General features: G+C 39.2%; 6 protein-coding genes and 2 long non-coding RNA genes across 9 annotated transcripts; 5 read left to right on the forward strand and 3 right to left on the reverse strand.

Annotated features, from left to right (window-relative positions):
• Window positions 1-5454: 5454 nt before the first annotated feature.
• LOC146324616 (uncharacterized) lies at window positions 5455-27130 on the reverse strand. The gene is made up of 6 exons (XM_084720207.1): window positions 26014-27130; window positions 12089-12321; window positions 10250-10436; window positions 10028-10123; window positions 8557-9064; window positions 5455-6483 (listed from the first exon to the last, which is right to left on the reverse strand). The coding sequence occupies exons 1-6, from the start codon at window positions 26038-26040 to the stop codon at window positions 5531-5533; spliced, it is 2004 nt and encodes a 667-aa protein (XP_084576333.1). The 5' UTR covers window positions 26041-27130; the 3' UTR covers window positions 5455-5530.
• LOC146324617 (uncharacterized) lies at window positions 8945-25998 on the forward strand. 2 transcript variants are annotated; one of them, XR_014770674.1, is made up of 4 exons: window positions 8945-9075; window positions 23852-23955; window positions 24468-24590; window positions 25985-25998. It is a non-coding gene; the product is annotated as an uncharacterized LOC146324617 (long non-coding RNA). The 2 variants fall into 2 exon arrangements; XR_014770673.1 differs by lacking the exon at window positions 8945-9075 and adding an exon at window positions 22408-23730.
• An 11563-nt stretch (window positions 27131-38693) lies between the features above and the next one.
• Window positions 38694-66396, reverse strand: LOC146324618 (uncharacterized). Its single transcript, XM_084722036.1, has 6 exons — window positions 65852-66396; window positions 43368-43518; window positions 42578-42645; window positions 42338-42447; window positions 40208-40419; window positions 38694-40176 (listed from the first exon to the last, which is right to left on the reverse strand). The coding sequence occupies exons 1-6, from the start codon at window positions 66143-66145 to the stop codon at window positions 39599-39601; spliced, it is 1413 nt and encodes a 470-aa protein (XP_084578162.1). The 5' UTR covers window positions 66146-66396; the 3' UTR covers window positions 38694-39598.
• A 1413-nt stretch (window positions 66397-67809) lies between these two features.
• LOC146324619 (uncharacterized) lies at window positions 67810-89618 on the forward strand. The gene is made up of 3 exons (XR_014770642.1): window positions 67810-67911; window positions 79451-79605; window positions 89185-89618. It is a non-coding gene; the product is annotated as an uncharacterized LOC146324619 (long non-coding RNA).
• Window positions 89619-91195: 1577 nt separating this feature from the next.
• Window positions 91196-97689, reverse strand: edem2 (ER degradation enhancer, mannosidase alpha-like 2). The gene is made up of 11 exons (XM_084720209.1): window positions 97576-97689; window positions 96428-96538; window positions 96021-96060; window positions 95430-95535; window positions 94773-94898; window positions 94216-94427; window positions 93840-93981; window positions 93562-93686; window positions 92842-92986; window positions 92529-92650; window positions 91196-92050 (listed from the first exon to the last, which is right to left on the reverse strand). The coding sequence occupies exons 1-11, from the start codon at window positions 97665-97667 to the stop codon at window positions 91580-91582; spliced, it is 1692 nt and encodes a 563-aa protein (XP_084576335.1). The 5' UTR covers window positions 97668-97689; the 3' UTR covers window positions 91196-91579.
• On the forward strand, window positions 97686-104220 carry LOC146324621 (C-type mannose receptor 2-like). The gene is made up of 6 exons (XM_084720210.1): window positions 97686-97829; window positions 100579-100769; window positions 101806-102025; window positions 102578-102922; window positions 103327-103424; window positions 103560-104220. The coding sequence occupies exons 2-6, from the start codon at window positions 100641-100643 to the stop codon at window positions 103677-103679; spliced, it is 912 nt and encodes a 303-aa protein (XP_084576336.1). The 5' UTR covers window positions 97686-97829; window positions 100579-100640; the 3' UTR covers window positions 103680-104220.
• A 1031-nt stretch (window positions 104221-105251) lies between these two features.
• On the forward strand, window positions 105252-113650 carry LOC146324622 (uncharacterized). The gene is made up of 5 exons (XM_084722037.1): window positions 105252-105628; window positions 107709-107899; window positions 111280-111676; window positions 112355-112455; window positions 112591-113650. Exons 1-5 carry the CDS (start codon window positions 105592-105594, stop codon window positions 112729-112731), a joined length of 867 nt encoding a protein of 288 aa, XP_084578163.1. The 5' UTR covers window positions 105252-105591; the 3' UTR covers window positions 112732-113650.
• Window positions 113651-119390: 5740 nt separating this feature from the next.
• LOC146324623 (C-type mannose receptor 2-like) lies at window positions 119391-123104 on the forward strand. The gene is made up of 3 exons (XM_084722038.1): window positions 119391-119764; window positions 121389-121608; window positions 122755-123104. Exons 1-3 carry the CDS (start codon window positions 119462-119464, stop codon window positions 123102-123104), a joined length of 873 nt encoding a protein of 290 aa, XP_084578164.1. The 5' UTR covers window positions 119391-119461.
• The last annotated feature ends 2048 nt before the right edge of the window (window positions 123105-125152 follow it).

The following is a 125152-nucleotide window of genomic DNA, read 5'->3' on the forward strand; positions in this document are numbered from 1 at the left end:
CTAAAAGATTATTAATGATTTCTTATGACTCATAAACAGACATTAATTCATTCAGCGAACATTCAGCATGAATCTGAACTCTAATGAACATGAAACAGGCAAACTAAAACAGTTAATCCAGCGGATTAAGGACACCGCGGCTGCAGATTTGTTGTGAGAGGAGTGAGTGTTTCAACCTAACTTGTTTCCTTAATCTCTGATGCTATATGATAATTTTATGATAAATTACAGTAAATATTTTGCAGATTTCTCCTTTAAGGTTTCACTGATTGATTGTGAGTGCTCTGATGTTCATCTGTTTGAACAAAAACCGTGCAACAACAAATCATTGCAATGACTGTTCTGGTGGAGCAGCCACTTTTTGGTTAAGCAACTAACCTGCTGCTTTTCAGCAAAATCACCAAGCAACTTACCTCTATGGGATGAGGGTTGTCTTCTTTTGTGTGTGTGGGTGGCTCACAGATTTAATCACTGACCACAGATTTCCCATAGAGGAACAAATCTCACCCAAGCTGAAGTCAAAAGTTGGCATTTCACGTGTGTGAAAACCTACTTAATAGCCAATAAACCTGATTCTGACTCTAAAACAGCTCGCCTGCCTCCGTCCGAAAGGTCAATAAAAATCTGCCCACCAGCACCTGTAAAGCTTAATAAACAACACATTATAGTTGTTTGTTTAATTGGTAAAAAAACAGAAATTTTAAAGGACAAGTTGCAGTTTTAAGTAGTTAAACTGGGCAGAACAATTACAGGCTGCAAACAGACCCAACTGTCCTGGCGCCACAGCAGAGCAGTCCAAGCACCTGGTGCTCTTTTTAATGTAGCTTCTATTTTGTCTCTATGTCATTGTATTAGGTTATGTGTTTGCGCACATGTAAGCAAAGACCTATTTCTTCCATTTACATGCAAATGATAGAAAATAAAATATTTTCCTACTCTATTCTTTGCTTTTACGAGGAGCAGCCTGCTGGACCAGTTGTGTTCTATCCAGGCTAACTCTTTCCGCCTGCTTCTAGTCTTTATGCTAAGCTCTTGGCTGTAGCTTCATAATTAAAGATACTACACAAAACTTTCATATTGTGTTGTTTTGGAGCCTCCTGTGGACAAAAGTGGTAGTGTTTCCTGTTAGGAAATGATTCTGTAGAATGATAGAAGCGCTATAAAACCTTTTTATAGATCTTTGGAGCACCTGGAGGCTTTTCTGTAAGCTCATTGATTTTGTTGTTGACTTTGATTATAATAGGCTAGAATTTGTGCTTTAACTTACATATGAGCCACTGGTATCCTGTATCTATGCAAAAATCTTTAGTTTTTTTTTTTTTTTTGGATGATAAGAGCTTGGTCCTGTTTTGTGTTGTTTTGTTGTTGTTGTTGTCGTTGTGGTGGTGGGGGGATGTTTTTGGGGGTTTTTTTGTGAGTATGTTCTATCATGTATATAGTATTGTGTTTGGCATGGACCCCAGCAAGAATAGCTGTTGCTACGGCTGCAGCTAATGTGGATCCTAATAAATGAAATGAAATTAAATGACATAAACTGTGGCACGAGTACCACTGGTGATACATGAATGCTCACAAGTGGTACAAGGAATCTCAGAAATATTTTTTTAAATGAAATATATGAATTTTAAAAATGGTACAATTAAAATACTACATTTGGTAATGACAACATACAAAATATGAGATCAAAAATGAAATGTAATTTAAAATAAGTTCTATCGCTGCTGTTTTTTTGGCTCAATATCAGCCTACTGTGTAGTCACAATCATGCATGTAGGATGTGCATATGTCACACTTAATTACAGGTAATTACGAGTTGAAGGCAAGATAGTAAGCAGTAAAATGAAAACACTTACAATGAATGGCTCAAAAACACTGCAACTGTGGCTCCAAACAGGAACTATTGTGAAGAGAAGTGTAGATCAGGAGGAGAATATTTTGAGCAGCCTTGTTCAAAATGAAGTGAACCACGCACAACCAGTAAAGTGTCCATGAAGCAGTACGGTGGAACACGGTTGTAGAAAGTTTGCGAAACACTGATCTACATAAAAAATCTCCTCCTGCTTTATTTTATCTGGCTAACATCCTCCTCACTGTAACCTTTTCTATGAAAATGTAAACGCAGGCTTGTTTCATCTGATTTCAAGGAGAATCTGACCTGATGGCAGCCATTAAGAATTACTGCACAGAAATAGCTGATCTTTTCTCTCATGGTCTTGTTTGCTTATGTAGGTCATACGGAGGCATTAGAAACATATTTAGATGGTTTCGTAATCAGTTAAAAACTGTAGTAGCTTTAACATCTATCATCAATCAATCTTCTCTTGGCACGAAAGCAAAAAAGATTATTTCCCAAAATTTCAAACTGTTCCTTTAAAGATAATGTATGTATAGTGATTTTTATGAATCCATTAACTGCAGCAGAATACTATGAACCCAGCAGAAGTCTTCTGAGATACAATCCCAGTTGCACACAGTGCTGCATGGAGACTGTTGAGCCCTGTCTATAGCGTCTCATTTATTTACACTCCAAGACTGTGTGAGTGCACTGCGATTAAAATGGTAAACCACCCAGGAGAAACCGGTGAGAGTGGTGACTAAAAAAGAACAACAGTCTGGTGAAACAGCGTCTTAGGGGATTTAGAGGCTGTTTGATCATAAAGGTGCAGAAATCCTCTAACAAGCTTACAGCGCTGCAGAGCGTCCCAACAGTTTTGTCATTTCAGAGAGTCGACCTTGACATTTTATGGCACAGAGACGGAAACGAAGGCAGTAAAAACCAGAAAAAAAAAGGAGATGGAGACACTTTTCCACAAGGCAGTGCAACCGATCGTGTGATATTTCAGAGCAGTCACAGGCGGTCTGGTGTGTGAAGAATCCGATCAGTCCTTCCAGTGAGTCTGTTAACACCGCAGAGTCTGAAGCTCTGAAACTCGTTTCTATCGCAAGTGTTGGTTTAGAGGTTCTCGTCAGACAGTAGTGTTGGTTTAAACTCAGTTCAGATTCAGTCAGTTTCTCCAGGGTTGGTAAGATTGTCATATTTAGGATTTCTGTTCAGTTAGACCTTTTCTGAATATATTTTTCCACCAAGCCCCAGTTTCCAGTTCTCCCATTGTTCTTATAATTCTTGACCCATTTGAAGAGACACAGTAAGTCAGAACTCCCTGTCAGACTGTAAATGACTGAGATCCAGATTCACTAAGACTGTGGCATAAGTCTGATTTAATTGCATTTTGGCAATTAGGTTTTCATTAATGCTCAAATTATGCTAAATTTGTCATTGCCTCATGTCTGTAAGCATCCATTTTATATAAAGACCTTTGTTTTTATTTTAACATTGCAAAGAAAGTCGTAGAAACCTAGCTGCTCGTAGTTTTGGTTTTCCAGCTGCATATCGGCTGTGGTTGATTCAGTTGCAGTTCTAGACTAATTTTACGAGGGGGGCCAGTTGTTTTTGCCCAGGTGGTAGTAGTAGTAATCGAAATTTTATTAAAATTGCAATATAGCCCACTACAATGATCAAACAGCAGGACGCATAATATTTGAAAAGGTAAAACGCATGTGAAAATATAAATCCAATGTTATTGCGCTGGCCTACACATGAAAATGAGAATAAATAAGTAAAAACTTTTATTCCCCCTAAAAGTGCAAATTATATTGCAACTGTAATATCAGTCAAAATGATTGCAATTAGATTTTTTTCAAAATTGTTCAGCCCTATGACAAGTCAGCGCCACATCGCTGCAAGAAAATGACACTGTTGACTCTTGGAGGTGGAGGGAGTCCAACCCCCGCCAGATCCCACCATATAAAAATCATCAGCAGCCATTTCTAGCAAACAAGCTCCATTACAGTGTGCTGATTCTTGAATGCTTGTAGTTGCCTCACTTTTTTTTTTTTTTTTGGCCATTTTGATGAAGATATACATCCCAATTAAATTGCCTGACTAAAACAAATAAATAATTACATGAGCTAAAGAGCTATGAGCTATCTAGCTTCTAAGTTTGCTAGTGAACACTGAACCTCGGAGACACACAGGAGGCGGAAGCGCCGCAAAGCACTGTGATGCATCAGTGCTGGCTGGAGCAGCAGCCTGGCTGAAAACACCAGAAGCGCATTTCTCCTCTCCACTCAACAAGCAGTTCTGCTTTTTATGTGATCCTGGATGGAGCAGTCTGCTCTGCTTGTCTTTTTCTCTCTCTGTAAACATAACAGACAAACATGTGGAATATACACATAATGCTAAAAAAAAAAGCACAGCCACAAACAGCAATGATACTATTTCTAATAAATGTAGTAGACGGGCAGATTTTGACATTTCATCGTGTGGAGAAAAAATCAGGGGATCTGAAAGTCCATGTGAACAGGAGGTAGGGAGGAGAGAAATTAAAGGAGCTGGGACTCACAGGATGCAAATGTCATCATTTATCAGAATCAGATCATTTGCATCATAGGTAATATATAATTTATATAGTTTTTAGTAGATTATCAGTGTGTTTTCATGCCAGACTCACTTGTGGAACATGGAAAAAACAGACCAGACTCTGAACTATTTCTGCAGATTGCGAACCAGCCATGCAGCTCTGCGCCACAGTGTGCTCTGTGTGTTCAGCCCAATTGATTAACATGGGCGGCGGATGGGGCGCTTTGCAGAGTTTCTGCACCCTGTGTGTCCCTGCTGTAACCTTTTCTGAGTGAATAAGCATTGTTTTGTGACAGTGGAGGCTGTGCACTCATTGCACTCTTGGACAGACACTAAGGACTGACAGTAAACATGATGCCATCAAATTGCCTGGGTCCAGACCTTTGAATTCATCCACTACACCAAGTTTATTGCTTCTGGTCTGGTATCAGTACATGAAACAGTGGTTTGATCAGTCCAATGAACGCAGTGGGGGGCAGAACCAAGGAGGCGACCACTACGGACATGATTGACGCTGCTATTTAGGCTTTTCTAGACAGTGTGTCTTCTCAGTATCGCCTGACATCATAGTTTGTTTTTAATTCACCCTGCTTCACTCTTAAAAACACAGCAAAACCAGTATGTTTGCATGGCTATGCCTCAGTGTTGACTCTAAATGATGTTAGATTCATGCAGATACTTTGGTCTCTAGTGATTGGTTGGTGAAGATCGAATCCCCCTCTTCCACAGAAATCAGCTAGAGCGGAGGTAATGTCCGACTGTAGACGGAAATGAGAGTGTATTGAGTTGGCAGTTCTTTCTGATATCAGGCAAGACGTCAAAAGTGAACTTGTGGCTTGGGTGCGTTATTGACAGACACGGCTGTGACAACAAGATACAGTGTTTAAAATAATCAAAATAATATTATTATTGAGAGATGCAGGACCAGGACCTCAGTCAGCACAATTTCACATTAAATAAACTCATCTTTCTGATTTGGTCATTTTAGCGCATACATCTACATTTTTCACTTCGCACTTCACTGCCCAGAATGAATCTGGGCCTGAGCGTTGGAGAGTTCCATCAATGAGCAGTAACCCACAGTGGGATTGTGTGCCAGAGGTTTTCCCATCAGACAGTGGTAACTGACAACAGAGGGCTGGGACACAGCTGGCTGTCGCTCTCCACCCGTGTCCCATGAGTCAGCAGCTCCTCCACAGTTGTCCAATCATCAAGCAGCTTGCTGTTCCTCAGTCGGTTCTGCTTCATGTGGCTCAGCTCCAGGACCGTCTGAGACGACAGCGAGCCCTGAAGTCCCCCGGCCTGCTCCTCCCCTCCTCCTCTCCTCTCTCTGTGTTGCCGCGACAACGCCAGGTGGCGTCTTCTTTCAGTGCGGCTCCAGTACCGTCCCGCCCATCGACCATCCTCCCCTTCCTCCTCGCCCTCTCTCTCCCCTTCTCCTCGCACCTCCTCATCTGTCGTGACCTCACTGCGTTCCCTGGCCAATCGATAAGCTCGAGCTCTGAGCAGCTGGTTCCTGACTGACTTCTGATTGGACAGTCTGGAGCGGGGAGAGGGTGGAGAGTGAGGCCTACGCTGTGGGGCTCCCAGTGTGCTGTACAAAGGTACTGCGGGAGAACCTTTAGAGTTGCTGGGACGAGTCCCACCTAGAGTCTGGAAGCCACGCCAGTCTGACGCGCCGCTGGAGCCTGAACCAGGACTCTTAGAGAGGGAGTCCTCCTCTCTGCTCCGGTTTGTGCCCTGGCTGTTTCTCTGTGTGTTCTGCTGATTGGTCAGACTGGTTCTGTCTATGCTCAGGTGACTGGTGGTGTGGCAGTTACTGGGATAACTTGCCCTGCTCCTCGGCCCCAGCGTGTTGCTGGCGGTACCTGGTTGGTTGCTCTGGAGTCTGTTTCTCAGAGTGTTTGGATCTGTCATGTTGGGGTGACTGGCCCTGCGGCGACGCTGTCCTTCACTCAGATCTGTGATTGTTCGACTCCGCCCTGGAGGTTCTACAATGCTGCCTCCTCCCTGCTGCTGCTCCAACCACAGCGCCCTCCGCTGGCAGGGCTCAGTGCGACAACCTGCGGACAGAAAGAAGCAATCAGGTTTGGAGTGTTAGATTGCATCTTTAAATGCAGAGATCTCCATTCAGCCTTTGCTGCAAGAACTCCTTGCTACTAAAGAAAACTCTGAATGCAATCCCCTTAAAAACATGCCACGATGAACCATCTTTGGAGATGACATCTAAAGCCAAGATCAGACTAAAGATTCCTAAAAAAGTTACAGTGCCATGAACTGGCCCATCTCAGCTCCACTCCAGCTGGCTGATGGCATCAGTTGAGACTCAACTTGTCAAGTCACCAATGGCTGGTCTTAGAATGAAGGGCATATCACATGTGTTCGTTGCCAATCAGCTCGAAGCAAAGTCAGCATGTCAAGCCAAGTACAAACTGTCAGTAATGCCAGAGTTTTGGACGGAAAAAAGAGAGGCCTACCTTATCAATCTGTTTGACAAAAGCCGTGTCTGTAAATTTTGTATTTCATGTTACAGATTTAATGTTACAGCACCCAGTTTGTCAGTGATCTGAACTTAATTTTTCTCAAACCAGTCCTTGATGGTTGTTTCACTACAATAGTGATCATGAGTGCATTGCTCTGGTCTGGTAAGATACTATGGTATGTTCCAAAATAAATATCCAAATGACTAAACTTGATACATAAATATAACCTTAGACAGCAGATGGTTTGTTACACAGAGCCATCTGAGAAGTCTTTCTTGGAAACTGTTTGGAAAAGGGCAGGCACTATGAAAAAATAATTGGCAGGCAATTGGATGAACCATCTGTCTATTACCATCTATCATGGTCTAACTTGAACCAATTGGATATTGAACCATATGATGTAGTCAAACTCTTGCCAAAGCCAGTTGGTAGAAGAGTGAAAACAACTTTTCATCAAGAAAAGCTCTCAGTGCTGCCTTTTTTTTCAGTGAAGAGTTGGTCTCCAGTTCTGATATAACTGATGCTATGGCAGCCTCTATGCTAACCTCTTTATGAGCCGCTAGTGTTATTCTGGAATAAAGAGTCACTTATTGCTGTTGTCACAGCTAAAGCATGTCCATAGCTGCCAACAGTTCTTCATAGGCCACTGATTGGTCTGAACCACTGTGGTTCAGTCACAAGCACATGACAAATGGATTCTTACATGATTTTGCAAACCCAGCTGCCTTGCAAGGTAAATACACCTCCAAGCAACTAAACACACAACTTCAACTGACTTTTTCTGTGCTGTCTAATCAGAGACGTTTACAGAACTGAAGCATCAACAATAAAAGCATCAAGAGTCAAGTTGCTGTTGCTGACTAGCTGGATATATTTCAAACAACAGAATGCTTGAAAGGATGTTAGTGCTGCGCTTTAGGTAAGTTTTGTTGATTTTTCATTGCTTGAAAAATGTAGCTGGTGTGTGGTGGTGTGCTGGTGCTTCGTAACAGAAAAAAAAATCACCAGATATGATCTCAGTATCGGTTTGTTCAGTTTAGCTTCATGTCAGGCTCCCCATGTTCATGGGGTTGGTTCAAAATTTACAATTTGTTGCTTCTTTGATGAGTTGAGAAGTATTATATACTTGCTATATACTAGTTGACAATGCCATCACAACCTTTGGAATGATGCCAAGCATTACAGGTGCGATGTCAGAATTAGCCACCTGTTGAATTCATACTCCAAACAAATAGGTGGCAGCATATCACCTGAGTAACCACCTAACTGTAGCTGCCATTAGCTAGTTAGCTCAGTTAGCCATATGGCTAGTTGTCCTATTAACCTTGTTGACTCTGCCCGGACTGTTTACACCCCTACCAAAAGTGCTTTGGATTGCCAGGAGGAAGAGACTCTGGAGGCATGGTGGAGGCGAGCTGTGTCAGAATGGACACTAAAATTAGTGCCAGGTCCTTGGGTGATGCAAATTGCAACAGGGAATACAGTACTGAGGTGATTTACAGTCGCTCTTACCAGGTCTCTGAGCAATCACTCCAGAGGCCTGAGTAGGGGACATGGTAAGGTTTCACTGCTGCCAAGCCAAACCCGGCAAGAAAACCATCTCGTAGACTGTGGTGGCCAGTTTAAGGAAATAATTTGTAGAGCTTTACTAACCAGCAGAAGGTGAAGGCGGGGAGAAGTGGCGAGGTAAGGTAGGACTCCTCTCAGCTCTGTGGAAGTGAACTGTTGTGGTTGTGCTGTTACCCACAGTGCAGCGGGACGCCTGTGGTGCTCCAGAATGAGTCATTGGAGTTGTCTCAGGGATGGACTCCAAATCCCAGCGTCCTCTCTGCTCTCGAGGGGAGTGGCCTGAGCGGAGGTGGTGAGATTGTCGGTGGGCGTGGCTTCCGTGAATCTTATGCAGTCGCCTGTGCTCCCCGGTGCTGACGCTGTGGAAGCCTGAGTCACTGGGTTCAGAGGAGATCAGGGACTCGGAGGAAGAGGAGGAGCCTTGGGAGGAAGGGGTGTGGCCTGGTAGCGATGACATCGCGTCTGTCTCAGCTTCGGAGAAGGGCACCCGATGGTGTGGGCTGTCAGGGCCACATCCCAACCCGCTGTCGAGCTCACTGAGGGGAAGGTATCCAAGAACACGATCAGACCGCCAAGGAGGACGACAGTCGGACTAAAGAGAAAGTAAGAGAGAGTTTGACTTTAATTTATTATTTACATATTAGTAAGTAGAGTTGTTCCGATGCAACACCATTCATCAGAAATGCCTCTGATTCAGCCTAAAATGCTGAATTATGTATCAGCAAGTGGGCGAGTCTATACGGGCCTGATACCACAGCATTTATTAGCTCCAATACCAGACCCTGCTATTTCCCAATAGTGTACAGTTCACCATATTTTTTAGTGTAACCAGCAGCTCTATCATTCAGTGGATCATTCGGTCAGTCAGTCAGCCAGTCAGTCGGTCAGTCAGTCAGTCAGTCAGACAGGCAGACGGACAGTTGGCTGTTTATTCAGTCAGTAAGTCAGTCAGCCACAGAATTTATTAGCCCCAACACGGAACCCTGCTTCTTCCCAATAGTATCCAGTTTGCAGAATTTTTAGTTACGACCAGTAGCTCCATTGTTCAGTCAGTCTGTTGGTCAGTCTGTCGGATGGATGGATGGTCGGTCAGTCGGTCAGCCCCAGAATTGATTATCCTTAATACAGAACCCTGCTTGTCCCCAATTGTGTCTAGTTCACCAGTTTTTAGTTGTGTTCAGCAGCTCTATCTTTCAGTCGCTCATTCAGTCGGGCGGTCTGTCGGTTCGGTCAGTTGGTCAGCCACAGAATATATTAACCCCAATATGGAACCCTGCTTCCTCCCAATAGTGTCCATTTTACTAATTAGTTGCAACCAGGAATTCTATTAGTTGTATGGTCAGTTAGTCAGTCACAAAAAATGTCATCTAAACTCAGTCAAGTACAAAGACTGTCCCAAATCAGTGTACATGCTAGCTTTACCAGAATAAAATAAAAAAAAAAAACCCTACACAATTGACTAAATTGTCAGAGAGGCAGCAAAAGAGAGAAGGAAGTGCAAAAAGGTGAGAAGAAAAATAAAGTATTAGTGATGCAAATCAGTGAAATTAGCCACCTGTCTGGGGAAATTCTTAGGCTCCATCTCTTCTGTGTTGTAGCAGCCAATCAGACAGCTCTCTGAGTTTGGCTGGTAGGGCAACATTTCTGGAGCCTGGAATAGAAAAAAAGAAATGGAAATTGGTATAAATTGATTACTTTTGTAATCAGCATATAAAAATATACTAGCACAAGAACATAAAGAGTAGAGAGTAGAAAATTATACAACCCAACAAATCACCTGGTAGTCGAGTCTGTCCAGGTGATCTAAGCTGTAGGAGACGCTGGGCAGGTAGTTATTACCCGGATGCTGGTCATTCGGTGATCTGGGTAAGTAGCCGTTGGGTGGATAGACATCAGGCGACATCATCATATGACTACTGGCAGAGTATAGGTCAGGTGACATGGTCATGTGACCATAGTAAGGCCTGTGTGGAAAAAGCAATCAGGTCATGGCGTGTTTTATGAAGAGATGATGTCAAAGAGAATTTACAAGGCAGAGTGCTCTGAGAAAGTGTAGGTCTATTTATTATTCATCTGTGCATGAATGGAGATGGTATGATCTGTATGATGATATGTAAATTCTTCTATGAATATTTATAGTCTTCACTGACATGTATAATCATAGTGTGTGTTGCACTGACAGCTGTCTCAGCAGAACAACCTTCCACTCATGAATATTGAGGAGAGTGCCAAGAGACTCATGCAACATCATGCTGACCTTGCAAACTGAACTCAGCCCCCAAACACAAACGCCAGACGATTGTCCCTCGATTTGAATCTTTGAACCACCAACTGGCAGAAGTATAAGTCTTCTTTCCATACCTTTCACTTCAGTCCATACACTCGAGCCCATTTCTTAACTTTTACTGCTGTCCCAGCGTTTTCTGCCTATTCCAGAACTCTTTACTATGTCCCAAACTTGTACCTTGTCTTTACGCTGATACCAAATTATTCTCTGTTTTAGCCTAGTTCCAAACTTTAATCCCATTTCCAAAATTATACCCATACTCAAACTTTTTACCCCACTCCTTACCATTTACACCCAATTACTATCCCTTACCCTATTCCCAAACTTTGACTGTCGTCCTAAAGCTTTGCACAATTTCCAATTTTTGCTCACCATTCCTAACCATTTACCCCAGAGGCAACCCTTTACCCAATCAAAGCCAGTGACTTTGGGCATGTAACCAAGCAATAATTCAAAGTCCACAAATTTCCCAAACATCTACCTGCACCTCAGTTTTTTTTTTCCCCTTTCCCAAAGCTTTTCCCCAGTTTGAACCAACCCAATACATGATGTTTACTCCACTGATCACCTTATCCTGATAACTTTTGTTTGAGTCATTCCTAACTACCTACACACAGTTATATCCCATTATCCCATTCCCAAAGTTCCAAACTCATTCTCAATTAGCAGAGGTTACCAGGTCAATTCAGTCCCAGAATTTTACCCCATTCCCAAACTTTTATTTTGATCTGTACCTTCCACCCCATCGTAAGATCTTACCCTTATTCCATTTGTTTACCTCAATCCAAACTACTGTACCCTCAATCACAAGTCTTTATCCCATTCACAAACCTGTATTATTGTCCAACATTTTCACATTTCCACTCTTTTATCCCTTTCCCAACTGTTACACCATTTACAAAACTTTACCAAGTGCACAACTTTTCCTTAAACTCAAAGTGTCTCGCTTGTCTAACTTTGATAAAAGACTTAAGACAGATGACTTAAAGACTCTCATTGATTATTTTCATTTTTCTAGATATTGAGGTCTTCCATTATGTTTTTGAAATGTGATAGGGTGATTTCTAGTGCGATACTTACAAACCTAACAACTTGGCAACCTACAGTGCAAACCTGGCAACCTATGCAACAGACCTGCAGAAGCCAAAGCAAGAGGCAGCTCTAATGGAGGGGGATAGTCCAAAAATTTGGATTCATGAGAATTTCGTATGACTTGTGACTGGCTTGACCTGGACAATGACTTGACTTGCTTGCATGATGACTTGACCCTCACTCACTCTTTACCCAGGCCTCGCCCACCATCATGCAGCCTTTAAAGAGTATACCTACCCTGCACCGTAGCCGTCTCCCTGGCCTTCCTCCCCCTCCATCAGTCCCATGGCTCTCAGGGCCTCCCAGTGTCTTTCTGTCGGGGCGCTGCACTCCATTGCGCAACGAGACCGCCGCTTCCTGTGACCACGACCCCTTCTTCCGTCCATCTGCATAGTGATTGGCTGGCCATACTCATCCACAAAGTGCAGCTCCTCACGGTGTCGGTGATGAGAGGGTTCGTGGTTCTTGGCCTGATCAGAGGGACCACAACAGACCAGCTTTGAGCACAGGAAAAAAGCTAAAATCATCTCTATGTCTTCTCAAAGATTCAGCTTTAAGAAAGGGATAGTAGCAGGTGGGTTTGAACATTTTAGATACAGCATGTTATCCTACTTCTACTGCGTAACATTCAAGTGTTATCTGTAGTATTGATAAAGGACAGAGGCAGCACAGATGCACAGTGGCAAAGTGGGAGTTTAGCCTCCAATCCAAGGTCAGTGAGTTCTGTGGTTTCTAACTTTTTGGCATGCCTGACTACAATTGTGTTACATAACGTGGCATATGATTCACTCTCTCTTTATATAAAAAGATAAAAGATTGAGCCATTATGTATAAGTTGGAGACCAGGAGATTCTGCAGGTTTCTGTTGCAGATAAACAGGATCTGATTTCAGTGATTATTTCCTCTTATTATTCTTGCTGAAGATGTGTTAATGAAGGAGCCTTGACCTTCCATTACAGCTGGGTGATATCTCAATATTTTTAGAATATTCTGCAATATACAATATATATCTCAATATACACATTTTCTAAAAATTCTCAAATTGCACAAACATATTATCAGCTTATATAATATGATTAATTTCTGTTGATTAACCTCCCCAACGGTATATAAAGTGGATAAAATTAGCACAACTTTAAACATTTTACAGCAGTAAAATGCAACATACACATTAATGCAAGAATCCAAACCTTCATATATTACAGTATAACATTGACAGAGATGTTTTTACTGCACAATAACTGCTTTAAAGGGACAGTCCCCCCCAATAATAAGAAATTAATAGTGCCATCTTATATTGGAGAGAAGTCAGACATTTCTATGGCTATTCTATTCTATTCTGTTCTGTTAACACAATAATCATCAGTAATGTGGATATTATGACTGAGTGGGTAAAGGCAAATAATAGAACAGTTAGAACAGTCTGGTAAGTTCAGAAAATTACAGCACTTTACTGTGATTCAGCCTTTAAAACCAGGAAAAGACAACACGCTTCTCTGTGTTATATCATGACATAATGATATCCCAAATCTAGAAGGATGTTTTGTCTCATATCTCTATAATGATATATTGATATATTGCCCAGCACTACACTGATATGCACATTATATACTTTATCTGTCTACGGATGTGACACAGTTAAAAAAAACAGATGGTGGAAGTTGTAAAAATATTATACAACCAAAATCTGATTTAGAATATAACTGAGTGACATCTGACTGAACACAGAGCAGCCTGTTGGCCAGTGCAGCTCAGGATTTCTGGGGAGGTTCCCATATAATAATGGAATAATAATAATGAAGCGTCACAAATGAGCCGCTGGTCGTGCCCGTGCTCTGTTGTTCCTTATAGAGCAGAACTAACATGCATGATATGTGAAACTGTGAACAGATACATGCTGACAGTGGTGTGGAGTTTATGGATTTAGATTTTAATTGTTAATCAATTTGTGCTTAACTGTTTTTTCAGCTGTCATTCCCTGCAGATTGACAAATCCTGTTATATTATATATTTATATTTATGTATTATGTTTCTCAGGGATTTTTAGTACTACACTTGACATTTATGTAGCAAGAAAAAAAACCCATGTTACAACTGTAAAGTGATAAATCAATTTAATGCGACTCTCCCCAACTGCTGTGGACGAGGTCAGCAACAAAAGATATTTTAACCGCTTAATAAAGGTCTACCTAAAAAAATCAATAAATGTATGTTATATTTAGAATATTTTCATAGCTTTACTTGTCTTTGTTGAATCCAACCTATACTTTCAGAACATTGAAGTTACACAAGAACACAAACTAATCAACTGCAGCAGCTTATGTGTTCTGCGAGGTCTAATCGCTGATTTCATCAGTGAAGTTTGAAACATGACCGAGATGGGACTTAAGTTCAGTCAAACCTTATCCAACCAAACACCAAAAATGCAGAAAAGTGGTAAAAGTTTTTTGCTGGAATAAGTGACAGGTAGCTTGTGACGTGTTTGTGTGTGCCAGACCACAGAGTCCTGCAGTTATTGTTTGCAAAACAATCAGATCCCAAGTTATGAAAGGACTCCGGACTTTATAAAACTGAAAAAGTTCCTGTCTTAAATAAAAGCTGAGTCCTTGTACTACATATCCACTCTATGATGCTAGGAGGTTCCTCTGACACCAACTTCAATAAAATGCATCTCCTTGCACAGAAAAAAATATTTTCATGAGTTTTAGTGAATTTGGATGAATATTTGCAGGATTATGTATACCAAGAATGCATGATAATCATTGATTTCTCTAAGAACAGCACATGCCTTCTGTATTCTTGCACTTATTACACAACTTTGACAGATCTGGGTTCATTTTATTTTGTTTCACTGGGGTAATATGTAGTCTCTGATTTATCTTCAGCTGAAGTTCTTTTGCTCTGTAAGTAGTAAAACAATTAGGCAGGTTTAGCCACATATCATCCCACTCTTCATACTCAATTTCAGCACCAAAGTCAGTCTCCCATTCTGTCTTCATTTTAGCCGTATTTTCTTTCACTATCCCAGAGAGCGTTCTATAAAAGCGTGTCACTAACTTTGGTTGGGTACTCGCCATTAATAAATATTTTTTTCTAAGGGAGAGATCGCAGCACAATATCGAGGCTGTTTGAGATTAGATGTAGTAGTAGCATAGTTGTGTAACTGTGAATGCCTAAAATAATAGGTGTTGAGTTGCAGTCTCAACCAGGGTGGAAATCTGGATTAGAAAATAAGGGTGTCAGTGGGGATGGAGTGTTGTCCATGCCCTCTATTTTCCTACTTGACCTCCAGACTTTAAGAAAACTTTGTAGAGGAGATGTTTTTATAGGTTTAAAATACGTTACTGCTGACCCTGTCCACAGCAGTACGTTGCTTAGCTTACTTCACCGGTACTCCTGCTGCCTCTGGATAAATACTTCATACAACCCCTCATTAAATAGTACAAACTACCCCTTTAAGCACACCAATAACACACAACAAACAAGACAGGATTTTACATTACAGAGGATTTACATTAGAGAGGAAAAACAGAGAAGGCCTCACATGTAAAATGTAAGTGTGTCACTATTCTGTCTAGTCGGTAGATAAAAGGACAGCTCACGCCCTAAAGGACATTCTGTCATTATGTCTGCTGAGTCTAAGTGATGAACAAACTATAATAGTGGTGGTTCGTGTTGTAACGTCACATGTGAAAGTTAAGATGCAGTGAAGTTAAAGAGACTCGGTCGTAACAGCAGCATGATGTAGGTCAGGATTCAGCAGCAGCCCTCTGTAACCTCTGGACCAGTACTGGAGTCTTTACACTCTCAGTGCACGGCCCGGGGCCACACACACACACACACAATGTGGGACTCAAACAGACATTAACGCAGAAAAACACGCACACATAGATGTAGAAAGACGTGCACAAACACACACACACATAAACAACCAGTTCATGCATGCAGAAATGCGCACACACACACACACACACACACACACACACACCCACAGAAGTCAGAGTGAGAGTGATGTGCTGTACCCTGGAGAAGTGTGTTGCGCTCCACTGCACTTTGACAGTAACACAAACTGATCTCTCTCCCTCCCTCTTCATGTATCTGTCTCTCTCTTTCTCTCAGTTTTTTTTTTCTTTTTTATGAAGCTTTGACTCAATTTTCACTGAGTCTCAAAGTGCAGAACTCTGCAGAATGTGACACTCCTCGTTCTCAGCACAAAATCACGGTTAGCATGCAAAATTAAATAAAAGTGTCAAATGCAGCAGGCTTTGTGGAGCCGTATCAGAATGTGGGGTTTGATCCTCTGAATTCAAGTCACTGCAGTTTGAAATGAACAGGTCTGCATCTCTGTTTAAGCATTTTAGAATACAAAAACAACACATGTCATACAAGTAAAAATAAATCCACTGCTGCTCATGACACAGGAAGGAAACATTCATGCAAGATGGCATCAAACGCATCAGTGCTGAATCAGTTCAGTGTGAGTGTGATGTGCCTCAGTCTCACTTTACCGGCCCGTGGCCAGACAGGAGTGTTGATATGCTGTTATGTTACAAACAGATTAGACAGAGGATTGTGGTTATTGGAAAAATAAATTAGGTTTAATGGAGCGATGTGTAGCAACTGTCCAAGGAAAAATGAGTACAGCAGTTCAAATAATGAGTTGGAATTAAATATTAAATTGGTTGAAATTTTATTTAATATATGATCTATGGTTGAAGCGAGTTGTTTTCCCTCGTTCCCTCCTCCCCAGACTTGAGGAAGCTCAGGCAGGCAGCAGACTGACAGCTTTGCTATGAATGCATCTTGACTTCTTAAATGTTTGTTCATTATGATTGGATGAACAGCATTTCATATTCAAGCTAATCAAGAGCAGAGTAGGGCTGGTTATGCCTTCATCATCCTAGGAAATAAAAAACAAACAACTCTGTAACATGAACACTGTATTTATGCTGTTTGTCTCTCCATTGTTGTGGCAGAAGATCTAATAGTTTCTGAGGTGATAACTTTCCAGAGTTTCTACGTCTCTGCATAAAGGACACACAGACTGCTGCACTGACACTGAACATTTGCTCTGGACCTGAATCTTGAAGTGTGTGATCATACAAAATTAATGTGATGTATTATTCAGGGATTTTGGCCTGCACTATAAACTGTCAACAAATTCCAACCAAATGTGTTGAAATGTGCAGGACAGACACTGTGAAACTGAATGCAAATTAATTAATCTTAATAACTAGGGAAAACTTAAAATTTGTTTACAAGTTCTACTAACTTAACAATTTTTAACTTACATGAAATTTATTGAAAATGAAATAATTAATACAAATGACTCAGTTCCATTAACTTATTGCAATGAGAGAGGTGAATGAAAGTTGCATTTACTGAAAATATTTGAGTTTGCCTAAGTCCAAATATTTAAGCTCAGATAAATCTCCATTGACATTATGAACTCAAAAAAAGGCAAATGATTGCCTGTTTTTTTGAGTACTGCTAACTTATTTGGCTTACAGTGAACTTAACATGAACAAAAACACTGAAGATTCAAAGACTCACATGATACAGTGTTTGAATGAATCTATATTTTTTCTATATCATCACATTTGATCTGCTGCTCTGCAGTTTATCTACAGATGTGACTTAAAGTAATGTTAACAAACTTGAAAATAAGAGTCCTTGAGTTTGAGGAAAATAGTTGGAAACTATTTCTTTTAAAAACTAAATTAAAGGACACACATGACCCTGACTGTAACACGACTGATGACGCTGAATCTTTTGTTACATTTCTTCTTCTTCTTCTTCTTCTTCTTCTTCTTCTTCTTCTTCCATAGACCAAAGTTGAACTCGTGTTCTTCCTCTGACTGTTGAGGCTGGCAGATTCAGAGGTTTTCAGGAGGAAAATAGATTGTGGGAGTGATTTTGGTAAAGTGGAAAGTGAGTCACGTCTCCTTTTGTACATAGCGAGAGTGTCATGGTTTCATGACATGATTCGACAAAACCCTGAAATATTCTGGTGCACAGATTATTTAAAAACCAGTTGCTTTATTTTAATGCATTGTTTAGAATCAAAGGCGTAGAAAAGAAGGAAAATTCGACTAATTAATTAGTTTTATTCTGATTTCTGAAGGCCATAATCATTATAATCTGTATTTTGCTTGTGCTTTATAAATTTTGTCTTCTTCTTCTTTAGTTTTCTAAAAGTATGTGCTGCATTCTGGTCTGGTTTATTAAAATGTGTCGTGACTTCTGAGCTTGTGCAGGCTGGGGACAGTTGCACGCAGCACAGTGATAAAAAAAACACCACAAAGATACGTCACCACTATTTTAGTCGGTCTAGATTGTGCAGCAGCTACTGTAAGGATGTATAGGATGTACAGTACATCCACAGGCGACATGGAGCCGTTATTCCTGCACCACCACCCATTTATGTCAAACCGTCAATCTCTTTACAATCAAGCGACGCAACATCCTGCTGCCTTACATTCAGCCAGCCGCACATCAGAGGCAAACAAACCCAGCGTGGTCCTCCGCTCTCATTTCCCTCACAGCGCTGTCAAAACAGGCCACTCAAACATTTACATTCAGCTTTAGCAGCCATGATGGAAGATCCCTGTTGATCCTCTCTGAGACAAAACCTCAGCTGTCTCCTCGGCCGAAGACGTTTTTTTTTAATAATGAAACTATATTATCTGTGAGGTGTTTTGAAAGATTTCAGCAGGGACCAATGTGCTCCGAGCTGAGAGCCACAGACAGGAAGTGAGAAAGTACTGAGAGACAGACAACATGTTGCTGGTTTTGGTCTGATTAAACATCGGTCCTGTTCCAAGAAACACACACTATTAGACAATCAACTGCAGAAGCTACTATTATGAGTGAGTATGCATGAATCTGGCGAAGTGCCCGAAGGTAACAAGCTGCCATTGCTGCAGTGGCGTCTGCCTACAGTACACACATGAATGAAAGCTGTCATAAGAGGATTACAATTTTCTTCTTCTACATTTACTTTTTATATAACATTACTTTTGACAACAATTTCTAGGAAGATGTGAAGAACCTGTGCAGTTCAGCTGCTCCAACAGTCGAGTCAAACGAGACCATACACAAAATGTCTGAGACCATGCACTCTGACCTATAGAGATTCACTGAGTGTACAGAGGACAAAGGAACTAAAATATATATTACACAGAACTTCATCACTTAAATGTGGTCGAGGTTGTCCGTTTTTTATTTTTCTTCGTTATCCATTTCTGGCTCTTGTCACAACCAACATTCAACTACTGTGTAAAATTTGGAGAATGTTAATATCGTCATCCTAAAGGGAACCTTTGTCAGTTACTGAGGGAACCCCAGACCGGCGAGATCTCGCGAGAGTGAACATTTTAACCGAAACCGTAACAACGTGCCACTGTAGTATCACTGCAGAACACACAAAGCAGCTGTGAGATTCGTCACTATGTCAAGATTCACAGTAAATTCCTGGCGGTAAAAAAATGCAGTGTCAAAGTGCATGGAGTTTACAACAGCAGCAAAAGTAATATAACTGTAGTGCTGGTTTGGTTACAAGAAGTGCTGAACTCGCTTTGGCTGTTAAAGAGCTTTTTGCCTAAGAATTCAAATTAAATGCTTTCACATAATCTGTCAAATGAGATATTATTATATCTGATATTTATTATCTGGAGAGGATCATGTGATCACTAGTGTCACATAGCCTGACTTCTGTCCTCAGGTGAAAGGTCTGGCTCCACACACACACATTCTGCCATAGGGGAAAAAATGCCCTGGCTTGTTTTCATTTCTGTGAACCAATCACAAACATGTTGGGTGGAGTTAAGCCTAGGATGCACCAAGGGGGCTGCTGCAAAATGGCGTTGAGGGGTAACTTGTTTTGGTGGAACTCAGCAGACTTGCAGCTTGTTAACAGCTAATCTCAAACACTACTTCACCAGTCAGCCTATTTTTTTTGTCCACAACCATGACTTAATCCTGAAGGACCTCTGTGATTCACAATTTTTGAAAAAAAAAAAAAAAAAAATAGAGTCTTCAAAGACTTCACTACAGGCAGACATGGATGTAAACAGTAGCTTGACTGGTCGGTGAAGACAAAACAGCTGTGAGGCAGTGATTCTATTTTTGACTGCTCTGTTTTTCACGACCACTGACAGCTGACTTCTTACTCTTCTTAACCAGCCACTAGGGGCCACAAGTAACCAACAACTTCTTCAGTTTGAAGTCTCGTTGCAGCTCAGGACAACGTATGTAAAGATCATGTTAATGTCGGAGGAACTCTCTGCTGGCATTTGCAGAGGAATTGCAGTAGGTGCTTCACCATCTGTTGCCTGGTGAAGACCTGCACTCTACTGAATAACCCCCTGTAGAAGGGCTGCACAATTTAAATCGAAATTTAACTAAAATTGCAGAAGGTTAAATATTTAAGGCAAAATGTCTCCAGAAATGTTTAAATGAATGAATATTGTGAGGCACCGATATCCCGTCCTACACATTAGATTCTACAGACTTGAGAAACATCTTCATTTAGTACACATTCCTGCAAAAAAAACATCACACTGTAGATATTTTAACATGTTTTTAAAAAATCAAAGTAAGAATAATGATGTAAAAATCATAATTACCTCTAATGTCACAAATCATATCACAATTACAGTATCAATAATCACAATTAGATATTTTTTTCAAAATCATTCAGCCCCATCTTCTAGTTGGCTATAATTTCATTATCAGAATAATAAATAATAATTAAAATTTCTCATTATCAGTCAATGATGTATCGGCCTCGTCATTTTTCGTGCATCCCTCATTATGAGTAGCTGTATGTTTGGATGGATAGTTATCTCGCTAACAGCTTTTACAGGTCGACCAACTCGACTCTTACAATTTAGGAGCATTTTTCACAATAACGTAGCTGTAAAAAGTGAAGCAGTGAAGCTGCGATGTCTGTCTTTGTGTCTCAGTCTGAGCCTCTGCTCATCTCTCTCATCTCTATATAAAGTGATGTGCTGTACGCAGACTGATATGTGTAGTGACTGTACTTCATGTCTTGTGTTGTGTGTTTATGTGATGCTTGTCTCACAGATCGGGTCACCTCAGCAGCCATCGGATCGAGTTATGATCTCCTTCCTCTCTCTGTCTGTCTGTCTGTACTGTTACTGTTAGTCTCTCAAAGGTCTGCTGCTCTCCTGAACTGTGTGTGTTCATCTGATAAGGTGTTTGTTTACGTGCAACACAGCATCAATGCATCGAGGATAAAACCTGCTCTGACGTGCGCAGCCGGATAATCGCGTGTTCCGGCGTTCGGAGATGAACATGTGCCAGAAAACATTCGTCCTGCTGTCGTCGTTGCAGATTGTTCAGCTCTGCATGTCTAAAGAGTGCGTCGAACCGCAGCCAGTTGAGCCTTTTGATCACCAAGGCGTTCAGCCAGGAGACGTGGCGCTAAATGAAAACACGGCAAGGCTACCAGCTCTTATCACTGATCATCGCGAGGGGAAGAAGCCTCAGAAATCCACGAACGGCAATTACTGAGATGTGGCTTCTCGCTGTAACGAGCAGAGAGGAATGAGGAGGAGTGCTCAGTAACCACGACAAACAAACACTTTCCAAGAAAAACGCTCAGTGATGGACTCTGAAGCACTCTTCATAATGGGTTCTTGTGCTGCTCAGCCTTTGTTCACATAGAATAACTGAGCACAAAACCAAGTTTGTTGTCTGCCTTTGCTTTTAAGAGTGATCTGTTTGCTTTGCTGCAGATTAGTCATCATTGGAGCCTGCTGCTTGGCTGGTTGCTGCCTCAAAACATTGAAAAAATGTTCTTTGTTGAATCAAATAAGTAGATCAATACCAGTTTCAGCTCAGCGGTCAGTGCAAAGTCAGATCCAAGATGTTTATTAGAAGCAAGAACAGTGACTTGGCCTTTATTCAGTTTTGAACAAAAGCTCTCAGCATTTTTGGGAATAAACAGAGAGATAAAGTAGGTTAACTATTAGGTTATTTAAGATTCATAACAACATATATATTGCCTTAAAGTGTTCTTCCTCAGTTATGGCTGCAATAGTCTGACTCCCTGGATGCATGCTGCAGGTATAAGTGTGCCATTGGTTGCTTGTTTCATCGCAGTGGCCGCTGTCTACATTTTCCAAGTCCCTGGGAAAACAAGAACCACCTCCGAGCTTCTGCCTACACACCGAAAACAGCAAATTAGCACCTGGGAAGCTAACAGTGCAAACATAAACAAGCTAGCAGCTGTTACTTTTTCTTTAGCAGTGATCCACCAAAACAAGTTTCCCCTCGACACTATTTTGCAGCAGCAGCATCGCTGCATCCTGGGCTTAGCGCCCCCCAAGACAACTGTGATTACTTTAAAGAAATGCAAACAAGGCAGGGCGGTTTTTTCCCCTTATAACAGAATGTGTATCCATGGAGCCAGACCTTTCTCCAGAGCTGAGCACTGTGGATAGAAGTCTGGCTATGCAAGACTAGGTCTCTGACCAGTGGTGGTCTCAGCAGGGGGGTTGGGAGGGGGGGTTGCCCCCTCTCTTGCCCCCTCTCTTGCCCCAATATTTGAAAAAAACCCAGCGCAAGTGCCCTCTTGGATGCTCCTACAGTAAATAAATATGATCAAGTGCCCTCAAGAGCGTCCTTCCAGTGATTAGTTGGTCTCACCTTGCCTCTAAATGATTAATAGCTCCCTGCATGTTTTTATTACAGTTGTGTAATAATTGCTGTACCTTCACTCGCATAATGAAATAATTAAGTCTAAACCAGGGATTTGAACTGTTTTACCCTCAAACAGCCTGAGTCTGCCACTGGCTGCAACTAACAATTATTTTCATTATCAACTATTACTTGTTTGGTCCTTAAAATGTCACAAAATGGTAATAAATGTTAAATTCTCAGAGAGTTTATTAGGAATTTTATGGATCCAGTATTGTTGTTTCCCATGAACTTTTATGCTTAAAATGTCATCTGCAGATCAAGTGGATGAAATTCAACTTTTATAGCGACAGCTATCTTTCAATCAGGAAACATTGTAATTAAATAACTGAGATTTGAAGCAGAGCAGCTGGAGGACATCGGAGGGAATGTTTTCTCCATTAAAAGTTCCCCCTTTTTTTTTTTTTTACAGTGAGGCCCAGCTCTCAGAAACACTGCAGTCTGCTCCGGAGCAATGAATATATTCTCTTTTGCTATGGCAGCATCATAAGCAAGAAAGTGTTTAATTGGACATAAATTTAATGACCCGAGTGCAGGATGAGTTATCAAAAGCTTTTAATTGTTTTCAGGAAAAGACAAACTGTGTTATACCATGAAGAACACCCCATAATATTAAAACTTCTTGTCATTATTGGGCCACATACTGACATATAGGTGACATATAATGAAATATATGTGTGATAAACACTCTTAAACATCAATTTTGACTTTGGGGGAACTTTAAAGATTCTTCAATATGGTTCTGGTCAGGAAAAGATCTTGATAATTGATTAATAAAAGGGACTGTTGGATTGTCATCGGACACAAACTAGATGAAAGCCAGTTGTGCTACACACCTAAATTTTGTTAAGTGCACCACTAATGGTGAGTCTACTGATCTGCTAAAACAATCACTTTCCTGCCAGGTGAATTCTGTCCAGCAGCGTTTTGTTCTCAACTGCAACAACAAAGTGTTCGGAATTTACAAGTTAGTTGTGTTCATGTCGCCCAGAATCACAAGTCACAAGTTAACCATCCAACATACACCAGCTTGTGTTTTAAAAAGAACTGCAAAAGAAAAAAAATGAAAGCTTTTTACAACAATTGTCACTACAGCTCTGATCCACACCTCTGACTGGCTTCTTCTCCATCAAGATGGCAGCTGAAGCTCATGGGTATTGTAGTACAGTGGAAAAAAAGCTTAAAGTGATTCCATCTGTGTGGGTCAAATCAACCATTACAAGTGTATGATTATCATCACCAAATGTTTTTCTTTTCTTTCTGTTCTATACACAGTCTATCATTCTGCTCAACCAGTCCAGCAGGTGGTGGCAAAACTTCATGAAATAATATAGATGGACTTCATGTGAAAACAAGTGGACTCGCCCAGTCCAGCAGGGGTTGGTAACACTTCATGAGATACTACAGATGGACTTCATCAAAACAACAAGTGAACCCCTCAAAAAGATTTACTTGCCAGCTGTGTGATTCAAGTAGCCCTTTTTCTTACTATGGCTAGAAACTACCAAACACCAGAACCATTGTGCAAGTGGATTAATGTTGACTATTTAGCTATGCTAAAACTAATGTTTTTAGCTCCTATGCCAATATTGAAAAAGCTAAATTAATCCCCCAGCAATTTGTACTTTGCAGAAAATTTCTGCTTTGATGATGTTGTTTCAAGCTAAATGATGACATGCGCACAATGGCAATGCTAACATACTAATATTTAGTGGGTTAAGTTTACCATTAAGGTCAATTTATGCTAACCATTAGTTATGAATACAGACGGAGACTTCTGTCTGTATTCTGCATTCATTTTGTGCACATTTTCTGAAAGCTAAGGCTCCAGTTACAGACAGTGCATTTTTTCACTGAAAGGTGTCTTATTCCTGTTGTTTTCTGTTGCCAGTGAACGATTTGCATGCTGCTAAAGTCTGTTGATGGATATCTGGAGCTGTGTGATATTACCAACCAGGATTTGAACAGAAAACAGCAGCCTGGAGACAAATTAGTGCCATACTTGAGATTTCAGGTAAGCTGTTTTAATTAATCTAAACAATACTGTTAACATACAGCTCATGGTTTGTGTTTAGCTAATGTTAGCTGACTCTCAACACTTCCTTTCTGGTTTTTATTCAGATGTTTAGGAAGCTAACTATTGTCTAACTAGGAGGTTAACTACTTCTAGCTAACCAAAGTATGAAGGTACAGATCTGAGTTTACGTAACAGCAAATCCTTGATTAGACTAAAGACAGCTGATTCAGTAGTTGCCTAGCAACAACCAAAAAAGCACCATATTCTCAAAAGTAAATAAATAAAAATTAATAAAGAAAAAGAAAAACAACAGCTCCAAGAAAAAAATCCAGTGCAGTGCGTCCTGCATTTTATAACCTGACAGACGAACTCTGTCTGATTGGGATTTTGCGGATAACCACTAGTTCGAGCGAGACACGACCACTGGACAGACTGAAGAAGTTTTAAAAATTGGGAAAAAAAATTCCAAAAGTATTGGAAATGATGTTTGTCATCAATTAGTTAGTACAAAAATTCTCTGTCCACATGTTGCAATATATTTGATGTTGCACAGACCACCAACATTTACAAGACTGCCTCCACTTTTGTCTCTTTCCCAAGAAGTGCATTATTATAACCTCCTCCTGTGTTGCCATGTTTGTTGTTGTCAGAAACTTTTGACGCTTCTTCTGCTTCTTTGGGGTAACTTTTGTCTCTGAGTAGCGCCCTCTAGTGGATGGATTGCTTATGTCCATGTGGCAGTGACCACTACATCATTTGAAATTGACTTTTCTATTTAGGTACGGAAATGGAGCAATTGAGGCTTTAATTTAGTGTGTTAGCATGCAAACATTTGCTAATCAGCAATAAACACAAGGTACAGCTGAGGCTGATAATGTCAGTCATTTTGCAGCCATTTGGTCAAAAAGCATAATGGACAAATAACTACTGAACTGATCGTGGCACTCCGTCAGACAACCCCACATCAAATAATTTAAACTAAACTATCCCTTTAAAAGGAAATTAACAGAGGAGAGAAAAAACCTCCTCACACTTCATGCAGCTGTACTGAGTCTGACAAACTTTCCATCTCTGTGAAAATACAGTAACTGGATATTTAAATCTATAAATTAATCAGATTAGTTTGATGTAAAGCACACAAACACACACACACACACACACAGACACACACACAGTTAATAGCTTTCAGCTTTTAGTCATCCATTGTCTGGGTTCACTGGTACTATCTGGGTTAGAGATGTGTGTGTGTGTGTGTGTGTGTGTATGCATGTGTGTTTGTGTGTGTGATGCGTGTCCACAGCGATCTAACAGAGAGGAGGTCATCTCAGCCACCATCACATCTTGTTATCTGCCCCCTTCTGCTCCCCCTTCCTTTCTCTCTGTCACCCCAGAAAGAACACACCTGCAGAAGGTCACTCACCTTTGTCCGGGTGAGACGACAACCCATTCTGACTTCTCCTCGGACAGAAAAACAAAGGAATAAAGGATGAAAGAGAAGAAATGAAAGAAGGAAAAACAGGCGAGATAGAGGAGGGAAAGAAAGATGAAGAAATTTAATAAAAGAGGAGAAGAACGAGGGATAAAAAGAGTGAAAACAGAGATTGAGAGAGAGTTTGATGAGCCTCGTCCGCCCACCAGCTCACATCTCCAAACTCTGATGACCCACAATCCCCGGTTAATCAGCTGTCCTCCTGCACTGCAGAGGAGACTACAGCTCCCATGATGCCGCGGTGTAAACAGCAGCAGTAATAGCAGTCGGTGGGCAGCAGGTCCATCGCATTAAACCTCTCTCTCTGCTCAGGAATCAGAGAGCAGCATGGGCGAGCGAATGGCAGCAGCAGCAGCAGCACGGAGAGGAGGGCGAGCGAGGCAGAGAGGCTACTGAGAAACTGAAGGAGAGAGAGACGGAGATGTGAAGAAACAGAGCTGTCCCCATCTGACAGTTTCTTCTTCTTCTCCTTCTTTCTTATTCTCCTGTCACTCTCTCTCTCTGTAGCTCTGCGCCTGCCGGCCAATCACAGAGCCCGGATGCAAGCAGGAGGGGAGGTGGATGCTGTGATTGGCTGAGAGCAGCGTCAGTTTCAGCATCCATTCAGGGTTTTTCTTTCCTTCACCTCTTTATTTTTTTGATCCATCCTTTCGTCTCTCTTTTCTTCACACGCTGCTGTTTTTCCCCCTCGTCACCATCTGTCTCAAAATGCCTTCCTCCTCCTGCGCTTCACCCTCTGTTTGTGCCCCCAGCCTCGACTGATGCTGATATTATCCTGTGTGTGTGTGTGTGTGTGTGTGTGTGTGTGTGTCTTCAGTGTTGACATAATGTGCGTTACCGTGTCACTTAGCTTTTTATGTTTCATGTGATTTATGATTTTCTTCTAAAATGAGACATTCAGTAACATTGTGTACTGTGAGTACATGTACATGTACTGTAAATGTATGGCTACCAATTATGCTTGTGCACAATATATGAAATAAATATGCAATAAATCATAAAATGACCATGATATGTCATCAGAAATTAAGGAAACACATTAAGTTGAAAAACTCACTTCTCTCACAATAACACTGTAGCCATGGTGGCCTCCTGTGAAATCTATTCTAGTCCATAACTTGTGTTCTTGTTTGCCCGTTTGATGTTAATTAGAGTTCAAATTAATGCTGAATTTTTGACAAATGGGTTAGTGTCTGTTTATGAGTCATAAGAAATGCATTAATCATCTTTTAGAAGGAGTAGATATGTGTAACAGTTAAATTCAGCAATATATTAATGGAGTCTGGCAGGCAGTGCAACAGGCAGTTACTGAACTCCACCTCCAGAGTGTGTATTTACACTACCTGCCAAACTCCATTAACATTTTTCTCAATTTAACTGTTGTCTACATCTACTGCCTCTAAGAGATTACTAATGATTTCTTTCGACCCATAAACAGACACTTACTCATTCAGCGAACATTCGGCATTAATTTGAACTCTATTCAACATGAAACAGGCAAACAAAAACAGTTTTTTCCACCTGGAATGGAAATTTCAAAGGGGGACACTGCAGCTGTGGCATTACTGTCAGAGAAGCAAGTATTTCAACTTAACATGTTTTCTTAATTTTCAATGACATATCAGGGTCATTTTATGGTTTAATATAGTAAATATGTTACAGATTCCTCCATTAAATTGATCAAAAATGTTAATGGAGACAGGCAGTCACTGAACTCCAACTCCAGAGTGTGTATTTTCAGAGCAGTGGGCTTTTGTTTTCAGGATAACAGGCTGAACTTTAAATCGACAGACAACTGACAGACTTCTAAACAGCTGATCAACTTGCAGTGCAGGACTTGTCGTTGCTTGTTATTGTCAGTTTCCGATGTTCTGATGATCTCCTGCAGTGTTCCTGCAGCCGCCCTGAGCATCTGCGAGTCTGGGGAGGAGGGTGCAGGAGATATAACTTGCTTCAACCACAGACTGGTTGAGAGAGATGTCCTGCTGTGTTATAATGGAAAAGATAACTTATATTTTTAATGGAAAAAATGACCTTCTCAATGAAATCTGGGGGCCGTTTATGTATTTTATTGAAAATGGTGATTTGAAAGATGTTCTTGTTCCAGTAGAAGCGATAGATGAAAGGATTGTAAGAAGCTTCTTGATATGCAGCTTCGTTAAGAATGAAACTTTGACTGAGTTGGTGAACCGACAGAGAGGGTTAATTATTTAGATTATTATTTTGTCTTTTTTTAAGGTATGTTTGTTTTTTGTTTGACTTTTCCTTTCCCTACTTTCATATACCTTATAAACTACCTGTGTAACCCAGTATTTCTAGACATTATTGGATGAATAAAGGTGAGGAGGTGTACTGGGCAGAGTGGGAAGATACAGGATGATGCATTTGTGATTTGTACCCTCTTTGTGTTATACCATCATGCTGCTCTGTGTAATGACTACTGCATAAGGGAAAAAATAATGTTTTTTAAAAATATGGTTAAAAAGATAAAAGAAGACGAGGTAATTGCAATTGCAATAAAATTACAATATGGCCAAGTGTAATATCCAAATCACAGAACCAGAACCAACTTTTTGAAAAAGGAAAAATGTGTGAGAAAACAGCAATATAATGAGATACTGTAGTGCTGCAGAGATGACCTGACCTAAAAATCTTGTTCTTCAGATAAAAGAAAACATGTTTGTTTGGTGCAGACTTAAATAAATATCACATCATAATAATTTTAATAGTTTTTTATCAGTGAACATGAAAATTGTGATGCAAAACTGATCATTTCCACTAACTGCAGTCGCAATTTTAGTCAAAATAATCACAGTATGACTTTTCTTTTTTACCACATTGTGCAGTCCTACAGCAGACACAGACACAGACACAGACTGAACAGATTGTTGGCTATACAGTGATAATTTTAGGACACACTTACATGTTTTAAGAGGAACATCTTGCACATTTGTCTGATATAATTAATCTTTAAACTGAATTACATGAATCTGCAAAACATCACCAAGAACAGAAGTCTGACCCTGAGCACAGAGGAGACTCGTTCATGGAACCTGAACTATGTAGGACATTCAAGAACTCTCAGAATAATAAAATTGCTCCATTAATTTGTCGAGGTGAAGAAAGGAGATGATGATTGTTTGGTGATGAGCTGTCCTCCTGAGAGAAGAATGGGGTTGATTACAGAAGAGTGAGAGGAAGAGTTATATAAGTCAAATTAATGCGGCTTAATGAAGCTCCACTGACTCCAGGGAGACCTGAATACACCGACACACACACACACACTAACACAAGTGAACATATGGCACACATATTTACATACAGACACACGTGCTCATAAATACAAACACAAACTAGGTTATCAGACTTCCTGACTAGAAAAGAACAAAGTTGCACACAACCTCAACCAAACCTAAACCTGCATCAGTTCTTTTGTTTTCTTTGGTCACTTCAGGGCTTCAAACACAACGTCTGACATATTATCACCTCGTGAAAAGTGCAATTTCCTGTTCATGTGTCCAGAACAAAGGAACACTTTGCACATCTATTAGATGAAACAAGTGTCTTGGTACTGAACTGTCGCAAATAAATGCTGTATTGCAAGTTAGACACGGTTTACGTATCCAGCAGAATCAGAGCAACATTATCATCCCATTGGAGTCACCTGATTAATGTAAGACCAACATTAGCTGTTTCCATCCAAATGTGTCCCAAATTTTAATTGAATTTCAAGGAAATCGGTGAAAGAAAACGTCCATCCATCCATACGGTTATGCACTTGCTAGGAGCTGCCTCATTTAAGCAGAAGCTGCAGCCAATTCTTCAGTCAGAAAACCATTACACCCCTGCAGAAGAGGAAAAATGAAATATTTTCATTTCATGTATTAATGTGAGGACAGTAACATCAGAATGTTGCCATTTCCATCAATATTTACTAACACGATACTTCAAAATGTACAGAAAAATGGAAAGAAATGTTGATGGAAACATAAATATTCACTCTCCAGTTTGCTCTGGTCTGGTCTCCACCAGCTCCATATAGGCTACTGGGTTGTTGTTTTTGACTCGAGTGCACAATTAATGTGACACAAACATATTTGATGATCAGCTCGTCATCAAGCATCTGCAGAAGCCTGACAACAACCTGATCATTTGAATCAGGTGTGTTGGAGCAGGGAAACATCTAAAACATGGGCCCTGAGGACCAGGGTTGGGGAACACTGTTCTGTATGAATACAGCTACAGATCATTCTTTTGATTAAACTCGCAGGAGACCTTTTAGAGGGCGTTCTCAGGACGAGTGACGAGAGAGAGTGTGTGAATATGGACAGAAGTGTCAATATGATATAGAAACTTTCTTTGATTATGAAAATTGATGTTTCTCTGTGATTCTGTGGTGCATCAGTGAGGTGTATAACCTTCACTGCAGGCTGGAGTTAACAGTGATAAAGACTAACAGATCCTTTAAGTCATTATAATGAACAACTTTGTCGAAATAATGACTTACAATCAAAAACAATTTTGCAGGCCAGTATTTTAAAAATACTTTTGAATTTACTTAACTTAATTCGAGATACAAAGTAATTATTTTTCAGAAAGTTTCTCATTAATTTGAGATATCAACTCAATAATTTGAGATAGGGGAGACCTGGGGCAATTGTAACATTCTTCACAACTCACAGACTACTTGAAATACAGTTGGCATCTTTTGATATGTTAACCCACAGTAAAAGCACCCCTCAAAGTAATCACATTACAGCTGTTACATAACATGTTATTTATACAGGCATCATATGAATTCAGGGCAAAAGTCTGTTTCTATTTTTGCAGAGGACAATTTTTTTTAATAGTTGTGCAGATTTATGACTGTACACTGAAGGTTCTCCTTAAAAAACCTTAAAAAAAACTTTTTATTACTTAATTAGATTTCTTCCAAGTACAAATCTGGACAGACATGGATGGAAACTGCAACTTGACTGGAGGCAGTGATTCTATTTTTTGACTGCTCTGTTTTATACAACCATTGACAGCTGACTTCTCACTCGTCTTAACTGGCCACGAGGGTCTGTGTCTTTTTTGACTTTATCAAGTCAAGTCCACAATCTGTGACTCGAGTCCAAGTCATGAGAATTGAGTCCACACCTCTGCTAACGAAGCAGCCAATTAAAGAGTTACTTGAAGAAGAACTTGATGTCATCAAACAGCAGTAAAACTATTGTTCATTTTATTTAAGTTTGCCTGAAGTTTTATCTGTTGAAAAATAGAATAAAATGACATTAACAAATTAAAATTGCTTGTTTTGTTTGGACAACAGACAAAAAAACATTCAGTTAATGATCATGAGTAAAATCAAGAGCCTCCAGAATGAGGTGAGGAGTGTGGGTGGAATGTTAGATAAAACAGGGTGATGGAGGGATGGAGAGAGAATAAAAAGAGAGAGATGAAGTGAGCCGGGGGCAGCCAGAGGCCACGTCACTATCAATCGTCTCTGGCTTCAATGACTGTTTCTCTTTCCTTGTTTCTCCTGCTCTCACTTTCTCTTCTGTTCTTGAACTTTCTCTCCTTCTTTGTAGTTTTTTTTCTAAACTTTGTCCCTCTCTCTCTCTAAACTGATTAATCCAAAATGTTGTACTTCAGTGTCTGCCAGTCCTCTCTTCTTTTTCCTCTGTCTTTTTCCTCTGTCTTTTTCCCTCTTACGCTCTTGTCTCTCTGTCCTCAAACACTGTGTCTCTGAGTGCAAACACACATCCGTCCTGCCCGGGGGAAGGTTGTTGGTGTTGCGGTCACCAGAGGCTGGTGCAGTGGTTCACTGTGGGTCCACTGCAGTGGGAGGCTCAATCTCTGGCTGGGGGACCCAAACTGACTCACTACAGGACATGAAGGTAGCATGAGGTAGCAGAAAAACAAGAGGACAGACGAGGCAGAGATGTTGCAGTTCAAATGATTTAATAAACACAAAGTTAGGAAGACACAGGTCACAACCAGGTAAACAGTCCAAAGGCAAACAAATCCAAAGGTCTGAGCGAGAAATCCAGAGTCCAATAAATCAGGCAGAAAGTCGAATAATGTGGGCCGAAGTCCAAAACAATGGGAAAACACTCAGGATTCTCAGCGTGGAGACAAAGATGAACTGGCAAATAAAGAGGGGAAACACACAGACTAAATACACAGGCAGGATAATCAGGGACAGGTTAAAGTGAGAAATGGACCTTGGGTTTGATTTATTTGGCAGGTGTGAGCAGAGTTATCACACTCTACACAACTGGAGCTGGTCCTGGTCTGATCCCAAACGAGCAGTTTGTTTAAGATCAAGTAATGCTTTATTGTCCATTCACTGCTACCACTGATGTAGCACCTCCAAATACCCGAAGAGGATATAAGACATTGTTCATGTATACGTGAGGGATGGAGGATATACTACTGGCACTACTTACTGGCTCCTCAAAACGTATGTTGCATCTTGCTGCAGATGAAGTCCATGTGGGCCAACTAACATCATATCATCTGCATATTTTTACAGTTGGCCTGTTGAATTCATAATTTTCATTTCATTACATAATGTAGTTACATATTTCTAGTTTGTCATCTGATGGAGGCAGACTGAAAGGAGTCATATTTCTTTCATTTTAGTAATGGTGCTGATCTTTGATCAGTAAATCAATAACTGACTGCAGCAGCTGCCAACAAAAATGTAAAAGTGCAGTAAAATAGCCTAACACAGAATAAAAAGTACAAAAGTAATAAATTTACAGGAAAAATCTGTACAGAATTATTTGTGCTCTCACTTTATTGAAGGTGTTTGGTTATAATAAAAAACTGTAAAAAAAAAAAAAAAAAAAAAATGACCAGCAGCAACGGCTGCCAAACAAAAGCTGTATAATTAAAGAAACATAATTCAAATAAAGTGCAAAAACAATAAATTTACAGAACAAATATGTAAAATAAGAGTGTTTCTCTATAAAACTATAGTGATATCACTTTACTGAAGGTGTTCATATCATATCATCATATTAATTTAGGAAAAATATGTAAAATAAATGTTTCTAAAAGCTTTATTGAAATTTGCCGTGACTTTATTATTTTTGCATTTTATTTGAATTGGGATATTTTACTTGACCTTTTTTTTTTTTTTAACTTATTTGTTTTCTTCTCAATGATGCCAATCTTTGACTAGTAAAGACAAAGCATAGCTGTTCACCTGACTGGCCAGAGGATTTGAGCTCCTAATAGCTAAACAGCAACACCGAACACAAAACACATGATCATACATACATGCATCATACATGACATTAGCAATATTTCATAAATAACTACATAGCAACCATAATTCAACAGAGAATATCTGGTGAAAACAAAAAAGATATGCTGCATGCCCAGACACACGAGTAGTGGTGAGAATCAAAGAACAGAAAAGTTATCACCATTTTCTTTTTGTCCATCCAACTGATTTGTTTTTTGTGTAATGACCTTTACAGCCACAAGACTGATTGTAGAAATTATAGACGGCTTCTCCTCAAAACCCAAACTGTCTCCTTTCATCACATAAACACATACACATGTATGCATTTATAACGACGTAAACAGACACACACATCTAAGTGGTCTGCACAAAATGAAAGAGTGATGAAGGAGACAAAGAAAGAGACAAAAGAGCGACACATGAGACAGAAATACAATCAGACAAGATCATTTTAATAGAAGAACAGCAATGCTGTTTAGCTGCAGGGGAGAGCTGCACACAACACACACACACACACACACACACACACACACACACACACACACGCCCAGCCTCTTCTCAGTATGCAGTAAATGCAGCACCAGAAATAGCCTGAGAGCAGTAAGAGCAGTTAGCGATGAATATTTCAACTATTCTGTCTCCTTCATTTGAAATCTCTCGCCCACTTTTTGCATTTTTTTTCTGTTTTCACCTCTTTAAACTTTTAATCTTCCATCTTAACCCTCTCTCTTTCTCCACAGGTCTGAGCTCCTCAAACCTTCCTCCTCTCCTCCTCCTCCTCCTCCTCCTCCTCTGCTGTCCTGTCCGTTTCCACACCTGAGGAAACGCATCCAAAACAGCGCAGTAAACAAGGAACCACCATTATTCAAATAAGCAACACCTACAATGTTAACACAGTTATATAAAGGATATGAGATGGATCTCATTCAGATTAAAATGACAGTTGCAGGATAAAACACTTCAGGTGAGATAACTTTACAAGCGGCAGTGATGTTTGTGTTGATGATGTATATTGTGCGAGACGAGAGATGTAGTTCACTGAGTAGTTTCGCTGAAACTGAACTATGACAAACCTACAACAAACTGAAACTTTCTAAATTGACAAACAGCATATGTGTAAATCGTGGCACAGTTCAAACAAAATCAAAAAATAATCTGTCTCTTGTCATAGACTACTGTTCATAATTTTCTCATGGGGCACAGCAGAAGGGGCGTGACTTAGGTTCTCTATGCTAAACTTAATTAACTTGATAATGGCAGTGACAAACTGTGGAACTGGATCGATTGTGTCATTTCAAGCGTAAGCGTAAAATTGCAAAACAAGTAGCTTTTTCTTTTTTTTTTGCGTATTCTATTAAAAATCAAAGACAACTTGTTCCCAGGAGGATAAAAGTGCACATAAGTGCACTCTGTTTCATACCTTACTAACAAGGTTCAGGATTACAAAAAATCTAACAAAATCTAGCAAAAGACTAAGGCTAAAGATAGCTAGCAGGTATATCTACATGATAGATGACAGAAGTGCACCTGTTGATGTGGGAAAAGGAAGTGCAGGGACTCGATTAGTGCAGCGGATCTTGAGACGGGTCACCCAGCCGGACTGTGATTGCAGAAGACAGCGCTAAGATAACATGGCTTAGACCTGAGACAGCGAGCCAGAGTGAGATGCATCGTCATCGACCCATTTTGATTCTGCATCAGCCCGCATCCTCCTCCTCAAACCCCCACAGAACAAATGCAGATGCAGTGGGATCCAACGAGTTTGTCTGGAGGGACAGTTACTGCAGCTAGTAAGCTAGCAGTAGTTAGCCGGACATGCTAACGTTCGCAGCTTATGTTAGAGCAGATGAAGACAGATGAAGACATGTACTCTTGTGTTTCATGTCTTCGAGAGATGACAGTATCGCTCTTCATCACAGCCTCCTGCACACGGCCTCAACATGTAAAGCTTGACTGGCCTGCTGTACCTTAGTTAGAGTTGCTAAGCTATGATTGGACAGTTGCTCTTTGAAGGCAGGGCTAAGCGAAGGGTCAATTGCTTGCTGGTTAAAATGAGTTTTAAAATTAGCTTGTGTAGCTAATCAACTTGCACCATCCATTTATTCAGTCTGACTGGGAGCAAGGATGACGTGTATCAGAAGCAGCAGAGAGTCTAACAGTTTAAGTGTATGAGTGTATCACAATGTAAACAAAGATTCAGAGAATAAATGGACACTAACTGGTGGGAAAAAAAGGAGCCATTTAACATTTAATTGTCAAAAAGAAGAAATATGGTTTATTTCTTTATTAATCTTATATACAGACATTTACAGCAATCATTGCTAAAGTAACTGAAGATCGTTATGGTAATTTCCTGTTTTCTAAGACAGTGTAACAGAGATAAATGTAAATTATTAGAGACTCTGTCCAGTTGTAGTTCCAGTTGGAGAGAGTATATGATGTACAGTCGATATATATTTGTGAAGAAGAAGAAGAAGAAGAAGCAGGGTCGTCAGTTTGACACAACAAAGACAGTTCAGCGATAATTTCTCCTGCATTTACTAAAACACTAAAAAAAACACAATGAAAACATCTCCCCTAGTTTACTCTCACTTTATCTTTTCAGTGGTTTTTCCACATGAGATGATACTGTATATTTAAATCTTTGCGCTGATGCCATCTTCACCCCGCAGATACAAATGATGCACTGACTAACACGAGGAGGCGATCTGAGAGGGACCACGTTTATTCCTTTTGTGAGTAGATTCTCTTTACAGCACACAACAAACGCTCTGCAGCTCTGAGTGTCTGATATCACAAATACATTTTACAGTTTGTTTACAGAGCTCACAAAATTCAACATTTTAACGACACTTCTTTTGGCTTCCTGGATCCCACAGTTGAAAACATTTCTGGTTTTATTGTGGTGTTACTCACGCAACAAAACAGCATCACCTCCTGATCATCTCTAAATCACACTCAGCTAAAATGTGCAGGGAATAAGGACACTCTGCAGTTTTTCCTGCAGACCTGAAGCCCTAAATGTGCCTGTTCACCTCAGCCTGCTCTCACATTAAAGGAATACTTGTTGGGAAATTTGCTTATCTGAAGGTTTACCAAGAGTTGTAGTAGATTAGCACAAAGACTGGAAGGACTCTGAATCAAGTCTGGTGTTTTTCTCACAAGCCGTGTCTCCATCCAAATCAGAGGTGGCACACCGATACTTGTTTAAGAAAATGACTTTAAAAAAGTACAAGTAGAAGTACTGCTTCAAGTAAAAGTGAAAAAGTACAGGCTCTGAAATGTACTCAAAGTATAAAAGTTTCCGTCTGAAGAACATTTCTACCAGCTGTTTCTAACTGAACCTCTCCTTTTCTCCACGGTCCAGACTCTCTCTCTCTCTCTCTCTCTCTCTGTTGTTTTTGTCATGTCTTTTTTTTTGTCTTGTTACATTTTGTTACATCTTGTTGTTGTTGTTGTTCATCTTTTTGGATGTTTTTCATCTTGTTATATCTTTTTTTGTCTTGTTTTACATTTTTCATCTTGTGTGGTCTTTTAGGTTGTTTTTGTCTTGTCACGTCTTTTTGCGTCTTTTGTCTTGTTGCATGTTTAACTTTGTCTTGTTAAATCTTTTTTTTTTGTCTTGTTGCATGTTGTTTGTCATTAGATCATTTTTGTCTTTTTACATATTTTACACTAATTTTGTCTTGTTATGCCTTTTATGTCAATTTTGTCTGTCTTATTTCTTTTCCATTTTGTTACACATTTTTTTATGTCTCATACAACATTTTTGATTTGTCCTTTTCTTCTTGTTATGTATTTTTTTGTCTTGTTACGTCTGTCGTGTGTGATATGCACTGATGAATAAGCTGAAATCAATCTTAATGTTGGGAAGTTGGCATGAAATCAATCAAATCATCAATAACTGCCCTCAAATCCATTAAAAGTAAAGTAACAAGCCTATTTTGAAATTGGAATAAGAAGTTGAAAGTACAGATATTTGTTCTAAATTAAAAGATAATAAAAAAATAAATATGTACAAAGTAAAGCACAGATACCTGAAAAATCTACTTAAGTACAGTAATGAAGTATTTGTACTTGGGTTGGGTGATGTCGACAGTGAAGCGTCACGATGGACGATGATATCGTTGTTGTATTTCTGTGACACGTTTTTGCCTAAATAAAAACATGTTTTCACTGGGCAGTAAATACTGTAATTAAATACACCGTTTTTCCTTTAGTAAATGAAGTGCAAGGAGCTTTTTTAATAAGTAGAATTATAAACCCATCCTTCATGTTTGCCCTCTCTGGTTGTCAAACTTTATTCATCAGTTCTAAGATGCTAAACTGTTTGATTGTTTGACTCCTGTTGGATTTTTACTCATAAGGCTTTTATTTGTGAATAAATCACAATAAAGCATAATATCAAATTGCAATACTTGTGGAATCTCAGTATTTAAGAATCATATCGTCCCAGCCTGAGTATTTTTTAACTTGAAGTGAACAGAGCCAGGCTAGCTGTTTCCCTCTGCTTCCAGTCTTTATGCTAAGCTAAGCTGAACGTGTCCTGACTGTAGCTCCGCACTCAACACTCAGACATGGATGCTGCCTTCGAACGGGGTTTAGTTTACTGTGTTCACACAAGAAGAGTCCATAGTCTTCTGCCTTTGCTGTTGTTTTCAGAGATGGCCATGGCAATTCATTTTTCAGTGCTGGTAAGTTAATGTATTATAATTTTAGTCGTACAGATTTATTTCTTCATAATTTTGTAACATGTCTGAGTACAATATAGATATTCCTGGTATCTGAATCAAACAAACATTTTTTATTTTTTTTACATCTGGAGAACAAGATTTGTTGCACTTGGCCATATTGACATTTTTATCATTTTGCGATTAATTGTGCAGCCCTACCACTCGCTAACTTGCTGAACTGTTAGCCTTGGCATCCATGTCGCTGTTGACTAGCAGCGCTGTCATCACGAGTTACCCAGCTGAACGCCAAACATTCTGTTTACTCCACTTCCAAGCTCACAAGTTCCATCTGAAGGCAGCAGAAATTCACATGGATGTCAACATTTCACTCGAGGAGAAGAGGTGAGTAAAGACCTTTTCACACCAGACACTTTTTTTTGTGTTTGTGCAAATAATTTGCACATTAATATTTTTTAATCTGTTGCAAAGAAAGTAAGCAAAGGTTTTTTCCTCTGACTGCTGAAGCTCGATATTCACTCCGTCAGAGTTCAGTGAAACAAGTGATCTGCCATGTTGGATGTCTTGGATGTGACATTTGTGTATTTTGGTATGATTATTTTGCGTGGATATATATATATATATATATATATATATATATATATATATATATATATATATATATATATATATTGTTGTTGTTTTTTCTTTGTTTTTTCTGTCTGTATCATTTTTCTTTCTATTAGTACTTTATTTGTTTCATTTTTTTTCTTCTTTCCTTTTTATATTACCAATCTGTGTGAGACCTATGTTATTAAAATGAACTTAAGGTTCTGAATCTAAATATTTAGATAGAAAATTGTAATTAGTCATTGAAGCCATTGATTTGCTTCACATGATGAGCCTTCTAGGCTTTTAGTCTCTCTTGCATATTCTTGTTATTGTTTATATTGTTTTGTTTGTGGTTTTTAATTTGTGCTAAATCAAGTCAAATTTGACAAAAATAAAAGCCACATTGACGCTTAGTAAAATTCCACCATTGATGTGAAAGTGTCCATCAGATACATACAGGTATGAAAGATTATTAATGTTCAAATTATTCACATGGAAAAAAAAAAGAGTCTGGTGTAAAAAGGTGATAAGAAATAATATTTTAAAGGCTGCTACCTGATGGAAGGACTTGACATATGCTTTACCTCATAAACCCCAATTTTTCTCTCAACTACAGTTTTCAGTTAGCTGTCAAAAAAAAAAATCCTCAAACTGCTGCTGTGAATTTCTTTTCTTTTTATGAACACAACAAGTTTAGTATTTGTTCTTACTGGCAGTAATGCCTTTTGTATTCCAAGCAGGTTGAAGCAGGTTATGCACACGTTATGTGACCCAGATCTCGGCCCAGACTACATGCAGATGTTGTGAAAGTGGCAGCTGTTTTCTGATGAGTGTGAATTATTAATTGACCCATATCACTCTGCAGGGGCGAGAAATGGGAATGTTTGTTACCACGGGGCGGTTTACCAAGGTAATGTGCAGTCAACGCAGGAGTGGTGAGGTGAGGTGAACTTATTGACTCCTCTTCTTTCCTCCCTCATCCTCCTCCTCCTCCTCACAGCCTCAGAGTCAGGATCCCAGTCAGACAGGCTAACAGGAGAGAAGGGGACGATACTGAACCAGCATTCGTCATAACATCCTCCCTCTTGATGTTTCTTCCCGCTACGTTTCTTTCTCCTTTTGTCTCCTCTTGCTCCTTTTTTTCCTCCTTCTTCTCCTCCACCACCTTTTTGTCAGCCTCCTCCTCCTCCTCCTCCTCCTCCTCCTCCTCCTGCTCCTCCTCCTCCTCCTCCTCCTCCTCCTTTGGTGTGGGGACTTGTGGAGGCTGTGTGCCTGGTGGGGGTGTGGCTGGTAGTTCAGGCTCCTCTGTGCCTTTGGTGTCCTCTGTGTCCCCTGTGTCCTCTTTGTCCACTGCAGGACTGGTGGCAATACTGGGAGCATTGGTGGTGTCAGGTGGGACATAAAGTTCAGTTGTTGCAGGAAAAGAATCATACGTTATCCAGTCTTCCACCTCTGTAGGCTGGGGGGAGGGATCGAACATATCTGTTGTGGGATCGATATCTTCTTCTAACGTGTCAGGAACTAGACAACACACAACAGAAGAAAAAGATTTTTTTCTAACTGACTTTAGGGCTAAAGATTATTCTCAAATTATTAATTAAACATTTAGACTGGGTTGCACCAATAAAGACTCCTTTTTTTGTAAAAGTGGACCATTTATCACTAATAGCAATAATAAAACAATATCTACAAATAAAACAATACAACATGTTGTCTGTCGTACCACAGAGGTTGTTTTCACATTTCTGGAGGTTCTCAGGGCATCTGGAGCACCAATCACCTTCAACGTACGGCCTCTGGTCTTCATAGTTCCCTCTGAGAACACAGAACATCACACACACAGTTGAACACACACACACACACACACACACACACACACACACACACACACACACACACACACACACACACACAAATAATAATATATCACATTATATATGATAATAAAATGTATGAAATAGATTCATACAAACAGTATGAAAAGAAAATAATTGCTGTCCATTAGGGGGAGCTCTTGTTCCAGCAGTGCAACAGCAACAGCATCATCACTGCTTCAGTTAGATGCAGTAACAGCAGCAGCAGTGGAGTATTATTAACAATAGTACCAGTAGTAATACCATTAAAAGCAGCTGTTATTGTAGTAGTAACAGGAGTATGAAGACACCCCTTTATACCATAATATATACATATAAAAAGAAAAAGATAAAATATTTAATAGTTAAACTGATTAACTTTATTGTTTTTGTAAATATACGCTCATTCTGAATTTGATGCCTGCATCACGTTCTAAAAAAGTTGTGACAGCAGCAACAAAAGACTGTGAAAGATGTGGAAAACTCAGAAAACACCTGTCTAGATCATTTTACAGGTAAACAGAAGCATGGATGGGCTGAGGTTCAACACTTTGTGAAAAACTTCATGGAGAAACAGTCCAAAAGTTTAAGAACAACGTTTGTCAACACAAAACTGCAGGAATTTATAGATTTCACCATCTACAGTCCATAATATCATTAAAAGATTCAGAGAATCCAGAGAAATCTCTGCGTGTAAGGAGGAAGACTGAAAACCAACACTGAATGTCTGTGACCTTTGACCCCTCAGGCAGCACTGCATTAAAAACTGCACTTTGGAAAACCGTTGTCAGTAAACACAGTTTGTCTCTGCATCTACAAATGCAAGTTAAGACTCTACCATGCAAAGAGAAAGACACATATCAACAACATCCAGAAACACTGCAGACTTCTCTGGACCCGAGCTCATCTGAGATGGACTGACGCAAAGCGGAAAAGTGTTCTGTGGTCTGACGAGTCCACATTTCAGACTGTTTTCACAAATCATGGATGTCGTGTCCTCCAGGGTAAAGAGGAAAAGGACCATCCAGATTGTTACCAGCACTAACTTCAAAAGACAGCAGCTGTGATGGTATGGAGGTGTGTTAGTGCCCATGGCATCATGGGTAATTGTCACATCTGTGAAGATCCCATTAATACTGAAAGGTACATACAGGTTTTGGAGCGACATATGCTGCCATCCAGATGACGTCTTTTTCAGAGACGTCCCTGCTTATTTCAGTGAGACGATGCAAAGACACATTGTGGACGTGTTCCAGCAGAGTGTCTTCATAGTAAAACAGTTCACAGAGACCCTGGACTGTTGAGCAGCTGAAGTCATATATCAAGCAAGAATGAGAAAGAATTTCACTTTCAGAACTTCACCAATTAGTGTCCTCAGTTCACAAACACTGACTGAGTGTTCAAAGAATGAGCTGATGTATCACAGCAGTAAACATGATCCTGAACCAACTTTTCCAGAACGTGCTGCATCAAATTCAGAATAAGTGTTTATTTACAAAAAAACAATAAAGTTTATCAGTTTGAACATTAAATATCTTGTCTTTGGTCTGTATTCAGTTGTATATATGTTGAAAAAGATTTAACAATCATTGCATTCTGTTTTCATTTATGTTTTACACAACATCCAAACTTTCTTGTAACTGAGGTTTGTATAATAATATCAATACTTAATAGTATTGATATAGTAGTAGGATTACCAGTAATAGTACCAGCAGTACTAGTTTTGATACAGTTGTGGCTGCACTTATTTGTAATAATACTAGCAGCACAAATAATGATGGCATTACTGGTAGTGTTATAGTAGTAGAATTAGTTGAGTTTATGTTAGTAGTAATAGTACTGTAGTCATAGTGTAGTACTACTGTAGTAATGATACTGACGCTGGGTAGTAATTGCAGACGAGGAAGGAGGCTCTCTCCCAGTCCAGTCCCTCCATGCTGTTGCAGAGATGGAAGGCACAGCCGACTCTGTGTGTGTCTGCCCACACCATCTGTAACACACACACACACACACACATACGCACAGCTCAAATCCAGTCCAGAGACACACATGTGTATAAATATGTGTGTGTGTGTGTGTGTGTGTGTGTGTGTGTGTGTGTGTGTGTGTTTGTTTCTGACCTGTGTGTAGTGTCCACACATCTTGTCTTCATCACAGCTGTTGTTCTGGAAGTCATAGTGCAGGTGTTCTACAGGAAACAGTTACATTACATGATATTTAACCAGTGAAGGAAAAGTATCCATGTCCTTCATGTACTGCAAGTAAAAGTCACAACACCACACTGTAAAAATACTTAATTCAGATAATACAGCATCACTTGATTCTTTAAAAGTTATATATTTTTCCACTTTTTTGGCCCCTCGGGACAGAATATCTGAAAAACGTACCTTTGTATGACTAATATTTTAATTTAGTTATTATTATTTGTCTTTTATACAGGAGGTACAAGAAGGGAAATCAACATTCAAAGAAACAAAAGGAGAAGAAAAAGAAGGAGAAGAGAAAAACCTTATAATGAGGCCTTTTTCACAGCAGAAATTCTGACTTGTCATGGTAGACATAATGATGGCTCTGTTCGATCTGTTCGTGCCATGGCGGCGTGACAGCATGAATAATATCAGGACACTGAAACTGACGCAGCAGTCGGAGTCGTGTTTGTGTTGTCTGGATGAATTAAAATCTAATATTCACTCTCCTTTTAGCTCTGGTTTGGTCTCTACCAATTCCTGAGGAAAAAATCTGGCTCTTAAGTAACTAAATGTTCCACTTTCTTCACCTGACAGCTGCTGACTGTGTCTGTATTTTATTGCTGAAGCTGAATGCTGAATGAAAGAAAGAAATTTATATTGCTACAACTTGTGCCACAGGCCCCAGATACTGTAGAGTTTGGTTCTTCAAGCCTGCACTTACCCAGAAACCATTTCTCGAGAGCCTCTCGGAGGTCCAGAGGCCCTGTGCCGGCAAACAGATTCTCTCCTGTGTCCTCCAAGTCTGGGTTGTGGTTCCAGATACATTTAGCAGCGTAGCTCTCTGCGATCACCTTCAGATTTGGGTCCCATTTCTGCAGAGAACCAATGAAAGTTAATTAATGAAGAAGAGAATTTATTACAGAATTCTGGAAAATTCTTGTCTTGTCTCCTTGTCTAAAAATTGGGGACTAAACATTTAGACTAAGACCCCTCTTTATTTAGAGGATCTCCAGTGTAGAAATTTCAAGTTCTGAGAACATAAACACACAGAAAGTTGCACCCCAATGGAAAAATCTCCGTCAGATGAGCAAAAGTCCACACATTCTGTGCTCAAGTAGAAGTACAGATATTTGTTTTAAAAACACTCAACTGAAAAGAGACACTGGTTTTGAATTTTTTTTAGCACCACAAGCAGAGTGCCATCTAGTCCCATTACACTGGGAAGAAGGCGATATCTCCAAAACTCCACACCAAAATCAATCTAGATGGATAAACAGCACTACAGGCCAGGAGAAAATATAATTTTTGATTTTAGTGTGATTTGTTCCTTTAAACCAAAACAATGACAGAAAAAACTGACTTGATGATGGTGCAACAGGAAAAGTTGATGAAGTTTTCCTCTGTTGACCACACTTGAGGATGATCCATCAAGTAGCTGTTGGCAAATTTTACGAGACAAAAAAAAATATTTTCATTGGTCTGGTGAACCAAACTCACCAGTGTGGTGAAAAACACATTCCACAACTTCTCTCCAGTAGCCCTCTGTATTCACCAACTGTTTTCAACTATGGTGCCTTCACCAGGGTGGAAACAAAGCAGGACTGTGTGGTAATACACAGAGATGTGATTTCAACATAAATTCAAAAGTTAAACCACCATGTTGTGACCCTTCGGCTGGAATAACCTCCCTGCTGACATCAGTCTGACTCCGCCTTTACATGTTAATACGATCTTAAAACTCATTTGTTCACCTTAACTTTCCATTAGTGTTTATTCTCAGATTAGTTAAGCCTCGTGCTTCTAACTTTATTCATTTGCTGGGTCAGTCTCAGTCTACTGATCTTCTAACCCTAGTACTTTTTGTTTGTGTTCATCCTCAGAAATTTATGATACGTGTCGGCAAGGTGCAATGCACACATGACTGATAGGGGGCAGTGTAGGGGCAGAATGCAGTGACAGGGTCAGGGGTCAGGAGATATGTCACCAGCAACAACAGTGGTGGAAAGTTTTGAGAAGAGGCTCACTGAATAAGTCTGCAACTACCTTCATCTTTACGACATATCGCTGCCGCTACACAGCGCCAAACATGTCTGCCACAACAGCTGGCGACACATAAATTCAGTTTTGGAAGTCGACGTCGAAACATGTCGAAATAAATGGAAACATGCACAACACTGCGATGTACTGTACGTGCACGGCAGCAGATGATGGAAAAACATGTCTCCTTTTCTTATTTCTGTTGTTTTTCCGGGCGGTTTATGGTCTGATTCTCTGTTGTGCCCTCTACTGGTGTTTTGCAGTAACATGTGTAGACAAGCAGCCGCGCCGTGAACAGCTCGCTTCACTACGCAGCTGGTTCTCTACACAAACACATGATCAAACAGCAAGTATAGCTCCGGCCTCACTGATACTTTGGATTATAAGAGATCGTCTCACATTCGCTGTTCAACTCTTTTCTTCAGGCTGTGGCTGTCAGCACGCGTGGCCAATCATTTGTTTGTGAAAGTCTTGATATTGAGTTTAGGACAATAACTTGAGACTTGACTTAGGCTCAAAAGGACTTGACTTTTTACTAAATTTAGCATTTTTTCTAGATATTGAGAAGTTATATTTTATTTTTGAAACATGACTGGTGATTTTTAACGCTGCGCGTGCAAGCTGGAGAGGGCTAGTCCACACATAATAACATCTGGATTGAAAGATCATGTTGTTGATGACTGTAATAAAAAAAGAACAGCAGGATGTAAGATCTGCAGATCTAGAATCAGTGACAGAGCCACCATAATATCCAACTTCACCTGTCACGTCAAAACCCACAAAGAAAGGTATGTGACTGTGATATTACCAGTTAAACTGTGCAGATGTGTTTGCAGCTAATGCAGCTGCGCGCTCACGAATCTCGCTCCTCTGCGCAGCTCTCATGAACCCACTGTCTATTAAAAAAATTTAAGGCCAACCTCTTACTGATTCAGTGTTTTATTAAATGTAGTCGTCAGATGGAGTTGACAAAATGTCATAGTTGTAGTAAGTAGCCATTTTATTTTTTAAAGTGTCTCAGAGTCTCTTAATGTTAATCAAAACACACATTTTTAAACCATAATTCATATTTATCTTTGATTTAGAAGGGCTACACAGTCGACATGTTATGGTTGAGACACATCTATCAAAAAATAGAAAGTTTATCAGTGCTTGAGCAGTTTTCCAGCCTTTTATTGAACCAGGAAGTGAGACAGGGGTCCTTAGGGTATAGCTGACCCTTTTTATGCCTGATTAAATTGTGTTTTTGTAAAAATCTGACGGAGTTGATGGAAATCTGCGACATTACTTTAAAGGGCCAACATTTTCATAACTAATCAATTTTAAAACAAAGATGATTTTAATAGCACAGTATCACACCTGTGTTATCCGCAGTTTTTTTTTGTTATTTTTAGATTTAAAGACTTTTAACACATTTTTAATTGTTTGAAGCTGTGAATTCTCATCTGGGACAAGGCTGTTTTCTGGCACAGGGCAAAAAAAGCTGTCAAGTGGACTTTGAGTTATTTATTTTGTCACATTATTTTTGTAATTAAATTGTGTGTAACATCCTGTCTAAGAATTCCTAACTAACTCCAGGTTCCAACTTATAATTGAATGCAGCATCGTCAGACTTTAGCTTTTCATGTGAGAGCTCCAAAACAGCCTTAAAGAAAGTTAAATGTGTAAAGAGATATAAGATGGTCGATCCACTTTAGCTGAAACTTGATCAGGCTCAGTTCATGTGGTAAAATTTGATAAGCTGAAACAGTTTATATTTTTCCCTCTTAACTCTGCCCTTAATTAGCGTGATAATTTAATTGTGTTGCTGTTTAAGATTTATTACTGATTTATGGCCTCAAAATAACTGAGGTTCTCTGGGGTAAAGTGCTACACAAATAGTGTTGGGTTTTATTATTATTATTATATAACATGTTTTATGTCTTTATATTATAAAATTAACCGCAGATCTTTGGCACTGGCTTCAGCTGACTCAGTGAAAGGATTATTTTTTATGTTTTTTTGATGGATGTTTGGTTTGAGAGTGAGTAAAGTTAATTTGACAGCCTCTTGTTAGAGTAACATTGTGAAAGTGATATGACATTCAATATCATATCAAGGAAATGTGCAAAAGACAGGAAAAGGAAAGTAAAGAAACGCTGCGTTTGACCCTGCTCGCATGGATGAGTCAGGAAATCATCACTGTCATGACCTCATTCAACCAAAGATGCTTCATAAAAAGATTTTTGTGTTTTTCTGTCCTGTTTCCTTTCATACAGATAAAACCAGAGGGTATTATTTCCTGGTTATGATCCTCGTCACCAGCTGATTCATTGACCTGACCTCTCCCTGACCAGCCTGTCTGTCTGAGGTACGCATTTCCTTCCCATCATGCCTGATAGGTTAACCCCACAGTGATTTCTGCTCCAGGAACTCCAGGACACCGTGGCTGAAGTGTCAGTCCTGTCAGTTTTGAGCTCCACATGTTTAGACAGGTATTTTTCAAGTCTTTCCTGGATTGACTGATTTAAAAAGATAAAAAAATATATATACATTTTTTCATTAGAGGCCATAATAATGAATTGGCAGCTGTCTGTAATTGTAATCCTAATAATGTCCATTTTCACAAAATGCATTTATAATCTTATTACGTCTTTTATATCTGTCACTGTAATGGAATACATTTACCCCTTTTTGTGTAATCTGTTACTTCCCAAGCCTGACTGGTTTTTCTACGGTTCCTCCATAATGTATAGAAAGACTCTGAGAGAGGAATCAAGCATGGCAGAACACAAACCCGTATGGTTAAAACTTTAGCGTTGATTTGGATTATAATGTTTCTCCTCTGCTCATCCTGTTTGTTTATGTCTGACAAGCTGCCGGCTCAGAAACAGCCAGAACATCTCCGACCACAGGGCTCCCTGCCTGAGGGACGCTTCAGTATCACAGCGAGAAACTTAACTCATTCAATCACTGAAGCATTTCTGTATCACCAGGGTTCAGAGAGCAGACAAGCAGGAAATAACACGACACATCTTACTGTCAGCTAATGTGCAGAACTTTATTAGGTACAGTCCATACACCAGCTCTGCCATTACATCTATCTGTACAAAGATCATAACTAGACTTGTTCTGATACTGATAGTATCGTAGTTTTCTCTAAAATGCAGTATCAGTTATTGTCTATGCACCAATCCAACACCTCATAATTTACTAATCCTGAAACGCCTTTTTCCCCCCATGTCATGTTGTACATCATTCATTCTTGGTTCATGTTTTATATGTTTACAAACAATTTAAAGGAGAAATATGTTATGTATTTATTGTACTGAATCATAAAATTACCATGATATGGCATCAGAGACATGCATGGCCTATGAGAGCTTTCAAAGAATGTAACTTGAACAATACAGTTCTATTGCAATTTCTTTTTTTATTAAGTTATTAATTATTAAATAATAATCAAATGCAGAGGGAATTATGCAATACAAGGATACAAGGCGGTTTATTTATTGTTTATACGGTTGTAAAATGAGATTTGGATGTCGTTCCCTCTTTGATTGTATGATTGATTGATTTGATTGGTTGAATGTGATAACAAGTAGATAGATTTATACAGTCTTTTATTAGTGTTGTATAATGGCCCTTTGAGGACAAACATAATGTTGATGTGACTGATACTGATGATGTTCTCCTCTGAAAAGTCCATTTCTGTCTGGAACGTCTTGTTTTTGTTTGCCCGTTTCACCGAGTTCAAATTATTGCTGAACGTTTGTTGAATGAGTTAGTGTCGGTTTATGAGTCATAATAAATTATTAATAATCTTTTAGAAGGAGTAGATGTTTATAACAGTTAAACTGAGCAAAAATGTTAGTGGAGTTTGGCAGCAGTGAGACAGGCAGTCAATGAACTGAATTTTCAGATCAGTGAGCTTTTGTTTCTACACGTGTCTCTAATTTTTTGTCCTCCACCTCTACATACACGAGGGGGGTAGACTGTAAGTGAGACCTCTCAGTATAGTGAAGCCTGCAACACCACCACTAACTATGACCTCAGTGATAAAACATATGTAAGGGATAATACACAGTGAGCAGACTGACAGGATGATGCAGGACCCCGACACTTATTACATTGTCAACCCCCCCTTATCTCGATATATTGATTTTAAAATGATTTTAAGGCTTTATTTTGTAATAATGACCTGCTCACTGCTTGTTACATGGTTATGTAAAAAAAAAATCAATAATTTGACACAATATATTAACTTTAGAATGATTTTAGTGATTTTTCGTTCCTCCAGAGTCTATGATCAGAACTGTGTCCATAGCAATGGTCTGTTATACAGAAATAACAGACCAAATGCTGAATGCTGTAGGATGCTGTAACTGATGTATAGTCAGACCTGAGTGTTTAATAAAGTCATGTAATCAAATTTATTTTACACAACTATGACTGATGATTATAGGCATCATAAAAGTAGATTTTATGGTAGAACAGTTATATTGGATTGTATTAGACTGTATAGATCCACCTACAGTAATGTAGTGGACATGTGTATTTAAATTGTATAACTTATACATAATATAATATATATATCCTCTCTCTCTGTGCCATAGAGCTTCATTATTTTCCAGAAACTATTAAAAACACAGTAATGAATCACACCGTTTCACTGGCTGACATGTTCCTTCATTATCATGAACACACACACTGTGGATTCAGTCCCACACACACCATCCTGCTGCCATGTACCCACTAGAACACCAAATGTGGATTAATCCGCCGCTGAAAATAGTCCCCAACAAATGCACAATTTCCTCCTGTTTACTCTGTGACTAAACCTTTAGGAACCAATGGGCTTGGAGCTCAGAGCAACACACAGGAAGTTGGCAAGTGCTGAGAGACAAACTAACATTATTGTTTTGTCTTTGCTCAGAGTGCAAAGTGTCTAAGATGATGAACATGGCTGCTGTAAACTAAAGTTGTGGGAGTGTGTTGGGTTAAACATCTGTGGAGACAACACTGTGAAGTCAGAGAGTACTGGGAGACAAACCAACATGTTGTTGGTTTGGGTGTTTTTGTTTGATTTGTTGACAATAAGAACGAAAACTAGAGAAAATCACCAGCATTGTGCTTCAGTTTATGCTGTACTTGCTCATGACTGAGCGTCTTCTGGTTTGAATCACTGTTGCAAAGATACCAAAAGAATGAACAACAAGACCGTGACTGAAAGTTTAATATTCCTGTGTGTGTGTGTGTGTATGTGTGTGTGTGTGTGTGTGTGTGTGTGTGTGTGTGTGTGTGTGTGTGTGTGTGTTTATTTGTCCAGTGATGACACACAACACAAACAATAGTCAGGGGTCTCCTTCACATTCCTCTGTCTCTCCAGGCTCTCTCAACATCTGGTCTGTGTTATGACTTTTGGGTCATATAGTAACACCCACATGTGTGTGCACACACACACACACACACACGCACACACACACACCATCACCTCTGTGTGCCATACTGAAGGTCATCCGGTCTGTGAACAGCTGATTTTTGTTTCTCTTTGTCTCAACAGAAAAGTCACAGATGGTCATTTCATCACGGATCAGTGATATCTGATTGATAACATATTCAGATATCAACTTTTTAGCTGTTTAACAAACCTCAGTATCTCACTGTGCCATAAAGTGCAAATATATCGTTGTATTATATTGCAGCATTGAGCAAATTCACACTTACAAAGAGCTTGTTGAGAGTTCAGTTCATTGAGACTAAAAATTTTCATTTCTTCCATTTAAAATATAAATATTTTAAAATATAAATATTTTAAATTGAACCTCTTCCTGCCAGGGACGCTGGAGTCTATATAATGTAGCAGTGTGCATCTCACTGACTGAGACAGATTCAATTCACAGCACATTTAATACGTATGTTCAACGATTTCATGCATTGTACATTTTTAAATAGCTAACAATTTGGTGCGGTACGATGCAATGTGTGAATTTTTACATTTTGATTCTTTTAATGCAATATTTGTAGCATATTAGTTGCAAGAAGAAATCCTGATAATTTTACTAAATCCAGTAGAGGCAGAGTGAGGTGTACATTACAGGGGGGACATAATGAGAATCTGTGAAAAAAAACTTTTAAACTGTTTAAAATACATTTTTGCAGTAAGATGATCAGCTGCTCTGTTTCACATGGAGAGTGCTGTGGTTTTGATTGAATTTGACCGTGTAGAGGAAGTGGGGTGTGGAGGAACAGTGACACTGCATGTTACCTGCTCTCACAGTGACATGACGTCTCTGTGGGTCGGAGACTCGTGGCTCTGTACTCTGCTGTCAGACATGTTTTGTATAAGCAGTGTTTCTCATGATAACATCTTACTAAAAGTTGCACAAATGTGAAGACCAATGTTTTGTTAAACTTAGCACGACATTCAAATGCATGTATTATCCACAAGCGCGCTTACTCAGTTAGCAATAACGTCCAGCTGGACTTAAAAAAACAAAAAAAAAAAAAAAAAAAAAATCTTGGATAGATTTACGCACCAAAACTACTTGGTCCTTAATCTTGGTCCTTAGATTATATCTTACATTCACATCAGGACAGTTTTATCCTGCTGTTGACTTGAAGATTTTATTTTTTTTATTCATAGACGCTTGTTGTTTTTTCATCATTAGCATAAGCTACACTCCCTGTGTACAGTCCTAACAATCCTCAACAACAGGCAAAATAATCTATTTATCCTCTTGAACAATGGAAGCTATTGTTTTGACTGATCATACCAGCTACAGTATTTACTTTAATAACATTTTATATAATTACATTACTTTATGTAATTTAATTTGTTTATTTCCATGTTTTGTCAGTGGAGATTGATTTCAGTTGGTTTTTGCCAGCTTGATCTCACTGTTTTGTCAGTTTCGGTTCAGGACTTTTTCTCTGAGTTTCTTCACTTCGTCTAACAGGCGTTTCTCCAGCGTGATGGAAACAGAGCCGCTGGCAGCCGAGCTGTGATATAATTGTGAATTTCACTCGAGCTGCTTAGGAAAATGTTTCCTCAGGGTTTGTTTTTATTGGTTTCTAAGCACCAATAATGAGCGGAGTACAGTGCAGATGATGAAATATCAGAGAACAAGCAGTCGGATACAGTGCCGCAGTATTACTGAACCTCCTGCTGAGCAGATTTACATTCTTTCTCTGCAGGTCTGCTGTTCTCCTGGTTCTGATTCAGGCTCCGAGGCCGCAGCGATCACACCGACTGTTTGTTTTCATCTCAGCCTCAGCAGGAAGGATTGAGCTGGTTTCAGGCCACACATTACAAGGCATTTGTTCTGCAAAATCATGTAGCAGACCAGTTTGATCTGGACTGGTCAGACTGGTTTTTTAGTTACTATTCTCTCTATCTGAACTGATCTGACTTCTTCAGTGCTGTTTTATCATGTTGATCAGACCTGGTCTTTTTTTTTTTTTTAACTGGTCTGACTGGTTTGTCTGCTGTCAAGGCTGATTTATCAGTTTTTATCTGTTTTATCAAACTGGTTTCTCTGCTGTTTCTGTAGTTGTTTTTGAACTGGTCAAAATGGTTATTAAGCTATTTGATCATTTTATGTGAAACTGGTTTCTCACTTTCTATCAGAATTTTTTTAATGGTCAAACTGGTTTCTCTGTTGTTTGTATGTGGTACAGACCAGTTTTATTTGAACTGGTCAGACTGGTTTCGCTGCTGTCTTCTCAGAGTAACGTCAAATTGGTTAGAATGGTTTCTCATTCTTTATCAGTCTGATCTGAACTGGTCTGACTGCTCACAGTGCTGTTTTATCATGTGGCCCAGACCTGGTCAGACTGGTACAGACAGTTTTGTTTGAACTGGGTGAACTGGTCTCTAAGTTTACATCAGATTTTATCTAAACTGGTTTGATTTAGTTTGTCACTCTGTATTAGTTTTATTTGAACTGGTCAGACTGGTTTATCAGTGTTCTTGGTTTTATCTGAACTGGTCAGACTCCTTCCAGTGATGTTTACTATGTGCCACACACCAGTTTTATCCGAACTGGTCAGACTGGTTTCCTGGATTTACGTCAAACCAGTTTTCTGTTTTTATTAGTTTGATCTTAACTGGTTCTCAACTGTTTCTATGTAGCACAGAGGAGTCATATTTGAACTGGTCAAACTGGTTACTGGTTATTTGAAAACGATGGACTTAATTCTCTGCCGTTTCTGATGCACAGACCAGTTTTATTTGTACTGGTTGGACTGGTTTCTCCTCTGTTTGAATCAGTTATTTGTCAAGACTGGTCAGACTGGTTTACTGGTTTTTATCTGTTTTTTTTAATCTGGTTTTTAACTGCTTTGCCTGTGTTTTTTGCCAGTTTTATTAAAACCAAACACATTTCATTGGTGTTGTACTGGTTTTAACTGAGCTGGTCAGAGTTTTTTTTCTGCTCGTCTTTTCTGAGCATCTTATCTAACTGGAAAGGCTGTAGTTACACAGAAACAAAATTTAATCTGTTTTCTGTAATTTCCTCCCAGTTCAGTTCACTGACCTCCCTGCTCTTCCAGATCTGTCCACCTCATCTTACTCCTGATTTTACAACTACTCCCTTTCTTATCAAACCTTCCCTGTCTCTCTGTCCTCTCTTACTTCCCTGTCTTTCTTTTTTTAATCCTTTAATCGTCTCTCTTTGCTCCTCGCTCTGTTTCCTTCACTCCTTCTACCCTTCCTCCTCTCATTCTGTCCTTCTTTCTCTTCGGTCCAGAAAGAAAAACATGAATATGAAAATGTCCCAGTGGGGCTTCCATACCAGCGGAGACAGGCTGAGACCTCTCCTGGTCAACACGCACACATCTATGTACATGCACACACAAGTATGAACACACACATTCCTCTGGGTGCTCATTCATTCACTACCTAATTTTCATCTCTCTCTATCTAAACATTGTGTTCTTCGTCTCTCTGCTCTTTCCCAACACTCCTCCTCCTCCTCCTCTGTTGCTCAACCCTGAGGCCGACTCCCTCCCTCCCTGTCTCCGGATGATTTCCCCGCTGCGTTCCTCCTCTGACACTCTTGTTATTAACTGGAGGGAGCCTGCACAGGGAAACACCCGTCCGTTACTGGAACCCAGGCTGCAGTTTGCTCAGCAAATCTGGTGCGTTTTAATGTGGCTGTTTCATAAAAAGAGACGATCCTGGTCTGATAACATGGAACAAGAAGCATTTCATGTCAGGAAACCGTTGCTGCAATCAGGAAATTAATAAAGGCTTGAGTAGAGGCACTAAAACTGGATGGTAACGCCAGGCAACAGATGGTGAAGCACCTACTGCAATGCCAACAAAACTGTCAGGTGCAACCAGTGGAGATCTGCAAAGTTCTAGTCCAAAACACATGAGTCCAACACGTGTTGCCCCGAGCTGAAACAAGATTTCAAACTGAAGCAGTTGTTGATCATTGTGACTCCTAGTGGCCAGTTAACTTAAGTGAGAAGTCAGCTGCCAGTGAACATATGAAAATAGAAATACTGCCTCTAAGTTGTTTGTTTCCATCCACCAGTCAAGTTATAGTTTACATCCACGTCTGTCCAGACTCAAGTAATGTCTGTAGTGAAGACTGAAGGAATTTAATTTGAACTAAGCACTATACTGACCTGTAACTTTGAGGGAATTTATTAAAAAGTATTGTGTTTTTTTTTCTTTTCAAAATGAAAGTTTTATTATTGACATGTGTGATTCCAGTGAATAATTTCCAGGTAAAAAACATGTTGTCTTCATTTTACAGAGGACTGATAGAGAGCTGAACATTTGTAATTTTGGCATAATTAGCGTATGGTGTCATTAAGGGGGGCAGCTGGGTTCTCCTCACAATACAACAAAAGGATCATTCACAGAGGTGAAACCCTCAAATTAAGAATATACAAAAAATGATACTAAGATAAGAATAAAATCAGAAAGACAAGAGGAAAAAAGCTCGACTAGAAGAATTTCGGATGACTGAGGAGTCTATGACTAATGAATCAAACCTTCGACCATCGGGGGGCAGCCCTACAATCCTTCACCTATTCCCGACCACTCCCCCTTTACGCCTGTGGCTTCACAATACAAGTTGTATCCTTCTTGATCACAGGAAGCCATTGCTATTGTAATGACTTTCAGGTTAGCTCTCTCTGATGCACGCCGCACCTAGTTCACATTTGGGTTCAGGAAGCTTGTTTCCTCTCTTCTTGTGAAATGTGCGTTCTGATCTTATTGTGATTCCCTGTTAAATTGTTCATAACCTGACAAACAACCTGCTGCAGCAGAAAGTATCATGCCACCGTGTTGTGCTGCTGTCTCTGCTGCGCAGTGAATAAAGCTCACTTTGTACCAGCCAAAGATTTTGAACCTGAAAGAATCTTTTCATTACAGAAACAAGATAAAACAGAGACAAGCTCATAAAAATGTGCAGGGAGAGCATGAGGAATTAAAGGGACTCGTGGATAGTTTATATTAGCTGGCACAATTATTAAAAAATTGATTAATGTGTGACAGTAGGCTCTGCTGGTTAACTGATGGGAGAAAGTGAAATGAATGGCTGGTAAACAAGTTTCAGCTCGTGTTTTATAGCTGTCATTGTACACCAGGCATGTCCAAACTACTTTACAAAGGGCAGAGTGGCTGCAAGTTTTCACTCAGCCAACCAACAGCACACATGACTCCACTAACCAGCTGTTTGAAGACTTAAATCAGCTGATTGACTGTGTCAAGCCTGGTGTGCTCCGACTTGGCAGGAACGACAACCTGCAGCCATGTTGCCCTTCATGGAATAGTTTGGACATGCCTGTTGTACACAGAGCAATGCGACAGCATGACAGGATGTAAACTTTACAAACCGAGTCTCTAAATCACCACAAACCACAAAACTAACTGTGATGGAACCTGAGAAGAGTAACAGAACCGGGAGGAGCGCAGGTGATGCTTGCTTGTTTGCTTATGCTCGTTTTTGTCTTTGACACGCTCAGATTGTAGAAGTGTCGGACAACATTATAGAAAGGACGGCTATAATGAGAAACCTCTTTTTAAAGAGGAAGAAGTTTTACTGCTTTCTTCAAACTAACCTCCTTTTACAAAACCGTGTCATCATCAGCTTTATTCAAACTCAGCAGAAACAAAATAAACCTCACCAAAAACCAGCTCTGGTTTGGTAGAAAGAAATCCTTAATTCTCATCAGCTGCAGCCCAGGATGGATGCTCCTCAGCTGCTGTGATTTATAACTAGGAGGAGGACACACAGTTTTACTGGTGAAACATACTCATGTTGGCTGATATTGGACATTAGTGTGGTGCACTAATCTTAGCCAAGTACAGGCCTAATGAATTCTTGGGTTATGGCCCAGCAAGTGTTTGGTGAGGTTACCGTGACGTTGCTCTTTGACTTTTGATCACCGAAATCGAATCAGTTCATCTCTGAATCCAAGTTTACGTTTGAACCAAGTCTGAAGAAATGTCCTCTGAGTATCTTTGAGACATTGCATGGATCCATGATTTCATAAAGGATTTTCAAATTTATTATCAGTTCCTCGGATCATTCCAGACTGACATCCATCACTTCTCACTTTAATCATCATTAAGTTGGAAAGTCACCGTTCATTTTGTTTTGATTTTGCCAATACTGTTTTTTTGAGCCTGTGCAACACTTCCCGTTTTCTATTCATGAACAATGATATGAATTTGTCTTTGATAAATCGAGATAATGAATGAATGAATGAATGAATGATATTTGTTTCGTGGATAGTTTCATCTGAGTTAATTGTGTGAAAAGTAAGAAAGAGGCTTTTCTCTTTTAGATGTTGATGAAATATGTAAAACAAACATAAAGAGGAATAAATCCTGATTTATTATCCTCACCTGAGGATCAGCTCATCTCCTCAGTTTTAAAAACATCTCGTGGACATGTTTCACCTGGTAGAGATGCCTAATCAGGGCCTCAGGTATTTTATACAAGTTTTTTTGTTCAAACTTGTTGATCATTAAACAGCAGGCAGGGCAAATCCTCCAAATTCAATGCCAACCCAGATTAACATAACTAATGCAGTGTAAAACATCTTTTATTTTTTCCTCCAAACTTAATAAAACCACAGTCAACACAGCAATTAACTTCAGCCTTGAAATGGGAAAAACCCTCCACAATCCTTTTCCGGAAAGTCCAAAGCTGTAAAAGCATATCGGTCTTCATCTCACCTCCATAAAGAGCTAAAACAGCTGAAGCTTCTCTCTGGTCCAGCGACCAAACCAAAACACTCAGCCGGCCTAAACCTGCCCGAACCTGTGACACACAACACCGACACAGAGATTTAATCTGACCCTCGATTCACCTGAACGTCCCACTGACAGTTACAAACTGTTCAGTAGAAGCACAATCAGGACAAATGGAAAACTTTTACATAAGTCTTTAAAATCCCTGTCAGACAAGCAGCAGCAGCCACATAACATCTGCGCCTGGTGATGACATCATTTCATTTCTGGGGATGTTCAGTGTCGATCTGTCAGTCTGTTGGCCAAAGTGAAAAAAAAAAAAAGCATTGCGACAACTTTTTAATGAGACATTTTGTCCAGGCAGTCACAGTCCCCAGATATTGAAAACTAATGAGGCTGCTGATTCGCTAACTATTTGTCCAGAATAGAGCTGCACAATTTGGTAAAAAAAAAAAAAGTCACAGTGCGATAATTTTGACTGAAATTGCAATTGCGATATGTGATACAGTTAGTGGGAATGATCAATTTTCATGTTTACTGAAAAAAAAGCTAAAAGTTGTGATGATGTGATTTTCATCTGAAGAACAACAGCAGCACCACAGTACCTCGTTATGATGCTGTTTTTCCTTTTTCAAAAAAATGTGATTTAGTTCTGGTTCTGCGATTTGCTGTGATTTTATTGCAGTTGCCAGTCATTGTGCAGCCCCACTAGATAAATATTCCTTAATGCGTTACTAGGAGGTCTTTCGCAACCATTTTCCACAGAGCATTTTAATGGACCCATTACAGTCCTTTAAAAGAGCAATAATTTGTGAATTTATGGTGATTGAAGAGGAAGAATATGATAACGATAATAATAATAAATGCACGTGTCAAACTCCTGCGTGACCTGCATGCAAAATCCAGCCCAGCATCTCATTTTATGTGTTAAATATTTCAATATTTCAATATTTCCAGGTGAAAATAATTTGATCACATCACCAGGTAAGATCATCATTTAACCTCAGAAAGATCCAAACCAGGCAGAGTTAATTTAAATTTCTACAGTTTGTCTCGTCAGATTAACAGCTGTAATCTCATCGTAACGTGTCAGGATCCAACAGGTTCACGGTTCATCCTGCTGATGCCTCACGTCTGTCTCCACTTTTGTCTTCTTAAAGACTCATTTTATTCGGTTCGGCAGCTTATAAACATTAGTTCTGGGTCCTTTAACTTACTGGTAGTGCATCCCAGCACACAGCAGCTTTTAGACACTTTTCTGTTGTTTCCTGGCAGACAGAAAGTCACAAGAGGCAGGGTCACACAATACAAGTCAGTGAGGGAGGGCTGTTTATCAGAACATGAATGTTTGTGCCTAAACAAACTGGTATTCTAGTGCTTTGTATATTTCTTTTCTTTTTTCTTTATTAATTCTCTAATAGTTGTAAAATTAAAGGCAAATCTGCTTTCAGAGCAAGTTAGTAATTATTTGGTTATTACTGAAAAGCATTAATAATGAAATGCAGAGGAAATGATGTAATATAACACTAAGCAGATACATTTATATTTTGGTAAATTTACAACCAGCCCTTTGAATCTGTTGATTATTTTCTTGATTGATTAACCCTGTCACAATCTTGTCACAGTTAAAAACGATTATTTTCACTATCAATCAACCTGTTGACCATTTTCTCCATTATTCAGTTGGTTGTTTGGTCCAAATGTTGATCAGTTTTTTCCAAAGTCTAAGATGATGTCCTCAAAATATTCAGTTTGCTGTCAGAGAGGAATAAAGAAACCAGAAAATATTGACATTTTTCCTCCAAAAAAATGACTCAAACTGATTAATCGATTATCGAAACAGCAATTAATTAAATAATTGATCACCTTTTATGGAAAGACAGAAGAAAGTCCTTGAATTAGCGTGCTAGCCACTCGTGATGGAGCACGGTTACTCATTGCATTGCACTGTTTAACAATGAAGACAACAACTCCCATGATCCCATGCTACTTCAAGGTATCATCAGACTCTGTCTTTTGATTTAAGAGGTCGCTAGTGGCAGAAATGGCATACTGTGTTTTAAAGTGTCCACAGCTGACAAGTGAAGAAACTAAATCGCTGAAGTGGTTTCATCAGCAAAGCGTTCTGCAGAAAACAAGAGACAAAAAAAACAAAAAAAACAAAAAAAACCCAGAAACAAACAAAGATAATTAGAACAAGACAAAGCGAGCAGAAGACAAAAGCCAGCAAACGGCTCCAGAACTGACATGTGCGTTTGTGCTCTGGGAAAAATAGAATCAGAGGAAGCAGGAAAAGAAAATATGAAAAAAATGAGTTTGATGAATATTAAGTAATTTTTAGTCAGTTAGACAGTTTGACTTCTTTACACTTTTTCTTTTCATATCTCCCTCCCTCTTCTCTCACTTGTTTTCTTCTTCATCTGTCTCCTACTACCTCTGTTTTACCACATTTAGTATTTGATCCAGACCTCCTCCTGCTGTCTCATAAACCCCTGGGATCACTCAGACAAAATGAAGTAAACTCAGAGACTAGATGTGCTGTACTTTTGACTGTGCTGTTGACAGACACAATACAATGCACAACAGAAATGGAGAAGCAACTTGCAGCTGGACACAATTAAAATAAATTGTGGACAGTGGTGAGACGTCTCCAAGAACATCTTGGGGAAAAAAAAGGTACAGATATATGTGACATCTTTGTAGAAACATCTTGATTTCTCTTTGTTGAGTTTTCACATTCAGAACCGATGGTACATTTCCAAAATTATTTTAAAAAAAAAGTTTAGGGAGTCACCAGAATCACTAGTATTCATCCTCTGGGGGACATAAAGATTTTCAGAAATATTAATTGTATTCTGGACAGCAGCTGTCATTAAATCTTTCTTTGGACCAAACTGTTGGAACAACAGATGAGCTGAGATCATCATTTGACTTCAGATATAATTATTTTCTGAATGTTTTCAACTTTGAGAGGATTTCTGTTCTGCTAATTTAAAGATGCACTGTGGCTGCAAGCGCTGTGCGTTTAAAGATGATTGTAATTTTGTTATTTATCTTCATGTGACAATTAAACAAGCGATATGTAAAAAACATAGTGTATATATAAAACATATATTGTTTTCTCTTTCCCACAGTTTGATCCCTCCAGATAGTTTCACTGTGACTTGCTGAGGTTTGGCGCTATCAGATCATCCCCATACAATAAGGCTCAATGTCTGATTCATGGTGCTCCAAGTGGTACAAAATTAGATTAGCAAAACTCAACAGCGTCTCGTTCCAAGTTTAATGACAAGTCTGTGACATGTTGAGGTCTGTGGATTAGTCAGGGTGAACCACGCTATCAACAGAGTCAGTGAAAACTTCTGTCCAAAAACTGGCTGCCCATGTTTTGGGGTATTTTGGACTAAATTTATTGTTTGATCATTTTAGATTGGTCATATTTGTTTACATTGGTTTTGTTTTAGGTTGTCTTTAAGGCAGCAGCTCAGGTTGTGATCTTTTATATGATTTTTTTTGATGATTTCATGATTTTACTGTTGTGTTTCTATTTCATTTCAATCTCGTGAGCATTTTTGTCTGACTGGCTTTATGGTTAGTCTGTAAGTCTTTGTCATTTCACACCTACCTCATTTAGTCCAGGCTTTGCACTTTTCGGTTTGATCCAAACCTAAATTGCAGATGTGAAACCTCCCCTGGACCACGGTCCAGACAAAACGGGCGAACCTCAATCTGACTGAAAGAGGTGGTCTCAGCCCGGATCAAATTGGTTCGTTTCTATTGTGAAAAACTTCTGGGGGATGGTTTGGACTTTCTGACCGATTACTGGATGATCTTACAGGCTATTGTCAGAACCAGAAAAAGGACAAAAAAATGCAATAGAGTCACTAGACCCTGTTTTACACCTGCAGCAAAACTGATGGTGCCAGTGGCACAGGTGGTATTGCTATCTTACACCGACAAAGTCATCGTTTTTACCACATCTGCAAGATAGTAAATGAACTTGCACCTGGTCTGTGCAGCCATGGGCAAGAGCACTAAGAGTTAAGACAAAATGAAGATGTGGCCGGGCACATTTGGTATCTTGTGTGCGCACACTGTAGTCAAAACCACTTGCAATTTAGCCCAGCTAAAACCTGGTCGAACAGCAATGCCTGTGGCACAGTGGGTCTGTCTGCACAAGATAGCAACTGGCATGTTTGGCCGAAGCACACACACTCACAGCTGTCAGATCATCTTTAACAGATCACATGACAGCTGGAGCAGCTGTGGTGTTTATGTCTGCGTGTTTATTGGGACTCAGAAAACAGTCCATGTTCAGTCTAAAACACACCCATGAATTAATCAAGGCACTTGTGCACAGCTGATAGGTGTATCCTGCTGTGTGCTGCTGGCTCAAGACAGCAAGGGTGGATTTGCACACACAATGAATAAATTAAAACCATTGCACTTTGTGCTTTCAACTCGTGGTTTACATCAGCGTTAGATAGGGCGTTTAACGTTTAACTGACATTTGATCTGATGACTTTACAGAGAGTCGATTGGAGAAAACCTCACAAAAATTCATAAACTATCAAATATTTTCTAAGAGGATGAGAGAGAGAATTGAACTGGCACACACCCATCTACAAACCAATCATCATCAGGACAGCTACGTAATGATGACAGGATGTAGGTATGTCATGTGCGCTTCTTTTCTGCGCTCGCATAAGAACAATGTGAAACCAAAACTAACCAAATCAAATGTACACAATGTAGGGCCGTACCAGACTCAGCTTCAGCTATTTGTTCCTTCTTTTTTTAGTTCAGCACCACTAAACTCTCACCAACATGAGTATGTTTTAATGCCTTTCTTCTTCTTCTGTAATGTGAAAACATCAAATTTCAACACTGTCAGAGAAAGTAGAAGTGTCTTTTTTCTCCTGCTCATACACTGATCAGGCATAACATTATGACCACCTGCTGAATAATGTATTGGTCTCCCTTTCATTGCCAAAACAGCCCTGACCCATCGAGGCATGGACTTCACTAGACCCCTGAAGGTGTGTTGTGGTATCTGACACCAAGATGTTAGCAGCAGGTCCTTTAAGTCCTGTAAGTTGCGAGGTGGGGCCTCCATGGATTGGACTTGTTTGTCCAGCACACATCCCACAGATGCTTGATTGGATTGAGATCTGGGGGATTTGGAGGCCAAGTCAACACCACAAACTCGTTGTTGTGCTCCTTAAACCATTCCTGAGCCATTTTTGCTTTGTGGCACGGCACAATATCCGGCTGAAAGAGGCCACAGCCATCAGGGAATACTGTTTCCATGAAGGGGTGCGCATGGTCTGCAACAGTGCTTAGGTAGGTGGTACATGTCAAAGTAACATCCACATGGATGGCAGGACCCAAGGTTTCCCAGCAGAACATTGCCCAAAGCATCACACTGACTCAGTCAGCTTGCCTTCTTCCCATGGTGCATCCTGGTGCCACGTGTTCCCCATGTAAGTGATGCACACGCACCTGGCCATCCACGTGATGTAAAAGAAAATGTGATCCATCAGACTAGGCCACCTTCTTCCGTTGGTCCATGGTCCAGTTCTGATGCTCATGTGTCCATTGTTGGTGCTTTCGTGGTGCACAGGGGTCAGCATGGACACCCTGACTGGTCTGCAGCTATGCAGCCCCATACACAACAAACTGTGATGCACTGTGTATTCTGACACCTTTCTATCAGAACCTGCATTAACTTCTTCAGTAATTTGAACATCAGTAGCTCGTCAGATGGATCGGACCACATGGGCCAGGCTTTGCTCCTCACATGCATCAATGAGCCTTGGCCGCCCATGACCCTGTTGCCGGTTCACCACTGTTCCTTCCTTGGACTGACCACTGCAGACAAGGAACGCCCCATAAGAGCTGCGGTTTTGAAGATGCTCTGACCCAGTCGTCTAGCCATCACAACTTGGCCCTTGTCAATATCGCTCAAATCCTTGCCCATTTTTCCTGCTTCTAACACATCAACTTTGAGGACAAAATGTTCACTTCCTGCCTAATATATCCCACCCACTAACAGGTGCCATGATGAAGACATAATCAGTTTTATTCACTTCACCTGTCAGTGGTCATAATGTTCTGCCTGATCGGTGTAGTTCAGGTATAAAATCCCAGTGCACCATCACTGCAGCGCGTCAGTTGCACTCCATTTCTATCACTCTTCTCAGCTTCCATCACAGTTAGTTTAGTGCTTTCTGGTGATTTAGAGACTCAGTTTGTAAAGTTTACAGCCTGCCATGCTGTTGCATTGATCTGTGTACAATGACACAGCAAAATAAAAAAAAAAAAACAAGAGCTGAAGGTTGTTTAGCGACCTCTCATTTCACCTTCTCTCATCAGTTAACCACCAACAACTGCCGTTGTGAGGGTTGTTTAGTGCATACCTCCCTGTGCAAATACAAATCTTGGTTTGAACTTTTAATTAAGATAATAAAGGTTAAAGGAGCAATGTTTAGAAACTGTACATGCAAAAATGAGTGCTGCAGTCACTAGCCATAGACAGTAACATTTTACCCGTTATAAAGATTTACTCCTGCTAAAAGATTATTAATAACTTCTTATGACTCATAAACAGACACTAACTCATTCGGCAAACATTCGGCATTAATTTGAACTCTGATTAAACTTAAATGGGCAAACAAAAACAGTTGTTCTGGACTGAAATTAATGTCAGCTTAACATGTTTCCTTGATCTCTGATGGCATATCAAGGACATTTTATGATTTATTACAGTAAATATATTCCAGATTTCTCCTTTCAATTGAAAAAAGTATTAAGTTACCAACTAACAAAACAACTTTTTGCCACAGTTTGTTGGCCAGCTTCAGTATCAAGATGAGTGGATTATGCTGACTAACCCTGTCACTATGTGGAGCACCATGAACCATGAAAATACCACTGAGTTCTACTGTACTGATGTGGGCTACATTTAGTATTGCTGAAATCCCACTGAGGCTGCTTGGTTTGCTGCAGTTTGCTGGAATCGAAAATCTGGTGTGGTTTGTGGTGTGAAAGCAAAGCAGACCAGCCACAGAATTTTGTAATCATGGATATGTGATTTATTAAATCCATTTGCCGATGGTGGGAACTGATAAGAGAGCAATAAAGAGCAGCATGACTGGCTTGGATTATTGCTTGTTGTTGCGGTTCATGTTTTGAAATTGCAGCTGGTGGTTTTAACATTAAGATGAGTCATCATGTTGACGTATATATAAGATGACAGATAAAGTTTTAGTGAAGTTACAGTCATCTTTACAGAGGGATTAGTCACTTCCCAGGAGAAACGTCACATTTATCTTTGCAAACCACAGTTGCAAAATCAAGAATTACAGTTGGCGTCTGCATTTGTCAATTCTTTGGAAACAGGTTAGTCAGGTTTTAATACAGCTGCTGCTTCTCTGTTTGTCCTCCAGTGTATAAACATCTGCAAATCTCATAATCGCATGCAAAGCTAATGTACGTTTAATTTATTTAAACTATTACAACACTCACCATCTGAAGAAAAGCCTTCAGACATTAAATCTTGTGCAGGCTGTTATGCAAAAATCTTATATGAAGCTGCATCAAAGCAAATATGACCGGTCAGTTTTCAGTGCTGTTGCATCGACCAAATATTATATGTCTGACCTTTGACCTTTTGAAGACCAGATTTTATTATTTTATGGCAGTAATTATTACTTTTTTTTTTTTTTACCATTTAATGCACCAAAACAGGTGGCAGTGATGTCAGTAAGTGGCAGTAATATGAAGAGATAAAAAAAAAAAATCTTGCTTAAAAATGCCTCTTTCACAAAAACACTGTTTTTGTCTGAAAAGTGGATTTTTTTGATGCAACCAACCAACATTCAAGTGCTTATATAAAAAAAGAATGAATAAAGTCAGAAGAAAACATTTCTTCTGTCTGAAACTAGAAGATTTGTTCTTTCTTTTGATATATTCTATGTTAACATATTCATAGGACTGAAAGTGAAGTGTTGAAAAAATCAGTGAATTTTTTAAAAAATGCTGGTGCTGGCAACTTTATTAAAAAATGCTGGCAGGGAAAGAGTTAAGTGTTCGCTATATTTAGGATATTTTGACCACTTAACCTTGCTGTCAGACAGCCTTTTTTGACGGGAAACCACTGTTAAATGAGCCAAATATCACTTTTTCCAAAACCTCCAAACTCTATTGACAAAACCAGTAATTCTACCTCACAGAAGAGAGGAACTGCTGGTCTGCTGCTGCCTCAATCTGTCAGTTTGTTTCTGCCATTGTGTGACTTCAGTGTTTTAAACTGTTCGCTCGGATTCACCAAAGTCACACAATTATGCGAGCAAACTGACTGATCGAAGGAGCAGTAGACCAGCAACTCGTGTGTTCTGCAAGGTAAAAATACTGTTTTTGTCAAAGGAGTTTGGTTGGTTTGGAGAGAGTGATATTTGACTTATTCAGTATAAATGTCATTTCCTGTCAGAAAAGTCTGTCTGACAGAAAGGAAAAACAGTGAAAATTTTCTAAATATAACATACACTTAAACTTTGATTATTTATAGGCGTCTAAAATACATTATGTTGCTGACCCTGTCCACAGCAGTAGATCGGTTAGGTTCCTACACAGGTACTCCTGCTGCTTCTCCAAACCCTCACCAAGTACCTCATATAGTCTATACTTCAAAAAATAAGAACTATCCCTTTAACACATATTACAACAGTATGTCACTGATATTTCTCAGTCATTTGGGTGGTATAAGGATATCAAAACAGAGTGTCATACTGTGGTATCAGTTGATGATATTGTATCTGACATTTATTAGACAATATTATCTCATTATTACCTTTTTTACCTCTCTGTATTGGTTGATGTATATTTGGAAAGACATTAATGCTCAGAAAATGCCGTAATGACGTGTGAGCAGATGGATGGAGGTATTTTAAGCTCTGCCGGTGTCTTACCAGAGGCAGCATGGCTGTGGCGCTGGGAGAAACCTGTCCTCTGTAGTAGTTATGAAGCTCCACCAGCAGCTCCTCCTGCTCCTCGCTCAGAAAGCTCCAGGCTCCAGGAACCACCAGGGCACCCAGCAGGAGCCATGCCCAAAGAGGAGCTCCCCTCGTCGGGCAGAGACGTGCGGACCCCCTCCTCAGCTTGGAGCACCGTGAGGCTCGATCCCCATCTGGGGTAGTCCTTCGGGTCGAGACCTCCTGCTGGGTGGAGACCCCCAGGAGTTCCGAGAGGCCCCGCTGGTGCATGATGGGAAACAGAGTCCTGAGGGATGTATCCTCGAGTGGTCAGTCCAGAGTCCAAAGAAGTGTGTGTTAAAGTGTGTGTCACAATGATCTGCAATTGTGTTTGTGTGTTTGTCTATGTGTGAGTGTATGTGTGTGTATGTACAATGGACCACTTGTTTTTGTCTGTGTGTGTATCTGTGTGTGTGTTTGTGTGTGTCTAAGAGTCAGTTAAAGTGTGTGTGCTCCCTCCTCAGTGCCTCTCACTCTCAGCTCTGCCGATCTCCCTCTTTCTGACCCGGCTTTAAGAGACAGAGGATCCTCCCCTCCACACACACACACACACACACACACACACACACACACACTGCACAGTTCACATTTCACATACTGCACCGACTGGTACGCACAACAAACACCCCCCCCACCCCTCCTCCTCCATCCTCTTACTCTCCATATTCTCCATGTCAATCTCTCCTCTTCCTCTCATTCTCACCCTCCACCCCTCTTCTGTCCCACATTTCTGTCCCGCGTCTCTCTAGCTTTTTCTGTCTTTTCCCCCTTTTTAAATGTCAGTTTACTTTATTGACATGACAGCCAAAGGTTACAACAGAAGACAATATATGTAGACAACAATACACACATGACAGTCATCCCTCTTGTTTATATTCAGGGATGCAAACTTGGCACCAAACAGCAATCATGTCTGAATCTGAAATTTTGATTGATTGATTGAATTTTTATCATTGTGTCAGGCAAAAGCAATGTGCCCAGCCTGAACAGGTTCACAACAAACTCATTCTGTATTGAATGCCTGCAACACAGTCCAAGGAAGGTTTGACAGGACGTTTTTCAGCCTTGCCCCTTACATGCAGAAATTTCTCTGGAATCTCTGAATCTTTTAATGATATTATGGATTGTGGATGGTGAAATTCCTGCAGTTTTGTGTTGAGAAACATTAGAGGATGCACCTTTAATATCCAATCATGTCACTGTCACCTGTTATCAGTTAACCTCTTTACCTGTTGAACGATCCAAACAGGTGTTTCCTTGCCCCATCCCAACTTTTTTGAAACATGCTGCAGGAATCAAATTCAGCAATAAAGCCATAAAGTTCATCGGTTTGAACATTAAATATCTTGTCTTTTTACTGTATTCAAATGAATGTAAATCACTAATTATTTGCAGATCATTCTGTGTTTATTCCTGTTTTACAGAGTGTCCCAACCTTTGAGTTGAGGTTGTATAATATTACATGTCATTAGTTCGATGCATGTTGACGGGTCAGTTGTTATCTGTCTGTTGTGGCTGCAGGTAACAAACTGAGCTGCCAGTCTTGTGGTTTTTCTGTCCTCCTCCAACAGAAAAGAAAGTTTCTCATCATCAGTCAGGGTCATAAAGCCTGCAAAGACCTTTTAAGAGTTCCTGCAATATTTATTCATCTGTTTGCCTGCCCTCAGCCTATCCCAATCTTTTCTTTATGTTCAAGAAAGTCTTTCAAATTCAAATTTGTTTTTTTCCTCAATCTCCCTCTCCACCTTTGTTTCTCTTTTCTCTCTATCTCTGTCTACTCTCCCTCCCACTCTGTCCTTCTGTCCTCTTCTCTTCCTAAATATCTTTTCTTTTTTTTCAAATTCAAATAACATTTTCCATTTCAAAGCTTTTATTACATATTTATTTTGGGTATTTTTACCTTCACTTTGATAGGAGACAGTGGAGCAGTGACAGGAATGAGAAGAGAGGGAGGCAGGTTCACATGCAACAAAGGACTGCAGCCAGATTCAAACCAGGTATGTTGGGATTATCTCAAATGTAAGTGTCATATGAGATTCGCTTCACTGACATATTAAAGCATAATCTTCAGTACATGAAGTAGATTTACTGTAATTACCCGTGATCAGCTCGACGTAGACTTGCCCACACTGTGATTGGTCAAATGCAGCAAATGTGCCCCGTTTATGTGAATGCACTCATGTCTAGATCAGGAAACCCTGGGTTGATTTCCTGAGCTGATAACCAGCTTCGTGTGACTGCTTGGCAAGATTTTCTGGTTTCTGTACCAGCCTATGACAGGAAATTGAATATCTTTGGGCTGTGGACAAAACAAGACATTTGAAGACGTCATCTTGTCTTTGGAAAACACTGTTTGACATTTTTCACCATTTTCTGACATTTTATCGACCAAATAACTAATTGATTACTCATCAGATAATCAACACATTAATTAATGATGAAATAAATCCTTAGTTGCAGGTCTTGTCACATTTCTGTCACGCTTAAACAAAAAAAAAAAACACAACAAAGACATGAGACATAGTTTAACTTATCCCCCCCCCCCCCCCCCATTCCCTGTCAAAGAAAAGGTTGTTGAAATGTGGGTAACTCTGGTATGAACTCACACACTCGCACTCACACAGAGTCACACTGAGTCACTGACCAGCTGATACTGATGATACAGTTTGTGACATTTGCGTCGGCTCTCTTGTGGTATGAAGAAACACAAAATCAAATGTTTCTCATGAAAAGCACATTAAAACAATACATAAAGTACATTTAAAAAATCTGTTTAGCTGTAGTTCTGTTTATTCATCTAGATAGTTTTGGTGTGAGCTGCAGAGTTTTGGAGATATCGGCTGTAGAGATGTCTCTCTCTTTCCAAAAATCATGACCCGATTACCCACGATAATCCACAGACCTTGTTGTGAGCAGTTTCATATAAGACCTACTTTCTTTCTATTTTCTTCATTAATCTTAATCAACTAAAGGTTCCCTCAGTACATTTTTCTAGTTTCTGAAGTCCAACTTCAAGTTAAACAGCAATTCTGGTATTTTTAGACCTAGGCCATATTTATAATTTTTTTTTTTTACATTTATGGTGGTCTAAATGACTAATGGGTATGAAGAGTTTTAGTCCAGTAAATTGTCTCAGCCAGCAGCCATGAAACAGGCTGCAATAGCTGCAAAATAATCCTTGAGGGCAAATGCACTTGTCAAAGTACATCCACTAAAAGTGTTAGAACTAACACTTTAGTTTGGATAACTGAAACAAACTGACTGACCAAGGCAGCACCTTTAGACCAAAAATTCTCATGCTCTGCAAAGTAAAATTACTGTTTTTGTCTAAGGAGTCTGGTGGTTCTGAAAAGACCGATGTAATGGCCTCAACTCATCAGAGAGCGCTTTCTGAAAACCCCTATCTCTATAATTATTCTCTCCATAATGCTGTCAGACACTTTGAATAACAATCTACAGCCGCAGTTACTGCTAATCCCTTATCTAAACCACAAACATCATGTCAGCATCACGCTCGTGTGACGACAGCATCCACGGCACACTGAAGCGTCTGTCTATATATCTGTATTGTCTGTGCATTTCAAAGCATCAGCAGCAAATGCGCAGCCAAACTTTCTGTGCAATATGCAATTGTCCTCTGATATTCATTTATTTATTTTAAACAACATTACTTGCCTTTAACCTTATTTATATTATTTTATAGTCAGTTAATGTTTATATTTTAGTGCTGTTTGTTGTTGTGCACCAATGTGTCAAACCAAATTCCTCAGATGGGAAAACCTGCTTAGCAAAAACTTATTCTGATTCTGATGTGTGAATATTCCTGATATATTTTTCCATCAGTATGATGCATAAGCACTGCAGTGTATGTGAGTGTGCGTGTGTGTGTGTGTGTGTGTGTGTGTGTGTGTGTGTGTGTGCATGCAGTGGGTATGGATAAAAAAAGCCTGTGGCTGCACTGAGAGCAGACAGGTGTTGGTGATCAGAGCAGATGGATTAGAGTTTTACAGTGAAGTTGTCTAGTGGCAGTAAATGTACAGTTTGTTCATGAAAAGCTGTGCAGAAAAAGTTCAAGAAGTTCCCGTGTTGTGCTTCACAGCCGTGGGATTAAACTGGAGCAGAGTGAGCTTATCTCAGCCTGTGGAGCACACTCTGCTCCGCCAAGGTTACAAAATGTGAATAAAATACATTTTCAGTGCTTTTTTACTGCACACAGACACACAACACACACACAAACTTTACGTTTATGTGCAGATTGTGAAGACGCTTCAGGTCATTTTCTTTTTACACTGATTACAATGAAAGTGTTTCTCTTGTGTGAGACCTGCAAGTGAAAATTGAGCAAGGATTATGTTATAGCCCTTTTCAAAGCTGCAGGAGGAGGAGACATACCCGACCAATTTTAAAACATTTTCTACCTATTAGTTAGACCCCAAAATAAGTAAGAATAGGGCCCAGGTTTAAAAATACCGGAATTACCCTTTAGGATTATTTTGTGAAACAACCATGAAAAAAATGACTTACATGTTCAAAGATGCTTTTCTTTGTTTGCAGTGGCTTTAAAGCTTTTGTATTGTAGCTGTTGCCTGGCAACCTAAAAAGAAATCTGTGATCAATAAAGAGAGAGAACCACATCATGGACAGGGAGGAGTCACAGCTGTCACATCTGTAAGTAACAAGTTCCCAACAAACAGAAACTGGGCCCAGGGGCCAGTAAACTGGGTTGAAGGGACCCAGTGTGACACATCTGAGGGAGGCGATCAAACTCACAGCTGAAACTGTCAGAGGAAAACAAATATGACCAAATATGTTAACAATTAACAGCTGACAAATATAATATATAAAACTACTTCAACCATTCAACTTCAGCTTCTCTTCATTAATGTGGTAGCACCGTTAGAGGGAATAATACCAAACAGCTCAGTCAACTCCACTGTTCCTATTGGCTAGTCCTGAATGGTGTGATGTCAGTTTGTGAGGGCACTTAGAAATTCCTGTAATTGTCTCCATGTTTCCCTCAAAAAACATCTTTTCAAAAGCCAACAGATCACAGTGAAATCATTGCACCCTCTCATGAATGACAATCGTGATGTGTCACGACGCGCATGGTGAGAGCTCGCTGATTCCTCGCAGATGCCCGAGAGATATCGAGCAGGCTCGGTATTTGGTCGCGTCAGGAACGGTTTGAGGAGCCGTGCAACAGCTGCAGCCAATGACAGCAGACACAGGCTAGGTGAGGAGTCGAGAGGAAGAGACGGAGAAGGAGAGATGGAAGAGCACCGGAGCAGCAGCCAGAAAAGCCCAAATATAGAAACATAATGAGCAAGACAGTGTTACAAAGAAGCACTGTGGAGACGTGTGAATATGTGAGACAACAACAGAAACATGTAACACTGTTTCTTCAGTATTAGAAGCCTAATGTCACTTCTGTCTGTATTTTTTTGACAAAACATAGTTTTGGAGAGCAGACAGACTCGTAGGGATTTCTCAGGTAAATGATGTTGTAATGTGTGACCTGAGGCCTGAGTGATATGGCTGAAAAGTTGATCAGTTTTACATCCATACATATAAAATTGATCATGTAGCTCTTGACTTAAGACACGCTGTGTGTTTCAAAGGGCAGAAGTGGCTAAGGTGATAAAATCAGTTTGTTATATTACTGGTTTTAGTCGGGAAGGTATTCCTGCAGTTTATGCACAGCACTGTTCTGATAGTTGTCGACAGCAGGGTCAGGTTGCGATGATATAGAGCATGACATCACCCTTCAGTGACACTTTCCAGCTCCTCCACCTCAGCCGGCTCCTTTCTACTCTGAACTTCTGATGTCCGTACCTTTGACAGTTATTGTCCACCTTTTAAAAAATCCCAAAAACTGCCAAACCAGCGAGTTGACCTGCTCTTTTTTATCTTTATCACCTGTCAATGGGGCAACCGACAACACAGATTGGCTGTTTGTGTGTCACCCATATCACCTAGGGATATGATTGGCTGTTCATGAGAGCACACATGGGGTTTGTCTGTTAAATGATTGGCTGTTCGTGGGTCACTGGTAGCTCGCTCCATTAAAATCTGTACTCAAGTATGAATATTGTTACATTACTGAAATATTACTGCTACTCAGAGTATTAGGTATTTTTTTAAGTGATGATGTTTAATGCATTATCAGTATCAGGTATTCTGTTTCTCTAAATCGTCTGTCTAAATTATTTTAAGCTCCTGCTCTGCTGCTGTTTCCCTTAGTCGTCATGGTCACCTCTCCAAAGCTGTTCCTGCTGTGACGGGTTTTTATTTTTTAATTCCAGTAATTCCATCCCTGATTCATGATTACAAGGCAGGCAGTTGCGTTGTGTGAACACTGCAGCAAGTGGACAACTTTAAAAGTCATGTAGTGTGACCAAGGCATAAGAAAACTGTCCCAAAAATATATAGAAACACAGCCGACTCAAAAAAATTATGTTAGTTATGAATCAGTTTATGTATTTTAGAGGGAGAAAACCCAAGCTGTGCTGCTGCAGCTTCTCTTGTAGTATATCTGGGAAGTTTTCTGCGTTCTGTCCTCTCAAGTTTGCTTGCTTGTTTTATGTTTGGAGGCAGCGTCAGAGCAGAAATCAGAGCCTCCATGATGGTGGACCAGATTCCAGGTCAAGCGATTAGTTACTGAAATGTATCCTGTAACAGTAGACGTGTCTCAGCAGGTATGTGCTCATGTACGTAGATGTTGATGTAACTGTACATGTACAGTAGCTACACATATAAATATCAGAAAATCATTTAAATACAAAATTTTAAATACAAAAATACATTTACACAAGCACAAACTCATACAGTCATTTACACACTATAGCTCAACATATATGTGGGACTATGTGTGTGTGTGTGTGTGTGTGTGTGTGTGTGTGTGTGTGTGTGTGAGTGTGTGTGTGTGTGTGTGCGCACACAGATGCAATTAGGGCCTGTGACTTGCGCTGTGAACACTCACTAAAGCTGTGTTTTCATTCTTTCAGCCAAGTACATCACATCATAACACACACCCAGCTGTACCCACAGGCTCACATTTCACTGTACAACACATTCCTCATAGTGTGTGTCTAAATGTGCGTGCGTGTGTGTGTGTGTGTGTTGAAGTAAGCAGAGGGGGTGAATGTATGAATCCTGTGGGTCACCGTTTGCTCCGTAACACCGGCCTCATGTTGACAATCTGCAGGGAGACACGGCACATGTGTGTCCTGACCTCACTGTCACACACACACACACACACACACACACACGTGCACGCGCACACACACACACGCACGCACATGCATACACACACACATGCACACACACGAGCCAACTCAAGTTTGTCGAGTGAGGGCTGAAATGACTTTGCACTGGTGATATAACACTACATGCATTAAATCTGGATTTAATTACACTGAAAAGGCCTTTGGCTGACTCAGGTGTCCATGTTTGCAGGAGCTTCAGTCATGTTTGTTGTTAAGCACAAACCTGCTGTAATTACAGCACACATGGGTAACTTTGGCATTAAAATGTTGATCGGAGAAGCCACAGGGAGAAATGGCTTGTAGAGCCAGAATATATATTTTTTTACATCTAATTCAGTGAATCAAGAATTTATTTTAGTACAATGTTTGGTTAAAATAGAAATAAAGCTAAAGGAAATCTTTCTAATATAAATAAGATATTACAAAAGCTCACCACTGTACTACAGGACTGGAAAGGCTCCTTAAATTAAAATTATAAGACATCACAATTCAAATACTGCAGGGAATTTACTTGGAAAGTGAGCACAAGGTGTGTTATGCCCTGTGGATATGGTAAATGTTACCTCAGAGTAGGGACTATTTGTTGGAGAGGATGTGGAGAACATAAAGCAAATTAAATACACACACACACACACACACACACACACACACACACACACACACACACACACACACACTTTTTTTTATTAGTCCAATGTTAACACCCTTTTGGGAAGAGGTTGAGAAAGCCTTCATGAACGTCTCTGAGTTAAATGAACATCTGAAACCAGAAAATTGCCTGGGTATTAATTAATTAATAAAAGACCACTGACATGCATCTCTTCAATATACAGTTCTGTGTGTGACAGCCAGCCTGGGGTGCTGGGGAGTTTGTGGCAGGGGCAGGACCTTTCTGTGCACAGTTTGCATGTTCTCCTGATGTCTGTGTGGGTTCTCTCCGGGTACTCCGGCATCCTCCCTCAGTCCATGAACAAGTCGCCAGGGCTGACACATAGAGACACATTCACACCTACAGGATATTTAGAGTTATTAATTATGCTGCATGTTCCCCGCCTCTCGCCCGTTGTCAGCTGTGATAGGCTGATAAGAATTGATTTAAATATGAAAATCAACCAATGGAAGAACCTGCGAACACACAGAGATGGCCATTTAGTGGTGGCAAAAAAATTTGCTGGTATCAAATGATGTCAGCTGATATCCTTTCGATCAAAAATAAAGTTCATAAGTCTGTGGCAGTTTTACAACTGCAATTTTTACTGCTTTGGCTCATGATTTGGGAGATGTTGCCCCCCCCCCCCCCCCCCCATCTTTAACTTCATGGTGCCTGTGATCATTTCAGTTACAAGCTGACGAGATCAGGAAGCTTTGAATCATCCACAGCTCCATTTCTCATGTTCCAGGCAAAACTATTGTTCACAGAGCATCAACCTTTATTTAAACACACTAAGAGGAAGATCTCTTACAACAAAAACAATGTTTTAAACCAACTGAAACAAATGAGAACAATGAAAGAACAAATGGCAGACAACAGAGTTTTAGTGACTCGCATCCTGTAAGATCTTTCTTCCAGAAATGTGAGACTTGCAGGGTGGAGTCGGAGCGTCCAGTGTCAGTTTGTTCTTTTGTCCTGCAGTCTGCTGCAGCTGGAAGGTGGAGACAGGCCAAGAACAAGTTCACTCATGTCCGCTCTGATGTGAAGAGTCTTCAGTGAGACAGGCTGAGATCCCAAGAGAGATGAGACAGGTCTCTGCAGAGCTGTTGTGATAAGACTTGATGTATGGAAAGTCAAATGAATCAGCAGAGAAACAGTTACACATTCAAATGTGAGTTTCGTCTTTTCATACTGCTTTGTAGGGGAGTGGTGTTCTTCAGTTTTTAGACTGGATAAAACAACTTTATGTGTGATTTTTTTTTTTTGTGATTTGGAGACTCTACAGTTTGTGCAATTCACTTAAAGACCACTGTTGTAAATATGGACAGCTGTCTTGCAGTCTTTGATTTTGCAAGGCTCTCTCCAACCACTAAAAGCCACTGCAACATTCACTGTACTGTTGTCCAGCAGCCTCTTGCAAGGTCACTGTCTCTTTCTCTCTTCTTACTCCTTGTCTAGACCACAAATATCATGTCAGCATCACGCTCAGGTGACGACCTCATTCACGTCATGCTGAAACATTTGTCCATATAGGATCCATAATGTCCGCACAGTTCAAAGCGTCCAGCAGCAAATGTGCAGCTGAACTTTCTGTGCAGTCTGCAGTTTTCCTTCAACATTTGCGAATATTCCTGATCTTTTTTGGCATCAACACGATGCATATGATTGTGGCATGAGCATGTGAGTGGATGAGCAAAAGAGAGAAAGAAAAAAAGAATGCCGCTCATGATTGGAGCGGAGGGATTAAAGTCTAGCAGAAAGTTGTCTAGTAGCAGTAAATGTACCGTTTCCCAACAAAATCAACACTGCAGAAAGAAAGAAATACTTGTGTCTTGCTTCCCAACTGCAGAGTGAGGTGAAAGAAAGTCAGTGAGATTACAAACCAGAGCAGAGGGAGCTGCTCACTGGTGGTGGAGTTAGGGATTAATATTCTTCTCCAAAATGAGACATTTTCTATCCTGGGAATTTGCAGGAATCCCAGGAAATTCACTTTTTTTAAGGTATAATTTTGTCTACCATCAAAACACATCGGTCATGTTTCAGGCAACACCATAAGAGAAATGTTGGTTCCAAACCTGACCTCTTTAATGTGTTATCTGGTGGTATTAATAATTACTGAGGCAGAAGAACATCATTTCAACATTAATCTACAATATAATGAACAAAATATAAGCTGCACATGCAGCTTCACCTTCGCTGCAGCTGCGAGGCCCACATATTGTCTAAATTTATTCCTGTATATTTTGAATATTTTAGAATGATTTTTTCCCCCAGTTTGTGGTTTTCTATTTCCCAGGAAATGGGAAATGGTTTGGAGGTGAAGTCCCAGGAATCCCATTTCCCGGGATTAAACCCTGAGCTTTGCCTCTAGGGAACAAAATGTGGATGATGTGGAGGCCTTTTTACTGGGCATCAACCTCACAAATTATTTGGAGCATTTAGTTGTTCAGTCAGAAAGTATCAAAGCGTGCTCTGAGTGGACTCAAGTGGAGGAGCACTCTGCTGATCATGTTCCACGAGCCCAAAAACATGGAGGTGGTATCCGGTTCTCTTTCATACATCCATGGTTATGCACCAAAAAGAGAATGTAGATGAAGCTGTGGCTGCAACAACATGCACACAGAGTTCACTGGACTTATTTTGCCAGCTTCCTGCTGTGGTTTGGACTTACAGTGAACATGTGGTGGTTATGAACAGTTGGCATAGCTCCACCAGTCTCAACAAGCGCATCATTATCATGTCATGTAAGGTAATAAAACAATTACAACATTTGCCCTTACAGGTGTATTTAAGTCATGCTGTGGTTTCTCCTTCATGCAGTTGTGGCTCACTGGGACAGATTGCTGCTGGGTGCTTGTTGCTGGTTTGCCTCTTATCAGGATGTGTCCCTTTGGACATATTCTGGACACAGCCAACTGGGAGGAGACCAATTTGGAGGGACTGCGTTTCCCACCTTGTGTGGAAGTGCTGAGGTCAGTCTGGTGGAAAAGTGGATTAATGTTTGATCAAAGTCGATGATCCTCTGAGAGACCAAATTTAAGGCTTGTTCAAAGTGAAACAGAATTGGAGAAAATGATCATTTATGAAGAGGGAAACGCTGCTCTGAATATCAGCAGAGGGTCAAACAGCAAGTGAGAGTAAGACAGAAAAAGAAATCCAGACACGATAGCAGAAGTTTGCGCAAGAAAAAAGATACAGAACAAGAATAAAGAAGTAAAAAAAAGGGGGAGAGGGAGGAGATTTGACTGGAATTCCCCCTCAGACACATAGTGGGACTGATGTTAAACTGGGCCGAGCAAGCGTTAAATCCTCCATACCTCACAGCTGCACTGTGATGGGCCTGGCAGTGCACACACACACACACACACACACACACACACACACACACACACACACACACAGATCCATACATCATGTGAATAGTATGTGATTGTGTGTGAGTGCACTGAGCCCAGCCCATGTGATTCTGTTGTCATTGACTGACTGCTAATGGCTAACAGATGAGCATGTGTGTATGTGTATGTGTGTGTGTGTGTGTGTGTGTGTGTGCAGGGTGTGGACCCTCTTAGCCCTTCGGAGTATGATTAGTTCGGGGACCTAGAGCCAAAACGTGCATGCACACACACACATTCTAACATTATGCAACATCTGAGCAGACCAGTGTACAGTGTAGCATGGCCTGAGTGTGTGTGTGTGTGTGTGTGTGTGTGTGTGTGTGTGTGTGTGTGTGTGTGTGTGTGTGTGTGTGTGTGTGAAACGAGCGTCCCATTATCACAACCATCATCTGGTCCTGGACCTGTCTGCACTGCACGTGCTCCGTGATGATGTCATGGCTACAGGAAGTCGACCACTCCTTAGAGACGATGTTAAACCTTCACAACCAGTCTGCAAAAACCTCGCCCAGTGCTCAGAGACTGGGGGTACCGGTTTCACTGGGGTCTTACTGGATTCATTGGTTTTACTGCTGTCACACGGTGCTCTGATGAATGTCAACGTTCTTTACGTGGTGAAACTTTCATGCAGCTTTGGTTGCACGTGCAGTGGAGTTGCATGGTGTAAAAGCCTCTGCAACACACATGAAGCTTGTCTGAAACTCAACGGCAACAGCTGCAAAACTCTCAGCTTTGTGAAACTAGTCTCACGCCGTAGCACGTTACATAGCGTAACGTGGCAGAATTATGGCATCAAACCATGATGCATAATCATTCCAACTGATGTCAACTCAACAACAGTTTATCACCAAAATTAACAAATTAATTGAACAGGAGATGGTCTTTTGGATGCATCAGAAGGAGATAATCCTCACAGACTTCAAGTCAAGGTTGATAACACTGTCAACAAAGAAACCCGAGTGAGACAAAGTTTATTTACACTGCAGTTAGCAGCTGAGAATCAGAGCTGTGAAATACAATCTAAAATACAATCATATATCAAGTTACAATTTCATACTGATGTCAGAAGGTGGCAACAAAGAGGCATTTATTTATTTATTTTCCTTCAGTCAAACAGCGAATGTACTGACATTGGATCAATTAATAACGAAAATTCAACCAATCCTTGTGAATTCTGCACAAACTTGCAATTTTGTCCAATCACCGTACTTTTTCCACAAATTTGACCAATCATTGTAGTTTCTTGAGAGTTTTTACAACCATAGCAGCCCCTCACACAAAATCATACATGGTTATCATTGCTATTGACATTTATCAGTGCTCTGTGCAGTTTTATTTTTTATAATTTTGTGCTGGTTTTGAATGATCTTATTTACATTTAAACAATATTTTGTAAGAATTTTTGCAGTCTTTTACCTTTTTGGTTAGGCAATTTTATTTTTGCAGTTTTCATTTTTCATGCAATTTGTTTGCCAAAAAAAAAAAAACACCTAAAAACATTGCAGCATACATTGCAATTTTTTAAGAAAAGATGCTGTGAAATCAGCAATCTCAAGCCACAACAATCCCCAAAAATGCCTGCAAAATCCTGCAGGGACTGACTGGTCTCTCTTTTTAGCAGCCACTACATTGTGTTTTTTCCTGCAGCATCTCAATAAGCATCAATGCACCAATAGCTTTCTTTATATTCTCTGGAACAGCCTTTATGAAGCAAAGCAGGCAGCCAATACCAGAAGAAAAAGATACAACATACCCTTCAAATTAATTTTATCCAGTGAGAAAAAGATACAAAATCAAATGTAGTTGCAATAACACTTGCCACTTGATATGATCTAGCAAAAAAAACAAACAAAACTAGCCAGCTAATTTTAGTGAAATTAACTGTTAAATTGTGTTGCATGACATTTTTTTTGAATTAACTGTCAAGTTGCGTGGAAATCACATTTAATTCAATTTGCATCCTACAACTACCTGCATGAAAGTTTCACAGTGAAAAGCCAGCCTCTTACTGGGTTAACTAGTTAAAGTAGTTTTACTGGGGTAAAGATGGTTGCATATTTACTGGTGTCACTGGTATAATTGGTTTCACTAGTCTCTAGATTTGCTGTGGTTACTGGTTCCACTGATCCTCAGTGGTTGACCAATGGGATTAAAGATCTCTGTTTTCATGTTATCAGCATTTCAGGAATGCTGAATGCTCATGCTGTGTTCTTGGTTGCAAATGCAGATCCTGTGTCACAGCCAGTATGGAGCACAGGAAGAGCCTTGGATTCAGCTGAACTCTCAGGAAACTTAACCTCTATCTGCTGCAGTGAATCAAACTTCCAACATGGCGGCATGTTTCCTGCAACCATCTGTATCCAGTCATCGATTCATCCTACAGTGAGTGGATCCACATTTTAAATCTTTGTCACATCACAAGCCCACATCACTTGATGTTTATGATTATTATAAAGAGGTACAGATGTTGATGTTAAGCACTTTGACCTCATTTCCCCTCCTGGTATTACTATGAGATCCGTATCTGGAGAACTGATCGTGATCAGTTAATGCAGGTGGAAAACATGCAGTTAAAATGCGATCCATCCTAGTTTTTGGTGTTCTCCTGTGTCAGCTTCTCTGGAGGTGATCTGGCTCATATTGAGACCAGATCTCAGCCAGGATGAGTACAGTCCAGCCACATTCTTAAGAAAAGAAAAAGCTACAGACGAACCTTTCCTCATCTCAGTACAGCGACATTGAATGAGAGCAGCTTCCAAAGAAAGACGGCGAATCTTGGCTTAGTTCTAATTGGCCCAAAGTCCATGTGAAGTAGGGCCAGTGGTGGAGAGAGTACTGACAATGTGTACTCAAGTACTTTTTCATTGCTAAAATATTGCTCGATTACAAGCAAAAGCACTGGGGTTACAAAAGTACTTAAGTAAAAGTACATAAGTATGTAAGTTTAAATAATAATAGAAAGAAAGTACAAATATTCATCTCAGAACAACTTAGAGTACTAATTACTTTTTAACCGTTGATGTTTAATGCATTGGCAGTAGGGGGGTTCTGTTTCTCCAAATCTTCAGTCTAAATTACCTTCTGCTCCTTCTCTGTTCTGCTCAGCGGTCACAGTCAACTCTACAAAGAAGGGCTGCACATTTTGTGCATTTTCCTTGACTGATATTTGAAAGCACAAACAATTGATTAATCATTAAATATTAATTTTCTTTTCTGAAATCTGTTGACTAACGTATGCATGAAGACGTAAAGAACATATTTCTGCAGGGGCTGATGTGTCCAGAGCACCGGCTACAGTGTGGAAAAGCAATGGAAACTCCCACAAGGACAAAAGTGTGACTTTCAGTATTTGTACATCAACTGACCCTGTCCAATCATAGAGTAGCAACCATAATAAGGCATCACAGGCCTCTCAAGCTTTGCATTTCTCTCCATGTAGAAGTGGCGTGCATGGGGGTCTAAGAAGAGCGAAAGTTTGTGTCTCCTGAGTTTGGAGTCTGGTGTTGTTTCTTGTAGTTTTTCAGAAACCTAAAACACGAGAGCAAACGTGAAGAATGGACTTTAACTTTGTCTTTATCTGTTCTAACATAAACTGAATATGTTAGCATGCTAATAAGCGCTGATGGTCCAGTTTGTCTGGCTGGGTGACCATCTGCAGGTCTGCTGCACTTAAAGATACTACAAGGAGATTTAACTGGTCACGAAACAGTCTCAGTTTATTACTGATTCCTCTATATGACCTACATAAGTTAACGAGACCATCTGTGAGTGGATCAGCTCTTTCTCTATAGTTGTTCTTAACGCCTGCCACCGGATTAGTTCTTTCCTGAAATCAGATGAAACGAGCCAGTTAAAACGAAGCAGGATTAAATTTTTATTTAGACAATTTCACTTATGACATTATATTTTGTGGTTGTTACAGTGGAAACAATTCCTCTTTTGTCCACAGGGGCCTCCAAAATCAACTCAGTATTAAAGTTTCTTGTAGTCGCTTTAATCTAATCCCTGCACTGCCTTTTTCCACATTGATGAGTGTATTTCGGTCATCTATTGTATAAATCTACGTGTCATTTTTCACTGTCAGACGTGTTTGCTGGGATGTAGCTTTAGCTTCAGTCTGTTAGCATTAACTTTCATTAACTAACTTTGCATATTTCAGACCCTTTAAAAGGCTCTTTTTAAATTTTTTAAATGTGTCAGATGGAAACATTAAAAAGTCAACTGACTCAGAGTCACTAGCATACATTAGCTAGTAACACTTGTAAAACCTGTGAGCATTTGTTTAACCCCACAGTTGTCAGCTTTCTTCCACAAAGAACAAGTTGAGAACTGCAAGTGAACATTTTATGGACTTAAGATTGTAGCATTACATTTTTTTTTGGCACTCCAAGGACCAGTCGGGAGGAGAAACAGCAAAGTCACACTGGGACTCATGTCCAGAGTTAATTAAAAGAGACAGAAAGAACGGAAGCTCCTCCTGTCTGAGAAAAGTGGTGAGATACATGATCTAACTGTAAAGACGTCAGAGGATTTAAAGTCTCACATACGTTTAGTGAGTTTAATAAGCTGCAAAAGTCAAATAAGCATCAAGTGATGACACTTGTGCGCCATATGTGATGTTATGACAGATAACAATCTCATGTCTGTGGGTTAAATTCGCCACTGGAGGAAGGATGTGGTTAGCTTAGCTTAGCATTAAGTATGGAAGCAGGAGGAAACAGCTAGCCTGTCCAAAACACAAAAAAACACACATAAAAAGAGCTTCAAGCACCTGCAGCTGTTACATGGCTCAGCCGGTGGGTGGTGGGTGTAGAGTAGGTGCCATGGATGCAGTTTACATTGTTAAAATTTACTATTGAACTCATCTAAAGGATTTAAAAATCTGTTTCCCTGGACTGTTAAATTCCAAGAGGAGATAAAAACTCAGACAGAGTTAAAACAGAGCTGCAGAAAATCCCCTCTGACTGACTTCACTCTTACAGGAAACAGAGCAGCTGAGGCAGATTGCATCACCACATGTTCTTCTTACTCTTATTATTGTTGAGTGTGGAGAAACTCATGAGCCAACAGATTGGACTGCAGGATTTGTTTGAGTAACACTTTTCAAAAATAAATGTTTGCAAAATGATGTACAGAGTGCCAAAAAACTAAAAAATAGACATAATACAGACAGAAGTACCACATGATAAAGATTTTTGCTGTGAAATATTGTCTTATATTAGACTGAATGTAATTTAGTATGGGGAGACTGCAGATTGAACTGAAGCACTTAAGGAGTTTGTGCAGTTGGTGTGTAAGAAATGACAGCAGTTTTTAAATGTTACGTGAATTTAAGTGAAGAGCAATTAAAGTGTTAATTTAAAAATAATGGTCTTTCCAAATAATTGAAAAGTCAGTCGCAGAATAAAAGATATCAGCGGTTGAAAGGTCAGTAGATGAGTCACTCCTGAAAGCAGATCAGCTGTCAGCTGAAGGGTAACACACAGGTGCAGTGTTGTGGGCGGACCTACCAGGCCTGGGCCCACCCACCTGTACAACTGGCCCACCTTAAATGACTGGGAATATATATATTTTCATATTTTTTATTTTTAATGATTAAAATCAGCATTTTAATACACCCTAATACACTCTACATTTATTCAGCTATTATCACATGTGAGGTCTGGACCAATCACAACGGGACATTATTCATCGCCCCAGACATGTTAGGCTTGCACACACACGTCACACTATGGCGGTTGTTAAGCAGAAAATGGTGAGAGGTGCACTGAAAGCATATCATTATCTTATTTTATACCTGTAAATGCATTTGTCATCAAAAATAGAACTTCTATAAAATGCGGACAGTACAGGAGGCGGAGCTAAATATTCCCGCCTGACTTGATTTTCTTCAGATGACCTTCACAGCAGAGAGAGTTAAGTTTATGAATGAACGGTGCAGAGCACCGCGCTCAATCAACTTAAAGACTAATCCAGCCAGATCAAACAAAACTGCATTAAAAGGAATCAAAATGTCAGTTTTCTTAATGAATTGATGAAATAAATAGAAACTGCCGCAGTGAAATAAACTATCTCAGCACTGAAACTGTTTTTTAAAAGACTTTAAAAATCTCATAATTAACTGGAAGTGCTAGTCGCCCTCCACAGCGTGATATCAGTCATCTTTGTTAAAGGAGCTCTAAAACATTGTTAATCTACAGTGTTTCAGTTTATATTTTCCTTTTCTTATATTTTCTTTTTCTTTTTTTATTTCCCTTAAACAGCACAAAAAGTTTCTTTATATACAGTGAAAAAGAGATTTATGTAACCTTATGTAGTTGTTATGTAGCGTCTATTAAATGTTACTGACAGTATTAACTGTCTGTAGTAGTAACAGTAGAATGTTTTTTTTTGCAGTAAACCTGCTTTAATAGCGCCAAACAATACCACTAACATTCTCCATGCATCAGTGAACAGGCTAAGCAAAGGTGTTTGAAAAACACTCGCCATGCCTCTATTCTAGCAAAGTTTTGCGCTGTTGCTTCGCCTCCAACCTATTTTATCTGGTCAAAATCCACACTGACATCCTTGGCATTTCCCTCAACAAAGCAGTCAACAAGGACAACAGGACACATCTTATATGATCCACAGCGTTAGACAGACATTAGTTATGAATAATAAACTTAACTTGCTCATCTGAAACCCAAACGCACATGGCAAACATTGCTCATATTATATCTGGATATTATTTTCACCCTCCTTCTGTTGTTTTCTTGCTCACTTCCAGTAATGCTGGCATCTCATCACAGGGGTTTGAGGCCAGTTTACCTCAGATCAACTGCAAAATTCAGTTGGAGCACAAGAGAAAGTTACAGCATGTGCACAACAAATAGTCAAAGCATCAGTTAGTACATAAGACTTTGTTCAGACTGCGGGTATATCAGATTTGTTTCTCAGATTGGATCTTTAAGACAGACTGTACACTCTGTTATTTGCAATTGATTAGACCAGATTTGTGTGTCCAGACATCACCAATCTATCTGCAGGGGTTGCTGTGGTAACGGCGTAAGAGTCAGTGACTACGTACACTGGTGATGCGTCTTTCTAACGAGGAAGCATGAGACACGGAGCTCCATCATCTCGCCCTCCAAACAACCGCATCTGTAGAAATCTGATTAGAATCGCATTTCAAACCACCTCCAAACGTGGCCTGGATATAATCTTCATATTGCCAAAAAGGGCTTGCAGTCTGAACAAGGCCGAAGTTTAAGTGCTGAAAGCTGCTGAACTGACAGTCCAGCAGTTAAAGAGGTTAAGTGTCAGCAGAAGTGAAAGCAGTCGAACTGCTGAACTGAAACTTTGAGGAGTAAAAAATGAAGGCTGACAGAGTTGAGCAGCAAACAGTGAAAGTAGCTGAAAGTGTTTTTTACGGTAAGTTCAATAATGAAAGCTGTCAAGTGTAAAGGGAAGTGAAAAGTCTGCTGCAGAAACTAGTGCGTGGTGAAGAGCCCTCTCCAAGATTTTAAATGAAAAGGGCACATTTTGTTCTTAAGGCCCAAACACACTAAAAGTGGTAACAGGCGCACCTCATTTTTGACGTCTGTCAATTGATGCTCCTGTAGCGCACTGCAGCTTCAGATCTGAAATGCCAACACCACAAAAACAGCTGTAGTTTTGGAAGAGGTAGTAATTTATATACATCTATTTCTTTAGTATTAATTTTTGTCCTCATCTGATGACAAAAAGTTGAAACCATGTCGGAGTGGGAACACCAAGACAGTCTGACGTGCCTCAAATTGCTTTTAGTGCATCTGCTGCCATTTAAAACAACAGTCATACCTCAGATTTGAATTGGACTATGTGAGGCTTTATGTTGAAGTCTCATTTGTCTCAGGTGTCAGTTATATTTCATCTGCAGACATCTGTTTTCAGAAAGAAATGTACTAATTATTTGATTATTTTCATTTTTTTAGGTCACCACAATGCAGGAAAAAAGTCTTGGAAATTCAAAACTTTCAGGCAAATATGGCTCCACCATATACATCTAATGACATTTTACTTTCTTTGCTCCTGCCCCTCAGACAGTCCGCTGTCGTTGCAGAGTGACAACTGATAGCAGTTAAATTATCCATTTAAATTACAGCTGAAGTCAGAACAGTTGAAGCATGTAAGCACTCAAAGTGTCAGTTGGCATGTACAGTATGTCAGCAGTGACAGCAATAAAATGCCAGTTGAAGTGTAATTGCTGAAAGCGTGTTAAATTTCAGTTGAGGACGTTGAGTTGTCAGTTTGCATTTAAGCGCTGAGATCTAAAGCATGTGGTTCAAGGGTTTCAGTTTATTCAAGGCCCGTCAAAATCCATCTTGCGCCATGGTGCACAGGGATATCCCACCCTGTCCTGTACACCTTATCAGCTGCACACAAGTGGCTTGATTAATTCATGGGTGTGTTTGGGATGTAACATGCGATAAATCAATCAGAAAGTCAGCTCTCATCGTTTTTAAGAAGCAGGTGCGCCCGAGGAGCGAGGAGTGTGCCTGTGCCACTCATAAAGGCAGCTGGCACACCCAAAAATCAGATGCAGCTTTACTAAAATGTATTTGCTTAATCAAAGAATGGACTATACAATGACTAAAACACTTTTTGTACTCTGTTCTGATGGAGTTATAGGCAATCCTAAATGGAGAATAATGGATGGTTATGTTTGTGGAGGAGCTCATCAGTCTGACCTCCTCTCTGTTGTGGTGAAAATTAGAAGTGGCCCACCCAGTTTTTCTGATGCACACCCAAAGTCTTTTTTTCTGGCCGGTTCAAGGAGTACGAGGAGGACACAGTTTGTGTCTCGCCCTTCCTCCGCTGTGATTGGACAGCTGGGTAAAAAGTGACAGTGGCTACATTTATATGCACTCTAATTTTCCACTATTACTCAGAATATGGCAGTATCCTGAATTTGATGCAGATCGTGTAAATAGCATATTCCTATTCTGAAAAAGACAATATTTCTACTGAGTTGCTTAAATTTCTAGTGAAAATACATATTCCTATAATATTCTTGTTTACATGCAGCTGTGCATACCCTGATCATGGACATTTCTTTGCATCAGAATAAGATTTTTTCAGAGTACTCTACTGTTGGCAGACTTGTTTGACTGAGCAAACACAGCCTCCCTCTTTCATCCATTAAACCACCTTCTTGAAAACATCGGCACTGCAATATTTACTGCATGCATATCCAAAAATCTGCTGATATCAAATGTTTAAAATAATGTTAATAATTTGAGATTTTCTTTGGAACATGCCTCTGTATTCCAGCCTTGCAAAATCGTGGATAGCTGGTTTGTTTACAGAACCAAGCCGACTGTCGTAAGTTGCCAACTGCAGTAAAAATCCCAGATGCATATTCTGAATTTGCTGTACACGTCCTAATTCAGAATAGGGAAAAAAACTGAATATTGTGTGCATGTAAACATAGTGACACATGCAGTGTTTTATCCAAAACTGAACCTTTTTCACCTCTTGGCAACCAGAAAAAAAGCGTAATGCTAAGCGCTCAGTGCAGAATAGACGCTCAGCACCTCGTCACACTGCAGGTTTTTGTAGCAGAGTGTAAATATCTGGCGTTCCCATCCGAAATTCAGGAAATACGATGGCCTCAGAATAAAACATTGAAGAGAACACAGCTCCTAAGAGCTGAAAGTAATTAAAATTAATTAAATGTGGAGTTTAAAATAATTTAAAACGTTACAGTACAATAAAAAGGTTTAAACAGACCACATGTTGCACAGAGTGATAGCAGAAACAGAGTAGAGTCGAGTAGAGTGACAGCAGAGTGGAGACAGCAGAATGGGGTATCTAATGTGTTTTAAAGACTTGTTTGGAGTGGAGTCAAGTACAAACTCACAGCAGTTAGTCATGATTCAGTCATCGATACAGACAGAGCCAGAAACACACCCTGAGAGGAGGGGGAGAGGGAGGACGGAAGGAAGGAAGGATGGAAGCATGGAAGGAAGGAAGAAAAAAGGGAGAGAAGAAAAAGACAAAGAAAAGGGGAGTTTTTTGATGAAGAGAAGAAGGTGGAGAACTAAAGGAGGCATAAAGAAAATAAGAAGAATGTGTAGAAGTAAAGAAGGAAAGAAAAACAGTACAAGAAAAGAAGAGAAGACAGGAAAAAGACAATGGAGGTTTGGGAGCAAAAACGGAAGCAAAAATAGAGAAAGGTCAATAGGAAGACAAGTAGCGCCAAGGAAGAAGAGAGGAATAGATGTTCTGAAATGAAAAAAGAGAGACAGAAGGAGAGACAGTGATGAAAAAAAGACAAAATATTTTAGGAGTCAAAGGAGAATCGAGGGAAGGAGATACAGCGGGAGGAGGAGTGATGGAGGAGCAATGAAAAGGTCAAATAAAAGGAGGAACCACACCCTTGTAGAGAGCAGGAGGGGGTGATGTCAAGATGGAGAGAATACGAGGAGAGGGGGAACGAGAAGGGAGGAGAAACGATGAGGTAGATGAGAAGGGAAGGAGGGAAGATGAGCAGAGGATGAGGAGAGAGGGAGTCCCACCCTGAATGACGGAGGAGGGGATTTCTGCTGAAGCTAAATGACAAACAGAGAAAGAAATCCAGTCAGTTTTTCACCACACTGACAGCACATTCACGAGAAGTCACATTATCAACACTAACATTAAATCACATGAAATGTAAAACAAAGTTGTACTGAGTGACTGGATGTGTTCACGTAACTAAAGTATGCAATTTATGAATATATCTTTAATATACTCTTATGTTTTATGTATTTAAAAAAACAGCCGGACTCATGTTAAACCAGCCCAATTCTGTTCACCCGCCCAAACCCATTTTAACCTGCACAATGCAACCCAAAACAGCCCAGTCTGGCAACACTGTCTGACAGCAATAAGGAGTTGCTGATAGCTAAAATAGATAATCTAAAGGCAAAAATATCCAGTGAAGGACACCAAAGTTACATCGTTGAAGGCCAAGTCAGACATCTGGGAGGACTGTGGTGTGTTCAAAGACTAAGAATAACGTTGACAGGGACTTCACTGCTTGTAAAAACTTTCAAAAAGTACTATGAAAGCACAGAGGGATTGGTTCTGGATCTCAGCTTTGAGGATGCGGGCAGGAGCAGGTTTGCAAAGCTTGACCCATGCAGGACGGAAAGAACGGGAAGAGAAAGAAGGATGTTAGAAGTGTGGAAAAAAGGGATGATGGAGTTTGGGATGAAGAGAAGAAGATAGAGAGCTAGAAGAAACGTAAAAGAAAGTAAGAAGAAAATGACAGATCGGAAGTTTCAAAAAGCACTGGCTTTTGATAGCTGTCATCACTATGGAAACACATCGACAGCTGCAGAAGTAAAGGGGCTGCACCATCATGGGTAAGGGGTTGGTTCTGGATCTCAGCAGAGGCAGCTGGACCCATGCAGCAGAATCACGGCGCTGAAACATGACGGCTTCCACGGAAGAGCACCCGCTCCGTCTGTGGACATAAAGGGCTCAGTTTTCAGAAGCAGAAGCTCCATCCAGTCTGTGATCCAAACAAGGCTCTCAGACACTGAAAGAGAATCTGAGAAACACTGTGCAGCATCATGATAACTCAGTACCAGAAAATAAGACAGTTACCTCCTGCTGATGTGGCTCAGTGACCTGAGGACACATGAGGACGTGTAATGTTAGCGTCTCTCTGTTGTTTGTTTTCTGTGGGTGTAAATATTTATATGGCTGAATGATCTGACTCCTCTCTGACGCTGTGTGGTTGTAAATGAGTCTGTAATTTAGAAGAGTGGTTCAAGTCCAAGAAGCTTGTGTGTGAAATGGACACATACTAACATTCAAATTAATGCAGGAATTATGACTTTATATTAACACTGATTTTAACACTTTGATCTTTATCTTTGAGGGTAATAGTGTGAAAGATAAAGAGCCTCTGATTATTAATGTGTTTGTTTTGTGTCTCTTGTCTTTTTACAGATACTCTGGAGTATAACAGACACAGGACAGATGTTTGGGTGCAGATGGTTCACGTGAAATAACACTTTTATCTATTTCGTGAGACGTTTATTGTCTGTAAAGTATGTGACCAGATTAAAGTGACTCCAGGGCTAAAGAAAAGAAAAATGTCTGTTCCTGAAATGTGTTCGGGGATTCAGACTTTGCACAAATGTTCACTTGGACTCAAAGATGAATGATTAGATTTTGGTGGTCAAAGGTCAAAGGTCACAGTGACCCCACTCAACACATTTTTGACCGTAACTGAAGATTTCATGCAAATTATGAGAAAATTACATACAAATATCTAACAAGATAAAATGATGAGGTGATGACATTTCATATCCAAAAGGTCAAAGGTCAGCTTCACTGTGATGTCATAAGTGATCAACAGCGGCTTCAGTTTGAAATCTTGTTTCAGCTCGTGACAATGTGTGTGGAGTTAATAATAATGTTGGACTTGAACTTTGCAAATCTCTGCTGGTTGCATCTGGCAGTTGTGGTGACATTGCAGTAGCTACTTTATCTTTTGCCTGGCGAGGATCTGCGCTCTACTGAGTGACCTCATCTAGTTTTGTTGCATTTTTATTGTTCCGAAGAAACTTTCTACACATATTTTATGAAAACACTTATTTAGATTGAAAACATAAATGCTATTCAGTCTAATTTATTAAAGCTTTAAAGCTTTAAAATAACCGTTAAATAAATATTTCACATACAAAATGGGGCATTGAGATGATAGTAAGTCAGTGTTTCCCAACCCTGGTCCTCAAGGCTCACTGCCCTGCGTGTTTTAGATGTTTCCCTGCTCCGACACACCTGATTCAAATGATCAGGTTGTTGTCAGGCTTCTGCAGAGGCTTGATGATGAGCTGATCATTTGAATCAGGTGTGTCGGAGCAGGGAAACATCTAAAACACGCAGGGCAGTGAGCTCTGAGGACCAGGATTGGGGAACACTGTAGTAAGTGGTGTAGTTCACAGTTGCATGGTCACGTTCATTATTAAGCTGATGGTTTGCTGAGCTACAGAGTAAACAAAGATTTCAATTTATAAAGTAGGCCTTATTTATTTCTACAAAATATATGAATTCAAATGGCTGCATAAATACATATGCACACATGTTCTTGCTCTGTGATTGGTGGCTTATTTATTTTTAACTGGTGATATTAGTGTTAAAAGTCATTCAAATAACATAGTTGCTATATTATTTACTTCTGGCTGCACATGTAGGATGATTTCAGGTTATTTGTTTTGCAGGACATTTTGTTCATTTAGTCAGAAAAGACCTGAAAGCGAATTACAGCTCTCTCACATGAAAAGAATTGACAAATATCAGAAAAATAATAATATCAAATATATTTTTAATGTTGTATACTATCTCACAGTTCCCAGCAAATCTACCTCTGGATCCTGATTCCAGGCTGAGAACCAGATTCAGGTGATGATGGATCAACACTTTCCTGCTGCTCAGTTATGAAATACTGCCCCCTCCTGGCAGCTCCAAACATTACACATCTGGAGCCACAGAGGGACATGAACAGAATAAACTGACATAGTTTATGATCTCTACTGAGACTCACACAGGTCTGAACCTCCCTGTGTGTGTGCTCTAAAAATAATAAATCATAGCCTTTTTTAAATGGATGTTCATTCCTGACCTCAGGATCAGTATTTAGACAAAATCTCAACTCAAGGTGCACCTGTTATAATTTTCAGAGCTTTCTGTTCACATGGTCAGTGTGTCAGTTACCACAGTCACCCTGTGTTTCATTTCAATCTATGTGCAAAGCACTTTGGTCAAAATTTGTTGCTTTTAAATATAAAGAAACCAAATCTTCAGATTTGACAAGCTGGAAATAGAGAATTTTTACTTTTTTTCTTACAAAATTACTGACTGATTAATCAATTATCGAAATCGTTGGTGATTGATGTAATAACCAGTTAATAATTGATTAATTGTTGCAGCAAAAAAGAATAACACAAATGACACATTTCTTATAAATAAAAATATATTTCACCTTCAGTTTAAATTAGAGCAACAGAGTCAACACAGCAGTAAGTCAAGAGTTCCTGGTTCACTGGTCCTGAGTGCCTTCATCACAACAATAAACAAAAACAGCTTCATGGATGCTGGTGAATCTGTTTAGGAATGATTTTGGAAATTGGAACCTCGAGCAACCAATTTTCAAATATCCTGCTGGCTGTTTTTCTTAGCTCCTTGAAAGCCGACATGTTGTAAAAACAAGTTGTCATGTTTGTCACATGACAGAAAAGAAAACTAGTGAGAGCGAAGCGCCTGCTGGACAAAAGCAGCTCATCTAACAATTGGCTGAATCCAGTGTTTTGAGTCATCATGTCATCCAGGACGGACAGCGTCAGGTGTTGTCGCTGAAAACTTGTCCCAGGACGGAGAGCCGAGCGCTGAACGGCTGAACAGGGCAGGACAGCAAGGGGGGCGTCTTCTTCTCACCTGGCTTTAGTGCAATGCTCTCTGATTGGCCGGGGAGAGGGCCTTCTGTCTGCTTGGTGGACGGCTTTGATTTTTCCGCAGGCTCTGATAGGCTGAGCAGGATGTCTCGGAGTTCCTGCCGGTCACGCGCGTGGCGGCTGCAGCAGTAGAGCGCCGCCGGGTCAAGAGGGTGAGCCTCCGTGTTGAAGATGAACCCCCCCGCCCCTAAAATGCACTGCCCCCCTTCGCCTCCCTCCTCCCAGGACCCGTCCCCCTCCATCCCCCCGCCATGCAGGAAGTGGGTGGGGTCAAAAAGCAGGTAGAGGTACTTGATGGTTTCAGCGAGGAAGAAGGATTCCATCCTGTTGTCAAGCTGGTGATCTCGCAGATCTTTAACCTGCAGGAGAAACAACGGACGAATAATATTCACCAAAGATTTACTTTTATTTATCATTTTATGTTTTTGTTTGGTTTCAAGAATCACAAGTCACAAGCAGATATATTTTAAACAGCAGAAAAATAGAAAAACAAGTTAAATTTTAGACTTAGATATTTTTCAGACCATTATGAATGCAGTTTAAGATCTATTCCTAAAAACAAATTAAAAAGGTTTTTATCAAAGTCAGAATCAGGAAGCACAGATTGAAATAGCTCACACATTTAACTCTTTCAAAGATTTATTGATGAGGCTTATTGTGAATTGGCTTACGATGTTTTACAATTTCTAAAAACTGGTCCCCAGCGAAAAGTTTGGGAAACAAATGTGTCGATGAGTCTTTACAATAATTCTTTCAGTTTAACAGAATTTAGACCAAATGAGCTTCAGACTAAAGTTTTGGTCTCTTTGTTTCTGAAAAACGACAGACAGATCTTACGGTGGCGTATCCGCAGGGCGTCTTGGCGATCCTCTCTATGGACTCCATAGCATCGAGGCCCAGCTGGAGGTAGGTGTGGTCACCTGTCGCCCTGAACAGGTACATGGCACTCTCTATTAACTCTGGAAGCAATGAACACACACAGAAATATGAGCCGTACGTGTGGTCATCTGACAGAAGTGATTCATTGCAGCTTCTCTGTCACATAACCTGGTTAACTGCAGCGCAAGGGGTGTCAAAATAAAAGCCCCTAATGTAGGTATTAAATTTATTTATATGAAGTCTTTGAATAACATAATTTAGCTGGACTGACCTGGTCTCAGTGGGTATCCCTCTCTCTTGTCCACAGTGTAACCCTGAGGAATGCTGTAAAACTCTGGAAGGCCTCCAAACTGTCTCCATACTGAGTAATAATTCTGGAACGTTCTCACTGCGCTGTCCAGGTTCCCCAGGAGAGACTGAAACACACACACACACACAAAGGAAATATTTACGACTGCAATTTCATTAAACACAAAATTTGATGCATTTGTCAGCAGCCTTAAAGTCCTGTCCACAACAGTACAGTGCTTAGGTTCCTTCACCAGTACATTTCCACAGTGCTCAGCACTGGAGAAAGGTCTGGCTCCACACATGCACAGTCTGCTACAAGGGAAAAAACTCTCTGCCCTGTTTGCATTTATATTAACCAGTCACAAACATCTTGGGTGAAGGTAAGCCCAGGATGCAGGGATGGTGCTGCTGCAAAATAGTGTTGAGAGGGAACTTGTTTTGGTGGAACACTATCCCTTCAGGAGGCAAACCTGCACATTGTTTACATTTGTATCATTAGCGTATCAGGCGCTAATTTATCATTTTCAGCACGTAGGTTGCAGCTCAGACATTATTGTTTCCCCGAGGACTTTGAAAACGGACAACAAGGAAGCGATAGTACTCCCTTCTGCTTATCCAAACCAGGGACTGCCATCTATCCCTTTAATTTAGGAAAAGAAAGTGTTTCCGTTTAATTGTGATTTCAGTACAATGGTCGTACCTGCAGACCGGGCCAGAAGGCCTCCAGAGACTGGAAAACAGGCATGGAGACGGTTCCTTTGTGCATCTGGACCCACAGGTACCAGTCATCAAACCGAGTGTAGTTCTGAATGGCTCGATCGTACTCTGAGAAAAAAAGCATCACATCAATGTGAGTTTTAACTCACAGAGGCTTCATTAGATTTATCATCTGACTGAGACAGGATTTGCTTTCAGGGGGTGAACGGTTGTGGTGTAGTGCTCAAAGGTATCTGAGGGAGAAGGAGTTGTGAGTGTTACCCATGAACATGTTGAGCAGCTCCTCGTCCTGCAGCATGATGGCCCCTTTCACCAAATACTCAAAGTAGGAATCGACGCCCGCTCCGATCCCAGCATCCTGAGCCACCCACTTCTTAGAGAGGATGTCGATGTGGTTACCCACCTGGACAGATGGGGAGAGAGACAATGAGAGTGAGACAGGTGACCAAACATCCCAAACTGAAATTTTGTATTTTAATCACATGTATATTCTTTTTTATGTTGTTAAAATGTAGAAAATTAAAACTAAAAGGCAACTTTCTAATGAAACATGTAGGTACTGCAGAGGAAAATAAACAGAGACAAGCAGTTTCTATGGTTACTGAACTCAAAACAGACAGATAGGTGGACTAGTTACCAGTCCGATGTCAGATCTGGTCTTCCACAGGGCTCTCAGGGCTCGCCGCGCTGCGTTCTCAAACGTTTCATCTCCTGTTAGTCGACTCAGCGTGGCGAACTCCAGGATGAAAGTTCCCACGCCGGCAGTACAAGTGACGGGTGTTTCAGTGGGACTGACGCCATGCAGAAGGTTCACTGTACCGTACGGCATGCCGGTGGCAGTCTGGAAAGCTGCGAACATTTAAACCACATTAATAGTTTTGCAACAAAAAGTTATTTTGACAATTAATTAATGTGTCGATTTTTTTATGTTGTGCAATGATTTGATGACCTTAAGAACATTTCTAAACACAAAACTGCAGGAAATTAGGGATACTATCATTAAAAGATTCAGAGAATCCAGAGAAATCTCTGCATGTAAGGGGCAATGCTGAAAATCAACATTAAATGCCTGTGGCCTTTGACCCCCCCGCGCACAGCATTAGAAACTGCATTTGCATTAAAAACCTGCTTGGAGATAAACCTGATCCTGATTCTTCTGATCTGATTCTGGTGTGTGTGTGTGTGTTTTCATACCAGGAAGCAGTTTCCTGGCAGCGTCCTCAGCCATCCTCAGCAGCGGTCCTGAGCAGGGCCAACCGGGCTCCAGCTGCATCCCCGCCCTGCCTGCCAACAGGTGAGCCGACAGCAGACCACCCACCACTACACGCACACACACGCAAACACAGACACATACAGAGCAGTTTGACTATTAATAGAAAAGTCCACTTAAGCACTTTTCACCCTGCATTTTGCCCCAGGCTAAGGGAGCTGTTAGACTGGGCTAAAAGAGCTTTCACACTGGCACAATCCTGCCACGTTCCAAAACGGGCTGACACTGACTGTAGCCTATGGCTAGCTAGCCCTGGTCCAGAGCAGGGTTAGCCCTGAGTTTGCTGGATTGTCCCCTGAAAATAGACTAAACCCTGAGCTAAAAGCTAATAATAATCAGCCAGGCTGATGGAAAACAGCAGTGTGGGTGTACAGAGGCTTTAACCCCAAGACAGAAGAGTGACAGTGCGAATCATACAGCCACGGGCTTGGCTTCACCCTGGGTTAATACTGTATGTGTGAAAAGGGGCTAAGTTACCCCACGGATAACTCATAGCCCTGGGCTAAGAATATGCAGTGTGAAAAGTCCAGAGAGACAGAGAAAAACTGACTTCTGATTCGTTTGTCCATCTCATTTTGTACCTCTGATGTTGGTTTCGAACACAGAGGCGTTGACATCAATATCAAAGTCCACGGTGTCTTGGAGAAGTGACGCCACACGCTGAAACTCTGTGTGGTTTCCTAAAACCTTCAGAGAAACATTTTCACGTTATTACAAAAACACGGCTTCTGTCTTTCTTCATTAGACGCAAACATATCACGACTCTTTAACATCAACACACGGGACAGGAATCTAATGTGTTTCACTGTTAATTATCAGGCGTGATCACAGATGTTGACAGTATTAAAGGGACAGTTCACTCCATGATGATTTCTGTAAAGCGACATTTCTGTCGAGTTTTTCAAATGTATTTTTATGGCGCTTTGAGCACCACAAGCCGAGTGCCATCTAGTTCCATTATATTGGAGAGAAGGTAGACATCTCTACAGCTGATATCTCCAAATCTCTGCAACTAAAACAGTATACGTGGATAAACAGCACTACAGACCAGAGGAAAAATATGTATTTTTGATTTTGAGGTGAACTTTTCCTTTAAAGGTCCTATGAAATAATTATGGGTCATGTTATAACATATTTCTGCCTAATTTTTAAAATTCCTTTTCAGGTCTTACCAGCAGAGTGTCGAGAGCATCAATCAGAGTGAGAGAGAAACTGTTGAGAAAAAATGGAGGAGGGATATTTTATTATTGGCTGATTTTTTTGTCAAAATGTTAAATATCGTGCAAAAAAAGATAACACAATCTTTGAGGTTACACGAAAACAGAAATTATGACAAAGGATATACAGTCCAACAAACAAGTACAGAGAAAAGATAAGATTAGGTTAGTTTGTTTGCGTTATTGTGTGACTTCTGTGAATCCAAATTAACTTTTGAAAACACCCAAGTCACACAATCACTCAAACACATCAACCGATTAAGACAGTGGCAGACCAGCATGCTCCGTGTTCTGCAAGGTAAAATTATTGTTTTTGTAAATCAAAATACTGCAGTATATGTAACATGATGATTTCACCTTACCTGCCCCAGGTGTCTTGTCCATCACAGGTGAGTGGGCGGAGCTCGTCATAGGGAAAAGCGTTGTCAAGGTAACTGTTGTAGGCGTGGTAGAACATGGATTTGATGCGCTGTCTGAAAAATGAAGTGGTTTCACAATGAGTCCAGTGACTCAAACCTGCAGTCTTATTTAATCCAACTAAGTCTAGACTCCGTGTTTCCTTTTGCTTGTGTTTCAGTTGTCAGTTTGTTGTCCTATTACACTGTTGAGGAATGTCGTTCTATTTTATTTTAACATTTAGACATTTCAATCTTCTTTATTAAAGCTACTTCCAAAAGTGCAGCAGTCAACAGAGCTGTGTTGGTGGACAGAAATAATATTACTTGAGATACATGCTACATATAACTGTATGTGTGGTACTGAAACTGAAAAATAAGAACAAAAACAAACTTTTTACAGCTTTTACAGCTCTTACTATTAAATACAAACTTAATTATAACTTATCAAAATATATAGTAAGAGTAAATAGCAATTATCTACTGCTAAATACAAGTTAAGTCTCTACTACTAGTCTCTACTTCTTTACTGGGCTTTACATGCAACAACAGCACACTACAGACACCTGCTGGTATCTCTACTGAAATCATTTGTCCTTTTGTGTCTCTGTCTAAGTTTTGGGTGAGCTTAAGTCTCAGCTGCAATAGTCACAGTTTGCCACTGAAACAACAAAAAGAAACAATTATTGTTTCACATATCAAAAGATGACTAGTGTGCTTCAAAGCAGTCTGTGAGTTATTAAGGATAAAGTGTGAAAAATGTTACAGTTGTCCCCAGTCTCCCCTACATTTCATACTTTAAGTACATACATTTACAAGTACATTTACTTTTTCTTTAGTAAGGTTTTAAGCACAGGACATTTGAGTATTTTCATGGTGTGGGTTTAGTACTTTTACTGAGGTACAGGATTTGAATACTTCCTCCATTACTGGAGAGCAGTTTCTCATCTCACTGTGGTGGTGTCTAAGAGTGTGTCAGTGTCTCTGTGTGTGTGTTATTGTCTCTCTGTGTGTGTCAGTGTCTCTGTGTGTGTGGCAGTGTCTCTCTGTGTGTGTCAGTGTCTCTCTGTGTGTGTCAGTGTCTCTGTGTGTGTGTCAGTGTCTTTCTGTGTTACCTGATGCCAGCCATCTCCTCCTCAGTGAACTGATGAGCCGCCGCATCGTTCAACAGCCAAACAAACAGCGCTACGTGCACGGGGGCGCGCATGGAGAGACACGGGGACACTGGAGACAGAAAATACTATAAAACATGAAGAAATGAGTGACATATAGCAGCACTGGAGGATCTCTGGTGATGTTGTGCAGCTGTCAGGAAGTGAACGTTGTGCGCATGCGCCGACCGTTGAGCTGACGAGTAAGATAATCGGAGGTTCGTTCAAGAACAAACCGTTTGGAGCAACGTTAGCGAATGTTAAGAAATCTTACAAAACACAAAACAAACTATGGGAACCGTAACAGAATATTAAATAACTGATGACAGAAGAGCTCCACAGATATATACTATATATTTAATGTGTAACCGTTACAACTAGTTAGCTGCGGTTGGCTTCAGGAAGTCTCATGACTGTATAGACGTTAGAGCTGCGTTCAACAACAAACCGTTCGTAAATTGTTTCTCACACACTGTAATATAGTTGTAAGCACATATAAACATTTTTTAACTGTTAATTGGTGTAATTTTCAACAACTTTAACTCCTCACAGTATAATATAATAACACAGTTGATATTACAGGCCTCTTATATATGTATATACTGTACTTATAATTGTTGAAAATACTGCACATTAGCAAACACTTTAAAATGTCCTTATAGCTGCTTATGTCAACATTGCAAGTAGTTTTGGGAGGTAGTGAACTGCATGTAATTAAAGCAGTAGTTAAACTACATTTTTGCAGTGGCTTGCACTTGCTGGTAGTTCAAATGCTTTGAATCTACTACAATGTAGAAATGACCTCAAAATATAATGTAAAAAATATATCTTTTTGGAGAGTTTTTAATTTTTAGTTTTTTATTATTTATGTTTATTTGTTTTTATTTCAAAAACAACAAGGCACTTTCCAACCATCATCACAATAATATCATCTTCTTGGTTGAGCATGGGCTTGAACAAATTTCAAAAATAACCTTTAACGTAAAATAAAACTGCTTGAGTACAAGAGAAAAATAAGCATTAAAAAAAATAAATGTAAGGCTAACATACTGTGCTGCACTGTAACTTTGCCTGTGAGGGCTTGTTTCTTCTGATTTCACAGATAATCTGACCTGGTTGCAGCTATTAAATAATAACAATACAATTTACATGAATTATCTTGGCAATAAATGCTTGAATTACATATGTAATTCAATGTGTTTTAAAATAAAACAAAAATGATAAAATAAAGTAGATCATTTTGATTTTATTTGATGCATCTATTGTGAACATTAAGAAAAAACAATAAAATACCACCACATGACCATAATGTCATCTGTCTTTTCTGGTGGAAGTCGAAAATACCACTATTGTTCACGTACTTCGTTTTTATAAGCAAATGAAAGTGTGGATACCACGTCCATAATGCAAATAATAAGTCCCCATGACTCATGTTGCTATGGTAACACACTAACCACTGACTACAGCTGTCGGTAACAGAAAAAAAAAAAAACAAAAAAAAAAAAACATGATGCATTAACTGTAACCTCATGGTAGATATCTATGGATATAACAGTCTGGTACAGTATTGAGATATATATTTTTTTTTAATTGTGATATATTGTAATATTCAGTATATCGTTACATCTCCACTCCTGACTGCTGTCATTAGGTTGTAACAGCAGGTATGGTGGCTCAGCGGTTCAAGCATTCATCACAGATTTTCTTATTTTATTGGCTTTATGTGGCTCTCATCATAACCCTCATCATGTTTGAACCATAAAACAAATTATAAAAAATGCTTTTGACATACTTGAATAAACTGCCTCTTCAGTACAGTGTCAGCAATTAGATGGAGCTGTTATGTATGAGCCTGATAGGCAAATAAACTACAGTGACTTCACATAATGCTGGAGGTAAAAGTAAGTTAATGAGTAATTTAGCGAGCGGTTTCAGCTGCATTTGTACAGTGACAGACTGAAAGAGACAAACAGGGAACAGACGAGGATGGAAAAACTTCTGAGCATCATCGTTGCCTCAGGCAAGTCATCTGTATAGTTTTTAAAATTAGTTCTCATTTCACATTTTTAAAATGTTTAATATAGTCAGGGGTGGAAGTAACTAATACTCAAATTGCTGTAACTAAGTAGTTCTTTTGGGTACTTGTAGTTTTATGAGTAGATTTACAAGTCTGTTCTTTTGCTTGTAATTAAGTATGCATTATACTATATAATCTACTTAGTTACTTTTAAAATCATAGTTGAGTACAATTTGAATTAATATCCAAACCTTTCATTTGCATCATGAGATACACCTGAAAAACAAAACAAAACACCATGGCAGGATGTTAATGATTAATCATTAATCAATTGCCATTAATAATTCAACCTTAAAGATTTGTTCCTTGATATTTAATCAACAGTCTAGGCATCGTTTTGTCAGGCGGAGTCATTTGTTGAATAAAGAAAATTAAACTTAGACTTAAAATTAGGAAAAAAAGAGAAAATGATTAAATAATATGTGTTTTGTATCTTACAAATTATTGATGATTAATCAACTCTTAGTATTTTCAACTGTTGGAAAAATGCTCAAAATTTGCAGCCTGAGTTTGGAAAGGTGACTTTGACATCACAGTTAAAAGTAACTAATACTCTGAATACTTTTTGTGACAAATATGTTGTACTTTTACTTTAGTATATTTCTAACACCAGTACTTTTACTTGTAATCGAGTACTCTTTCCACCACTGAGTGTAGTGGTATCTTTGTCACAGCACTGTGAGAGATTATTTCAGTTGTACAACACTTTTTTCTCTCTCTCTACTTGAATCTAATCATTTAAAAAATATTATTATTGTTAGTCTTTATATGGGGACTATAGACATTATTTTATGTTCATCTACATCATTTTATTGCCAAAACAATTACAGGTGAAGTTAATAAGTGATTTTTAGCCCAAATTTAATCAACATTTATGTGTGTCTCTGCAGGACTGTGTGTTGTCTCATCACATGTTGGACGTCAGTACCATTTTGTTTATGAGCTGAAGAACATGACTGAAGCTCAGAGTTACTGCAGAGAAAAATACGCAGACCTGGTCACCATCGACAACATGGAGGACGTGAAGATCCTGAACAACATGGCAGATTTAAGCGAGATGGTCTACTCTGAATACAGCCATGTGAGTTCACTTTTCTCTACCTTTATTTCTGTCTTGTCTGTCAGTTATCTTGCTCTATAATTGTTATCTGTAATATAACTATTTCGATGACAAATAGATGTTTTATAAATGTAAATTCTTCAGTTTCAGCTATTTTAAATGAGAGCTCAGTGCGCCGCAACAAAGGATGTCTTTTTGTGTTGAATAGTGTTGGGGACGTAATGGCTTAGATGAAGGACATTTTTAAAAATAAGCCAACATCGACATTAACATAAATAAGAAATTTTAGAATATATAAAATGTAGAAAATACTAAAACATAATGCTGAGCTTTTGGTCTGTTGCCTGATAATTAGTCATAATTGAGTTTTATATTCAAAATTTGATCAATCATAAGTCACTCTCAATCCATTATTTTCCATCTTGCAGTGTTGTAATCAGAGGTAGACAAGTACATTTACATGAAGTGCAGTACTTCATGTAAATGTACTTATTTTGTACTTTACCTGAGTTCCATTTTATCCAACTTTATGCTTCTACACTACATCCCAGAGGCAAATACTGTACTTTTTACACCACAAAGCTGAAAAAAAGGCTGTTTTCTGACTTTAGAGATTCTCACAGGACAGTGATGCTTCAAACATTTGATGGTCTTACAGACCATGATGCATTGCTGCAGAGTAAACTACCAACAGTGGCCTATAAAGTAGTTAAAATGAACCCTATGCAACTTGCATAGTGTGCAAACAGTGCCGACCGGCTCTACTCTTGCACAGAGTCTGCCATGATGCACCACCATGTTTCTGCAGAGGCCCAGAATGGAGAACCTAAACACTGGCTCTAAAAAGGGCCTTTCATGTTTTCTGCGAGTCTTGTGGCCATCGTACGTTCTCCTAGGAAAAGAGAGCGCTATTTAGTTGGTTGCAAACTGCAATCTTACAGCTAGATGCCACTAAATAGCGCAAACTGGTCCTTTAAGTTTAGCAAGGTCAGTTCAAGGCTAACAAAAGCTTTATATCAGAATTAAAATTGTTCTGTTGTCTCGTTGTTGCTTTCAGCGGGCCTGGATCGGTCTGTATGACGATATGAACAGCTGGAACTGGTCACTGGCTGATAAAATGTTATGGAAAGACGGGGAGGCTGAGTTCAGGAACTGGGATCACGGGCAACCAGACAACTACAAAAGTGGAGAATATTGTGTTGCCATATATGATGCTGGACATTGGCATGATAACCGTTGTGAAAAAAAACTTTCATCAGTCTGCTCGGATATCAGAGGTGAGAATTCTTACTATAGATCATAAATTTGATGCCAGAAGAAACATCAGGGTTCTCCTGACAGTTATAAGATCTGGGTGCAGTGCTTATGTGCCTCTCCTGTCCACGAGTTTAACCGTGGGTTCAGACAGCTCGTGAACCGGGTGAACCGAAGATAATGTGTTTACTCGACGCTAATTCATGTTCCCAACAACAACTGCATAACTCCAGCCAGACAGTTTGGAAGAAGATGTCTTGGTTTCAGTCTACAGCTCCGGTCTGTGTAGAGTGACCAGACATCCTGAAAAATTCAGGACAGTCCCAAATTGTCCCGAATCCTGAATCCTGATCCCATCCTGTTTGTCTCGAAATGTAATTGTTACATTATTACAGCAATAATATAACAAGCTGTAATAATATGATCGAGCTAAAATGAGTGAGATTTGCTCATCAATGTGGCTCTTCACTGTAGATATAAATGATTTATTATGGCACTGCACTGCACATCGAAGCATCCTTGTCAAGCACAATATACTCTACTGTACATAGCACTTAATTATGGTGAATTTTCAGGGCAAAAGGTGACTTTTGTCCTCATCAATAATGCCATGAATTGGACTGATGCCCAGAGCTACTGCAGAGAACACCACACAGACCTGGCCAGTGTGAGAAACATGGCAGAGAACCAGAAGGTACAGGAGCTGGTACCTGCAGGACAAAGTGTCTGGATCGGCCTTTTCAGAGACTCCTGGAAGTGGTCGGACGGAAGTAACTCCTCATTTAGGTACTGGAGACAGGACACAAACGAACCTAATAACAACTTAGGGAAGGAGGCTTGTGTTGCAGCGGTCTTAAGCAGCTCTGGACAGTGGGAGGACTGGAACTGTGACTGGAGGAGAGCATTCATTTGCTACAGTGGTGAGCCATCATTTATTTAGCATTTGAATGTAGTTTTAGGCTTGTATTATTTGAAATACAGTAGAAGAAAATAGCCCAAAAAACAACAAAGGAAGAGAAAAATAACATCCATAAATGGTAAATTTATGAGAGGATTTGGATATTTTGTCAGACTAAAGTGGCAAAATTACAAGAAAAAAACCTGGGTATCCTCTGACATTAAAGTTATCGATAGAAAAGACATTTTAACATCCATAATGTTGATAATATTCCTGAAATCATTTGTAAAGTTAACAGTGATCAAGTGCAGATGGTTGGTTTGTGTTGTTTGAGTTTTGGCTTCATTCATGCAAGAATACTAAGCTAGGCCAAATTTAAAGAATGAGCTGACTTAAAGTGTAACTGATGAAGTTTGTTTTTCACAGTGGTTCCCGTTTCAAAGCAAGTGGTGAAAGTGAGGGTGAAGAAAAGCTCCTCTGTGGATCTGAATGACCCTGCTGTGATGGAGGACATGTTGATGCAGGTACATCTTTCTAATTGTAAAAAGTGTGAAGCACGGTGCTTTTAAACAGAATGCAGGATGTAACTGAACAAGAGCGTTTAGTGAGGAGTTTTCTCTGTGAGTGATATTCAGGAAAGTCCATGTTTTGTGTCTCAGCTCAAACAGAAGCTGAAGGACCAGGGGGTGACTGGAGACGTCAAACTGAGCTGGAGGAAGCAGACGGATGGAAAAGTCTTCCACAAGGAGAAGAAGAAGACAAAGAAAGATGAGCTTTAATGTTTAGAATTTCGTCTGTTTCCATTGAATGGATGTTTTCCTTTCATCCTTTCTAGATTTTTTGAAGTAAGGTTCAGATATTTCCTATAGTAGATGGTGGGCGACACACCACCAGCTTAAAGTAGCAGCAGAAGTATTAAGTATGTATGAAGCTATGCTATGCTAGGTGTGAACAGTCAGCAGAAAAATGCATTTTGGCCACTTTTTAATGTAAATTTTATTACAGAAGTTCGACATTAAACAGACACACAAGAATGACATTAAGACAGTACACAGACATGATTATTACACCAGATGGAAAAGGTGTGGGAGGGTTAGAACGAAAAAATGTTTTTCACATGCCTCTATTTAACGCTTAGGCCACAGATATACTTGCTTTTAACTACGTGTTACCATACGCAGCCCTATGCATCATGACTGCCTCACACATCCTGCGTCCATCTGGAGCCATGGTTATGCACGGCCTCCTACACATATACAAACACAAATGTAATGTAATAATGTAACAAGATCTAACAAAACAAAAATGACATAATATGAAAACGATGTAACAATATGTAACAAGACAAAATCATGTAAAAGACGTAACAATACATAAAAGATGAAAATGGCACATGACAAGATGCACATGATGTGAAAGATGAAAATGATGTAAAAGACTAAAACCAGGCAACAAGATGAAAATCATGTAAAAAAAAAATAAAAAAAATAAGACAAATATGATGTAGTAAAACATAACAGGACAAAAACATAAAAGATGAAAATAATGCAACATGATGCAACAAGACAAAAATGATGAAAAGGATGTTAAAGATGTAAAAAGATGCAAAAGACGTAAAAGATGAAAATGGTATAAAAGAAAAAAGAGGTAACAAGACCAAAACTACGTAAAAAAAAATATAAGGCGAATATGATGTAATAAGACATAACAAGGCGAAAATGATATAAAAGACATAACAACTTCATAATAAATGAAAATGTCACAAGATTTAAAAAGACAAAAAATGACACAACTATACGAAACCTACGTAACAAGATGTAACAAGAAAAAACGATGTAAGAGATGAAAATGACGTAAAAGATGTAAAAAACAAGATAAAGGATGTAACAGGACAAAAATAACAGACAAAGAGACTCGACCGTGAAGAAAAGGTGAAGGTGAAGTGATAGAAATGTTCTTCAATGTTCAATGTTCTTCATTCATTTCAAAACCATGAACTTTTTTCACTCTTACTGCAATAAAGATGTTGAATCAGTACTTTAACTTTTACACAAGTGTCTGTACTTCTGCTTCAGTAAAGAATGTGTGAACTTCTCGGTGTCGTTCCAAACATGTGGGGGTGCAGAGGGCAAGAACAAGCAAGTAGTTTTCCTAACAACTTTGCATGAGGCTGAAGCTGTTCATGCATGAGTTCATGTGTAACTCTAATGATCAGGTTGTTATCAGGCTTCTGCAGAGGCTTGATGACGAGCTGATCATGTGAATCAGATGTGTTGGAGCAGAGAAACATCTAAAACATGCAGGACAGTGGGCCCTGAGGACCAGGATTGGGAAACACTGCTCTAATAGCTCATATCTACCTGGACTTCATGGTTGCCATGGTGACACGCCCAACAAACAGCACAACAAGGCATTGTTTTTATCAGTGGAGGCAAATGTTGAAAAATTGGAATGTAAAGAGCGAATAAACACGTGCGTTCGAACCATCAAGCCAAATATGAAAAAATGTTTTTGAGAAAAGGAAAATGTTTGAGTCATTCAGTCCGATGTCAGCAGACAGGAACTGTAGACCCTGATAGGCAAATACTGGTTTTCATAATGACTGTCTATGAGGCAGAAGGTAAATATATAATTTTATGACAGCAGCTTCATATCTACATACTAAAAGAGAGAAACAGGGAACAGACAAGGATGGAGAAAGTTCTTCTGAGCATCATCGCTGCCTCAGGCAAGGCTTTTATATATTTTAAAAATTGCTTTTTAATTTCACATTGTTTAATATTATGTATGGTGGTATCTTTGTGACAGCACTGTGAGACATTCAAACATATTTGTAAAATAATTTTCCTTAACAGTCACGATCATTCTTGTGAATGTGACTGGACAAAACCATATTTTGTGGGGGGTTTGATTTTTTTAACCATCAATTATGCTGGAAAATATATTTTAAAAGCTGAAAGTCTTGGTGATTAAACCTTGTTAACCAGCATACTGAGCAGCAGGGGTGGATCTAGGAGTTCAGGAGCTCTGGGGCTAAGCCCAGAGACTGCAGACATTTATTTATTCATTTTTATTTATTTATTTTTTTTGCTTCAGCACCCACCAAAATGTTTTTGCACTTCTACTTAAATGTCTAAAGTATTTAAAGCAGCAAAAGCACTGGAGATTCACATCTGTTAGTGATGCAAACTAAGTACATTTACATCAAGTACTGTACTTATTTTGTATTTGTGTTCCATTTTATCTAACTTTATGCTTCTACACTACATCCCACAGGCAAACACTCAACTTTTTAATCCACAAAGCTGAAAAAAGGCTGTTTAATGATCTTAGAGATACGTGGTTCTCACAGGACAGTGCTGCTACAGACATTAGATGGTTTTATAGACCATGATGCATTGCTGTAGATTAAACCAGCCACAGTGGCCTGTAAAGTAGTTAATGAACTCAACTTTAAACATGGATAGCAGTAAACAGCAGTATCATTAATGCAATAATATTAATCCAGAAACATCAGACATAATAACACTGACAGGGAACATTTTACTGCAACATGAATACTTTTACCTAAAGTACAATTATCTGATAATATTTACAGACTTTTACTTCAGTAAGGTTTTGTGAATGCAGGACTTTAACTTGTATTAAAGTATTTTTACAGTGTCATATTAGTACTTTTGTTTCAGTAAAGGATCTGAATACTGTTTACACTCCTGGTCACCTTGCAGGAGTAACATCATGTCCATATATGGTCTGGACAGACAGACAGGCCGGTCTCCACAGAGGCTGCTATTGGAAAGTGTCCGTGTGCATATGAACACATAACGCGGTTATCTCTGAGCTACAGATTATAAACACGGTCAACAACAAAAAAGTTTTATTGCATTCCCACTTCTGTCAGACACAAAGTCACAAAGCAGCCCTGGATGTGTCTGTAAGCAGGAGACAGACAGACAGACAGAGGGAGGACCGTCAACTTAATGTTACCGTGAATGAAGGATATCAAACTTGGAGAGGAGTTCACCTGATACTGTTCATTCTTGGGATGTTAGTTTGTCTTCAGTTCTGCTTCATCCTCCCATCAAAACTGTAAACACTGAGACCTGCTTTGACAGGAGGGAGAGGTGAAGCTCTTTCGTAGCTCTTAAGGTCCTATGCAACTTGCGTAGTGTGCATATAGGGCTGACTGGCACCTGAAATATCATCTGTCTGTGGTTCACTGGCTGCTGCTGCTGTTGATGTACGGCTTTCTGTGGATGGTGGTGTGTAATTTTCAAATCGCAAAAGATACAGGGCTTTTGGCTTGAGCCTCAGTAGTAAATCCGCCTCTGCTGAGGAGCCATTTTATTTTTTAAAGTGTCTCAGAGTTCTCTTAATGCTAATCAAAATGCACAATTTAAACCATTATTATTCTCATTAAGCTCTCATTATTCTCATTTAGAAGGACTACAGAGTCGACATGTTATGTTTGAGACACATCTGATAGCAATATTATTTATTTAAATTTGGATAAAAATAGAAAGTTTACCAATGCTTGAGCAGAATTCCCACCTTTTTTAAACCGGGAAGTGAAACAGGGGTCCTCAGGGTATACTTAACACTTTTTATGCCTGATTAAATCATGTTGTTTAAAAAAATCTGTTGACAGAAATCTGAGACACCAAGGCCATTTTTTTTCAAATAAAAAAGTCATATTTGAAACAAAGATTATTATGATAGCACATTTCTACAACAGTTCATAGCATCCACATGGGAAGTGCAAGTAATTTAATCTCAGATGTCATCAGTGTGCATTTGTGTCTCTGCAGGACTGTGTGTTGTCTCATCACATGTTGGACGTCAGTACCATTTTGTTTATGAGCTGAAGAACAGGACCGAAGCTCAGAGTTACTGCAGAGAAAAATACACAGACCTGGCCACCATCGACAACATGGAGGACGTGAAGATCCTGAACAACATGGCAGATTTAAGCGAGATGGTCTACTCTGAACACAGCCATGTGAGTTCACTTGTTCTTTTATTTCTAAACATTTTGAACTTTTCTTTAAATGACTGTTTCAGATGAGATTCAGAAGAGATTTTATCTAGAACACACTGACATATACCAAACATATTACAGGGGTGTCAAACTTACGGCCCGCGGGCCAAAACCATCCAACCAGATGGTCCAATCCGGCCCGCAGGATGACTTTGCAACGAGTGTAAATTACAGAGAAGACATTCATTTTAGGGTTGAAACGATTCCTTGAGTAATTCGATTACTAAAGTCAGTTTAAATCCGAACAACTGTACATCACACTGTATTTCGCATGTGGAGGTTATTAAAGACCAGAGTATTGATGCATGTTGACATTTAAATTTTGATATAATTTATTATCACAGGGCCGCAGCATCTCTCCTCTCTGTGTCAGTGCAGCTCCTCCATACACACACGTACAGTACAGACACACACAGAGGAGGTCAGTGTGATTCTCTGACTCTGTCTGTATCTGATCTGTTGACTTTCTTCATCAGCAGGATGTTTCATAAAGACAATAAGACAAAACCTAACTCACATTCTTTTTTCCCTACATGTTAATGCACCTGCGAGTCAGTTTTCACAGCAGCAGAGAAGCTGCGTGTGGAGGAGACTGTTGTTAATGACGGAGTTTATTACAACAGAAACTAACGTGATGGTTAATGACATCATCACCAACCAGATGCACTTATAAAGTTAAACAACTGTATAAGGAGGCCTATACGTAAAACAGGAGAGTCTGTGTTTGTCTGTGAGAAACTTTCAGACCTTCTCACAGCAGAGTGAACAGGTGAGGGAGGAGAGGAGGGCAGACTGATCACTAATCAATCACTGATACCGTCGTCCTCTCAGACTGATTAAAAAAATAAAAATGCTAAACTTGGTGACAAACCAAACCTGGGTGTCCACACAAATAAAGTCTTTGTGTGAAACACTGCAGAGTTTAACATCGAGCTGTTCACAGACAGTCTGATGTCTGTAGTTTGACAGAGACAGAGGGTCGTGTTTAGAAGGGAACCCTAGACCCGGTGCGCAGCTCTAAAAATGGAAAATCATGTCATGGTGCCGATGTTTTTAATGTGGCGGGCCGCCATAAATAAAACACTATTCACTGATCCACAGAGAGTCACTGAAACACTGATCACTGACCTGCTGTGATGGAAAAAATACTCACATTCATTATTTAAGTAAAACACTAATACCACAATGTAAAAATACCTAATTACAATTTAAAATTCTTGTATGTTATTGTTTCCTTTTTTTTGAAAAATCAACATTTTTATTGCTTTTGTTGTACTTTAATGATATTCTTATTGTTATTTTTTGATTACTAAATACAGACCTGCAAACTCATAAGAGGAGAAAAAGATGGCATGTTGGTAAACCAGTCCTCTGTCCTCTGGGGGTCTGGGAGTGTCCAGAAGAAAAATGTTAACAAAACATTGACTGTTTCAGTTAAAAGAGTTAGTAACATCTTCTGTTTGTGGTTTCTGCATTACAAAAGTAAATCTACATTAAAAATAAAGTTACTTTACTGAGTATTTTTACTTTAGCAATTTATAATTGTTCATTTAATAGACTTGTCTTATCTTCTCTTTTGTATATTACATTTGTTCTTAAATAAAGTAATGTAATAGACAAAAAATGCAGAATATGCAATATTTCTTATCTGATTACTCGATTAATCGCCAGAATAATCCATACATTATGCTTTAATTTTACTGGTCCGGCCCACTTGACATCAAATTGGGCTGTATGTGGCCCCTGAACTAAAATGAGTGTGACACCCCTAATCTAGAACCTACCAAGGGGTTCTTTAAGGAGAACTCTTCCAAAAAGGGTCCTATGGATGAAAAATATTCTTGGTGGAACCCTGAGTCTTACAAAGAACACTTTGTTCAAAAAAGGCTTATTCAGAAGCAAATGGTTCTGGGTAGAACCTGAGCCCTTCAGGAAGAACCTTTTTGGAAGCCTTGTTTCTGAGAGTGTAGTTCAAACTGTCTCCACCTGGAGGCACAACAACAGTACAATGCTGCTGTAACACTGATGCATCATCAACAGTCTAACACTGTCAGTCAGATATCAGTCACAGCAGGACACATTTTACTGCACAATGACTACGTTTGCTTTTAATACATAAATCAAATGTTGCTTTCAGCGAGCCTGGATTGGTCTGTATGATGACCTGGACAGCTGGAGGTGGTCACTGTCAAACACAAGTTTCTACAAACATGGAGAGGCGGAGTTCAGAAGATGGTCGTCTACAAAACCAAAAAATCGTGGAAGTGGAGAACACTGTGCAGTGATGAATGGTGGTGGACGGTGGAACAATTACAGGTGTGAAGTCCAGTTTTGGCCAGTTTGCTGTGATGTCGGAGGTGAGGATTTTAACTTGTGAAGGTAAAAACATACCAGTTTAGTGTTTGACCTCACTGTCTTTGGTTACATGAATCTCCTTTAAAGCAGATTGATGTGAGACCTGCCTTCATTCAATGTGAAGCAGAATCATAAAAACATTTTTTATGATGTCTGTTTACTCATACAGCTCGACCATTAACACAGGTTTATCCCACATCACTGTCTCGGTCAAAAGGGGAAAAGAAAAAAAGCCACTGTAGGAAGAAAAATAACGGGAGCAAAGGGGAAGGGTGTACCACTTGGAAAAAAAATAGGAGTTTCCAAAAATTAAAAAGGACGTCAATATTCTGAGATGAAAATGGTGAATTTACAAGAAAATAAAAGATAATTTCTGACATTAAATTGGTAAATTTATAAGATTTAGAAAAAACAGTGTTCTCTGATATTAAAGTGTTAAATTCACCAAATCGAAATCATAATTTTATGAGAAAATAACTTGAATGTTCTCTGTGATAAAAGTGATGAATTTAAGAGATTAGATTATTAAATCTAAGAGCAAAAAATGGGATATTCACTGGATTAATGTCAGAAATTTAAAAGATTAAAAATGTAAATTTATGGGAAAAAAAACACATCAAATCGAAGTGGTAAATTTATGACACTCAGATCACAAATTTCCAAGAAAATAATTGATTGTTGTCTGAAATTAAAGTGGTACATTTCTGAGAAAGTTTAAGGTGGTAAATTTATGAGATTCAAATAAAATTTTCTCTAAAAACAAATTTTATATTCTCTGAGATTACAATGGTAAATTTAGGAGATTCGTGTCGTGAATGTACGAGAAATTAATTTAAATATTCTCTGAGATTCAAGTGGTACATTTAGGAGATTAAAACAGTACATCTACAAGAAAAAAAAGTGAAATTCTCTGGGATTTAAATGAGATTCAAAACTGAAACTTGCAAGAAAAATCCCTGGATATTCATATGAATTCTTTAATTCAGTGGATGTATAATGTCAGGAACAAGCTGTATGTTATTGTTCCTCTGTTCATCACTTCAGGGTCGCAGGTGATTTTTGTCCTCATCAATAATGCCATGAATTGGACTGATGCCCAGAGCTACTGCAGAGAACACCACACAGACCTGGCCAGTGTGAGAAACATGGCAGAGAACAAGAAGGTACAGGAGCTGTTAGCTGCAGGACAAAGAGTCTGGATCGGCCTTTTCAGAGACTCCTGGAAGTGGTCGGACGGAAGTAACTCCTCATTTAGGTACTGGATGTCTGGGGAACCTGATAACAACGACATGAAGGAGGCTTGTGTGACAGCAAATTTTAAACAATCTGGAAAATGGGAGGACTGGAACTGTGACATGAAGATGGCATTCATTTGCTACAGTGGTGAGCATTAAATGAGATTTTACTTTTTGTATTTGCAAATACAGTCAGAAAACTGCCCAGAGTAAAATCGTTAAAAAAGATTAACGTGGTAAATTTATGAGATTAAAAATTGTAAATATTAATATTCTCTAAGATTACAGCAGCAGATTTATAGGATTAAAGTGGTAAATTTACAAGAAAAAACAATGTGCTATTCTGTGAGATTTAAGTGGTAACTTTATTTTCATAAATTTATGAGGGAAAAAGATTAATGTGGTGGTAAATTTACGGGATTAAAAATACAAATTTACATGAAAACAACTTGCATCTTCTGTAAGAAGTAAAATCCTACATTTATGCCAGGAAAAATTCTGTGAGGTTAAAGTGGTAAATTCAAATTAATAAAATCATAAATTCACTTGGATATTCTTTGAGTTACAGATAGAAAAGACATTTTAACATCCATAATGTTGATAATATTCCTGAAATCATTTGTAAAGTTAACAGTGATCAAGTGCAGATGGTTGGTTTGTGTTGTCAGAGTTTTGGCTTCATTCATGCAAGAATACTAAGACCAGCAGTGACCAGTGATAAAACAGTAACAGGTCCATGCTGAGATAAACTCCTGTTAGAATTTGGAAGAATGATGATTATTATCCAACCAGAGATTCTGTAACTGATGAAGTTTGTTTTTCACAGTGGTGCAGCCTGTTTCAAAGCAAGTGGTGAAAGTGAGGGTGAAGAAAAGCTCCTCTGTGAATCTGAATGACCCTGCTGTGATGGAGGACATGTTGACGCAGGTACATCTTTCTAATTGTAAAAAGTGTGAAGCACAGTGCTTTTAAACAGAATGCAGGATGTAACTGAACAAGAGCGTTTAGTGAGGAGTTTTCTCTGTGAGTGATATTCAGGACAGTCCATGTTTTGTGTCTCAGCTCAAACAGAAGCTGAAGGACCAGGGGGTGACTGGAGACGTCAAACTGAGCTGGAGGAAGCAGACGGATGGAAAAGTCTTCCACAAGGAGAAGAAGAAGACAAAGAAGAGGAGCGCCAGTACAAAGAAAGATGAGCTTTAATGTTGAATTTCCGTGTGTGTTTTCACAGAGGAAATTGTGTTTCTTTCCTCAGAGTCCTCATGTAATCAGTCAGAATAGACAGACGTGTAGTGGTGCCTGAAGAAGTGTGTATACTCTTAATTTATGCACAAAGTTTATATGTGTGTATATACACACACATAAATGACCGTTTAATAATATCAATAATTAATCATATTATTATAATCACTATCAATTATTAAGAAAGACAAGCTTTGTTGTGAATTTTTTTTTTTTAATCTATTTTCATTTCAGGAAATCTCTTCATTTAATTTAAAAGTAACATTCTGTCAAAGAAAAAAAATCTCTCCTTGTAATGTGTATCTTCAAATCAATATAGAAAATAAATATATCTATTTTTTATGCTGTCACCTCATTAGGGGAACTCAAATTATGTTACTGTAACTAACTACTGTTACTGTAACATCTCCCAAGCTGTTATCCATTTATTTTAAGATCTAGTAATCAAAAATGACAAAAATAATAATTGGCAGATTAATTGATAATGATACTTATCGTTACTTTTGTCCTGAAGACAGAATATCTTGAAAAGAGATAAATAGGTAGTAATGGTAATATGTCACCTAATCAGGAATTTGAAGAAACTTCATCTAAGATGATGTAAAATAAATTAGATTAGATACTCTGAGATAAAATAAAATACTGTAAGATTAGATAAGATGTGATAAGATTAGTTATTAGTTAGTAAGTAAAAATACCAAATATTTTCTGGTTCCAGCTTCTCAGTTGTGTGGATTTGATGCTTTACTTTGTCATATATTTTCATAAACTTCTTATATTTGTGTTTTAGACTGTTGGTTTGTTACAGCACATATTAATTTATCTGCTTGGGTTGTGGAAATTTATAATAAAAATTTTTCATTATATATTTTAAGATAATATAAGATTTGACTGGAGGCAACTCCAGTGATGAAATACGATTTTAAAAAGAGATTAAATGTTGTGAGAAATCTTTAAAAATCTGTTTTCATGAGTAAAAAATGTCTTTTTTCATTTAAGAATATTATTCAGCACCTCACCTTTCAGCCAGTGTTGTCAGTCTGTGTGTTTTTACAGCTGCAGCCTCCAGTTGGTTGATTTAGAATCACTTTGGTGTTGTTGCTCTGGCTAACAGGAGCTAACAGGAGCTAATGGGATAAATTAACAGCTGAGTTGATGAGGTGGTCAGTTTCAGAGAGGCTGGGCACATGTGATTGGCTGAAAGGTGAGGGGGCGGTGACAACACTACTATCATGAAAAATGGTCAAGTAAAATGTGTCATTGTAAAAAGTTTAATTTAACATGATCTGAAATAAAAAATGTCTGTTATGTTTTGAAACTGAATTAATGATTTGAGTTCAACAATTTAATTAATCATCCCTCTTCTAGATTTACAGTAACATTTTCTTGTGTTTGTTTTTGACATAAATACATTAAATATCCAATATTTCTTGAGAGTTTTTATGTTTTCATTTTCTCTGAGAGCATGTGAAGGCAACATGGGTCACGTCATCACGTCTCACTGTTACCATGGACACGGAGTAATCAGAAAGCTCTAATTTTGAAACCTTCAGCGGGAATCAACTGTTAGCTAAACAGAAAGGGAGAAAAAACACGCAAGCATGCAACTAATGCATCATTCAGTACAGTAGTATTCATATACTGTAAGTCAAACAAAAGGGTGTCAAACATGTCTTTGAAAACTTTGAAGCATATTTGCCTAATATGCAAAGATTTGTTCCCCTGGACCAGTTCCTTACTGTCAGACCTTTATGTGTAACGTAACGCTCTTCATCATCAGCCAACAGTCTTAAACACACATCAGAATAAACGGAGCGCCAACAAAGATGGACAACTTTCTTCTGCTTGTGATGGCTGCATCAGGCAAGTCCTACATTTAAAATCCTACTTAACGGAAAGGTTCATGATTTTTTAAGTCTGTCTTTCTATTTTAGTAATCGAATTACTCGAGGAATCGTTTCAACCCTAAAATGAATGTCTTCTCTGTAATTTACACTCTTTGCAAAGTCATCCCGCGGGCCATAAGTTTGACACCCCTGGTATAGATGAAGTGGGGTGTGGAGGATCAGTGATGCTACATGTCACCTGCTCTCCCAGCGACATGATGCCTCTGTGGGTCGGAGATTCACGGCTCTGTACGCTGCTGTCCAAGTGAGGCAGCAGGCAGAGAGGAAACAGAGGAAAGTTACAGCGGCAGTTCCTTGATGCCAAAAATGAAACATGCACATCCAAATGAGAAACGTCGACAGTACTGATGGGAATTCCGGCTCCTTTTAGAGAGCCGGTTCTTTTGGCTCAGCTCACTAAAAAGAGCCGGCTCTCTCGGCTCCCAAGTGGTTCCTCAGATTTTTTGTTGCTTAAATCAATTCATTAACAAAAATTATGTCAAATTGTGTGTAAAATAAATTACTAATATAAAAAACATACATTATATCAAATGTTTATTATTTATATGGCTTTATTTATAGACCCAACATACTCAACATGGAGGAGAGTGCTACAAAATTCAGCAGAGTGCTTAATTTTAACAAGAAACACCACATTGTATAAAATACTAATTTTATGTGTAATTGTAATATTTAACACTGGATATATCAGTCTTCTAATATGGTCTTCAGGTTATATATGTGACTTATCAGAATAACAGTAATAAAGTGCTTTACAAGGCAGATCAAATAACAGATGTTACATGTGACAGAAGGGGGATCTCTTCTATTTTAACTTCAATCAGCGATAAAGAACACACTTTAATTCTTCAGCTATGAACGTGGTCTGAAGACCACAGGTAACCTACAGGTGATCTAACAGGATGTTGGTGTCTCTTCCTCTAGTCTCTCTTAAGTCTGTTGAAAACTGTCCGACTTGACTGCAGATTTTCGTCTCCACCTCCTGCTGCAGCTGCCTGATTTTGTCTATTTTCCAGGCGAGGCGCAGTTCACCTTGAACGAGCCTATTTTCTCACCTTTCCAGCGTGTTGTCTCTGTCTGTAGCGCATGTTCTCTCTCGTCTCCCTCCCTCATGTTCCTGTGCTCACTGTGCTGTGTGTCTGTAACCCCCCCCTCCTCCTTCTACTCAGTGTGGACACACATCTTGACCAATCACGTGTGGCTTTAAAAGAATATAATGAGAAAAAACAAATGGGCTTGAAATCAAGAGCCGGTTCCCGTCGTTCACTTCAAAGAGCCGGCTCTAAGATCCGGATCGTTCGCAACCGACACATCACTAGTCGACAGTGCTGCATTGAGTTTTTACTGATTCCCATTCAGCTTTATACCGATTGAGGCTGTCTGAATTGATGCACTTGTATCTCACACATTCAAGCTGCATCAGATGCATGAGTGAATCATCACACCTTTAACAGAATTATAATATATATGTGAAGAATCTGAGTCCAGGAGGACAAAGTGTATCTGTACAACTGTCCAAATCAAAAAGGCTTAAGTCTGTTGTCCTCGTCCACTCTGATGTGCTGCAGTGCCTTAAAGAGGAGGACGTCCCTGTCCTCCTGGATTGCAGCCACTCCTGTAATAAAGACAACATGAAATTTAGAGTTACATCAAAATAATAAATAGATATTTCAGAAGTCATCTTAAAGAATCTGTTTCTTGCGCAATGGTCACGGTCAGGGTCGCAGTGACTGCTGAGGGATCCAGACCGAATGATCTGGGAGTAAAACTGAAACCACTGTGGGAACAAGACAGATAATTAAAGCATAATTAAAGCAAAATAATAATAATAATAATAATAATAATTCAATTGTTTTTCATATAGAAAGCTACCAGCTGCAGATATGTGGATTGTTTTCATGTATGGAAATATGCAACAAATACATCATTCAGTACAGTAGTATTCATATACTGTAAGTCAAACAAAAGGGTATCAAACACATATTTGAAAACCTCAAAGCTTATTTGCTTAATATGCAAAGATTTGTTCCAATGTGCCAGTTGTTGTACTGTCAGTGTAACAAAAACCCTTTTTATTATCAGCCAACATTCTGAAATACACATCAGAATAAACAGAGCACCAACAAAGATGGACAACTTTCTTTTGCTCGTGATGGCTGCATCAGGCAAGTCCTACATTTAATCAGTGGTGGACAGTAGTGAAGTACATTTACTTGAGTACTGTACTTAAGTACATTTTTTGAGTATCTGTACTTTACTTGAGTATTTGTTTTTTTGGGAACTTATTACTTTCACTCCACTACATTTCAAAGACAAATATTGTACTTTTGACTCCACTACATTTGTAGGAAGGTTGTTGTTACTTTTTGACTAAGCCTTGAAGTCAGCTGTTGGTGTTTTTTTCTTTTCTAAAATGCAATTGGAAAAGGAAACCAATCACAGTAGCTCCTCTCAAATGGGACTGATGTAAAAGTGGAAATACATCATCCAGGCGCTCTCTGTAACAAGAATAAGCAAGCTCTCTTTCTTTCATTCAAACAAAAAGCGGTAATGGTGATGGCAGGAGAAAGACAAAATTAAATCTCAAGATGTTATTATAATTATTCATTATTCCAGGTAGCTTTTAAAGTTGGATTGTTTTTATCGGGGTGAAAAATAGAGCATAATTCATGTATATACTGCCTCTGAAGACAGAAAGAAATCTCAGTTATTTAACAGACTTGGAGGACTCCTTACAGTTAACTTCAATCTAATGTTATGATGTGATTTTAATACAGTTACATCAGAAAATGACAATAACTGTCCTTTTTGTTTTTGATTGCATTTCTATACTGAAGTTTTTATACGTGTTTCTATAGACTTTGTGTAGCAGAGTGGTTCTACAAGCAGGTCAGTGCATCATTAGATGGTTTCAGAGAGTTACAAGCTTCTGTAAATGCATCATGAAAACAATACAGCATGTATTGATATTAGAAAATGTACTTTGTAATTTGTACTTTTGAATACTTAAGTATTTTTAAAAACATGTACTTTTGAATACTCAAGTATTTTTAAAAGCAAGAACTCTAGTACTTTAACTCAAGTAAAATTTTGACTAAGCAACTTTCACTTGTAGTTGAGTAATATTTGACCAGGAATATCTATACTTTGACTCAAGTACTGGGGTTGAGTACTTTGTCTACCACTGCATTTAATATCCTACTTAAAGGAAAGGTTCATGATTTTTCAAGTCTGTCTTAAAATAACAACATACTTTTAATTTAATGTGCTCTTAAGATCATCTGATGCAGCTTAACAAAGAAACACTGTCAGAGGAAAGACTGTAACTTTGAAAGATATTCACTTGATCTGATTAACTCATTTGTTTATTCAGTCTTTATTTTAACTGATAATAATAATACATTAAGGTAGAGACCTCATTTGGCTCATTTCTGGCTATTAGTGACTTTTCTGTCCCCATGAAATAAGTTTCTTATCAAAGGTTTTCATTATAGATTGAGGTTCATTATAGACTGAGGTGATCAATAACTTTCAGTCTGCTTTTTTTCATGATGAAGAATGAAACATTTTTCTTTAAAATTCAAACATGTTTGATATATTTACTAAAGTACTGTTTAGTGTGGAGAGCTACGAGCTAAAAACTGCATCCTCACAGAGCAATGGCTCATTTGGTTTACAAATTTTAAACAATTATAGTCAGTTATAAAGCATTTATTTGGCTTTCATCCAAGTTCTACATCTAATTATGTTTCTTTGTTTTGTTACTTTTCTTCTTTAGATAACTTGAATCTTTGAGTTTTATGAATAAATATATTTCTAAAATCATTAAGTAAACTCACTGAAAGGGATTAATGGTTAATAATTTATTTTCAGGTGCAACCATTTAATATTCAATCAGCCAAATAAGGACAAAACATCTTCACTGCTCACTATGAACATGTTTTGAAATACAATTTTTGCATTTCTTAAAACTCAAAAATTCAAATGTATGTAAAGAAGAAAAGTAAATTATCTGGCAAACTCAGGAAATGTGTTTGGGCAGGTGTGGGGTCAGTTGGAGCTCAGTTGTTTTTAGGGAGAGGCACTGGTTTATATTTGTTCATGTGTTTAATGTTTAGTATGTTTAGAATGTATGTAATGTTATTTATATTCCATAAAAACTAAATGTTATGTGACTTGATGCTAAAATTACTGTTCAAACTCACTGAGTTAAATGTTTTGCATGTTTTAATTAATTAATTTGCAGAACTAAAAAGGATTAAGGGCATATATATGTTTTTGTGCAAATTTCTGTCATTATTTACCATTTTGGTCAAACTGGGTGCAAACACCAAAAAGTCACCAACAGCCAGGAATGAGCCATTTACATGCTGAGTAAATAAATAAACAGATCGTAGTCAGCAAGAGTCAAACTGATTTAGATAGACGTGGAAGAATAATTATAAATAATTAAAAACCGACTTAAGAGTAAATAAAGCAATTCAGACTCAAAATTAAACAAATCAACTAAAACAAGAACAGCTAGAGGTGAAATAAGGTGTGATGAAAAATGTAACTTTAATTTAAAGGTGCTAAATAAAACATTCAGCCTCATAAGATGTCAGCAAACAACTGTTTCCAATGTAAATATAGAATCAATCAATCAATCAATCAATCAATCAATCAATCAGACTTGATTTATACAGCACTTTTCCTACATCACACTCCCTGTGGTTTTGTTGTTATTTAGTAGTTTGTAGTTTATAGTTTGTCTTGTTTTTATCTGAGGAGTCATAATATGATTAATGGGAGAGGAAAGATGGAAAAAAAGAAATTTGATAAACAAATCTGTTGACAGAGTTCTCTTTCATTGTGCAAATATGCAAATGTCATCAGTGTGCATGTGTGTCTCTGCAGGACTGTGTGTTGTCTCATCCCATGTTGGACGTCAGTACCATTTTGTTTATGAGCTGAAGAACAGGACTGAAGCTCAGAGTTACTGCAGAGAAAAATACACAGACCTGGTCACCATCGACAACATGGAGGACGTGAAGATCCTGAACAACATGGCAGATTTAAAGAGGCTGAGATCCTCTAAATTCAGCTCTGTGAGTTCACTTTTTCTTTTATTTCTAAACATTTTGAACTGTTATCTTTAAATAACTGTTTCAGACACAAAGAGATACAATTCTGCAATATTTGAAAAAGAAAAAGAGAGACAAACGTCTAAAACTGTCAACAGATTTGAATATCAGAACTTTATTTTTTCTTCTTTCCCATTAATCATCTCACGAACCCTCAGATTTATCTGCTGACCCCTTGGAGGGGTCCAACCTGTAAGTTGGGAACCACTGGACTAAACTAGTTAACTGTATATAAAGTACACTCTTAGAAATAAGGGTGCTCATTAGAACCATAATGGGGTCTTAGGCTTGTCCTTTAAGACTTTGACCAAGAACCCAACATAAAGGGTTATACCTAGAACCAGCTGCAACAGGTTTCACTCAGAACCTCCTATGAGAGGTTCTACAGAGGGCCCTTCTATGGTGTAATGGTTCCACACAGAACCCTCTACAGGGGTTGTATACAGAACTGTCCCACTCTCTAACAAGAAGTCACCCAGGACGTTATACCAAGAATATTTTTAGATTCTAAGGGTTTTATCTAGAACAGCGTTTGTCAAACTTTTTACACGGCGCACCACCTTAGAAAATATTGAGCTCTCCAAGTACCACCTTACTGTTTTGCACTGTTTGTTGTTAGCAGGTTTAGTGAACGCTTCACTGATATTTTTGAAGCAGCTATTAGCACCAGTACTCAGTTCACTTTCAACATGGCTGCTTGAAATATTGTCCTCATAATGTGCGCTTCTCTTCGTAATAGTTCTCGTTCGGTGGCACACTTGCAGAGTTCGTGAAGCTTTTTCATTTTACCTCCACTTACTATCTCGCCAAAACAGTTTATCTTGTTCCAGACAGATGACGTACGTGCACGCTACATGATCGTGACTATGTAGCAGGCTGATATCGAAACATTTCACTAATCTGATTTTTTTAAATGTATTTCAGTCAGAAATGTTGTAGTATTTGCATAGCTTACACAGTTTTAAATTAATTTATGTCTTTTAAAGAAATTCTGATATTCCTTTGAGTACCACTAGAAGGAGTTTGTGTACCACCAGTGGTACATGTACCACAGTTTGAGAATCTGGAATCTAGAACACACTTAGAGAGTTCTATAGAGAACTTTTAAATATTCCAAAAGTTTTCTCTAAAATACACCCAACAGGTTTTATAGACAACCTTTTCATATTCCAAGGGTATTATCTAGAACCCACCCAGGGGGATCTACCAAGAACTCATGGACATTATGGAACAAAGAATCCTTGATGAAAGAGTTCATTAAGGAGAACTCTTTCTTCCAAAATGGTTGTCTGTATGAAAAATATTCTTGGTGGAACCCTGAGTCTTACAAAAAACCCTTTGTTTAAAAAAGGCTTATTCAGAAGCAAATGGTTCTGGGTAGAACCTGAGCCCTTCAGGAAGAACCTTTTTGGAGAGTGTAGTTCAAACTGTCTCCACCTGGAGGCACAACAACAGTACAATGCTGCTGTAACACTGATGCATCATCAACAGTCTAACACTGTCAGTCAGATATCAGTCACAGCAGGACACATTTTACTGCACAATGACTACTTTTGCTTTTAATACATAAATCAAATGTTGCTTTCAGCGAGCCTGGATTGGTCTGTATGATGACCTGGACAGCTGGAGGTGGTCACTGTCAAACACAAGTTTCTACAAACATGGAGAGGCGGAGTTCAGAAGATGGTCGTCTGCAGAACCAAACAATCATGGAAGTGGAGAACACTGTGCAGTGATAGATTTTAAAGGATTCTGGAACGATGAGAGGTGTGACAAAAATCTTTCGGCAGTTTGCTGTGATGTCAGAGGTGAGGATTTTAACTTGTGAAGATAAAAACATACCAGTTTAGTGTCTGACCTCTCTGTCTTTGGTTACATGAATCTCTTTTAAAGCAGATTGATGTGAGACCTGCCTTCATTCAATGTGAAGCAGAATCATAAAAACAGTTTTTATGATGTCTGTTTACTGAGGATGTTCCTGGCAACTAATTTCCCTGCTGATTAAATAAAAAAAAATAATTTAGACTCATAAAGCAGTTAAAACTGAGCACAATTTATTAACTGAAAATGTCAAACACTCTCTGAAAAAGTGCTTTGTATTAAGAACCAAATCTTATTTAAATGCCGCTGAAATACATGACACTTTGCGCTGTCCAATACAAACATTACATATTAACCTACAAACATGACAACAACAACGCTGGTTTTATGAGCTGTCATATGTCTGACTTTGCATACGCGCTTACAGCGTACGGCTAGAGGGGCTGCTGTCTGATTGGGCCACAGCCCCGACTAATGATGGGCAGCTGCATAACAACTTTGAGGCAACATTTAACCGAGAATGTGCATGAATAAAATATTGATAAAATGTTTAACCAATTAGTATTTCCAGCATGGACTAGTGAGGGTGGCGACAACAAAAAACTTAATAATCTGAGATTAATGTGGTGAATTCACAAAATTAAAAACATAAATTCACAAAAAAGGTTATAGATTATTGTGGTAAATTTGCATGATTAAAAATGTAAATTCATGAACAAATAATTTGCACAACCTCTGAGATTAAAGTATTAATTTTACAAGATGAAACCCTTAAAAGTCTTTGAGTTTAAGGTGGCAAATTTATGAAATTCAAATATTACATTTGCAATAAAAATAAAACTTTGATGATCTCTGAGATTAAAGTGGTAAATTCAGAATTATTAAAATCATAAATTTACATGAAAAGAACTTGAACATTCTCTGAGATTAAATGGTACATTTAGGAGATTAAAACAGTAAATTTACAAGAAAAAAACTTTGATATTCTCTGGGATTTAAATGACACATTTACAAAATTAAAAACTGAAACTTACAAGAAGAATCCCTGGATATTCATATGAATTCTTTAATTCAGTGGATGTATAATGTCAGGAACAAGCTGTATGTTACTGTTCCTCTGTTCATCACTTCAGGGTCGCAGGTGACTTTTGTCCTCATCAAAAATGCCAAGACGTGGTCTGATGCCCAGAGCTACTGCAGAGAACACCACACAGACCTGGCCAGTGTGAGAAACATGGCAGAGAACCAGCAAGTAAAGGAGCTGTTAGCTGCAGGACAAAGTGTCTGGATCGGCCTTTTCAGAGACTCCTGGAAGTGGTCGGATGGAAGTTCCTCCTCATTTAGGTACTGGATCTCAGGGGAACCTGATAACAACGACATGAAGGAGGCTTGTGTGACAGCAAATTTTAAACAATCTGGAAAATGGGAGGACTGGAACTGTAAGAAGAAGAAGGCCTTTATTTGCTACAGTGGTGAGCATTAAATGAGAATTTACTTTTTGTATTTGCAAATACAGTCGGAAAACTGGCATATTTACAAGGAATTTATTTGAATACTCTCTGAGAATAAAGTGGAAAATTCACAAGAAAGAAAATGTGATTTTTTTTTTTTAGATTAAAGTGGTAAATTTACAAGAATAAAATCATAAATTCACTTTATTCAGTTACAGATAGAAAAGACATTTTAACATCCATAATGTTGATAATATTCCTGAAATCATTTGTAAAGTTAACAGTGATCAAGTGCAGATGGTTGGTTTGTGTTGTCAGAGTTTTGGCTTCATTCATGCAAGAATACTAAGACCAGCAGTGACCAGTGATAAAACAGAAACAGGTCCATGCTGAGATAAACTCCTGTTAGAATTTGGAAGAATGATGATTATTATCCAACCAGAGATTCTGTAACTGATGAAGTTTGTTTTTCACAGTGGTTCCTGTTTCAAAGCAAGTGGTGAAAGTGAGGGTGAAGAAAAGCTCCTCTGTGAATCTGAATGACCCTGCTGTGATGGAGGACATGTTGATGCAGGTACATCTTTCTAATTGTAAAAAGTGTGAAGCACGGTGCTTTTAAACAGAATGCAGGATGTAACTGAACAAGAGCGTTTAGTGAGGAGTTTTCTCTGTGAGTGATATTCAGGACAGTCCATGTTTTGTGTCTCAGCTCAAACAGAAGCTGAAGGACCAGGGGGTGACTGGAGACGTCAAACTGAGCTGGAGGAAGCAGACGGATGGAAAAGTCTTCCACAAGGAGAAGAAGAAGACAAAGAAGAGGAGCGCCAGTACAAAGAAAGATGAGCTTTAATGATGAATTTCCGTGTGTGTTTTCACAGAGGAAATTGTGTTTCTTTCCTCAGAGTCCTCATGTAATCAGTCAGAATAGACAGACGTGTAGTGGTGCCTGAAGAAGTGTGTATACTCTTAATTTACACCCCAGCAAAGGAGAAACGCCCCGAGTCATAAACAGTGACATGTAAGACGACTCTTGCATATTTATCTGAGCCTGACTGGTGTCCAGTCAGTGCTGATGGTAAATGTTTTTAAATGTTCATAATGTTTTCAAATGAACTGGTCAATATTTTAAAGAAACGTTCTACATCTATCCAAAATAATTTAACACAAAGACATTCACAAAATAAATGACAAGAACTTTCAGCTTCATTATTACAAAAAATACAATTTTCATCCACATCTTCTCTGAATTTTGAAGTCATCTGGTTATCTGAATAAATTAAATGAGTGATTTTAAAAGATACTAAAAGAGATTTTTTTATTAAAATTCCAAATGGACTTCCATTTAATGTCTTCAAATCTGGATTTTCTAAATGGTTTGGCTGTAAGAGTTGTGGGTTCTGTTGTTCTTCCTGCATCCAGTGATGTCACAATGATGTCACTGTTATTAAGGAAGAACTACAGGTTATTTCAGCTTGGATTTCTAGTCTCCTCCTCTGGGTAGCCAGGGGACGTGCTAGTTGAATATTTTTGTCACCTAACGCTAAGTTTTGTCCAACAGAGTAATATGTTAGAGTGGTGATACAACACAACATGGGCGTGGGAGTCACAAGTTTGCCTGCAATGCATCCTGGTACATGTAGGCACTGAAGCATGGCTCCATGAGCAGGAGAACTCGGGTTTTTGTGTCAGTATAGCAGCACAGAGGAATTTATTGCTTTAATTGACCACATTTACCGTCAACATTTACCATTTAACATCCACGTGAAAAGTGCAGTATCTGCAATAAATACTGACCCACAGACTACAGGGTGAGATAGATACAGAATTCTAAAATATTGTAAGACTAGATAAGATGTGATAAGATTGGTTATTAGTTATTTTCCAAGTAAAAATACCAAATATTCTCTGGTTCCAGCTTCTTAGTTGTGTGGATTTGATGCTTTACTTTTTCATATATGTTCATAAACTTCATATCTTTGTGTTTTAGACTGTTGGTTTGTTAAAACAACACATCTTCATCTGTTTGGGTTGTGGGAACTTCAATTTTCACTATTTTCTGATGTAGATAAGGTAAGATACT

Source organism: Lutjanus erythropterus, chromosome 6 (genome assembly GCF_056507025.1).
Source record: "Lutjanus erythropterus isolate fLutEry1 chromosome 6, fLutEry1.hap2, whole genome shotgun sequence".
Classification (NCBI taxonomy): domain Eukaryota; kingdom Metazoa; phylum Chordata; class Actinopteri; order Lutjaniformes; family Lutjanidae; genus Lutjanus; species Lutjanus erythropterus.

Excerpts from the sequence above, each read along its gene's own strand:
- LOC146324616 (XM_084720207.1), bottom strand. The coding sequence starts at position 26,040 with ATGGGTTGTCGTCTCACCCGGACAAAG. Across the intron at positions 10,437-12,088 it reads GGAGACGGCTACGGTGCAGG|GCCTTACTATGGTCACATGA; the intron begins GTAGGTATACTC and ends TTTTCCACACAG. Across the intron at positions 9,065-10,027 it reads CTAAGAATTTCCCCAGACAG|TCCGACTGTCGTCCTCCTTG; the intron begins GTGGCTAATTTC and ends CTTTCTCTTTAG.
- LOC146324618 (XM_084722036.1), bottom strand. The coding sequence starts at position 66,145 with ATGCACCAGCGGGGCCTCTCGGAACTCCTGGGGGTCTCCACCCAGCAG. Across the intron at positions 42,448-42,577 it reads TGTGTGGACACTACACACAG|ATGGTGTGGGCAGACACACA; the intron begins GTCAGAAACAAA and ends TGTGTGTTACAG. Across the intron at positions 40,420-42,337 it reads GTCTGCAATTACTACCCAGC|AGGGAACTATGAAGACCAGA; the intron begins GTCAGTATCATT and ends CTGTGTTCTCAG.
- edem2 (XM_084720209.1), bottom strand. The coding sequence starts at position 97,667 with ATGCGCGCCCCCGTGCACGTAGCGCTGTTTGTTTGGCTGTTGAACGAT. Across the intron at positions 93,982-94,215 it reads CCAGATCTGACATCGGACTG|GTGGGTAACCACATCGACAT; the intron begins GTAACTAGTCCA and ends CCATCTGTCCAG. Across the intron at positions 93,687-93,839 it reads GCTGCTCAACATGTTCATGG|AGTACGATCGAGCCATTCAG; the intron begins GTAACACTCACA and ends TTTTTTTCTCAG.
- LOC146324621 (XM_084720210.1), top strand. The coding sequence starts at position 100,641 with ATGACTGAAGCTCAGAGTTACTGCAGAGAAAAATACGCAGACCTGGTC. Across the intron at positions 100,770-101,805 it reads TCTACTCTGAATACAGCCAT|CGGGCCTGGATCGGTCTGTA; the intron begins GTGAGTTCACTT and ends TGTTGCTTTCAG. Across the intron at positions 103,425-103,559 it reads TGGAGGACATGTTGATGCAG|CTCAAACAGAAGCTGAAGGA; the intron begins GTACATCTTTCT and ends TTTGTGTCTCAG.
- LOC146324622 (XM_084722037.1), top strand. The coding sequence starts at position 105,592 with ATGGAGAAAGTTCTTCTGAGCATCATCGCTGCCTCAG. Across the intron at positions 105,629-107,708 it reads GAGCATCATCGCTGCCTCAG|GACTGTGTGTTGTCTCATCA; the intron begins GCAAGGCTTTTA and ends GTGTCTCTGCAG. Across the intron at positions 111,677-112,354 it reads GGCATTCATTTGCTACAGTG|TGGTGCAGCCTGTTTCAAAG; the intron begins GTGAGCATTAAA and ends TGTTTTTCACAG.
- LOC146324623 (XM_084722038.1), top strand. The coding sequence starts at position 119,462 with ATGGGAGAGGAAAGATGGAAAAAAAGAAATTTGATAAACAAATCTGTT. Across the intron at positions 119,765-121,388 it reads GATCCTCTAAATTCAGCTCT|CGAGCCTGGATTGGTCTGTA; the intron begins GTGAGTTCACTT and ends TGTTGCTTTCAG. Across the intron at positions 121,609-122,754 it reads AGTTTGCTGTGATGTCAGAG|GGTCGCAGGTGACTTTTGTC; the intron begins GTGAGGATTTTA and ends TCATCACTTCAG.